Below are 144,179 nucleotides of genomic sequence, written 5' to 3' on the forward strand. Positions count from 1 at the left end.
AACTCAACAACATCTTACGAACTTAACTGTGCGATCAAATCGCCAAAATAACGTCATATACAACAAATTAAGCCTTAAAATCCATGATTTCTTCCAAATTTCACAAAACATCAAATTTTCCATTTTGAGTGCGAAACACGTCAAACGACGTCTGTTTTCAACCAAATTTTACAGAAACATCTTAAATCACATATAAGACTTGTACCGGGTATCGGAACTAAAATACGGGCCCGATACCAACACGTTCTAATCAATTTCCATTTTCATTTTCCTTAAATATTTTCAAAAAACAATTTTACTCAAAAATTCATTTCTCGGGCTTGGGATCTCGGAATTCGATTCCGGGCATACGCCCGAGTCCCATATTTTCCTACGGACCCTCCAGGACCGTCGAATCACGAGTATAGGTCCGTTTACTCAAAATGTTGACCGAAGTCAAATTTATTCATTTTAACTTCAAAATTTAGCATTTTTCACAGAATTTCATATTTAAGCTTTCCGGCTTCGTGTTCGGACTACGTACGCAAATCGAGGCAACCATAAATAAGGTTTTCAAGGCCTCGGAAGCTCGAAATGGATAAGAAAACAGGTGATGACCCTTTGGGTCGTCACATTCTCCACCTCTAAAACAATTGTTTGTCCTCGAACGGACAGAAGAAGGAAGTACCTGAGTCGAGGAATAGATGAGGATAACGGCTCCGCATGTCGGACTCGGACTCCCAGGTTAATGCCTTAGGCGGCTAACCTCTCCACTGAACATGAATAGAAGGAAAACTCTTGGATCTCAACTGACGAACATGCCAGTCTAGAATATCTACCGGCTCCTCATCATAAGACAAGTCTTTGTCCAACTGGACAGTGCTAAAATCTAACACGTGAGCTGGATCGCCGTGATATTTTCAGAGCATGGACACATGAAAAACTGAATGCACGGCTGATAAGCTAGGCGGTAATGCAAGTCTATAAGTCATCTCACCCACTCGATCAAGAATTTCAAACGGGCCAATGAACCTAGGGCTAAGATTGCCCTTCTTCCCAAATCTCATCACGCCCTTCATAGGTGACACTCGGAGTAATACTTGCTTACCAACCATGAAAGTTACATCTCGAACCTTACGATCTGCATAGCTCTTTTGCCTGGATTGGGCTGCACGAAGCCTATCTTGAATGATCCTGACCTTGTCCAAGGCCTCCTAAACCAAATCTGTACCCAACAACCGAGCCTCTCCCATCTCAAACCATCCAACCAGAAATCGACACCACCTACCATATAAAGCCTCATAAGGAGCCATCTGGATACTCGACTGGTAGCTGTTGTTGTAGGCAAACTCTGCTAAAGGCAAGAACTAATCCCATGAACCTCCAAAGTCAATAACACAAGCTCGGAGCATATCCTCCAATATCTGAATAGTCCGCTCGGACTGCCCGTCCGTCTGAGGATGAAATGTTGTACTCAACTCCACCTGAGTGCCTAACTCTCGCTGAACTACTCTCTAGAAATACGAGGTAAACTGCGTACCTCGGTCTGAAATGAGAGATATCGGCACACTATGAAGGCGAACAATCTCCCGGATATAAATCTCAGCTAACCTCTTGGAAGAATAGGAGACTGCCACAGGAATGAAATGCGTTGACTTGGTCAGCCTATCAACAATAACCCAAACTGCATCGAACTTCTTCCGAGTCAATGGAAGTCCAGTAACAAAGTCTATAGTGATCCGCTCCCACTTCCACTCGGGAAGCTCAATCCTCTGAAATAAACCACCAGGCCTCTGATGCTTATACTTAACCTGCTGACAATTCAAACACCGTGCTACATACGCTACAATATCCTTCTTCATTCTACGCCACCAATAATGCTGCCACAAATCCTGATACATCTCCGCGGCGCCTGGATGAATAGAGTACCGGGAACTATGGGTCTCCTCTAAAATCAACTCTCGAAGTCCATCCACATTGGGCACACAAACTCCCCCCTGCAATCTCAAGACTCCATCCACATCTAAGGTAACCTACTTGGAACCTCCTCGCTGCACCGTGTCGACACACTAGTGGGGATCATCAAATTGTCGATCATGGATACGCTCCAATAATGAAGAACGAGCGACCGTGCAAGCTAACACTCGACTAGGCTCAGAAATATCCAACCTCACAAATCGATTGGCCAACGCCTGAACATCCAAAGCAAGCGGTCTCTGGCTGACCGGAATATAAGCAAGGCTGCCCATACTGGCTGACTTCCTACTCAAAGCATCGGCCACCATATTAGCCTTCCCCGGGTGATATAAAATGGTGATGTCATAATCTTTCAACAACTCCAACCACCTCCATTGCCTCAAATTCAACTCCTTTTGCTTGAACAAGTGCTGAAGACTTGTGATCGGTGAACACCTCACATGCTACGTCGTACAAATAGTGACTCCAAATCTTCAATGCGTGAACAATGGCTTCCAACTCCAAATCATGCACTGGATAGTTCTTCTCATGAATCTTCAACTGTCTCAAAGCATAGGTAATGACTTTGTCGTCCTGCATCAACACTGCACCAAGCCCAACATGGGAACCATCACAATAGACTGTGTAAGGCCCTGAACCTATGGGCAAAACCAATACCGGAACCGTAGTCAGAGCTATCTTGAGCTTCTGAAAGCTTGTCTCACATTTGTCCAACCATCTGAACTGGGCACCCTTCTGGGTCAACCTGGTCATCGGGGTTGCAATGGATGAAAACCCCTCTACGAACCGACGATAGTAGCCTGCCAATCCCAAGAAACTCCGAATCTCTGTAGTTGATGCCGGTCTAGGCCAGTTCTTGATTACCTCAATCTTTTTCAGATCGACCTAAATACCCTCTGCTGATACAATATGACCCAGAAATGCAACTGAACTCAACCAGAACTCACACATCCAAAACTTAGCATATAACTGATTATCCTTCAAGTCTGAAGAACCATTCTGAGATGTTGCTCATACTCCTCCTGACTACGGGAGTATATCAATATATCATCAATGAAGACTATCACGAACGAGTCCAAATAAGGCCTGAACACTCGGTTCATCAGATCCATAAAAGTTGCCGGGGCATTTGTCAACCCGAATCACATAACCAAGAACTCATAATGCCCGTACCGAGTACGGAAAGCTATCTTATGGAAATCGGATGCCCTAATCCTCAACTGATGTTAGCCAGATCTCAAGTCTATCTTCTAAAATACCTTGACACCCTGAAGCTGATCAAATAAATCGTCAATCTTCGGCAGTGGATACTTATTCTTGATTGTAACCTTATTCAGTTGCCAGTAATCAATGCATATTCTCATCGAATCATCCTTTTTCTTCACAAACAACACCGGCGCACCCCAAGGCAAAATGCTGGGTCTAATGAAACCCTTCTCAAGGAAGTCTTGCAACTGCTCCTTCCGCTCCTTCAACTCTGGCGGGGCCGTGCGATATGGCAGAATAGAAATAGGCTGAGTGCCCGGAGCCAAATCAATGTAGAAATTAATATCCCTGTCGGGTGGCATACCCAGCAGGTTTGAAGGGAATACCTCAGGAAACACGCGAATGACTGGCACAGAATCAATAGAGGGAACTTGAGCACTGGAATTATGAACATAAGCCAAATAAGCCAAACAACTCTTCTTGACCATACGCCGAGCCTTCACATACGAGATAACACTGGGGGTAGAATGACCAGGAGTCCCTCTCCACTCTAAACGAGGCAAATCTGGTAAAGCTAAGTCACAGTCTTGGCATGGCAATCCAAGATAGCGTGGTACGGGGATAAGCAGTCCATTCCCAATATAACATCGAAGTCGACCATATCTAAAAGCAACAAATCGACACAGGTCTCAAGACCCCCAATCACCACAATACAGGAACGATGGACTCGATCGACCACAATAGAATCACCCACCGGTGTAGAAATATAAACAGGAATACTCAGTGGATCACTAGGCAAAACCAGGTATGGTGCAAAATAAGAGGACACATACAAATACGTAGACCCTGGATCAAATAGCACTGAATCCTCTCTATCACAAACCAGAATAGTACTTGTAATGACTGCATCTGAAGACTCAGCCTCTGGCCTGGCTAGAAGAGCATAACACCGGGGCTGGGCCCCACTACCCTAAACCATATCTCTGGGATGGCCTGTTGATGGCTGGCCTTCACCTCGGGTGGCCTGAGCTCCACCTCTAGGACCTTTACCTCCACCTCTAGCACCTTTACCCCCCCACCTCTAGCTGGCTGGGCGGGCTGTGGAACACCTGGTGCCTGTACTATAGCACGAGAACCCTGATGCTGAGACTACTTGGTACTCGAGGGCAAAATCTAGAAATGTGACCCAGATCGCCACAAGTGTAACAAGCTCTCTGCTGATGAGGCTGCTGGCCTGTCGACCTGAATGACTACCTTGGAAACTCTGAAGCGGTGGTGCACTGATGGGAGCTGGTGGTGCACTGTAAGGCTGCTGATCAGAATAGTACGTCTGAGAACCACGAACACCTGAAGTACCATGGGAAACCTGGAGAGCTGACTGAAAAGGGCCTGGGAGTATGGCCCCTACCATATGAATCTCTACCTCCAAACGAGGTACCACTAAATCTGCCTGAATGACGGGGCCTCTTATCCGACACATGACCTCCTCCCTGTGATAGAACCATTTCAACTCGGTGGGCCACATTGGTCGCCTCCTGAAATGTGATCTCGCTCCTGGACTCCTTGGCCATTTGAAGACGAATCGGCAGAATAAGGCCATCAATAAACCTCCTCACCCTCTCTCTCTCGGTGGGAAGTATGACAAGATCATGGCGAGCTAGATCAATGAACCTGGTCTCATACTGAGTGACCGTCATGGAACCCTGCTGAAGGTGCTCAAACTGCCTCTGAAAGGCCTCTCGTAGAGTCAGGGGGAGATACTTCTCCAGAAATAACACTATGAACTGTTCCCAAGTCAAGGATGGAGAACCGGCTGGTCTAGCTAAACAATAATCCCTCCACCAAGTCTTGGCGGACCCAAACAGATGGAAGGTAGCAAAATCAACTCCATTGGTCTTAACGATCCCCATGTTCCGAAGAACCTCGTGACAACTATCCAAATAATCCTGGGATCCTCATTAGATGCATCACTGAATGTAGAAGTGAAGAGCTTGGTGAACCTATCCAGCCTCCACAAAGCATCGACGGACATAGCCGCTCCATTGTTGGGCTGAGCTGCTACACCCGGCTGAACTGCCATAGCTGGTTGAACCACTGGAACCTGAACCTGGGGAGTTACCGGCTCCGGAGTGCGCGTAGAAGGAGTTTGAGCCCCTCCTCCAGCCTGAGAAGTGGCTGGTGCTACTGGAAGCAAACCTGCTCGGGTGACACTCTCCATAAGGCCTACCAATCGGCCCAGAGCGTCCTAAAGAACTGGGGTGGCAATGAACCCCTATAGAACCTGAGCTAGGCCCACCGGAACTGCTGGGGCTGGAACCTCCTCCTCAAAATCAACCTGAGGCTCTGCCACTGGTGCTACTGCTCGTGGTTGAGGTCGGCCTTTAGCACGGCCTTAGCCTCGCCCTCTGCCCCTAGTGGGAGCTACTGTTGGGGGCTCGGGCTGCTGAGTGGTAGATGAGGAAGCGCGTGTTCTTTCCATCTACGAAAGAATAGAGTAGAAATCCAATTAGCATTTGAGGAATGAATTCGCACGACAGGAAAGAACAAAGGTGAAATTTTCCTAACTCTGTAGCCTCTGGGGGATAAATACAGACGTCTCCGTACCGATCCCTCAGACTTTACTAAGCTTGTTCGTGAGTTGTGAGACCTATGTAACCTAGAGCTCTGATACCAACTTGTCATGACCCGGATTTCCCAACCTCGGGAGTCGTGATGGCTGTAAGCACGTGATTTTTTCCCTATGTGAGAATTAATTCCAAAAAATTCAAAATAAAAGAATTTTCCTTTGTGTGCAATTTTGAGAATTTTCGTGGCATTTTTGATAAATTATTTGTATTTGTCCATGCATGTTTATTTGTTAAATTAATAAAAAATACAAAAATATGCCGCATTTGCATTTAGGATGTAATTCTGCAATTAGAAGTAATTAAGTTTGTTTTACAAGAATGAAAAATTACAAAAATATGCATCGTTTGCATTTTTAGCATTCGATGTCAAATTGTGCAATTTTGTTTTAATTGGTATTTAATTATGTATGATAATTGTTGCTAGGAATTAATTAGTATTTTTGATAAGTTAATTTAGTTTATAACTTAATTTAGAACTTTAGTTTTATTAATTAGAATGTAAAAGAAAAGAGAGCAAAAAATATAAAGAAAATCGGATTGGGCCACCTTTTAATTTAAATCAATCAAGCCCAAACCAAATAACCCCACCGGGTCGACCCGACCCAGTCTGTCCCATAACCCAAACTAATCCCAACCCCCATTTTCATTTTTTAATTTTTCCCAACCGTAAAAAACCCTAAAAGCCATCCGCCCCGCCCCCCTCTCTTCTTCTCCTTCTCCAAACCAAGCTCCACCTCCCATGGCTGCCCCTTCCCCTCCACCATCACCTCCCATGGCTGCCCGCCCCCTCTCCCTTCGTCTTCAACCATGAACGACCACCCAACGTCCAGCTTTAACCAAGTTGACCCCCCGTCCGCCATTAACGAGCAACAATGCTGCTGTGTTCCTGCTCGTCGAGCAACCCAGCTCAACCACGGCGACCACCCTCCAAACGACCCTTCCAGCGTCGCCCAACCAGCAGCAACCAGTTCGTCACGTCCAAACGACCACCATCGTTGCTGCTACATCCATCTTTGAACACCACCCAAACCTGCTATTGCTTCTGTTACATCCTTCAGTCGACAACCCAAGTCGACGAACCACCATGACGACCAGCAGTTCGTCTCATCGACCAAACAGTCCCACGACCACCATCATCACTCCATGTCTAGCAGCCATTGTTGTTGCTTCATCTCCTCATCCTAAGCGACCACTAGTCGAGCAACCCAGCTCACTCGTCTGTCGCCTAGCTACGCCGGAAACCACTGACCGTTCGGTCATTTTCAGTGGTGTTTGTGGTCGTCTTCGTCGTCTAGCTTCATCGCCTGAAATCAACCAGAAATCATACAAAAACTTTCCGTGCAGATTCGAGTTATTTTGGTTTCAAAGTTTCCGGGCAGATTTGTTTCCGTTCAAGTTCGTCGTTGTTCCGATCCGGTTAGTTGGTTTAAGTTTCATTTATGTCCGTATTTTGTTTGATATTCTCGGATTTGAAATCAGTATATGTTTTATTCTTTTCTTGTTCGTTGTTTTTCATTTCTTGATTATTTCTTCAGTTTGTTTTTATTCATTTGTTCTTGTTTAGTTTTAATATAGAAGTGTGTTAGTTTAATCACTTGAATCTTTTATCTTGGTTGTAATGTTGTTAGATTTAATTTGAAGTTCAATTGATTATTGAGTTTAGTGATTTGAATCTACTTGTTTGTTATGTTCAATTTGTTACTGTTATTGAATCTGAAAGTATGTTTGTTGTTAAAAATATTGTTCAGTCAAAATGATTTCAGTTGTTTCTTTATTGTTCATCATATGGTTTGGTTCCCTGAATCCTTAGTCTTTGTTTTGATGATATTTGACATAATCTGAGTTTCTAGCTTAAATTTGTTGATGAAATTTGATTAGGAATTGGTTATAGCTGCTGTATTTTGGTTAATTGATTAGGTGAATGGGTTATAGCTGATGTGGGTAGAATGGTAAATTGCAGTATTTTCAGGGGTAGAATGGTAATTTCAGTAATTTCATAGGGGTATTTTTGGAATTGAAAATATGAACAATTGATTAATTTGAGTGTTCTATCCACTAAGCGCTAATATATTAAAATAATGCATAAAATAATACGTAGTGGGGGACAAGACATAATGGTGGGGAATTAATACATTGTTTAATATAGTGGGGGACAAAGCATGCGGTAGTGGGGCAATAAGTGAATTAAATAAGAAAAAGATATGTGTTAGTGGAAATTAATACATTGTTTAATATAGGGGACAAAACATTAGGTAGTTGGATTCAAAAGGGGGATGGGTAGAAGATGGTGGGATTTAATTTAAATGCTTCAAGTTTGGCTATAAATAAAGAAGATCTGGACACAAGTTGGAGGAGGTTTTTCTGAATATTAAGAAAAGATTGGGGGGAATTTAGAATTTAAGTTAAAAAATTGACTGACTTTTAAATCTTGGAGAGTCGGCATTTGAGAGAAAAGACTAGATTTTAACGCTAAGAATTCAGTTTCTTTTTGAGAGTCAGTGGTTTGAGCGTGTTCTATTTTGAGTGTCAAAAGAACAAAAATCAGAACGGTTCCATTGCATCTTTTGCTTCTGGTTCACTCTGCATTCTGCCTGTGATTGTTTGGTATTGCTGGGTTTCAAGTTGGTTTTTCCTGGGTTGCTATTTGGTTATTTGCCACTGTTTCATTGGGTGTTGCTGGATTTCTGCTCGGTTTTTAAATCTGTTGTTGGGTGTTGTTTTTGTTGTTGTATGCTACTGCATTTTTGTTGATCTTCATTTTCTTTTACTTCCAATACCAGGTACACGGCTGTAACCTTGTCGATATTGTAAACTGAAATGTGAAAGCATGAATACATATAAAGAATGGAACTTTGAAGTTTTAATTTTGCTTTTTCTTTGTTTCTTTTACTGATTGTATTTAGGCTATTTCATGTATTAATTATTCTGTAAATTTCTGTTGCTTTGCATAACTAGGCATCTTGTAGTGATGTATTAAATAATACTCTGCTTTAGTTTGATTATTAGATAGTATATATTTAAGCATGCTCATTACTGTCAAACTGTTTAATAATTGGAATAAGAGGAAAATAACATAAGTTGGTCTTTAGTGAATCAGCTCAGCAAAACTGATTAGTTCACTTGCTATGAAGGTTTTAATATTGTCAACAGTAGGTTAATCGTGAACATGTAGCTAAATTTAGTTAAAGCATGAATTTAAATTAATTTCGTGAATTAGGCATTATGGCATGATTTGAGTTCAAACAAGACGAGTTAACGTTTAAATTTAATAAACTTTCGAATATGCATTAGTAATTAAGATTGATTCTAGTTTCAAATAGTTGTAAATAATTAATTCCAACGGTTCAAGTCATCTAACAATGCGAGTTTAATCTAGTTATAGGATAATTAGTTTCTTTTGAATATATTATTTGTCGATTCCGTATTTTATTTATAATTTCAATTTTAGTAATATTCCTTTCCGTTAACATTTGTCTTAATCTAGCATTTAATATGTTACGCCTTTTTTTCAATCCTGTAATTATTTAGGATTTTTTCTCTTTTATTTTAGAGATAAATTTAATAGAAATGTAGTCACTTTAGGATATCCTTAAAATAAATGAGGCGTGCTTCGCCAAAATAAAACGCAAGCTGTGGGGCCCTCAATAAATGGTTAATAATTAATTAGACTTAGGATGGGCCGTTTTAGCAAGATTTCACGGCCTTCTCAAAAATAATAATACGCTAATCGCTTTAGGCGTGCCTTTAATAATTTACTTTCTTAAACGCGGGTGTACATTGATGTGACCCAAGTCCAAATCTCAACGGAGTCGAAATGTGTCGACGGCCACGGGTACATTGATTGTGACGTGGTTCGAGATACATTTTTACAACGTTGCAATTCTCTGTAAAATAATAAAAATAAAAGCGGTAAAGAGTTAGAATTTGCACATAAGTTCGTATTTGTATAAAATCAGATAATTAAGACGAATATGACAGTCGAGCGACCGTTCTAGAACCACGGAACTCGGGAATGCCTAACACCTTCTCCCGGGTTAACAGAATTCCTTATCCGGATTTCTGGTGCGCAGACTGTAAAACAGAGTCATTCTTTTCCTCGATTCGGGATTCAACCGGTGACTTGGGACACCATAAATCTCCCAAGTGGCAACTCTGAAATAAATAAATAAATCCCGTTTTGATTGTACTTTAATTGGAAAAAACTCCCTCTCGCGCCCCCTTTGCGGCTGCGCGGGCGAAAAAGGAGGTGTGACAGCTCTAGTGACTCTGCTGGGGAACGAACCCAGAATCTCTGGTTCAGGGTTCAGAATTCGAGCTTAGATAAATTGTTATATTTGGCTTTATCTGATTTTATTACATGTTTAGGCCTAATGTGCTAAATGCTGCTTTTACCGCTTTGATATTATCTGAACTGTATATAAACTGTGCCGAAACCTTCTCTTCTCACCTCCGGGGATGTGCTTACTGGTTGATACTCCCTGTTCTATTAGTGTCATACCCTGAAATAAAAGAGGCTCGGAAAGTTTCTAAGCCGACTGGCCTTTTGGTTCCCGAAAAGGAGCTCCTTCCTCAACTCGAGTTGTCCGCTCGGGTACACTGTCTAGAACATATACCCAGGTTGAACCTAGAATAACTTGACTTCATGCTGGATCCCTAGTAGGAACGTTTATTTGCATCATGTTGCATTTGACTTAGAGGACTCAACACAGGGGTTGGGTCTGTCTAGGACAAGCAACCTGAAATGAAAAAAGACCATCCTGCTGCATCCTATTTGTTTTGCACATTTATTTGCTTCAAATCTGCATGCTGACCGGCTTCTGAAATCGGGAATTTTTGAAAAATTGTAAAAAGAAAAAGAAGAAAAAGAAAAATAGCAGTGTAGGGAGATAACTACTTATTTTTAGAAAAATAAAACCAATGTCCAAGTAGTGTCAAAACCCTGCCGAAATTTTGAAAAAAATGAATTTTTTTTGTCTTTTTAGTTTGATTTATTTGAAAAACAAAATAAAGGAGTCTTGTTTACAAGTTTAGTTTATGTTGGGCGAACTACGCGGGTCTGATTCTCACCGGATGTGAGATACGTAGGCAAACCTCATCGGTTCCGGCCCCCAATTTTCAGAAAAATTTTTCTTTGGAAAAAATACAAAGATATTTGCAACCCCAACTTTCTACTTCCTTCTTTAGAAAAGTTTTTTTTGCGACTGCAACTTTTAAAAATAAAAATAAAAAAAATAATATTTTCTTTTAGTTGCTTCTCACAATCAAAAAAAAATATACAAAATATTTTCATTCTTCTTTCGAAAATTGAAAAGAAAATTCAAAATTCGGAAATATTTTTTAGAAGCATTTCTTTCATAAATTCAAAATAAAATTCCAAAAATATTTTCCTTCTTCTTTAAAAGTTTTTCTTTCAAAATTCCAGGAAAAGAAAATTCAAGAAAAAAAATCTTTCTTCTTTAGAAGTCTTTCTTTGCAAAAATGCTGAAGAAAAATCAAAAACCAAAAAAATATTTTTCTTTCTTCTTTATATGTCTTTCTTTCGAAAAGTTCAAAATCCAAAAAAAAAAGTTGGTTTATTTACTTTATTACAGATCGTTCCGAACTACGCAAGATCTGATTCATGTTCCCACATGATACGTAGGCAACCCACATCATGTTCGATCACCATTAAAAAGAAGTGAAAGAAAAAATGCAGAAATAAAAAATATTGATAGTAATATGGACCGACTGAGTCCATTCTAACATGTTTTGTTTTGAATTGTGAAGAAAGTTGAGGTGGTCGATTTGTGGTAAGATGGAAACACAAGATCCAAGGAAAATGATAACTGACATCGAAGTTGTTACAAATGCTCAAGAGACTTAGGGTCAGAGGGTTCAACAAGAGTCTACTGTGCCGGAGAAAAATAGAATACTGAAACAGCAAATGACCGAATTGTGTAAAACATGGGCCAATGGTCAAGGACAGCCTCGTCATGAGTCACAATTTGCAACACAACAAGAGCAGTACCACTCTCCTGAGTACCACGTGTACTCGTTTGATCTTGCTGCAAAAACTGAGAAGCCTGCCCGAAAGATGGTACAGGAAGAAATGACCCAAAGAGTGAAAAGCTTAGAACAATGGTTGGAAAACATGCAAGGGTTGGCAGGCCAAAAGAGTGTTGCCTTCAAAGATCTATGTATGTTCCCCGATGTCCACTTGCCGCCTGGTTTCAAGACTCCAAAATTTGAAAAGTACGATGGACATGGAGATCCCATAGCCCACCTGAAAAGGTATTGCAATCAACTGAGAGGTGCGGGAAGAAATGAAGAATTGTTGATGGCTTATTTTGTGGAAAGCCTTACGGGAGTAGCCTCCGAATGGTTTATGGATCAAGACACGTCTCGCTGGTATGTCTGGGATGACATGGCACAGGCCTTTGTCAGACAGTTCCAATACAACATCGACATTCCCCCAGACCGCATTTCCCTTTCAAACCTGAAGAAGAAACCAAGTGAAAGTTTCAGGGAATATGCCATAAAATGGAGAGAGCAAGCAGCTCGAGTTAAGCCACCCATGGATGACCACGAGCTAATTACTGTCTTCCTTCAAGCGCAAGAGCCAGATTACTTTCAAAACATGGTGTCCGCAGTTGGCAAAACCTTCTCGGAAGCAATCAAAATTGGAGAAATGGTAGAGAATGGTCTTAAGACAGGCAAAATTATAAGTCAAGCTGTTCTTAAAGCCGCAACTCAGGCTGTCCGGGTTGAGTCAGATAATCTTAGCGACACAAATGAGGAGATTGAAGAAATCATGATGACATCAGGGTCTAGAAGAGGTCCCAGGAGAACATCTCGAAGGTATGAGCAGCCTCCTCAAGTTTTCCATGAATCCCTTGAGCATTATTATCCCCCTCAGAACCCACAACACTCTGTTGTTCCACCTCAGTATGTTGCCCAGCCACCAAAACACCCCAGAAGGCGAGCACGAGCATCACAAAATCTCTAGAAGCCTCCACAAAACTTTCAGGTTCCCTATAACCCACATCCAAGCCAGAGGTATAAAGGGGAAGGAAGGTTGAAAGATAATTTTACACCAATAGGAGAGTCCTATGAAAGCTTATTTGAGAAGTTAAAGCACCATGACATGATTGCATCTATTCCTCCAAATCATGTAGACCCACGTGCAAGAAGCTTTGACCCTTCTAAAAGGTGTGAATACCATTCCAATGCCCAGAGGCACAATGTTGAAAGTTGTCGGGATTTGAAAAGAGAAATAGAAAGGATGATCCAGGAAAATCTGATTGTGATCCAAGATAGTGACACCCAGAATATCGCGCAGAATCCTTTACCTGCACATCATGATGAACACTTTATGGGGAGGATGCCTGGTGGCATGAAGTTTGAGAATCCTCTCGGGAGCTTGCTGACTGAAGTTAATGATATTGAAGTTGTTAATGGTTTTGGCAATATTGATGGGGAACCTAGTGGTTAAGATGTCGTGCTTGGTAATTGGAAAGACACTTCATCTCTTGGCTAGCTGGAGAGGAGTCTTGGTGGTTTATTTTGTTGTCATTTCTGTTGTCCGGGTTATTTGCAGGGTTGTAATTCGGATATTGTCTTGTGTCAAACCCTCTAATCCTTCCATTTTTGTCATAGTGGTTTGTTTAGTGTTGTTTAGGTTCGTTTTAGGTTTGTTCCTAGGTTGTACCCCAGTTGTTTTGCTTGTTTTGTTATACGAATCATTTCACCGCCTGTCTAATGCAAATTCCGGTCTTATGTTACTTTCAGTCATCTTCTTTGTTTAGTTCTTTTTATCCTTTTGTTTTGTCCTTGTTCAACGCCGATTCTAGTGACATGACATGCCCGCACAATTTAGGTCCTAATCTCAAAAGTTAATTATAAAGCAATTGGGAGATGATCAAGACACTTAAGGGAAATAAGAACAGCTTGAGATCATTCGAAGCCCGAGCCACGTGAAACTGGGGCAAGTAAAACATAAAGAAAAACCATAAAATCAAGTTAGCCATACTGACAAGGGGCCGTTCATGGTAACGAAAGGGAGAGTATTGCCCAACGGTGCTTTAAAAATGACAAATAAAAAGGCGAATGTGTGGATATGGTTATCAAGTCCGGCACAATCAGAAGATGTGGCGAATATTTAATTGTGTTGTTTGTGTTTGGCATGTTTTGAAGATTGGAATGACGAAGGCATTTTATTCTGCTATCTAAACATTGTATCCTTCGTTAACCCTTTTGAGCCTTATTGGTTTTCTTTCATACCCCTCATTCGGAATCGGTAGCAAAGACTAGAAAATACAAGCATGGAAGATAAAGAGAAAAAAAAGGAAAAGAAAACAACAGAAACAACAAAACGACAAAAGAGAAAGGAGAAATGAGAAAAAGAAAGAAAAGAAAAGAAAATAATAAGTAAATAAAGAGGAATTGAGAACTACGTTTGACCTGATTCCTCAAAGAGGATACGTAGGCACTTCACTGCTCGGTCATAGTGTGCATAGTGTAACATAGTGCAACAAAAATAAAAATCCCCAAGCAAGAAACTGGGGCAGAAGTTGTACTTGATGAAAGAAATCCGGTTCCGAAGGTTGTAAATTTTGAACCCAAATCGATTTGTTTTGAGCCTTTAAAAACCCTTTTTTTAGCCTATCCAAAATCCTACATTACAGTCCAAAGAAAGACCTTCTGATCAGTCTTCAAAAAATGCCAAGTTAGACAAATGAGAGAGTCTTACCGGTGAACACTCTGATCTCCAGCAGAAAAACTCTGATTCCAGTAGAAAAGAAATATGAAGAGTCTAGCGGTAACACCTCAATACCCAGCTGGAAAGTGATACAAATGAGAGAGTCTTATCGGAGAAAATCTTCACGGGCACCATAAGGAGATGAAAGCTGAGAGAAAACCAAAATAAGAGAGACTTGACAGTGAAAACCCTTCAGGCACTACAAGTCGAATAAAGATTGAGAATCAGATGGAAATCACCAGATGAAAGTTGTGAAAGGCGATTAACGACGGAGGATAGGCCATACGTGCATGTCATGACCATTAGAGTTGGTATCCGCATTTGATAGGTTTTTGTTTTATAGCTTCCTCGTTAGAGAGTCATCTCTTTCCTTTGTCTTTTATTCTGTTCCTTTTTATCTTTCTCCTTTCATAGAAAAATTCCCCAGTAGAGTCTGTTTGGTCAGAACAAGTGAGAAATGACTTCAAAATCTACCATCAGCTTTCCAATTATGCAAGACGAGATCTGACTAGTACATCCAAGTGGTATAGTCAGCAAGGAACAAGCGCGAGGCCAGTGTCAAGAAAGATATCCCCAGCAAGAGGGAATTGACAAAAGGATGGACGAGTGTCAAGAGGGATATCCTCGCCGAAATCAAAGGTTATAGACCTCAAGGCCAAGGCCCGTGGACAAATCAAGAAAGAACAACGCGGAGAGCAATGGGCATGATTTGGGAAATTCATATGAGACTAAAAGGTCGGGGAAATGCCAGTTTCCGAGCTATGCCACAAAAGAAGAGGGATATCCCCAGTAGAAAAGGTTGTTTTCAGTGACACGAATAAACAAAGAAAGTGGTTTATCAGCAAAACATTGCAAAATCCTCAAGGGGAATCAGCTGTCATGGAAAAGATACATGGTCAGATGGAAAACAACGTTGAGAGGTTGGTGAATAAGGAATCGACAATAAGGTTGGAAGTTATCGCCCAAGTTTCAAGATAGCCGAACGACACAAAGCAGGTCAAGTCATTCTAAGACCAGCAGGAATATCATCCCCAGCAAATAATATCATCCCCGACAAGTTTTGATAGTGTAATGGAACGCAGAGCAGGGAAGGAGAAAGGTAAAAGTCATCCCCAGTAGGAGTATCACAACCAACTACCACAGTCGAATCTTAAAGGAAATGGCATTGATGGCGGAAAGGCATGCCATAAAGACGATTATCAAACTGGGGCAGAAAATTTTCTTTTCATTTTGAAAATTTTCTGGAAGTCAGGTATCCACATGAGGAAGAAAAAAGATAACACCAGTCTTAAGGGAAGTGGGTTTTTGAACCAGTGTTATCCCCAGCAGTGTTGAAAGAAAGAAAATAACGAGTTTTAATGAAATGAGTCGTATCCCCAACGGACAGAATAAAGAGATAAAACTGGTGTTTAGAAAAAAACAAAAGCCATTATCATCCTCAGCAGCTTCCAAAAGAATGAAGCACCGATTTGAAGGAATAAAATTCCCCAGCAGCGTTATCCTCAACATTGTTATCCCAAGATGATAACACTTTTATCTCCAGCAGCGTTGAGAGAAAATAAAAAAAAATTAGGAAGGGAAGAAAGGAGACTCCCCCAGTGGTATTATCCCCAGCAGGTAAGTGAGTAATTCCCCAACATCATTATCCTCAGCAGTCTCGTGGGAAGACAACACAAGCTTTTAAAGGAGGAAGTCATCCCCAGCAAGGCCACAAATCGGCCACCATTTTAAAACTGATAAATTTTTCTTTGCTTGAGAGTTGAAACAGGAACAAAGCAGCGCAAGGGAAAAAGAAAAGAAAAGAAGAAATTACAAAGGTAAGTTTCTCAAATCTTTGATCTTTACATTTTTCTCCTAGGATAAACGTCTTGGTCCGATGGAATTTTTCTCCCAAGATAAGATATCAAATCCTAGTCTGATGAATTTTCTCCTAGGATAAACGTCTTAGTCGGATGAATCTTTCTCCTAAGATGACAAAAATAGACCTAGTCTGATGAATTTTCTCCTAGGATAAAAATTTTAGTCAGATGAATCTTCTCCTAGGATCAAAATCCTAGTCTGATGAATTTTCTCCTAGGATAAATGTCTTAGTCGGATGAATCTTCTCCTAGGATCAAAATCTTAATCTGATGAATTTTCTCCTAGGATAAACGTCCTGGTCTGATGAACTTTCTCCTAGGATCACAATCTTAGTCGGATGAATCTTCTCCTAAGGTAACAAATCAAAACCTAGTCGGATGAATCTTCTCCTAAGATCAAAATCTTAGTCTGACGAATTTTTCTCCTAAGATAGAAAACCTAGTCTGATGAATTTTCTCCTAGGATAATTTGAAAAAAAAAAGTTTGAATTTGAAAAAAAAGGGAGTCATTTTTTAGTTTTCTTAAGATTATCAATGTTCAGTTTTCCTATAGTCAGGAGCCCCCCTGAAGAACAGAATGGCGATTTATTTTTCGAGGTTGTTGTTGAGGTTAGGAGCCCCCCTGAAGAACAGAATGGCGATTTATTTTTCAAAGTTGTTGTTGAGGTCAGGAGCCCCCCCGAAGAACAGAATGACAATTTATTTTTCGAAGTTGTTGAAATCTCGCCCGCCTGAAGAAAGGAATGTCGATTTGTTTTTTGAAGTTGTTGTTGAGGTCAGGAGCCCCCCTGAAGAACAGAATGGCAATTTTATTTTCGAAGTTGTTATTGAGGTCAGGAGCCCCCCCTAAAGAACAGAATGGCGATTTTATTTTCGAAGTTGTTGTTGAGGTCAGGAGCCCCCCCTGAAGAACGGAATGGCGATCTATTTTTCAAAGTTGTTGGTTGAGGTTGGGAGCCCGCCCATATAACAGAGGAATACATTTCAGTCTTTAAATCTCAAGTCCAGAAGTTGGGAGGCTGCCCATATAACAGAGGAATACATTTCAAGTCCAGAAGTTGGGAGCCCGCCCATATAACAGAGGAATACATTTCAGTCTTTACATTTTAAGTTGAAGAAGTTGGGAGTCCGCCCATATAACAGAGGAATACATGGAAGTTTGAAGTCAGTAAAGCGGAGGGTTACAACAAAAAACCCCAGCAGAAATCAGAAGGAAGATCACAAGTTGAGCCAGAAGTAAAGAAACGACAGAGGTGTTATCTTTAAGAAGTTATATCGAAGTCAGGAGCCCACCTGGAGAATAAAGGTGTTATATGCTAAAGAAGTAATTGGTGTTGAAGTCAGTAAAGCAGAGGAATACAACCGAAATCCCCAGCGAGAAACAACAAAAATCCCCTGCAGAGGAAGGAAGTTCAAGATACAATGGAAAAATAATGCGAAGCACACGAAAAGGAAATAAGTAGTCATCGAGACGTCAAAGCAACAAAAGAAGATACAAAAGCACGGCTGAAGATCTAGATAAGATTTTGTAATTCATAGACTATAGTTTAGTCTAGCTTCTTGTTTTCTTTTAGCATGGTGTAATAAGGTGGTCGGCAAGAAGTAATAACAGCATGCAACAGCAGTAACATTGTCGTCCCATGGTAGTCCCAGCTACCAAAACTTCCCGAACTACATTAACCTGATTTCCTTCTAGCCAGGGATATGTAGGAAACCTTTGAAGCAAAGGTTCGGTTAAATCTTTTTTCAAAAAGTGCTTCACACGGAGTACTCGGATGGGCAAAAATCGCTCGTATCTGCTCACTTTATCTTTGCACGAAAACTCTTTGTGTTTTCGAACAAAGAGGGGCAGCTGTAAGCACGTGATTTTTGCCCTATGTGAGAATTACTCCCAAAAAATTCAAAATAAAACAATTTTCCTTTGTGTGCAATTTTGAGAATTTTCGTGACATTTTTGATAAATTATTTGTATTTGTCCATGCATGTTTATTTGTTAAATTAATAAAAAAATACAAAAATATGTCGCATTTGCATTTAGGATGTAATTCTACAATTAAAAGTAATTAAGTTTGTTTTACAAGAATGAAAAATTACAAAAATATGCATCGTTTGCATTTTTAGCATTCGATGTCAACTTGTGCAATTTTGTTTTAATTGGTGTTTAATTATGTATGATAATTGTTTCTAGGAATTAATTAGTATTTTTGATAAGTTAATTTAGTTTATAACTTAATTTAGAATTTTAGTTTTATTAATTAGAAAGTAAAAGAAAATAGAACAAAAAATATAAAGAAAATTGGATTGGGCCACCTTTTAATTTAAATCAACTAGGCCCAAACCAAATAACCCCACCGGGTCGACCCGACCCAGTCCGCCCCATAACCTAAACTAATCCCAACCCCCATTTTCATTTTTTCATTTTTCCCAACCCTAAAAAACCCTAAAAGCCATCCGCCCCACCTCTCTTCTTCTCCTTCTCCAAACCAAGCTCCACCTCCCATGGTTGCCCCTTCCCCTACACCATCACTTCCCATGGCTGCCCGCCCCCCCTCCATTCATCTTCAACCATGAACGACCACCCAACGTCCAACTTCACCCAAGTCGACCACCCGTCCGCCATTAACGAGCAGCAGTGCTGCTGCGTTCCTGCTCGTCGAGCAACCCAGCTCAACCACGGCGACCACCCTCCAAACGACCCTTCCAACGTTGCCCAACCAGCAACAACCAGTTCGTCACGTCCAAACGACCACCATCGTTGCTGCTACGTCCATCCATGAACACCACCCAAACCTGCCATTGCTTCTGTTACATCCTTCAGTAGACCACCCAAGTCGACGAACCACCATGACGACCAGCAGTTTGTCTCGTCGACCAAACAGTCCCACGACCACCATCATCACTCCATGTCCAGCAGCCATTGCTGCTGCTTCATCTCCTCATCCCAAGCGATCACTAGTCGAGCAACCCAGCTCAACCACGGTGACCACCCTCCAAACGACCCTTCCAGTGTCGCCCAACCAGCAGCAACCAGTTCGTCACGTCCAAACGACCACCATCGCTGCTGCTACATCCATCTTTGAACACCACCCAAACCTGCTATTGCTTCTGTTACATCCTTCAGTCGACAACCCAAGTCGACGAACCACCATGACGACTAGTAGTTCGTCTCATCGACCAAACAGTCCCACGACCACCATCATCGCTCCATGTCTAGCAGTCATTGCTGCTGCTTCATCTCCTCATCCCAAGCGATCACTAGTCGAGGAACCCAGCTCACTCGTCCGTCGCTCAGTCACGCCGGAAACCACTGACCGTTCGTTCATTTTCAGTGGTGTTCGTGGTCGTCTTCGTCGTCCAGCTTCGCCGCCTGAAATCAACCGGAAAACATACAAAAAGTTTCCGGGCAAATTCGAGTTATTTTGGTTTCAAAGTTTCCGAGCAGATTTGTTTCCGTTCGAGTTCATCATTGTTCCGATCCGGTTAGTTGGTTTAAGTTTCATTTCTGTCCATATTTTGTTTGATATTCTCGGATCTGAAATCAGTATATGTTTGATTCCTTTCTTATTCGTTGTTTTTCATTTCTTGATTATTTCTTCAGTTTGTTTTTATTCATTTGCTCTTGTTTAGTTTTAATATAGAAGTGTATTAGTTTAATCACTTGAATCCTTTATCTTGGTTGTAATGTTGTTAGATTTAATTTGAAGTTCAATTGATTATTGAGTTTAGTGATTTGAATCTACTTGTTTGCTATGTTCAATTTGTTACTGTTATTGAATCTGAAAGTATGTTTGTTGTTAAAAATATTGTTCAGTCAAAATGATTTCAGATGTTTCTTTATTGTATCATATGGTTTGGTTCCCTGAATCCTTAGTTTTTGTTTTGATGATATTTGACATAATCTGAGTTTCTAGCTTAAATTTGTTGATGAAATTTGATTAGGAATTGGTTATAGCTGCTGTATTTTGGTTAATTGATTAGATAAATGGGTTATAGCTGATGTGGATAGAATGGTAAATTGCAGTATTTTCTGGGGTAGAATGGTAATTTCAGTAATTTCAGAGGGGTATTTTTGGAATTGAAAATTTGAACAATTGATTAATTTGAGTGTTCTGTCCACTAAGCGCTAATATATTAAAATAATGCATAAAATAATACGTAATAGGGGACAAGACATAATGGTGGGGAATTAATACATTGTTTAATATAGTGGGGGACAAAGCATGCGGTAGTGGGGCAATAAGTGAATTAAATAAGAAAAAGATATGTGTTAGTGGGAATTACTACATTGTTTAATATAGGGGGGACAAAACATTAGGTAGTTGGATTCAAAAGGGGGATGGGTAGAAGATGGTGGGATTTAATTTAAATGCTTCAAGTTTGGCTATAAATAAAGAAGATCTAGACACAAGTTGGAGGAGGTTTTTCTGAATATTAAGAAAAGATTGGGGGGAATTTAGAATTTAAGTTAAAAAATTGACTAACTTTTAAATCTTGGAGAGTCAGCATTTGAGAGAAAAGACTAGATTTTAACGTTAAGAATTCAGTTTCTTTTTTAGAGTCAGTAGTTTGAGCGTGTTCTATTTTGAGTGTCAAAAGAACAAAAATCAGAACGGTTCCATTGCATCTTTTGCTTTTGATTCACTCTGCATTCTGCCTGTGATTGTTTGGTATTGCTGGGTTTCAAGTTGGTTTTTCATGGGTTGTTATTTGGTTATTTGCCACTGTTTCATTGGGTGTTGCTGGATTTCTGCTCGGTTTTTAAATCTGTTGTTGGGTGTTGCTGTTGTTGTATGCTACTGCATTTCTGCTGATCTTCCTTTTCTTTTACTTCCAATACCAGGCACACGGCTGTAACCTTGTCGATATTGTAAACTGAAATGTGAAAGCATGAATACATATGAAGAATGGAACTTTGAAATTTTAATTTAGCTTTTTCTTTGTTTCTTTTACTGATTGTATTTAGGCTATTTCATGTATTAATTATTCTGTAAATTTCTGTTGCTTTGCATAACTAGGCATCTTGTAGTGATGTATTAAATAATACTCTGTTTTAGTTTGATTATTATATAGTATATATTTAAGCATGCTCATTAATGTCAAACTGTTTAATAATTGGAATAAGAGGAAAAAAACATAAGTTGTTCTTTAGTGAATCAGCTCGGCAAAACTGATTAGTTCACTAGCTATGAAGGTGTTAATATTGTCAACAGTAGGTTAATCGTGAACATGTAGCTAAATTTAGTTAAAGCATGAATTTAAATTAATTTCGTGAATTAGGCATTATGGCATGATTTGAGTTCAAACAAGACGAGTTAACGTTTAAATTTAATAAACTTTCGAATATGCATTAGTAATTAAGATTGATTCTAGTTTCAAATAGTTGTAAATAATTAATTCCAACGGTTCAAGTCATCTAACAATGCGAGTTTAATCTAGTTATAGGATAATTAGTTTCTTTTGAATATATTATTTGTCGATTCCATATTTTATTTATAATTTCAATTTTAGTAATATTCCTTTCCTTTAACATTTGTCTTAATCTAGCATTTAATATGTTACGCCTTTCTTTCAAGCCTGTACTTAATTAGGATTTTTTCTCTTTTATTTTAGTGACAAATTTAATAGAAATGTAGTCACTTTAGGATATCCTTAAAATAAATGAGGCGTGCTTCGCCAAAATAAAACGCAAGATGTGGGGCCCTCAATAAATGGTTAATAATTAATTAGACTTCGGATGGGCCGTTTTAGCAAGATTTCACGGGCTTCTCAAAAATAATAATACGCTAATCGCTTTAGGCGCGCCTTTAATAATTTACTTTCTTAAACGCGGGTGTACATTGATGTGACCCAAGTCCAAATCTCAACGGAGTCGAAATGTGTCGACGACCACGGGTATATTGATTGTGACGTGGTTCGAGATACATTTTCACAACGTTGCAATTCTCTGTAAAATTATAAAAATAAAAGCGGTAAAGAGTTAGAATTTGCACATAAGTTCGTATTTGTATAAAATCAGATAATTAAGCCGAATATGACAGTTGAGAAACCGTTCTAGAACCACGGAACTTGGGAATGCCTAACACCTTCTCCCGGGTTAACAGAATTCCTTATCCGGATTTCTGGTGTGCAGACTGTTAAACAGAGTCATTCTTTTCCTCGATTCGGGATTCAATCGGTGACTTGGGACACCATAAATCTCCCAAGTGGTGACTATGAAATAAATAAATAAATCTCATTTCGATTGTCCTTTAATTGGAAAAAACTCCCTCTCACGCCCCCTTTGCAGCGGCGCGGGCGAAAAAGGAGGTGTGACAATGGCGCCTACTAATGAGAGCTAGGAAAGCCAACCCTTAACTACCTTTTTTTTAACAAAATTCTTCTTTTAACAATTATCAGTGATATTATAAATACAACGGAATAAATCAAATGAGCGGAAGACTTAAATTAACAAAACTAAATGAAAATACGGAAATTCATCATAAACCTCTACCCAAGAACTGGTGTCACATTACTCACGAACTACTAAGAGTACTAAATGCAATCGTTTGAAGGATAATATAAACTGTTTGTCTCGAATACATGAGATAATAGACCGAAATAAAAGATAGATGAGATACTGGGTCTGCAGACGCCTACAAGGCTACCTCGATATCTCGCTGGTCTGAATGCTAACCCTCGCGCTACTACTGCTGTCCGAAACCTGGATCTGTGCAAAGGAGCACAGAGCGTAGTATCAACATAACCGACCCCATATGTCGGTAAGTGTCTAGCCTAACCCCAACGAAGTAGTGACGAGGCTAGGACCAGACTACCAAGTAAACCTGTGCAGTTCAAATATACATACAGCGGAATAGAAATACAGGAACTAACCAGTCAATGTAGGAAGGGGAAATATGTTGTGGGGAGGTAACAATATCAAATATAAATTCTCGATAAAAGAAAGAAGCAACAAGGCCAGAATATCAACAAGAATCACAAGCCAACAGTTTGCATGGCATCACCCTTCGTGCTTTTACTCTCGTCCTCACCCAAGCAATATTTATAATAAAACTGTGCATGGTATCACCCTTCGTGCTTTTACTCTCGTCCTTACAAAATCAATCGTATCAGAATAATGTGCACGACATCACCCTTCGTGTTTTTACTCTCTTTCATCACAATATAATCAATGCATATCGGTACGAAATGGCACATCGTACAACACGGCATCACCCTCCATGTTTTACACTCTTTCCTCACAATAACAAACAATGCACGGCATCACCTTTCGTGCTTTATCACTCTTCCTCACCTAAACAACAATCACAAATAAGGGGCAATGAAGTAAACAGAATAATAATAGAGATCTCGGCAAGGGAACAACAATTAAACAATTAAATCCCGACAAGGGAACAACATCAATAATTTCAACATCCTGGCAAGGGAGATAATTAATAAAGCAACAATTACCTAGCAAGGGTACATTTTCATAATCCTTTTTCTTTCTTTCACTTTCATTTCATAACTTACTCAACCACTTGAGCCATTGCTCCAAAAAGGGTTCAATTATCTCATATACTTTCTCAATTCGTATTATAACTTGAGCCAATGCTCCTCGAAGTTTAAATATAACAATTTCTTTCACATGCTCTTTACAACATATAGAAATCATCATTTAAGCATGGAAGATACAACAAAATCAGGATATTCGCAATATAAAGACTCACGACCATGCTAGACACCAACGTATAGATACTCGTCACCATGCCTATACATCGTACTCGACAAATAGCAAGTAGCAAATAAGACTCAACTCTTATTCCCTCAAGCTAAGGTTAGACTAAACACTTACCTCGAAATTCCACGGTCAACTCAATCCTTAAGCACCACTTTTCCTTTCAAGTTTGGCTCCAACTCAATCGTATCTATACACAATTGACTTAGTATCATCAATAAATACTAAACAATCCAATTCAAATGCCTAAATATAACTTTCTAAACATTCTTCCAAAAATTTCAAAAACCGACCCCAGGTCCGCTTGGACAAAACACGAGGTTCGAACTAAATTCCGATCACCCATTCACCCACGAGCCCGAAAATATAATTTATTTTCAACTTCGACCACAAAATGAGGTCTAATTCAAGAAAAATCAAAAAGCCCTAACTCTACCCAATTCTCTAATTTTCTACCCTTATTCACACGTTTTAGGCCTAGGAATTCAATAGATGTTGATGGAAAATGAAGAAAATGAGTTAAAAATGCTTACCCAAGAAACTTTTGTGAAGAAATGCTCTAAAAGTCGCCCTAGGACCTTGGAGAAGAAGGAGTTTGTGAAAAATTTGATAACTCCCGAAATGGTTCTGTTTTGGAACTTTTAAAGAACTGGGCAAAATTGCCCTTCGCGTTCGCGACAAGCTGGTCGCGTTCGCGAAGGGTAACACTGACGGCCATCGCGATCGCGAGACGGGTATCGCGAACACAGAGAAGGAATTGTTGGGGTCCAGAAATTTGGTCTATGTGAACGCGCGGGACTTCACGCGAACGCGATGAAGAAGTTCCGTTAAGCTACACGATCGCGAGGGTACAAACGCGAACACGAAGAGGAAAGAAGGCTAAGTCCCCCAGAGCCAGATAACTCTATGTGAACACGAGGGTAGGGGTGCAAACGTGATGAAGGAAAGATTTAGAGCTTCGCGAACGTGGAAGAGGCGTCGGAAACGCGAAGAACAAATGGACCTGCAACTGCTGAAGCCAAAAATCTACAATTTCTTAAGTCCAAAACCACCCCGGAACACCTCTGAAACACTCCCGACCCCTTGGGGCTCCTAACCAAACACATACACTAACTCAACAACATCCTACGAACTTAACCGTGTGATCAAATCGCCAAAATAATGTCATATACAACAAATTAAGCCTTAAAATCCATGATTTCTTCCAAATTTCATAAAACATCAAATTTTCCATTTTGAGTCCGAAACACGTCAAACGACGTCCGTTTTCAACCAAATTTTACAGAAACATCTTAAATCATATATAAGACCTGTACTAGCGCTAGAACCAAAATACGGGCCCGATACCAACACGTTCTAATCAATTTCCATTTCCATTTTCCTTAAATATTTTCAGAAAACAATTTTACTCAAAAATTCATTTCTCGAGCTTGGGATCTCGGAATTCGATTCCGGGCATACACCCGAGTCCCATATTTTCCTACGGACCCTCCGGGACCGTCGAATAACGAGTCCGAGTCTGTTTACTCAAAATATTGACCGAGGTCAAATTTATTCATTTTAACTTCAAAATTTAGCATTTTTTTACAGAATTTCATATTTAAGCTTTCCGGCTTCGCGCCCAGACTGCACACGCAAATTGAGGCGACCATAAATAAGGTTTTCAAGGCCTCGGAAGTTCGAAATGGATAAGAAAGCAGGTGATGACCCTTTGGGTCGTCACACCAGCTGGGACATCAACTCGAATTGGAGCATTTACAGCTGGAATATGCGATTTAGTAACCCGTGGAAGATTAGTAAATACATTTGGCAATTGATTTGCAATATTTTTTATATAAATGATCTTTTGAACTTCTTGTTCACATTGATATGTACGAGGATCCAAATGAGATAGAGATAATACATTCCAATCTATCTCTTTTTCTAGCCGTTTATTTTCTCCCGCTAATGTTGGAAAAACTGATTCATCAAAAGGACAATCAACAAATCTGGCTGTAAACAAATCTCCTGTCATAGGCTCCAAATATTTAATAGTAGAAGGAGATTCATATCCAAAAATTCTTAGATGGAAAATATTTGGCTCCTGACCAAAAGCCAACTATAATGGGGAGACTTTATGATAACTAGTTGGCCTTATGCGCACAAGTGTTCCTGCATGTAAAATAGCATGTCCTCACACTGAAAGGAGGAGTTATGTCCTCATTAGCAATGGTCTAGCTATTAGTTGAAGTCGTTTAATCAATGATTCTGCTAGACCATTTTAAGTATGCACATGAGCAACCGGATGCTCAATTTTTATTCCAGTGGCCATACAATAATCTGTAAAGGGCTGAGATGTAAATTCATCAGCATTATCAAGATGAATTGTCTTAATTGCATAATCTGGAAATTATGCTCTTAACCTTATTTTTTGGGCCAACAATCTCGCAAATGCCATATTACGAGTTGACAATAAGCACACATGTGACCATCTTGTAGATGCGTCTATCAAGACCATAAAATACTTGAATGGTCTACATGGAGGGTGTATAGGCCCACATATATCACCCTGTATACGTTCCAGAAATGGAAGAGATTCAATCCCAACTTTAGCTGCTGATGGTTTAATAACCAATTTTCCTGGAGAACAAGCAGCACAAGAGAATTCCTTAAATTGAAGAATCTTCTTATTCTTCAATGTGTGCCCATTTGAATTCTCTATTATTCTACGCATCATGTTAGAACCGGGATGGCCCAACCGGTCATGCCAAATGATAAAATCATTAGAAGTATTAAACCTTTTGTTTCCTATGGCATGTGATTTAACCACACCAATATTTGTGTGGTACAACCCAGAAGAAAATGCAGGTAATTTTTCGTGCACATATTTTTTCCCCGCTTTTATTATAGTAATATAAAGGTATTCAACCTTTCCTTCGTTAGAGGTCTCAACATGGTAGCCATTTTAGCGAATAGCTTTGAAACTCAACAAGTTTCTTTGAGACTTACTACAATACAATGCATTATTAATACTCCCTCCGTTTCAATTTATGTGAACCTATTTCCTTTTTGGTCCTTGCCAAAAAGAATGACCTCTTTCCTTATTTGGAAACAATTTACTTTTATGCAATGATTTATAGCCACACAAAATATATGTGCCTCATTTTACACCACAAGTTCAAAAGTCTTCTCTCTTTTCTTAAACTCCGTGCCCAGTCAAATGAGTTCACATAAATTGAAACGGAGGGAGTAGTTAATATCGTTCCTCCAAGTAGTAATAAGTCCGCTCTTCCAGAGCCCTCAATTAACTTTGTACTACCAGATATTGTATTAACATAAGCCTTTTTCATAACCAAATAAGAGAAAAATTTCTTTTCTCTTAATATTGTGTGAGTTGTAGCACTATCCAAAAGGCATAAATCTTCATTATTCATCTTGGATCCAATTGAAGACTGAAAATTTTTATATTCTTCATAAAAGAAAAAGTACACCATGAGAAATAAGGAAAAAACTAACATCACCAACGACAATATAAGACAACTTAAGTACTACTTAAAAATAAAAAACAACTTTAGAACGAGACAAAAAAATCACTAAAAATAAAAATAACATAATTGCATTCCTCAGTAAAATGATCAAACTTTAGTTTTGATCTCCAAAGAAGTCTTCAACTTCCAAATGAGTAAGATCATCAAGGCTTTGAAAATCATCATCATTTAAAGCAAGATTTGTCTCGGCATTGTCATCATTTTTGTTTGAAGGCCCTGCCTCAAAATTATTTTAAAAGGTCAAGTGTGACTCCACTGGGGCATTAGCAGAAGATGCTCCAACATTATTTGCCTTTCGTTTGATGGAGTTTTAATAAAGCCTGACAAAATGCTCAGGTGCACGGCATTCAATTTTCCAATGACTTTTCATGCCACAACGGTGGCAGTTACCGCTTGCCTTAACAGTTCCATGCTCACGTACATTCATATGGCCATGATTATTATTCTGTTTTTTTTCAGACTTATCACGTCTAGCTACCATATTCGCTTCAGAAAGCGGAGCTGACCCTGTGGGACGGGCTTCATGAATTTTCAGCAAAAGAGTATTACGTTGCTCAGCCACCAGAAGGCATGAGATCAATTCAAAATACTTTTTAAAATTCCTTTCACGGTATTGCTACTGTAACACCATATTTGAGGCATGAAAAGTCGTAAGAGTCTTTTCCAGCAAATTCTCATCATTCATAACTTCCCTACATAATTTTAATTGGGAAGCTATTCGAAATACAACAGAGTTCTACTCACTTACGGTCTTAAAATCTTGCAACCATAAGTGCATCCACTTATATCGAGCCCTTGGAAATACCGTAGCCTTAAGGTGATCATACCTTTCCTTTAGGCCGGTCCACAATTCAAGTGGATCTTTCACTGTTAAATATTCAACCTTCAAACCTTCATCCAAATGATGACGAAGGAAAATCATGGTCTTCGCTTTGTCCTGGCTTGATGCCTCATTACCATGAGTAATGGTATTACCAAGGCCTTTAGCGGCTAAGTGAATCTCAGCATCGAGAACCCATAATAGGTAATTCTTTCCAGAAATGTCAAGTGCCACAAACTCAAGTTTTGACAAATTCGATATAGTAAAAACTATCAAAGAAGATAAATAATTAGAAATCATTAGGATAATAGTATAAAGAATCTTAAAAATTGACATTATATCAGATTTGTGATCTATATATACACTAAAGTGATAATTCCATAGAAAAGAATACTATTTTTTTCTTCAAATTATTAGTATATCTTTGATGTTAACTAGAAGAAAATATCTTCTCTCAATTAATTCTATTAACATAAAAATTAGCAACTTTCACATGACAATCATGCAAATAACTTAAAATAAAGAAACATAGAATTCTTTATTTTTACATATATCTAGAGATGTGAGAAATTATAAAACGGCATATTAAAGACACTAATCATGAAATCAAAATATACAACGAAAAAAAAATGAACAAATATACCTGAACAGCGAAAAGAGCTCAACTTCGTGCTGATAACGTATTAAAAAATGTAGCTCAAAGTAACAATATAAAACAAGAAGATAAGTAGAATAAGAGAAGACGAGATAACTTTCTTATTTCATCAAGTGTTCAAGTGTGTTCCATTTCACATTTCATGCCTCTATTTATACTATTACATATGAAGGTTACAAAATGATAGTCTTAAACATGGCATTAACAATTGAGATCATGGGGAGGGGTTATGAAGGTGTGGAAGTTACAATCATAATGGTGATGAATAGTGAGAGGTTATTTACATCATGGGTGAAAGTAGTGGGAGTAGTCAATATCCACATTTACTAAATATTTTATAACAGTTTCCATTTTTTTGCCAAGCAACGCTCTTTTTGTATGGCTTCTTCTTTTGGAATCTAGAAAATTAATTTGTCTCTTTCATTATCTCAAATGATTTTTCATGTTTTACGTTGTAAGATCAAACATAGTTGAATTTTGAGCAGGTACCAACATAACTCGCCTAAAGTCAAATTGTTTATTTGTTCTGCTAGATATGAAAGATTTTAAAGGACTCGCTTAGCTAAATTATGTGTTCTCTTTTCTCTACTTCTTTTTTCTTTTAAATTTTTATTCTTATATATATGTGATGGTTTGATTTGACATTTTTTTAAGAACTTAGTTCTACACAGTACCAACTTTTTGATTAGTCTTTAGAACAAAATTACTCTACTTTTTTTAATACTCCAAAATTATGAAAGATTTTTATAGATTTAACAATATGTTATATTTTAATTAAATTATAATAAGATCAAAATCAATTCTTTTACAAGCGCGCGAAGCGCGAACAAATTGACTAGTTATGTAATATTACCAGCCCTCATGTCCCACCTCTATCCCCACTAATATTATATGCCTCTGCCTAGTCCTTTTTTAGCTAAGAACTCGTTTGGACATAAGAATCTTTTTACCTTTTTTGGAATTTTTTTTACTTTTTTCGAAATTTGTGTTTGGTCATAAAATTTTCAACTTTCACTTGAAGATGAATTTTGGAATTTTTCGAAAATTTAAAAAATTTCAAAAAGTTATTTTCCAAAAAATTTCACTCACAAAACTTCAAAACAATCCAAAATTATATTTATGTCCAAACAAAACTCTATTTTCAAATCCCATTTTCACTTGAAATGTTTTTCACTTTTTTTGAATTTTACAATTCTTATGTCCAAACGCCCGTAGGCATGTAAAATTTATTAAATTTAAATTCAATAAACAATATGGACTATATTTTTAATATAATAATCCAAATAAATATTATGAGCTAATATAATTAGATTAATTATATAAGTCCAATATAATAAGGCTACAAATGATGAGCCCACTTCATTAGGCCCAAGAAATCATCTTCCTAGAAGTCCAGTTTGTTGCCACGCGTGAAATGACGTGGCATGCCAAGTCAAACGGAAAAGCCAATAGGATCATGCCACGTGTCAAAATGACAAGGCATGCCAAGTCACATTAAAAGGCCAATGAAGCCGCGCCACGTGTGCAAGTGACATGTTTTGGCCAATCAAACGCGGCATTGTCATACTTCAATTTGATTGGTCAGAAAGAAATTTTTCTTATCATAACTCTTCCCTCCCACAACTATAAATAGGGGTCTTCATAACTCATAAAAGACACCAGAAGTTATAACAAAAAGGAAGAAAGAACTCGTTGATCAAACGCTGCAAATTCCTCTACATGTGTCAAGCTTCAAGTTCAAGAAACCAAGTTCAAGCTCAAGAACGAAGAAGAAATCAAGTTCAAGAAATCAAGCTCAAGCTCAAGAACAAGATCATCGTTCGTGGTGACAACTACATATTCAAGATCAAGCTCAAAGGCCCTTGAATTTATTTACTATTGAAAATAAGAATCAGAGAATTCATAGAGATCGTAACACTTAAATATTCGGAATAAAATACTACAATTGTTGCGATATTTTCGATCTTGATTTTATTTTTTCGTCGCAAATTTATTGTTTACAAATTCTGGCATGCTCAGTGGGACAATCTCTACCTCTCATCTCAACTTTTCAATCACCAAAGTTCAAGAACATCGAAATGGCTTCAAAGAAAATCAACTCCCGATCAACTTCCATTAAAGCTGCTAATTCCAAGTTCTATGCTAGTGTGGAAAAAACATCCTCAATATTACCTTTGAAAGCTTTGGACCAGTCACAAGGAGCAAAGTAAGCTCCGTAGGACAACAAACACTTCAAGTGTCGTCTGCATCAAGCCTTATTGTCGGATCTTTATCTTTAAAAGGAACAAGATCCTCTACAATCACGGCCCAAAAAGGGAACGATGTTGCCGAAAGGATCGAAGAGGTTCTTGCTCAACATCGTTTATCTAAGTGCAAGAAACCTTTCATGCAAGCCGGTGATGATAACTCGAGTGTTGGATCTCCTCCAGTCTCCATTAATGCGCCCTCTAAGCTCAACAATGATCCATATTATTCTCCATCCTCTATAGTTCATGCAAGCAATGGTTATTGGAGCTTCTACTATAGAAGAACAACCTGCAAATTTGACGAAAGCAATTGAAAGCTTATAAAAGCACATGCAAGATCAAGATGCTAAACTTTCGAAGTTAACAAATACATTAGATAGCATAGTAGAGGGAGAATCGACACAAACACCTTTAAATCTTTAAAGATCAAATGAGAAAGAAGACTCCTCCGAAAAGCAAGCAACAACAACCAAGGAGATTCAAGTCTCCGCTGAAGGTCTGATTCCCGTTGAGAAATTAAAGGACTTTATCATGCAGTCTATCAAAGATAAAGCCGAGTCGTCCAAATTATCACTCACATATGCAAAGCCGTATATGCAAAGAATTGATAACTTGAAGATGCATGTTGGTTACCAACCTCCTAAGTTTCAACAATTCGACGACAAGGGAAATCCGAGACAATATGTAGCACACTTTGTTGAAACTTACAACAATGCCGGAACATATGGTGATTATCTTGTCAAACAATTTGTTTATCTCTCAAAGGTAATGCATTTGATTGATACACAGATCTCGAACCTGGTTCTATCGATAGTTGGGAGCAGTTGGAGCAATCGTTTTTATAGCACAAGATACATCGTAAGCATGATCGAACTTATAAACACTCAATCAAGGAAAGGATGAGCCAGTTATTGACTTCATCAACCACTAGAGGTGCTTAAGCCTCAACTGCAAAGATCACCTTAGTGAAACTTCTGGCATTAAAATGTGCATTCAAGGCATGCATTAGAGTCTTAGCTATATCTTATAAGGCATAAAGCCCAAAACATTTGAAGAACTAGCATCCCGTGCACATGATATGGAATTGAGTATGGCTACAAGTGGAGATCAACGGTTTCCTGGCTTTGAGCCTCATGATGAAACAGAAGCAGAGGATGCAGAGAATAGGGGCAAGTATTCATCCGAAGATGAAGCTAAAAAGTCCATGCATGTTGCAACGCTCCTTAATGTACGAGCCTAAACTACAAGTTATAACTCTCTTTAATGCACGTGCTTAAACTGCAAGTTATAATGCTCCTTAAAGCTCGAGCCTAAATTGCAAGTTGTAATGTTTTTTGATACATGAGCTTGTATTATATGTCACGAAGCTCCCCAATTTTGAACTATATCTTTAAGACGTAAAGCTCTTCAAATTCAAAGTAAAGTATTCAAGTTACAAAGCTCTTCAAATTTGAGCAAAGACTCAAGTTGAAAGCTCTTCAAAGTCGAGAAAAGACTTCAAGTCGCAAAGCTTTTAAAGTTAGAACCAAACTTTAAGACGTAAAGCTCTTAAAATTCGAGAAAAGTCTTCAAGTTTCAAATCTCTTTAAATTCGAGCAAAGACTCAAGTCAAAAGCTCTTCAAAATAGAGCAAAGGCTTCAAGCCGAAAAACTTTTCAAATTACAGCCAAACTTTAAGACGTAAGGATTTTAAAATTTGAGAAAAGTTTTCAAGTTGTAAAGCTCTTCAAATTTGAGCAAACTGTTCAAGCTGCAAAGCTCTTCAACTGTGAGTTAAATCTTCAAGTAATGAAGTTCTTGAAATTCGAGTGGAACTTCAAATTGTAAGCTAAATCTTCAAGTTGCAATGCTCCTAGACATATGAGCCTAAAATTCACGTCATGAAGCTCTTCAAATTTGAGCAAAATCATCAAGTCGCAAAGCTCCCTAAAATACGAGCTTAAACAGCAAGTTACTACGCTCCTTAACGTATGAGCCTAAACTGCATGTTCCTATGCTCCTGGGCTGCATGAGTCTAAATTGTGTATCGCCCACCCAAAAAAAAGAGTCCGCTAGGTTGAAAACCTCGAAAGAGGCGACCTAGTCAAAAGTTAGGACATAAAAACAATATCCTCTAGGTTGAAAATCTCGAAAGAGGCAGCCTAGGCAAAAGTTAGGACATAAAAAAATCACCCATTGCGAACTACGGTATGACTTGATCCTCTTCACCGAGGCACGTATGCAGCTTAAAGTTTCATTCTGAGTTCAATCGCATGAGTTCAAAATATACATAGTTTCCCAATCATCGTTCGAATGAAGTACGATGGAATGTAATCCATTCAATCAATACTAAAAAATTGAGCTGAGATACTATTCTTCTGTTAAACTGTAACACCCCATAAATTTGAATTAGTTGTGGATGCATTAAATGAGTATTAATATGATGATTATTAATTGGATATGATAATAAGTGTACGAGGAATATCATAGGTGATTTGGGGTCCAAGGAGAGACTTAAGTCTAAGCCAAGTTAGAAAATTACATGATAGACTAAAATCCCAAATGAGCACGCACAAGACCAAATATTAGACGAGAATATCTATAGATATATAAGGTTTTATGTGATTCACAACCTATCAAATGAAGGATCTTCGAGTCTAATTTCTAACGCTTCAAACCGTTTGTCATTTGGACACTCCTAGTAGAAGTTATGACCAATTTACCAGAAGCTGAAAAAATTTTACACTACCACACCACCCCAAGCATCGCGCCATGCGGCGCGTCTGTGTAGATTAACAGAGCACTGCCAAATTTTGTTTCTAGACACATTTTTCATTACCGCATCGCCCATGTGTTCCCCCATGCGCCGCATCTGTGTAAATCTTAATTTTTTTCCAACCCGACCCTATTTTGATATAAAACTTTCGTGGGTTCTTTTTCCCACTTCATTTGGACGAATTTTATGATTTTCCTCCTCTCTCTCAAGACCTCTAACCCCTCCCATCTTCAAGGTAAGCAATCCCATTATCTTGGTGTGAATTCTATCATTTATACACTAGTATTGATGAAATCTACACATAAAATACTTAGATCTTCAAGGGATTTTTTCAAGAACTCAAAGGAGGGTTTTGCAAGATTTCTTCCAAAAAGGTAATCCTACACCCTTAGACTTACATATATGGATTTATTAAGGGAATACGAGTATGAATAAGTATTGGAACTCTTGGTATGCTGATCGAAAACCATAATTTCCCAATTTAATTACACAACTATTATAGAGATTGAAAGATGTTTATTTAATGGAACTTAGTTGGTTGGGTGTGGATGGATTGTCATATATGTGATTTCGGAAGTTATAAGTTGGTCAATCAAGATGGTGGGATGAATTATTGATGAATGGTGGTATATAGATGAACTAATTATATGGTGATGAGATGTAAAAATTTATGCCTATAAGATATTTGATAATATGCCTAAATGACTTAAGTTATGAAATTTCTTACTAATATTGGGTTCCATTGGATGTTGCTATTGTAGATTAAAGGTTCTTAGTATTGTGGATCATTGTAGTATCACGAAAGGGGGAAATTGAGGTATGTGAGGCTAACTCTCTTTACGTTTAGGAATGTCTAAGATTCTCCCTACTTCCCATTCATTATGACTATTACTAGTTTCCTCAGAAAGTAATTATGCCTTAGTTTCATGAATAGTCGTAGAACTTATATTCTCTAGTTTCGTAACTTATTCATGACTTTTATTCTAAACATTGTGAAATCAGTGCATAATCAATATAGACTTGGGTTTGATGCCCATGAGTCTCAGTCTAGATTATTCAGCATGTCATAAACAATTGAAGTTTCAATTTTTTCATAATGAGTTCATGAATACATGCCTCAATCTAGCTCTATTCAGCATCCAAGTATCATGTAACTCAGTATGGTTCAGTATTTCGGCACCATATATTTTAGTATGATTCTCAGTTCCTGAATGTTGAACACCTGCATTTGGGGCCTGAGGCCGTAGTTTATGCTTTATGCATGTTTGGGCCCGAGGCCGTAGTTTATGCTTTATGCATGTTTGGGCCCAAGGCCGTAGTTATGTATACATATACTTGGGCCTGGGGCTGTAGGTTGTGCACCTATATATTGGGCCCGAGGTCGTAGCTTATTCAGTTAAACAGGTTGTTCATTATTCAAAAGAGGGAATATTCATATATATCCTTACTTCCTTTGTTTATTTTAGTTATCAGTTCAGTTATTAGTTATCAGTTATCATTTCAGTTTCAGTTTCAATAGTTATCATTTCAGTTATCAATTATCAATTCTCAATTGTCAATTATCAACTTCGTTTCAGCATTTATAATTCTTTCTTTCAGTTGCTTTTCATACTAGTGCAATTCAAATGTAGTGATGTCCCTTTTTGCTTGGGGCCTGCATCTCACGATGCAGGTCCTGATTTACGGGTTGTCGATTTAGAGTGCTAGGATTCTCGCACCAGCTATTTGGTGATCCCCAGTTCTTTCGGGGCATTATCATTACCTTATAGTCTTTCAGTATTTATAGATAGTCAGTATTGTGAATACTTCAATAGAGGCTTCATAGACTAGAGTAACGGCTAGATAAAGTCGCAGGCTTTTCATATTAAGCTATATTGATTACAAATATGTTTCAAAATTGTATTAGTATTTCCGCACTTTGATTTTTATTATTAATACTTTCAATATATCAGCATGTGTTAGTTTATCTTCCGCATTTAGTATGTTATGATATCACATGTTGATTCAGCTGGTTCGCTCGGTCACATGTAGTCAGGCACCGAGTGTCGTATTACGTCTAAGCCCAGGTTCGGGGGGTGACATAAGCTTTGGATCCCATTTGATTTAAAGGGGGTAAGCTGCTATGGTAAAATGGCATCTTCACTAAAATGATGCCAATATTTGCATCAAAGTCTGGGGATTGGCTATGTCTTCATGTTCGCATAACCTTCAAGTTTGTCGGTCTTCATATCCGCTCACTGCCCTAAAAAAGGGAAAAGTAATAATCGCAATCTTGAAAGAGAGCATGGATAAGTAAAAAAGAAAAAATCTGGCTCAGACATAAAAAGGGATGTCTGTGTCATACTTTTTCTAAAGGTTTTCGTTGCGAACTTTTAAAGACGTTCGTCTCGAACTTTTAAAGGCATTCGGATTTTTAAAGGTTTTTGTAGCAAATTTTAAAGGTGTTCGTCTCGAACCTTTAAAGGCATTCGGATTTTTAAGGTTTTCGTTCCGAACTTTTAAAGGCGTTTGTTTAGAACTTTTAAAGGTGCTCGTCTTGAACCTTTAAAGGTGCTCGTGGCAAACTTTTAAAGGGTCCTCACTGCCAACTTTTAAAGACACGAACTTTTAAGGGTCTTCGCCATAAATTTTTAAAGGTCCTCATCGCGTGCTTTTAAAGGTCTTCATCGCGAACTTTTAAAGATCTTCACTGTGAACTTTTAGAGATCTTGACCATGAGCTTTTAAGGATATTTGTCGCGAACTTTTAAAGGTCTTCACCGCGAACTTTTAAACGTCTTCACCATAAACTTTTAAAGATCTTGACCATGAGTTTTTAAAGGATCTTTGCATGAACTTTTATGGGTCTTCCCTGCAAATTTTAAAGGTATTCGTCTCGAATTTTTAAAGTACTTCGTGGTTTGACGAATTTACTTCTAAAAAAAAGTGATAGCTCATAGCAAAGTAAAAAAAAGCACAAAAAAAGGAGAAGAAATTAACTTCGCGTCAATATTTCTAAGTTGTCAAAAATAGACTCAAAGTGATTCGCAAATGCAGAAAGTGATGTAAATAGAATAAAGAATATATTGTATTTATAGATGTCAAAAGGCGATGGTTGAAAATAAAGTACCGATGTGGGAATGAGTGTATGAGGTGGCTGCTATAATTCTTTTCCGTATGGGACTCGTCTGATTACGGCGGCGAAATGAATCCAAGATGGACTCGAATTGTTGTAAGAATTGCAAAGCTAATACTCCATGAAATTGTGTCTAATCATGATAAATGAGGAAAGACTTCCTTTCCCACGAGGAATCGTAGATGTCAGGCGGCAATTATGGTTTCATATTGAAACCACAACTTTCAATTGTTTTGTCTTATCCCTATTTAAATTAAATGGTCATTATATTGTTCAAATAATTGACCGGGGTAATAAAATTGCATGGACAATCTTTGTGCTCTAAACTGGCCTAAGCCAAATTTGATAGACTGTCAGTACTTCATTACTCGTTTTCGATTTTGATAAATCTACGCCTCAACAAGCCTTGAAGTAGGGCATTTGTAAGTATATAAAATTTATTAAATTTAAATTCAATAAACAATTTAGATTATATTTTTAATATAATAGTCCAAATAAATATTATAAGCTAATATAATTAGATAAATTATATAAGTCCAATATAATTGGGCTACAAATAATGAGCCCACTTCATTAGGCCCAAGATATCATCTTCCTAGAAGCCCAGTTTGGTGCCACGCGTGAAATGACGTGGCATGTCAGGTCAAACGGAAAAGCCAATATGATCATGCCACATGTCAAAATGACAAGGCATGCCAAGTCACATTAAAAGGTCAACCGCGCCACGTGTGCAAGTGACATGATTTGGCCAATCAAACGCAGCATTGTCATACTTCAATTTGATTGGTCGGAAATAATTTGTTCTTATCGTAACTCTTCCCTCCCACAACTATAAATAGGGATCTTCATAATTCAAAAAAGACACCAGAAGTTATAACAAGAAGAAAGAAAGAGCCCGTGGATCAAACGCTGCAAATTCCTCCATAAGTGTCAAGCTTCAAGTTCAAGAAACCAAGTTCAAGCTCAAGAACGAAGAAGAAATCAATTCAAGCTCAAGAACGAAGAAGAAATCAAGTTCAAGCTATCAAGCTCAAGAACAAGATCATCGTTCGTGGCGACAACTACATATTCAAGATCAAGCTCAAAGGCCCTTAAATTTATTTACTATTGAAAAGAAGAATCAGATGATTCATAGAGATTGTAACACTCAAATATTCAAAATAAAATATTACAATTGTTGCGATATTTTTTATCTTGATTTTATTTTCTCGACGTAAATTTATTGTCTACAACGACTACTAAGTTTGTATAAGAGATTAGTGGTCCTTGTGAAGATATTTTTCAAAGAAAAAAAATCCTTTCAATAGAATGAATTTTTCCTTGCTAATCCCACAAGTAATAAATGATCCGATATGGTCCCTTTGATCCTCATTGATGATGATGTAAATATTATTAGTCTATTTAATCGATTATAACACGTTCTTAATTTACAATCCTCATAGAGTATAAATATACATTATTATTATTATAGTCAATTACCAATAAAAAAGTTATAACACATTTTTTGTTGTTATTTTAAGGTTATCGATTTATCTAACTATAGGCGGGTTTTTTATGAGAAATTTTCATAAAATACTAATATCTTTTAGTGGTAATTAACTATCTATAAATACAATTTGTCATATTACGGATTGTAGATACGTTTTCTGTTGTTATAAGATGTATTTAAGCTACTGTATTCATGAATACAGTAGCAAAAATAGGCTTGAATCAGGGAAGTCCAGCTAATCAGTTGTTGTATTCGAGTGTATTCGACTGTATTCATGGCGTGAAACATGGGCTTATAGCTGGACATATTATTGTATTTAACTGTATTCACGGCGTAAAACAGAGGATTATACTGTTTTCAAACTGAAAATGAATCAATTAACATAATAGACTCCTAATATAACTCAACACACAAATTTTGTATTTTCTTGTATAAAAAAGATCCTCAACCTAAAAATACCCCAAAAATATAGCAATCTTCAGAGAAATTATATAATACATCTGAATACATAAATTATATTAATTAAAAATATATATATAAATACATTCATGGCATATAGCGAGACAGTGAATACAATGAAATACATAGAATACAATGGGATACATTAAAATACAATGAAAAAAAGATAGTGAATACAATGAAATACATAGAATACAGCAAGCTACATTGAATTACAATGAAAAAAAGACAATGAATACAATGAAATACATGAAAATACAGCATGATATGTTGAGAATACATTGAAATATATTAACAGAAAAAAGTTGCTCAGCCCCAAACTATATCGTCTTTGTTCAAGAACAAACTCTAATTTTCGGCAAATCTCACTACTAGAATTCGGCCAAAAAGCGACCAAATATTGGCGACCAAATTTGGTCTGTTAAGAAAATCGACCGAAGTTGGTCGCCAAACTACCGAAAATAATAATAAAAAATATTTGAAATAATTTAGCGACCATAGTTGGTCGCTGTTTGGACGCAAATTTAGTCAAACTGTTGACTGGACTGGTCAGACTTGCTTGGTCAAAGATACACCGAGTTTAGCGACCAATGTTGGTCGCAAAAGTGGGACCCACACAAATTTTTTTAATAATTTTATTATTATTTTATAAAACTTATAAAATATAAATATATATAATTTAAAACTTGCGACCAAAGTTGGTCGCTAACTGAAGGATAAGAAGATAGCGACCAACTTTGGTCGCTAAAGTAGGACCCAGTTATAATATTTTAATAAATATATATTTATGTAAAAAATTTTATAAAATATAAATAAATATAATTCAAAATTTAGCGACCAAAGTTGGTCGCCAATGTGGGACCCAGTTCTAACGTTTAACAATTTTTATTATTAATTTAAATATTATATAAAATATAAATAAATCTGATTAAATTTTAGTGACCAAATTTGGTCTCTAATTTAAATTCATGTACATTTAGTGACCAACTTTGGTCGCTAAATTAAATTCATTTAAAGTTAGCGACCAAAGTTGGTCTCTATATGGTCAAATTTAAAAATCGCTTTTGTGTTTACTATGTAAATAATATAAATGTAAGTCGTTAATAATTTTGTAATACAAGGGATGAATAGTACTACGAAGCGGGCGTGTGTGTCAATATATACAATATATGTACTTACGTTATACTATGCACTAAGTATAAGTGTATGAGGTAATACCGTATCGAATATAGCTTATATATATATAATATATGTACTTACGTTATACTATACATTAAGTATAAGTGTATGAGGTAATACCGTATCGAATACAGCTTATATATATAATATATATATTTACGCTATACTATGCACTAACTATAAGTGTATTAGGTAATACCGTATCGAATACAACTTATATATATATAATATATATACTTACGCTATACTATGCACTAAATATAAGTGTATGAGGTAATACCGTATCGAATACAGCTTATATATATATATATATATATAATATGTACTTACGTTATACTATGCACTAACTATAAGTGTATTTGGTAATACCGTATCGAATACAGCTTATATATATACAATATATATACTTACGTTATACTATGCACTAAGTATAAGTGTATTAGGTAATACTGTATCGAATATAGCTTATATATATATATATAATATATGTACTTACGCTATATTATGCACTAACTATAAGTGTATGAGGTAATACCGCATCGAATACAGCTTATATCTATACAATATATGTACTCACGCTATACTATGCACTAAGTATAAGTGTATGAGGTAATACCGTATCGAATACAGCTTATATATATATATATATATATATATATATATATATATATAATATGTACTTACGCTATACTATGCACTAACTATAAGTGTATTAGGTAATACCGTATCGAATACAGCTTATATATATACAATATATATACTTACGCTATACTATGCACTAAGTATAAGTGTATTAGGTAATACCGTATCGAATATAGCTTATATATATATATATATATAATATAGCTTATATATATATAATATATGTACTTACGCTATACTATGCACTAACTATAAGTGTATGAGGTAATACCGTATCGAATACAGCTTATATATATACAATATATATACTTACGCTATATTATGCACTAAGTCTAAGTGTACTAGGTAATACCGTATCGAATACAGCTTATATATATATAATATATGTACTTACGCTATACTATGCACTAACTATAAGTGTATGAGGTAATACCGTATCGAATACAGCTTATATATATACAATATATATACTTACGTTATATTATGCACTAAGTATAAGTGTACTAGGTAATACCGTATCGAATACAGCTTATATAATATATGTACTTACGCTATACTATGCACTAAGTGTAAGTGTATGAGGTAATACCGTATCGAATATAGCTTATATATATATATATATAATATATGTACTTACGCTATACTATTGTCACGACCCAAATCCCGGTCGTGATGGCGCCCAGCACATTACTCGGCAAGCCCAACCATTATTCAACACTTAACCCAATTTATCAAAAATAGCGGAAAGAAATATCAATTAAGCAAGATTAAAGTACTGAAGAATTTAACAAAATACACAATATAATCTCACTAGGACCCGGTGTCACGAATCTGAGCCTCTAGAATACAGAATATCATCCTAATACATGGTATATCCAAAGTCTGATAATGCGGAAATAAAGAGATAGGATAGGAGGGAGAAGATCAATGGCTGCGAACGCCGTGCAGCTACCTCGATACTCCCAGAAGCTGGATCTGCTGATCAACTGGATCTACTGAGCCTGAGACTGCCCTGGATCTGCACACAAGGTGCAGGGAGTAAAGTGAGTACTCCGACCCAGTGAGTAATAAAAGTAACTACAGTCCGAAGATAAGAAAATCCAGTAAATACACAAAGTAAGCTAAAATCCAAATATACAGCAACATATGGAACTGAGCAGCTAAATAACGGTATAAATAGAAATACATGAATGCAATGCAATGCATATGATGGTACATTTCCAGTACCCACTGCGGCGTGCAGCCCGAGCCATCCATATTTATTTATCGTCGACGGCGCTCACTGGGGGTGTGTACAGACTCCGGAGGGGCTCCTACAGCCCAAGCGCAATATCTTGGTCAGTCATTGTTACCTGACCGGTCAGCCATTGTTACCTGACCAATTTATATCATACAGTGCCATTGTTACCACTGTTCAAGTATATCATCCAGTGTCATTGTTACCACTGTTTCAAGTATATCACACAGTGTCATTGTTACCACTGTTTCAAGTCACTTTATAATCAGTCCAGAAAATAATATAATAAGCCCCTTGGGCATTTACAAAACAAAAGTTCCAGCCCGGAATACATTTAAAAATATCATTTAAGTTTTCAACACTTAGAATTATGGCTGAGTTTGCAAAACAGCATTTAAAACCTTGGACTGAAATTAAATGATATGCAAATCATGCTAAGCAGTAATATCAATCCTCGAAGGATTTTACAAATCGGCACAAGGCCCCAAACATGGCATCAAGCCCAGTAATATCAATGAAGTATGTGTATCAATCACCAGTACAGTATAAACATCACACGATGCGTGTCACGCCTCAATATAGCGTTACGATGTGAAAGTCCGGGGTTTCAAACCCTCAGAACAACATTTACATCTATTACTCACCTCAAGACGGCCAAAAGTCTACTCCGCGATGCCCTTTCCTTTCGAATCGATCTCCTCGCGCGTCGAATCTTGCCAAAACCACAAGGAATATATTACAACATGCTAAGGGAATATAACCCAATCGAAAAGACTCGAAAAATATCGAAAATCACGAAATTTGCAAAACCCGAGCCCCGGGCCCACTTCTCTAAAAATTACGAAAGTCACATCACCGGATTTCCCGTCTCGCCACGAGTCCGTACATATAAAATTTATCAAAATCGGAGTTCAAATGACCCCTCAAATCTTCATTTTAGAATTTCAATCTCAAGCCCTAATTTCTTATAATTTGGCTATGTTTTCATGGATTTCAAGGATGATTCTTCAATAAAATCATGTATTTAACTCATAAAACTTACCTCCAATCGATCTAAGCTGAAACTCCCTTCAATCCCCGTCCAAAAGCTCTCAAAATGACTGAAAATGGTGGAAAAATGACCCAAAATCGGATATAAACTCACTGCCTAGATTTTCAGAATTACTATTCACCCGCGCGGTACTGTTCACGCACGGGTTACTGTTCACTGCTTCTAAAAAAAATACACCAGCAGCCAATTTAAATTGCAGCACAGCCATTTTTCACTAAAATGGCTCTAACTCCATCATACGAACTCGGAATTAGACGATTCTTGTTACTATGAGTCACAAATAATAATACGAACACAACCCTTCAATCGAAACTCAATTAGGAGCTCATTTGCCCAGTGCGATATCCATTTCGCTCGTTAAACAATTACTCATATTTCGCGTCAAAAACCCAATCGCGACTTGATAAAATTAGACCAAAATTTTCAGATCAGTCCTATAATTCATTATCAAAATTCAGGAAGTCTCGGAATCAAATTTGGATCTCTAAAACTAAAAATGAACCTTTAGATCATTACATTTATGCTCAAAACGGCAAAAATCTTCCAAAAACTCTTCCAAAATTTGTCTGAGCCTCATGGGATCCAAACAAAGTATACTAACAAGTCCCATAATATGACACAAACTTAGTTGTTCCTTCGAATCACCAAAAACAACGCAAAAATATTAAATTCACCTCGGATTCAAGCCTATGAACTTTGAAACTTCAAATTTTCACATCCGATGTCGAAACACGTCAAAACTAGTCCGAATGATCTCAAATTTTGCAGAGAAGTCCAAAATGACATAACGAAGCTACAACAACTCTCGGAATTCCATTCCGAGCCTCGGATCAAAATCTTACCTATCAACCGGAATTCGCCAAAATACTAACTTTGCCTATTCAAGCTTAATTCTACACCGGTCATCACAAAAATATTCCGGACACACTCCTAAGTCCCAAATCACCTAACAAAGCTATCCGAACCATAAAATTCACATTTCGAGCGCTCTAACACATAAGTCAATATCCGGTTGACTTTTCCAACTTAAGCTTCCTTAAAAGAGACTAAGTGTCTCAAACCTTACCAAAATCATTCAGGAATGACTTCAAATTTTGCACACAAGTCACATTCGACATTATGGACTTGCCCCAACTTTCGGAATCGCATTCCGACCCCGATATCAAAATTTCCACTTCCGGTCGAATTTTCTCAAAAACCTTCAAATTTCTATATTTAGCCAAACGGCTCCAAAATGACCTACGGACCTCCGAATTCACTTCCGATCACGTTCCCAAATCCAGAATCACCATACGGAGCTACTCCCAGCCTCAAAATTCCAAACGGGCATCAATAACACTGAAATACATTTTAAGCCAAACTGATGCAATTTCTTCTAAAATGCTATCTTCCACAATAGGCGCCAAAACGCTCTCGGGTTATCCAAAACCCGATACGGGCATACGCCCAAGTCCGAAATCATCATACGAACCTGCTGGAACCTTCGGATCCCAATTCCGAGGTCTTTTACTCAAAATTCCAATCCTAGTTCATTTCTTCAATTTTAAGCTTTCAAAATGAGAATTTCCATTTAGATTTGACTCCAAACTTCCTGAATTTTAATTCTGACCATACACTCAAGTCAATATACCTGAGATGAAGCTGCTCATGGCCTCAAACTGCTGAATGACGCGCCGGAGCTCAAAACAACCGATCGGGTCGTTACAATCTCCCCCACTACGAACTGAGAACTACACTAAAGTAGTCTGAAATCACTTGTTTAACACATCATGCACCTTACCATGCTACCACTACTCTGTTGAGCACATTAGCTCGATAATTCTGTAGATATACTTATTTATTCAAGCAAATAAGCCATTAGGTCCAATTCCAACATCCTAAATTTCCTGCCAAGCCTGTTTCCATCATACGACCACCATATCAATCTCCATACGTTGTACCCAACATGGCTGCATAACTTTGCTGAATTCACACTTTGCATCACTTTACTTATAGGACCACAATAACATTCTTTAAACATAATAGTCGAAATTCCACAAATTTGATGCTTCCATTGCATCTCATGACCTACATAGGTCTTGCTCTAGTTTTTACAACACCGATACGACTGAAGAGATGTGCCGAAATTCATAATCAACTGTTAAATCAACAATTCATTGGATCTATACTCCTGACAAGTTCCATTACCTTGTCTCAAACCAAAGAATGATCTTTGCTCTATAATATACTTCATATAATCAGTTCGCACTAACCCCAAATCTAGTAACCTCGTCTCACCTAGTACGAACTACTCAGGCAATAAGTCACCTCAGACATAATCAAAAATCCCACAAGATGCCACAATGTGCTAGTGGGCTACCAATTCGAACGCAATACAAAAGGAAGGCGAACTCTGGGAAGAACTACTCAACTCGCACACTAATATGGACTCCCTCAGAAAACAGGGAAACAGAACACATAAAAGCAAATATGGGCAATGAACTGGACATCACACTGTTGCGGCGCGCAACCCGATCCAAACAACATACCCATGGCGGCGTGCCACCCGATCCACATATAGGACTCACATAAGGAGATACACGTCGAGCTGAATAGCTCACCATATCCAAATACCGAATATCGGTCATAAACACACTAAGGTGCATAATACCATTCCCAAGGAAACATATAGCGTTATAGGCTACAACTCAAGCACAACTGAGGTGCGATACATGATCTAAGTCTCAAGAGCCATCCTGCTCATATAACATCACCGCTGAGCGGAACCTCAACACATAAGGAATTTACCAAGCCGTCTCACAACTCATACATCGCAATATATCTTTACATGAATTATCTGACCACGAAATAAGACCGCGACTATCCTTCCATAAAGAGCGCATTGCTGAAATAAACACAACTGGCCTGACGTAAGGCTCACTTCCACATTTAAATCTATCCCCCGACCTCAAGTCGATCCTGATCGTGCCAAGCTAGGCCAATAATATTTCACAGGTCTATAACCCAATAAGCAGAGTGCCCTCCAGGCATAAATTCTCAAATGGATGATATTACCAAAAATCCTCATACTTGGTTTAAATTTCTAATTAATCAAGTGACTACATGTCACACTTATACAATCTTCCTGTAGGACAAGCTCCCACCATCTTCCGAAATAACTAACGGGTTCGCACATTCAAACCACCGGCTGCACTAACACTAAAAAGCGATCAGGAATCCCTAACCAGGATGCAAGGCCTTTCTCACAGAACAACGATCTCAGGTGATACTGACACCAATACCCATCTTACTCAAAACACTGAAACTCCTTTCCTGCTCATCCGAGCTCTTGACATCACATTCATTGACCAAACTGCGACCTTGGTCCTTACTTCAAATTCCATACCACTCACTGCACCTCATGTGCCGATATACAATAGACACATCTCCATCACAACTCTGGAACCGACGATAGGCTAATACTTCATCACATAAGACCTTCCATTTAACTCACTTCAGGAGAACTATAGCAACATACAGGCGAATTCTCATAACCGTCGAATATGCCAATCTCTAAGTAGTGGTCCAAGCCGCCATAACCCTTTTCGGGATCCGCCTACTCATAACAGGCCCTAACAGAAGAATGATTCAGAATAACATCAATCACTACGGCCGACAAGCCTCACACGCACCGCCACAAATCACATGCATAACTCGATCACGCTGAACGAACCGATCGCTGACACCAATATGCCAACTCAACTATGGCTAATCAATCTACTTCCTTCCAGTTTATCCTTGATTGCCTTAGAAATAATAATATCTCCCTTCAACAACTAACTTATTCCAACCGCACTCAACTCGAGTGACCTTAAATCATGAGACCATGCTGTCTCAAAACCCATGACCATTTCATGTCTCTCAATGCTACACCGCAAGTCAAAACATCATAGAATATTTTGTGTCTTTCTTCATAAGCTGCTTCAAAAGCTTGACTCTTAACTGTACTTATAGACTCAGAATCATGAGGCACCACACTTTGCCTCTTGAATTCACTAGGACTGTTATTGAGAGCCACCCACCTCTGACTTGGCCCCGAATGCAACCAACTCTACTGAATTTTATAACATATGAATACCATCTCGATAAAGCACCCAACTGAATCACTTCCCTCGAAGCCTGCACCTATACGAGGCATAAATCATGAATCTTTCCTCAAGTCTAAATATGAGCCAATAAGGCTAACCATAGCATGCATCTAACAATTCATTTACTCAAATTACCACTCATGGTCCTTTGCTGTAGCTGAAATAACCCACCAATACGCCAATAACTAGAATTCACGCAGGTAATAAACCGTGCAATCAGCTAATCAACAGCAAGCTCCCCAACTTGGCTCGAAGCCATAGATCATAACACATATACTCTATTGCTGTCGTAATATCATGGTGAGATTAAACTCACTCCATCATAAGCTCATGGAAACACGAATCATCTGGAATTTTAACTCTTCTGCAATTCTTGCATTTACTCACACAACAGTTAAGCCCACTCTCTAGGCGACCATTTTTTTTTTTTACTAAGTCCTAAATTTTTCAAAAATTTCGGCAGAGCCTCCTTTGTAATTAGTCCTATCCACCTGCCATAGAATCACCAAAACCATCCTAACAACACATCCACAACTTGACAAAGTATCACAATGCATATCAATTACATAAATCTAAATTGATACATGGACACGCGTTGCACCTATTTGAATCATAACACATAGAAAATACCCTTCAACCCTCCATTATTGGGCTATTCAACCAAGTAGGAACATATTCTTCCTTTAATATTTTCGACCTTCAAGGTGGTCTCCTTGACTCAACGATTTCGTCATAATACATTTACGGAAGCGATCTCAGCTCCCAGACTTATCTAACTAGGAGACACGAAAAATATTCTTCACGCGCCCATAACTCGGGCTACTCAACAGATCACAATAAGAAACGAATCACTTAACAGTTCATCTACTATCCAGTAGGCTTCTTCGCCACTACCAAGTCGTACAAATACACCTCGCAACACTAACATACTCATCACGTGGATATCCAACCGCCATTCCGGCTAACAAGGACAATAATGAACATATGAGTTCAAAACACTTGCTCACAAAATCAGCACCTCGGTGCTCAAGCCATTGGCAAAGATTTGGCCTCAAGTCCTCCAGACTGGTCTAACTTCAAACTCACAGAGATTACACCTCGCCCCTCGATCGGGGAATCAAAGGCATCGAGACACATCTGATACTGAGCGTCCGTTGGTGCATACAATCTCGCGGAAGGAATTTCAAAAGTTTCTTTTCAAGCTGAATCAAGGACGCACGATAAGAATTCAAGAATGTGAAGTTTTCCTAAAGGTTCTGCAGCCTCCCGAGGATAAGTACAGACGTCTCCGTACCGATCCGCGAGACTATACTAAACTGGATCATGACTCGTGAGATCAAGTAACCTAGGCTCTGATACCAACTTTGTCACGACCCAAATCCCGGTCGTGATGGCGCTGTCACACCTACTTTTTCCGCCCCCCGCGAGGGTGCAAGGAGTTTTTTCCAATTAAAGGACAATCGAAACGGGATTTATTTATTTATTTCAGAGTCGCCACTTGGGAGATTTAGGGTGTCCCAAGTCACCAATTTTAATCCCGAATCGAGGAAAAGAATGACTCCATATTACAGTCTGCGTACCAGAAATCCGGATAAGGAATTCTGTTAACCCGGGAGAAGGTGTTAGGCATTCCCGAGTTCCGTGGTTCTAGCACGGTCGCTCAACTGTCATATTCGGCTTATTTATCTGATTTTAATACAATTATGAACCGATGTGCCAATTTTAACTTTTTACCACTTTATTATTATTATTTTTAAAAGAATGTGAACATCGCTTAAAACACGTCTTTGGACTGCGTCACATGAAATGCACCCACAATCCGGAACACATTTTATTTGATGTTTTGGGATTTGGATTTGGGTCGCATGAAATGCACACCCAAGCTTAAGAAAGTAAACTATTAAACACGCGCCTAAAGAGACTATCGCGTTATTATTTTGGGAAGGCCGTGAAATTCGCTAAACGGCCCTCCCAAATTCTAAGTAATTAACACATATATTTTTGTGAGGGCCTCGCAATCTGTGTGTTTTATTTGGCGAGGCTCGTCTCGTTTTATTTAAAAGGATAAACCTATAGTGACTACATTTCTTCTATTAAGTTCGTCTCTAAAATAAAAGGAAATCCCTCAATTAATTACATGCTGAAAAAGTCGAACTTATTAGTTATTAGTTTACGGGTAATGCAAATGGAAATGCAATCAAGTTTGTACAAAAAGAGATTGCTTCCGTTCTATATTTTATTATTTAATAACACTGGAACATGAGATTTACGCACAATAATATCAAAACAGATTACTTGTTCTTTGATTAATTTAAACTAACATTATTATATGAAGAAGTTATGCAACCTCGTTACTCATTAATCAGTCAACTACATTTTTATACAAAGAAAGGAAAATTATATTCAAACACAAATCTAAACAGGAGGAATTCAACAGGAACAAAGCCTGATTAATATTTCATTTCGCTTCAAGCCGAGAGTGTACAACTCTGTACCTGGAAATGGCAGTACAAGAACAAAAGAAGGAGGAGTCAGCAGCAGCAATAACACAGCAACAGAATCCCACAGCAAATAACAGCAACAAAACCAGCAATAACCAGTGTAACCATGGTCAGAACCAAACTGGAAAAAAAACCCGGAAAGCCTAACTGAAAATCAGTAACACTAAACGCAATCCACAGACGCAGTAACAAAGTTCTGATTTCAGTAGTAAAGAAAAGGACCTCACTTTCAGTTTTTAGCTCTCAAAGACTGATTTTTAGTTCTGAAAAAATTAGTCTATTTCTCCCTTTTAAGTTCTGAAAATTTTTCCTCTCTGAATTTTTTCCAGTCCTCTTTTCTATATCAACTCCTCCTATTTATAGGCTAGAACTAAACATTATTTATTCAAAGTTTTTCACTTTCAGCCTGTATATTCCCTCCCATGTGCATCTATACACTTTTATCATTAATCCTATGCTTATTTTCTGATTTTCCACCCTTAAAGATACCAGACAGGGTGTATTCTGCACTACTAATTCCCTTTTCATTAAATAATTCACTAATTTAATTTTACACTGAATATTGAACTGGAAGACTACTAACACTAAACATTTTAAATCTTTTAACACCCAAAAAATACCCCTGAAAATCCCCTATTATTATTGTTTTGCCCTCACTCTTAGCAATCCGTATTTAAACCTCTCTGATTTACAACTACACCAAATCACTACACAGCTATAACCAATCCTTAAGTCAAATTCACACAAATGATTCAAGTATCAAAACAATCCAAAGAAGTGATTCGGGTTGTACTCGTCCAAACAAAGCAGTCATAAACTAACTTTTCGACGAAGTTGTTCAAATCGAATGTAGCTTATAACGCACACTTAAACAAAAGAAGAAAACCTTGACCAAATAAAAAGGTCTTGAAGAAGAAGGAGAGTTAATGAACAAGACAAGATTACAAAATAACACTTTAAACAAAAAATCAATAATCCGAAAAATAGAATGAACAAAACAAGATTATGAACAACACTTAAAACCAAAAACCATAACAGAAAATAAATCAAAATGAACTAAATAATCTTGAAAGAAAAATCTAAAACTTGAACGAACCCAAGTCGAGCTCGGAGTTGAACTATTGGAGGTCGAACGGACTGTTTTGCGGACGTTGAAAAAGGACGAAGCAGCAGCTGGACGTTTTGGACCGGCGACGCAAATGGAGGGACAAGGGTGGTGATCGTGAGGGGGACATCAGCGGGGTTTGGTCAAACAGCTAGAGGTAGGGTCGTTGGTTATGGAGATGGCGAACGACGTAGCAGCAGTTGCTGCTGCTCGACGGGGGGGGTTAGCCTTTTTTTGGTTTCGTTTCTTCTTTTTCTTCAAAATGAAGAAGAAGATGAACAGTTGCAAAACTCCTTTTCTTTTCCTTTGGTCCGTGCATGTGCATCCCTCTTTTCCTTTTTTACAAACGTGTAAGTCCCTTTCCCTTTTCTTAAAAAAATTGTTTGCTTTTAAAATTTTTTCAATCCTTTCTTTTCTCACGTTCTGTCCCCCCTTGTCAAAAAAATTCAGCCTTTTAAATTTCCCATCCCCCATGTGTTTTGTCTTTGTTCAAAGGACATGGACCCCATGTGTGTAGGGGTCCAAGACATGTGTCCACCATGTGTGTCCCCCATGTGTGGTGGGCTCGGATTATTATGGGCTAAGTTCGAAAATTAGGCCTAAAAACGGGTAGTTTGAACCCAAATATTATTCTTTTGCCCGGACCCGAAAATAAAACACGATGTTATTCAATTAATCCTATGCAAGCAAAATAATTACAAAAATAAGACTAACTTTTAAAACAAAACTATTTCTTTCTTCTTTTTTTTTAGTATTTTTTCAAGATTAAAATAGCTACAAAGCATAAATAAAACTATTTTTGTCATTTTTATTTTTATATAAAGATAAAATATAAAGTACTATTTTTTGTATTTTTCAAGATTGAAATGGCTACAAAACGTTAATAACTCTTTTTTTTTTGTAATTTTCGAAATTATACAACGATAAAAATATAAAGTACTATTTCTATATTCTTTAAGTTTAAAATGACTACAAAACATTAATAAAACTACATTTTTTATAATTTTCGAAATTATATAAAGTATAAAAATAATGTACTATTTTTGTATTTTTTCAAGTTTATGAGAAATACATAAGCTAAAATTTACATATATATTTGTTTTGTAATTTTTCTTTTGCGACGAAATAAGGTAAAATAGTCAAAATAGCTATATTAGACTCAATTCAAATATTAACGTTTTGTAGCCCTCTTTTCTTTCTTTTTTATTTTTATTTTTGATAAAACTAAAATTCTAAATTGAGCTACAAACTAAATTAACTCCAAAAATACTAATTAAACCCCTAACAAAAATTATCATACACAATTAAACACCAATTAAAACAAAATTGCATAATTTGACATTAAATGCTAACAATGCAAAATATTCCTATTTTTGTGACTTTCATTTTTTTTTGTAAAACAAACTTAATTACTAACAATTGTAGAATTAAATCCTACATGCAAAATACGACATATTTTTGTATTTTTTATTAATTTAACAAATAAACATGCACAGACAAATACAAATAATTATCCAAAAATGTCACAAAAATTCTCAAAATTGCACACCAAGGAAAATCATTTTATTTTGAATTTTTGGGAGTAATTCTTTCATAGGGCAAAAATCCCGGTCGTGATGGCGCCCAACACACTACTAGGCAAGCCCGACCATTATTCAACACTTAACCCAATTTATCAAAAATAGCGGAAAGAAATATCAATTAAGCAAGATTAAAGTACTGAAGAATTTAACAAAATACACAATATAATCTCACTAGGACCCGGTGTCACGAATCTGAGCCTCTAGAATACAGAATATCATCCTAATACATGGTATATCCAAAGTCTGATAATGCGGAAATAAAGAGATAGGATAGGAGGGAGAAGATCAATGGCTGCGAACGCCGTGCAGCTACCTCGATACTCCCAGAAGCTGGATCTGCTGATCAACTGGATCTACTGAGCCTGAGACTGCCCTGGATCTGCACACAAGGTGCAGGGAGTAAAGTGAGTACTCCGACCCAGTGAGTAATAAAAGTAACTACAGTCCGAAGATAAGAAAATCCAGTAAATACACAAAGTAAGCTAAAATCCAAATATACAGCAACATATGGAACTGAGCAGCTAAACAACAGTATAAATAGAAATACATGAATGCAATGCAATGCATATGATGGTACATTCCAGTACCCACTGCGGCGTGCAGCCCGAGCCATCCATATTTATTTATCGTCGACGGCGCTCACTGGGGGTGTGTACAGACTCCGGAGGGGCTCCTACAGCCCAAGCGCAATATCTTGGTCAGTCATTGTTACCTGACCGGTCAGCCATTGTTACCTGACCAATTTATATCATACAGTGCCATTGTTACCACTGTTCAAGTATATCATCCAGTGTCATTGTTACCACTGTTTCAAGTATATCACACAGTGTCATTGTTACCACTGTTTCAAGTCACTTTATAATCAGTCCAGAAAATAATATAATAAGCCCCTTGGGCATTTACAAAACAGAAGTTCCCAGCCCGGAATACATTTAAAAATATCATTTAAGTTTTCAACACTTAGAATTATGGCTGAGTTTGCAAAACAGCATTTAAAACCTTGGACTGAAATTAAATGATATGCAAATCATGCTAAGCAGTAATATCAATCCTCGAAGGATTTTACAAATCGGCACAAGGCCCCAAACATGGCATCAAGCCCAGTAATATCAATGAAGTATGTGTATCAATCACCAGTATAGTATAAACATCACACGGGATGGACCAAGTCACAATCCCCAATAGTATCCGACCCCGCACTCGCCATGGAGTGCGTGTCACGCCTCAATATAGCGTTACGATGTGAAAGTCCGGGGTTTCAAACCCTTAGAACAACATTTACATCTATTACTCACCTCAAGACGGCCAAAAGTCTACTCCGCGATGCCCTTTCCTTTCGAATCGACCTCCTCGCGCGTCGAATCTTGCCAAAACCACAAGGAATATATTACAATAGGCTAAGGGAATATAACTCAATCGAAAAGACTCGAAAAATATCGAAAATCACGAAATTTGCAAAACCCGAGCCCCGGGCCCACTTCTCGAAAAATTACGAAAGTCACATCACCGGATTCCTCGTCTCGCCACGAGTCCGTACATATAAAATTTACCAAAATCGGAGTTCAAATGACCATTCAAATCTTCATTTTAGAATTTCAATCTCAAGCCCTAATTTCTTATAATTTGGCTTTTCAAGGATTTCAAGGATGATTCTTCAATAAAATCATGTATTTAACTCATAAAACTTACCTCCAATCGATCTCAGCTGAAACTCCCTTCAATCCCCGTCCAAAAGCTCTCAAAATGACTGAAAATGGTGGAAAAATGACCCAAAATCGGATATAAACTCACTGTCCAAATTTTCGGAATTACTGTTCACCGCGCGGTACTGTTCACGCGCGGGTTACTGTTCACTGCTTCTAAAAAAATACACCAGCAGCCAATTTAAATTGCAGCACATTTTTCACTAAAATGGCTCTAACTCCATCATACGAACTCAGAATTAGACGATTCTTGTTTCTATGAGTCACAAATAATAATGTGAACACAACCCTTCAATCGAAACTTAATTAAGAGCTCATTTGCCCAGTACGATATCCATTTCGCTCGTTAAATAATTACTCATATTTCGCGTCAAAAACCCAATCGCGACTTGATGAAATTAGACCAAAATTTCCAGATCAGTCCTATAATTCATTATCAAAATTTTGGAAGTCTCGGAATCAAAGTTGGATCTCTAAAACTAAAAATGAACCTTTAGATCATTACATTTATGCTCAAAACGGCAAAAATCTTCCAAAAACTCTTCCAAAATTTGTCCGAGCCTTATGGGATCCCAACAAAGTATACTAACAAGTCCCATAATATGACACAAACTTAGTTGTTCCTTCGAATCACCAAAAACAACGCAAAAATATTAAATTCACCTCGGATTCAAGCCTATGAACTTTGAAACTTCAAATTTTCACATCCGATGTCGAAACACGTCAAAACTAGTCTGAATGATCTCAAATTTTGCAGACAAGTTCAAAATGACATAACGAAGCTACAACAACTCTCGGAATTTCATTCCGAGCCTCGGATCAAAATCTTACCTATCAACCGGAATTCGCCAAAATACTAACTTTGCCTATTCAAGCTTAATTCTACACCGGTCATCAGAAAAATATTCCGGACACACTCCTAAGTCTCAAATCACCTAACAAAGCTATCCAAACCATAAAATTCACATTTCGAGCGCTCTAACACATAAGTCAATATCCGGTTGACTTTTCCAACTTAAGCTTCCTTAAAAGAGACTAAGTGTCTCAAACCTTACCAAAATCATTCAGGAATGACTTCAAATTTTGCACACAAGTCACATTCGACATTATGGACTTGCCCCAACTTTCGGAATCGCATTCCGACCCCGATATCAAAATTTCCACTTCCGGTCGAATTTTCTCAAAAAACTTCAAATTTCTATATTTAGCCAAACGACTCTAAAATGACCTACGGACCTCCGAATTCACTTCCGATCGCGTTCCCAAATCCAGAATCACCATACGGAGCTACTCCCAGCCTCGAAATTCCAAACGGGCATCAATAACATTGAAATGCATTTTAAGCCAAACTGATGCAATTTCTTCTAAAATGCTATCTTCCACAATAGGCGCCAAAACGCTCCCGGGTTATCCAAAATCCGATCCGGGCATACGCCCAAGTCCAAAATTATCATACGAACCTGCTGGAACCTTCGGATCCCAATTCCGAGGTCTTTTACTCAAAATTCCAATCCTATTTCATTTCTTCAATTTTAAGCTTTCAAAATGAGAATTTCCATTTAGATTTGACTCCAAACTTCCTGAATTTTAATTCTAACCATACACTCAAGTCAATATACCTGAGATGAAGCTGCTCATGGCCTCAAACTGCTGAATGACGCGCCGGAGCTCAAAACGACCGATCGGGTCGTTACAACTATGCACTAAGTATAAGTGTATGAGGTAATACCGTATCGAATATAGCTTATATATATATAATATATACATACGCTATACTATGCACTAACTATAAGTGTATTAGGTAATAGCGTATCGAATACAACTTATATATATATATATATATTTTTTGAAATAGCGATATATATATATATATATATATAGGTTTTGAAATAGCGACCAACTTTGGTCGCTATTTTGGTCAAACGGTAAGAATATAGCGACCAAAGTTGGTCGCTATGTCTAAAAATTCAAAACTGTTTTACCCACCAAAATAGCGACCAACGTTGGTCGCTATTTTAATTACATAACTCTCAAAACCGGGATCCCCTCCCATTCTTTCTAAAAAATTCCCAAAATCCCTCTTTTCTCTCTCACACTCAAACCCCACCCCTGTTCCAACTCCCACCACCAGGCCCCACCCACGCCACCAACGACCACCGCTCAGCTGCCGCCGTCGCCTCTGCCGCTGTTGCGTCTCTCCTTCTCCACCTCCTAAAAATTCAAGGTTAGAATTACAAACCTAGGGTTTCAATTAGTGTTTCAATTGTTTATTGTTTCAACCTAGAATTATTGTTTCAATTGATTATTTAACATTGTATTTTATAGAAACCTAGGATTTAGATTGTATTTATCATTATTTAACATTTTATAGAAATCTAGGATTTAGGGTATGGGTTGAATATTTAGGCTAGGCTTTATTGAGTATTTCTCCTTCAATATTTTAGTAAGCAATAGATACTAATTTAACGTCAAAGACTTGATTCATAGGTAGATATATATTAGGGTATAAATTGAACTTTTAGTTGAATTGAACTTGTACGATATGAATTAAAGCTTTTATGTATGACTTGAACTTTTTAGAATATGAATTGAAACTTTTAGGATATGAGTTGAACTTTTGGGAAATAAATTGAACCTTTAGGATATGTATTGAACCTTTAGGATATGACTTGAAGTTTTAGTTTATGTTTAAACTCGTAAGATATGAATATAACTTTTAGTTTTTAGGTTTTGTTCTTGTGAATTGAACTTGTAGGATATAAATTGAAGCTTTTATGTATGACTTGAACTTTTTAGGATATGAATTGAAACTTTTAGGATATGAGTTGAACTTTTAGGAAATAAATTGAACCTTTAGCATATGTATTGAACCTTTAGGATATGACTTGAACTTTTAGTTTATGTTTAAACTCGTAGGATATGAATATAACTTTTAGTTTTTTTTAGGATATGAACTGAAACTTTTAGGATATGAGTTGAACTTTTAGGATATAAATAGAAATTTTAGGATATGACTTGAACTTTTGTGGATATGAATTGAACCTTTAGGATATAAATTGAACTTTTAGTTTATGTTTAAACTCGTAGGATAAGAATTGATGAACTTTTAATTTTTAGGTTTTGTTCTTGTGAATTGAACTTGTACGATATAAATTGAAGCTTTTATGTATGACTTGAACTTTTTACGATATGAGTTGAAACTTTTAGGATATGAGTTGAACTTTTAGGATATAAATAGAAATTTTAGGATATGACTTGAACTTTTGTGGATATGAATTGAACCTTTAGGATATAAATTGAACTTTTAGTTTATGTTTAAACTCGTAGGATAAGAATTGATGAACTTTTAATTTTTAGGTTTTGTTCTTGTGAATTGAACTTGTACGATATAAATTGAAGCTTTTATGTATGACTTGAACTTTTTACGATATGAATTGAAACTTTTAGGATATGAGTTGAACTTTTAGGAAATAAATTGAACCTTTAGCATATGTATTGAACCTTTAGGATATGACTTGAACTTTTAGTTTATGTTTAAACTCGTAGGATATGAATATAACTTTTAGTTTTTAGGTTTTGTTCTTGTGAATTGAACTTGTAGGATATAAATTGAAACTTTTAGGATATGAGTTGAATTTTTAGGATATAAATAGAAATTTTAGGATATGACTTGAACTTTTGTGGATATGAATTGAACCTTTAGGATATAAATTGAACTTTTAGTTTATGTTTAAACTCGTAGGATAAGAATTGATGAACTTTTAGTTTTTAGGTTTTGTTCTTGTGAATTGAACTTGTACGATATAAATTGAAATTTTACGATATGACTTGAACTTTTTACGATATGAGTTGAACCTTTAGGATATGACTTGAACTTTTGTGGATATGAATTGAAGGTTTAGGATATGAATTGAACTTTTAGTTTATGTTTTGGAATTTTAGATTGCCGGAGGATTATTAGAAGAGGTTGATGACGTTATTAGACATGCAATAGAACTTCCACCAAGAATAACTAAGACACAGTACCTGGCAAAGTGTGCCTTTAATTGTTCTTCTCATTAGCGACAATGATGATGAGAAGGCAATGGCATGTGTTTCAAATAGTGATGGTGTAGGTAGGAATTTAGTATTTCCTAAGTAGATAAAAGAAGAGCTTATAGAGTAATTTTGTACTTCATTTTCCATGAGGAAAAGAAGTTTAATTGAGAGTGACAAGGTTGATGAAGACGGAATGTGTTCCGTTGGTCATGGCAGTTCCCATAGAATGGGGATCATAAGACTCTATGATGACAGAGATTATAGGAAGTTTTGTTCTAAATTTTCTTTCAAGTCTGATCCGTACAAGCTTAATGTGATATTAGTGATATTTCTTCGGATTCAGACAATGATTTGACCGACAAAAGTATGGAAATGCTCTTAAAAAGAATTAAAGGTAAAATCTTTTCAGCATCCTTCTCTACCAAGAAAAACATTTTACCTTTAATTCTTTTTAAGAGCATTTCCATACTTTTGTCGGTCAAATCATTGTCTGAATCCGAAGAAATATCACCAATATCATATTAAGCTTGTACGGATCAGACTTGGAAGAAAGTTTAGAACAAAACTTCCTATAATCTTTGTCATCATAGAGTCTTATGATCCCCGCTTTATGGGAACTGCCATGACCAACGGAAAACATTCCGTCTTCATCAACGTTGTCACTATCAATCAAACTTCTTTTCCTCTTGGAAAGTGAAGTAGAGAATTCCTCTATAACCTCTTTTATCTACTTAGGAAATGTTAAATCCTACCTATACCATCACTATTTTGAAACACATGTCGTTGCCTTCTCATTATCATTGTAGCTATAGAGATCAACAATTGATCAAAGACACACCCTGTCAGGTACTGTATCCAAGTTATTCTCTGTATCCAAGTTCATCCCGAGTAATAGTACCACGAGGATAATCACCAAAGCCACCAGACAGCTTTATGATGCCAATGAAGCAAGATGAGCTATTCAATGAAACTCGTATTGTAAAGAAGAAGAAAGAGACTGATTCGGAAAGGAGGGTCGAACCTCGACTATATACATGTAAGTTTTTTACTTTTCATTAAGTATTTTGATTTACTTTTATATAAATTTTGAAATACTAATTCAATATATAATTTTTCATATAGGTTCGCTTCACATGCAGCTGACGTGAGAGAATTCATACGCAGTCAACCACCTAATGAATCGGGCGAGGCAATCCAACTTTCGGACGAGGATGCTGAAAGAACACTCCTTGAGTACTTTATATACTTTGAACTAGACAAAAAAATTTAGTTCTATTGTGTTAGTTCTTTTTAGTTCGAATGGGCTTGTAATAAGCGTTAACTTAGTTTTGTTAGCTTAATGTGTTAGTTCTATTGATTGTTGCTTTTAATTGTTGTTGTTGTTGTTGCTGGCATAAAATGCCTGTTTAGGATGTTTGGTAAGCTGGCAGGTGGTGTAGCTGCCAAAACAGGCAGTTTCTGCCAAAAATATACCAAGAAAAGCGACCAACTTTGGTCTCTATTTGGTCGCATTTCACTATAAAAAAATAATTTTCTGGGCAATAGCGACCAACCTTGGTCGCTACCTGCCCAGATTTCTATTAAAAAAATACAATTTCTGGAAATATAGCGACCAATGTTGGTCACTTATCTTTAAAAAAAATTAAATTCTTGCATTTAGCGACCAACTTTGGTCTTTATTATCCAAATTTTAAAATATAATAGTTGGATTAGAGACCAAAGTTGGTCGCTTTCTAATGATTAATGATAAATTAAAAACAACGTATTTCATATGTAGAGACCAACTTTGGTCGCCAAATTTATATTATTAAATTAATATAGCGACCAAAGTTGGTCACTAAAGTCAAAATCAGAATATTTGGTCCTTTTACCTTAGAGACCAAAGTTGGTCGCTAATTAGCGACCAACTTTGGTCCCTAAAATAAAGGGACCAGCAATATTGCGACCAGGCATGTTTGGTCGCTTTTTGGTCGCTTTTAGGCCTATAAGCGACCAACTTTGGTCGCTTTTTGTGGTCGCTTTTTACCGGATTTCTAGTAGCGTCTCATCCTCCCCACCTCCACCAACACCCTTATTTTCTTTAAACACATCACCACTCTCTTCTTGTTCTTGTTTAGCCCAAGACCCATCATCAAGAACTTGCGTTTGTATACCCTCAACACTTTCTACATCTTCATTGAACAGTGATTGATCAAAAGAAAGTTTCCACAAATCAGAAGATGATGGCTCTGAATCTTTGCCATTGTTGTTGTTGCCTGTGGAGAAGAAATGGGAGTTGTTGGGGAAGAAACATGGCTTGGAAATGAGAAAAGAGGGTATAGTGGGAATGGGTTTAGGATTTAAGAAGTGGGTTTTGGAAGGAAACAGGGTTAAGAGTCGGAGGTGTGAGGATTTGGAGATGAAACGAGAGAGCATTGTGGAGAACAAACAGAAACAGAGGAAGATGGTGGCGAACGGAGCCCTCAATTGTGTTTTTAGGGAATGGGGGAAGAGAATGACATGTATCAAAATAGAGAGAGAAAGAAAACAGTGTAACTGAATATCGTATTTAGTGGCTTAAGGGTAGGAGGTAACCAAAATTAGATATTTTGCTATAAACATTAAAAGGTATCTATAGAATATAATTTTTCTAAATGATATTTATTTAAAATAAATAAGGTGTTAACCTTTGCTATATGAGGTAATTTATTTTTTATTCATCTTGAAGTAACTTTATGATATGAAGTCCACTATCAATTCTATGTATGCTAATGCATAAATGAGGGGAGTTAATTGTGGAAGGGCCATCCAGTATTTTCTTTAAACCTCCAAAAAAAGTTCTAGATATGGAGTCGCTATTAACATGGAGAAATTTTTCCTCAAAGTAGAATTTTCGGTACAAATTCAGATTAATCGGGCCCAAAAACCGATACCGAACCCTATATCTATTGTTTCACTATCATTGTCCTTAAACTTGTTTCTCTATTTCCCCTTGATGTTTGTTTAACGGGAGTTTAAAAAAGAAATAAATAATTTTGACACACTAATTAAATATAGTTACAAATCAAAATTATCTCAAAAATTTATAATTTTTAACAAGTCATGTGAATGAACTAGTGGATATTTGGTATGACGAAAAATGTTTTTTATAAAATAATTTACGAAAAAAATAAATTATTTTTTGGTTTAGTTGCTCGAAAATATTTTGAAGGAAAAGTTTTTCATGAAATGATTGAAAATAACTCCCCTTATTGTTTCTGGCCGGAAGTCGTCGTATATATATTATCTCAGCTTTTAACTTCATATTACTGCTCTAATCAATACTTAGCATTATTATTAATATTTAATACTTAAAATGTTTATTAAAATAATCTTCTATTTGCTAATATTATTGTAAAGTTACTAAAATACGTCTCAAAAAATATTTTTTTACTCTCTAATTAAACGTAAAATATACAAGTGTTATAAATATATTATATTATGGATGTTCATTTAGTACTCTGTTGTAAATAATCTTCCTGAAGAAGCTTATCCATATGGGACTCCACCGTAAATATGTTTATCCATTTAGTACTCTATTGGAAATAAGCTTCCTGAAGAAGCTTATCACTTCGGTACCCGGTCATGGATAAACATTACCCTAAGAAGAAGATTATCCATACTGAGTATAATAAATTATCCATTCAGTACTCCGTTATGGATAAACATTGCTCTCAGTAGAAGATTATCCGTATCTGGTATAGTAGCAGCTTACACAGCAGCTTGCAGTAGCAGCTTACACAGCAGCTTGCAGTAGCAGCTTACACAGCAGCTTGCGTAGCAGCTTACACAGCAGCTTGCAGTAGCAGCTTACACAGCAGCTTGCAGTAGCAGCTTACACAGCAGCTGTAGTAGCCACTTACACAGCAGCTCCCTTTCTTCTATAAATAGAAGAGATTTCAGTTCATTATGTACGTCAGTTTGAATTCGAATAATATATCAGTTTCTCTCTATACTTGTCTTTACTTTACAGTCTTTATTTTATAACACGTTATCAGCACGAGACTCTGACATCTCGAGCAAATACTTTGAAAGTATTAGAGGTAAGAACTTTCTTTTCCTAAATAATGTCAAATCTTTCTAAACTTGAATTTGTAGCCCTGGATATATCGGGCAAAAGCTACATGTCTTGGGTGCTTGATGCTGAAATTCATCTTGATGCGATGGGTCTGGCAGACACCATCAAGGATAAAAATCAGGCATCAAACCAAGACCGTGCCAAAGCAATGATATTCCTACGCCATCACCTTGATGAGGGCCTGAAAATGGAATATCTCACTATTAAAGATCCAGTCATACTGTGGAATAATTTGAAAGATAGATATGACCACCTGAAGATGGTCGTTCTTCCACAGGCACGTTATGATTGGACTCATCTAAGGCTACAAGATTTTAAATCTATCAGTGAGTATAATTCTGTTATGTTCAGAATTATTTCCCAATTGAAATTATGTGGTGATAATATTACTGATCATGATATGTTGGAGAAAACTTTCACCACTTTTCATGCCTCGAATATGCTCCTGCAGCAGCAATATCGAGAGATGGGATTTAAAAAGTATTCTGAACTTATCTCACATCTTCTTATAGCAGAGCAACATAATGGGCTATTAATGAAAAATCATGAAAGTCGACCTATTGGTTCTTGTCCATTCCCTGAAGTGAATGAGATGAACTTCCACCAAGCTAAACGTGGAAGAGGTCGTGGCCCCAGTCGTGGTCATGGTCGTGGTCGGGGAAGAAACCCCAATCATGGTAATAATAATGCACCAAAGAAGCCTCATCACCACCAGCAGTGGAAAAGGAAGGAACAAAAGCATGAAGCGGTGCAAGCGCCAAATTCAGAAAATACATGTTATAGATGTGGAGGAAAGGGCATTGGTCACGTACCTGCCGTACGCCAAAGCACCTGGTTGAGCTTTATCAAGCCTCCCTGAAGAAGACAGAGAAAAATGCTGAAGCAAATTTTATTTCTGAAGATAATTTAGACTTCATGCATTTGGATGTAGCTGATTACTTTGCACTCCCAGAAGGAGAAACAAGTCATGTAATCGGTAGTGAATCTGTAGAAATGTAAATATTTTAATTTTTGTTGTTTGTAATAGATAGTATGGTTATGTAATTGTTGTACATAAATAAAAGTTATGCTTTGATAATGATGTTTACTATAATATATTTTATTTATGTTATTTTGAAGAATATGGATAACCCTCAAATTATGTTTGGATCAAAGACAAATCATGAAGATATTTGTGTTATTGATAGTGGAACAACTCATGCCATATTCAACGATCAGAAATACTTTTCTTATTTGCATAAGGAAAAAGCAAATGTTTCAACAATTTCTGGTAATATAAGTTTGATTGAAGGCTCCGGAAGAGCCATAATATTTCTGTCTAAGGGAACAAAACTTATTATAGACAATGCATTGTTCTCCTCCAAGTCCCGAAGAAACTTGTTGAGTTTTATAGATATCCGCCGAAATGGGTATCATGTTGAGACAATAGATGAAATGAACAGGGAATATCTTTGTATTACAAAGAATATTTCTGGCCAGAAATGCATTGTAGAAAAGTTACCAACTTTATCTTCTGGCTTATACTATTCAAAAATTAGTACAATTGAAGCACACTCTATCGTAAACCAGAAGTTTACGGATTCAAATACTTTTGTGCTTTGGCATGGCCGTTTGGGCCATCCCGGATCAATAATGATGAGACGAATTACTGAAAATTCGAGTGGGCATCCATTAAAGAACTTGAAGATTCTTACAAATGACGAATTTTCTTGTGATGCTTGTTATCAAGGAAAAATGATCACTAGACCATCACCAATGAAGGTTGGTATTGAATCCCCTGCCTTTTTAGAGCGTATACATGGGGATATATGTGGACCTATTCACCCACCAAGTGGGTTGTTTAGATATTTTATGGTCCTAATAGATGCATCTTCAAGATGGTCTCATGTGTGCCTACTATCATCTCGCAACCTAGCGTTTGCAAAGCTATTAGCCCAAATAATTCGATTAAGGGCACAATTCCCAGATTATCCTATAAAGGCTATTCACCTTGATAATGCTGGAGAATTCTCATCTCAAGCTTTTGATGATTATTGTTTATCCGTTGGGATAAAAGTTGAACATCCTGTAGCTTATGTTCATACTCAAAATGGCCTTGCAGAGTCATTTATTAAACGCCTGCAATTGATAGCAAGACCACTACTTATGAAAACAAATTTATCCACTACTGCTTGGGGCCATGCTATCTTGCATGCAACATCACTTATCCGTCTCAGACCGATACATTATAATAAATATTCTCCGTCACAATTAGTTTTTGGTCATGAACCAAATATTGCCCCTCTACAAATTTTCGATGTGCTGTATATGTGCCAGTAGCACCACCACAACGTAGTAAGATGGGACCACAAAGAAGGATAGGAATATATGTTGGGTTTGAATCACCCTCTATTATTCGCTATCTTGAACCATTAACAGGAGATTTATTTACTGCTCGATTTGCAGATTGTCGGTTTGATGAAACAAATTTTCCACAATTAGGGGGAGAGAAAAAGGAAATCAAAAGAGAAATTGTGTGGAAAATTTCATCATTATCTCACTTTGATCCCCGTACCCCTATATGTAATCAGGAGGTCCAGAAGATCATCCATTTACAGAATATAGCAAATCAAATGCCAGACGCATTTACTGATTTGAAAAGGATAACTAAGTCACATATCCCAGCAGAGAATGTGCCTATCCGAATTGATGTCCCAGTAGGACCATCTACTAGCATGAGAGATAGTGAACCTAAAGCACGCCTGAAGCGTGGTAGGCCTTTGGGTTCTAAGGATCGAAATCCTCGAAAAAGAAAATCGACAAATGATCAAAACGATACTATGAAGGGATCTCCTGAAGAGACCCAAAATCTGATTAGTTCTGAGATTCCTGAAGAAATTAATGAACCCGAAGCTCATGTGAGTGAGGAACTTTTAATAAGTTCGATCGGTGATGGGATTAATTTAAATCGATCTGAAATAATGGTGGATAATATTTTTGCATATAATGTTGCACTTAATATTATGCAAGATAGTGAGGATCTTGAACCTCGATCTGTCGAAGAATGTCGACAAAGATTTGATTGGCCAAAATGGCAAGAGGCAATTCAATCGGAATTGAAGTCACTTGCTAAAAGAGAGGTCTTTGGACCAGTAGTCCAAACACCTGCTGGTATAAAACCAGTTGGTCATAAATGGGTTTTTGTGCGAAAAAGGAATGATAAAAATGAAGTTGAAAGATACAAAGCTCGCCTTGTTGCACAAGGATTCTCACAACGACCTGGAGTCGATTTTGATGAAACATATTCACCTGTTATGGATGCCATAACATTTCGATATCTCATCAGTTTAGCACTACATGAAAAGCTTGAAATACATCTAATGGATGTAGTTACAGCTTATCTGTACGGTTCACTTGATAATGAAATTTATATGAAAATTCCTGAAGGATTTAAAATGCCTGAAGCAAAATCTCAGGAAATGTATTCAATCAGATTACAAAGATCTTTGTACGGTTTAAAGCAATCTGGGCGCATGTGGTATAATCGCCTTAGTGAATATTTGCTGAAAGAAGGTTACATAAATGATGTTATTTGTCCATGTATTTTTATAAAGAAAATGGCATCAGAATTTGTTATACTTGCTGTTTATGTTGATGACATAAATCTTGTTGGAACTCCAGAAGAGCTCCAAAAGGCAATTGAATATCTTAAGAAAGAATTTGAGATGAAAGATCTTGGAAAGACAAAACTTTGTCTTGGTCTGCAAATTGAACATTTAGCAGACGGGATCTTTATCCATCAATCTGCCTATACAGAAAGGGTCTTAAAACGCTTTTACATGGACAAAGCGCACCCATTGAGTACACCAATGGTTGTTCGATCACTTGAAGTGAATAAGGATTTGTTCCGACCTCCAGAAGAGGACGAGGAACTCCTTGGTCCCGAAGTACCCTATCTCAGTGCAATTGGTGCACTAATGTATCTTGCTAATGCTACAAGGCCTGACATAGCATTTTCTGTTAATTTACTAGCAAGATATAGTTCTTCTCCTACACGGAGACATTGGAACGGGATTAAGCATATATTGCGATATTTAAAGGGAACTCTTGATATGGGTTTGTTTTATGCTAACAAAGATAGTGCAGACCTTGTTGGTTATGCAGATGCAGGTTATTTATCTGATCCCCATAAAGCTCGATCTCAAACCGGCTACGTATTTACATATGGAGGTACTATCATATCATGGCGCTCCACAAAGCAATCTATTGTTGCTACTTCTTCAAATCACGCTGAGATAATAGCTATTCATGAAGCAAGTAGGGAATGCGTATGGTTGAGATCAATAATTCATTTTATTCGAGAAAAATGTGGTTTGGAATGTGAGAAAAGACCCACAATTTTATACGAAGACAATGCTGCATGCATAGCCCAATTGAAGGGAGGATTTATAAAAGGAGATAGAACGAAGCACATTTCACCAAAATTATTCTACACACACGATCTTCAGAAAAGTGGTGACATTGATGTGCAACAAATCCGTTCAAGTGATAATCCAGCAGATTTATTCACTAAATCTTTGCCAACTTCAACTTTTGAGAAGATGGTATACAAGATTGGAATGCGGAGACTCAAATATTTGAAATAAGATTTTCATCAGGGGGAGTAAAATACGCGATGCACTCTTTTTCCCTTACTAAGGTTTTTTTCCCATGGGGTTTTCCTTATAAGGTGTTTAATGAGGCACATAGCAATGTGTATTACTAAATATGTGTACTCTTTTTTCTTCACTAGGATTTTTTTCCCACGTGGTTTTTTCTAGTGAGGTTTTAATGAGACACATTATCTTTTAATGAACATCCAAGGGGGAGTGTTATAAATATATTATATTATGGATGTTCATTTAGTACTCCGTTGTAAATAATCTTCCTGAAGAAGCTTATCCATATGGGACTCCACCGTAAATATGTTTATCCATTTAGTACTCTATTGGAAATAAGTTTCCTGAAGAAGCTTATCACTTCGGTACCCGGTTATGGATAAACATTACCCTAAGGAGAAGATTATCCATACCGGGTATAATAAACTTATCCATTCAGTACTCCGTTATGGATAAATATTGCTCTCAGCAGAAGATTATCCATATATGGTATAGTAGCAGCTTACACAACAGCTTGCAGTAGCAGCTTACACAGCAGCTTGCAGTAGCAGCTTGAGTAGCAGCTTACACAGCAGCTTGCAGTAGCAGCTTACACAACAGTTTCCTTTCTTCTATAAATAGAAGAGATTTCAGTTCATTATGTACATCAGTTTGAATTCGAATAATATATCAGTTTCTCTCTATACGTGTCTTTACTTTACAGTCTTTATTTTATAACAACAAGTTAATTTTGGGGAAAAAATAATTTCGGGACAAGTTTTTAGCCATACCTAACACACCTAAGGGTAAAATGATAAATTAATAATATTTTCAAAGAAGAATGGGATAGCAATTCATGTTTTCCAAAATAGAAATTAGACCAAACCCAAATAAATGCGGGCGACGGCACAAATAGCCACTAAAAGCAGTGGCTTTTATTTTAAAGCCACTGTTTTCAATGTATTTAGACTTTAGCCACTCTTTTAAAAAACTTATACCTGACTGGACGAAAATACCCTTCTGATATAACTTATACCTACGCTATCAACATAAGCAGCAGTTACACAAAGAGAAGAAACGAGCAGCAACAGTTACCACAATGGCGATCAACTTAGGATTGATAAAGTTATAGACATCGCCTTCTATGATAATTTTGTATTCCGCACATAGTGTCTTTATTTTAGAAATTGAATTCAAAAAAAAAATAGAACACTATGTCCTTAACTTTGATTCTACTGCCTCATTTTGCAAATTGAATAAAAAAACTTAAGGACAAAATGTCCTTCACTATGTTGTTGTTCTTCTGTATACAAAGTCCTGTAGCTTGAGTTTCAAATTGTATGTTTTAATTTATGGTTCAAATGTTAAGGACTGACAGTCCTTAACTTTTAAATACATATTTAAATGTTAAGGACTAGCAGTCCTTAACTATTAATTCCATGTTTAAATGTTAAAGGACAGGCAGTCCTTAGCTTTTAATTTCTTGTTCAAAAGTTAAGAACTTGCAGTCCTTAACTTTTAATTCCATGTTTAAATGTTAAGGAGTGACAGTCATTAACTTTAATTACATGTTTAAATGTTAAAGGACAGGCAGTCCTTAGCTTTTAATTTCTGGTTCAAAAGTTAAGGACTGACATTCCTTAACTTTTAATTCCATATTTAAATGTTAAGGACTGACAGTCCTTAACTTTAATTATATGTTTAAATGTTAAAGGACAAACAGTCCTTAGCTTTTAATTTCTGGTTCAAAAGTTAAGGACATGCAGTCCTTAAGTTTTAATTTTTGGTTCAAAAGTTAAGGACAGACAGTCCTTAAGTTTTAATTTCTTGTTCAAAAGTTAAGGACTGAAAGTCCTTAACTTTTAATTCCATGTTTAAATGTTAAGGACAGACAGTCCTTATCTTGGTCTTGCACTTACAGTACACCTGTTCTTTTAATTTCTGGTTCAAAAGTTAAGGACATGCAGTCCTTAAGTTTTAATTTTTGGTTCAAAAGTTAAGGACAGACAGTCCTTAAGTTTTAATTTCTTGTTCAAAAGTTAAGGACTGAAAGTCCTTAACTTTTAATTCCATGTTTAAATGTTAAGGACAGACAGTCCTTATCTTGGTCTTGCACTTACAGTACACCTGTTCTTTTAATTTCTGGTTCAAAAGTTAAGGACATGCAGTCCTTGAGTTTTAATTTTTGGTTCAAAAGTTAAGGATAGACAGTCCTTAAGTTTTAATTTCTTGTTCAAAAGTTAAGGACTGAAAGTCCTTAACTTTTAATTCCATGTTTAAATGTTAAGGACAGACAGTCCTTATCTTGGTCTTGCACTTACAGTACACCTGTTCTTAATTCTACAAGGATTGTTTTATAATGTATGTTCTTTGTTTCCCATTCTCTTGACTTGTAAGATGGAAACAATATGCATAATAGTTGTTTTTAATGGTAGATGGACTGAAGACTATAAATATCTTGAAACAGAACATAAATCATGAACTAGCAAATGAAAAAGTACCCAATGCCTCGAGTGTCACCAGTTACAAGAGCATTCATGCCATAAAGGGACCATCTATTCACTTTTCCACTACACTTAGTGGCAGTGGCAGTAGTTGTGAGTCGAACTGAACTGCAATTCATCCATGAGTTTATTATAAAGTTTCTGGATTTTGGAAGTTGAAATTTGTGCTTGAGAGAAGCAACTACAGTGTGTGAAATGAAGAGGGGTTCCGACATTTTCTTTTGGAGAGAGAGAGACAAGGGATTGAGGGATTGATGTGCACAGATAAGGGATTAATGGATTGATGCTGTTGACCAAGCATGAAGGAGGCCGACCATGAAATCACCTTGGGTATTCCAGATGAAAATGCAACGCGAAAGAGAGGAAGAAAGGGTAAAATTATCTTTTTTCTATTAGTGGTGGCTATTTTTGCTGAGCATTATAATTAGTGGATAAAAATTAAAGACACCCTTAATTAGTGGCTAATACACGCCATTTTTACAATAAATGCCTAATCTAACCTTACCATATACTATATGCCTTTTAATATTAAAATCAAGAATCCGAATAATACGGACAGTCGCACGGTGTGGTAGGAGAAAAATGGCGACGAAAACAGTATGTGTTACAGGAGCTTCAGGCTACATAGCTTCATGGTTAGTGAAGTTTCTGCTCCAGCGTGGTTATACTGTTAAGGCCACTGTTCGCGATCCCAGTTACGTTTGTTGTCTCTCTTAAATTTTAATTTTCATTTGATTAATATTCAGGAAAAATGGATTCTGAACTTGTTAGATCATTTCTTTCTATGTGATCATTCTGAAGGATTTGGCATTCGATTGTATAATTTTAGTTTTTTTTAGATAATCTAGGGCTAATGGGTTTTTGATGATTATTTAGAAGTTCTAGAACATTCCAACTGTTGATATTCAAATTTTACTTTCTGATTTTTTTATGATAGTGGTATTCGGACCAGCTTGCGGCATCTCGGCCATTACATTAGATATGTGCTACCTCCGACTGGCACTAATACTAGTAACTCTGCCTGCGAACGAACACTTAGGCAGATGCATTTTTATTTTTTTTAACCTTTTGTAGTTTATTGTTGAAATAATTTATATTTGTTAATTATTGGATGGTTTGAAGGAGACTTGAATACGGATGTAATAGATCTTTTAATATAGAGTTAGCCTAAATTGGTTTGGCTATGTTTTATATGGACCTCCACATCTACGGATCCATAGATGATTGAAGGTGCTAAAAAAGGGACCAGATAAACCTATAATCATATGAAGGGAAGTTGGGTGAATGAGATAAAACCACTCAGAATCAATGCAGACTTAGCTAAGAACATAAAACATGGAATCAAAGGATATACATACCAACTAGTTGTGAGTAAATCTTAGTTGTTGGTAGACTTGCTTTAGATTGGGTATTTGTTGAGACTTCTACATTAGTATAGGGAGAAATTGAAAGAACATCTAATTCTAAAGATCCCGATTTATCTTAAGAGATAGTTTTGCTAGTATCGGAATGAAATTGTTCCAAATAACCATTTTAATATTTGATAGGCTGTTGCGCTTTTCCTCTTAGATAGACTAACTTAAAATCAGTATATCACATGCCTATATAACATATCAAGCTTATGGAGCTGTTTATATGATTATGTATTTTTCCTTTGTTTTTTCTATGTTCAAACTGAATTTCTTCTTAAATATTAAGACGATTTTGCTTTTCTCTACTCGGCACAACTTGCTTTTCAGGAAGGCATATTTACAATTATTCTGAAAATCATGAAAATTGTGTTACATTCATCTAGAAATATGAAGGCAATGAAGACTATGTATGGACATAATAGTATCATGCTTGAATATGAGATATTTAGTGAATGTTTTGAAGCTTCCCATTCATTTTAGAAGTCTGTAGTTACTACTCTGTGGCATATAGGATAAAATCATGCTAAGCATTAAATAAACTCTTACACTTAATATTTTTGCTATTGTGTCATACACTTGTACTTATGTATTTAACTTCTCTGAGTTCACCTGTAGATGATCCAAAGAAGACAGATCACTTGACATCCCTTGATGGAGCTAAGGAGAGACTCCACTTGTTCAAAGCAAACCTCCTCGAAGAAGGTGCCTTTGATGCTGTGGTTGATGGGTGTGAAGGTGTATTTCATACAGCATCTCCTTTTTACCATGCAGTTAAAGATCCACAGGTTCCTTACTCATTCTCCTAACAAATATGGTTTTGGCTTGCTGCAGCTTTCCTTTGTTATTCACAAGTTTCTGTTCTTTCTGCTATTTATCCAGAGATAATTCTTCAAATTATGATGTTAATAGCTAGATGAGGAAGTTATTCTACCACCAAACTGTTTCTGATTACTTTCTACATTATGCACGATCACTATCTGCCTGATATGTATTCACATAACTAAGACAGTGAAAATTGCTCCAGTTACATGATAAAATTGTAATTGCATATGTTTCATGGTGTGTGTATCTTTTTATGAATGACTATAGGTCCTGCACAAACTATCACCTCTGAATTTTCTCAATAAATCTTTAAATAGAGTGTGCACTGTCACAGTAAGATTTAAAATGTCGATTGGATGGAGCTAGACAGTTGAGCAAGAGCAATCTAAACTATATTAGCTGAAATACTATCCAGTATGTTACCGTCTTGAAGGATTACTATTGTGCACCTTTGCCAGTTAAGTGTAAGAAAGTCTGTCCTACGAAACTGGCTACAGCTTTCTTGGTTCTGTTGGTCATATTTCTCTGTTCTAGTTTATGGTGTTTCCATCTATTGATGTCATGTATCTTCCCAACGGTTAATGTGCAGGCAGAATTAATTGATCCTGCACTGAAGGGGACACTTAACGTTCTTGGATCAGTTGCAAAGACACCATCAATTAGACGAGTGGTTTTGACATCATCTGTAGCAGCAGTTGCTTTCAATGGAAAGCCGCGAGCCCCTGAAGTGGTAGTTGATGAGACATGGTGGTCGGATCCTGACTTTTGCAGAGAATCACAGGTGCTTGACATGACTTTTCATTTCTGTTAGCAGCACAATTGTTGGCATAAGCCTTGAACAATTTTTCTTCAACTATTATGCCACGTAAACAGCGGTGATCCACATTAAGCGACACACTGGAAAATTTTGCTAGGTAACATATACGCAAAAACAAAAACTAATATACATAATATTAAATGGAACTCCTTGACATCTAGTCCTTTCTGGTCCGGTGGTCAAGTGCCTTGCTGCTTCTTCTTTTTTTTCTGGGAATTGAGGTTAAGGGTTCAAACTTCATTGTGGTATTGTGGTTTTGCAAATTTTAGCCCGATTTGATAAAAATGATGAGGTCAAAGTGTCGAACCATTGGCCTCATTCTGGTAATAATCAATTAAACCAATGGACCAAAACTCCTTGTGTGTTGAGTAAAGTGATAGTAAAAAATTCAATGTTTTAGAATTCTAATGTGGAAAAAACTACTTCTCCTCGTCTTCAATTTGCAAATTTTGAGCTTTCTAGATTGCTGCACTTGCTCTTCTCATCTCTCCCAGTCTGTCATTTATTCACTTGTTTAAATGTTGACACTGTGTATGAAAATGGTGACACTGCCTATGAAAATACCTAGTGAATGAGAAAATTGCACACTAAGATGAGATAAACCGTACTAATTGAAGAGACTAGAAGAGACTAGAAGTTCAAAAATATATCCTTAGGTATGCAGCACAATTATGAACTCAAGAACCAAAAATATACATTTCATAAGAAGCTTGATGTGTTATATGCGAAAAGCAATGGCATATGCGGGATTTTACATAAGTGTTGTCTGCATAGTATCACAACTTGGCTTGTGTGGGTTTATCTAGGAGCATAGAGGTTCTATAGTTTTACTTTTTGTCCCAAATTGATGTTTATTTTGCACTATTAGTTGATATTTGACAAAGCAGTGTTGGATATCACCCTAAGAGTGTCTCTATCACCGACAGAAAGAATGTTTTCTTTTTGCTTTAAATATTTTTGGTCCCAATAGACTAAAAATCTCTTTTTTTTTGCCCCAAAAAAGAGAAGTGGTGCACAATTCTTCAATCTACACGGCGCTTAGAAAATACACAAAGTTTCTCGTCGATTGATCCTTCAATAGTGGTAAAACCATGAAGGTCAACAAGAAAAAATATAGTGTGTGGGTGCGCGCGCGCATGTGTGTATATATAGATATCCGATTGAAAGGAAATCGATAGAAATAAAGTGTTCAGAAGACTAAAACATCTCTAGTTATGGACAACTAGGAGAGGAGTTTAATATAGCATGAGAATTAGAAAAAGTTGTAACACATATTTACATAAAAAATTTAAGCACTTGCAAAACTTAAGATCCATAATAGGTAATTATTAGTACTGCTTTTAGCTAGGTAACAAATTAGCTTGTTAGGGCAAATCAATCTTCATTGAAGATGAAGATAGTGACAAATTATAGATTTTCTGAGTTTTTTAGCACCTCTGAATATTTGCATGACATGATTCTTCCCTGTTTCCACACTTTGAAAAAATAATTTGAGCTTTATAGCTACTTGTTTGGAATTATATTGATTGTTGTTTAGCATAGCTTTTAAGGCCACCCCTAGTCCTCCCATCCCGCAAATTTTTTTCGTTGCTTGCAAATTTTTTTCGTTGCTTGCAAATTCACTCTCTTAAAGCCTAAAAAAAGACTTGCTTTGCCGAGTTAATGATCAATCTCGTTTTCCTTGATCACCCCAGGTTTTCTCACTTAAGTAGAACAATTTGAGATAAGAAATAAAACTTTAGAATCTCTAACATCAAAATAAACCTCTATGATTCCAAATAAACTCATATACAAGCAGAGTTGTGATAATAAGCCTACACCATTAGCGTAAAATCTTGCATACGCCATTGCACATAAAGTATTAGCAATGATGTTTTACGATCTAATTCTTCGACTCTTTCCAAATCGATGTAATATGTGTGCTAAAGCTGCGAGTTATTTTTTTCCCTTGAGTAGGTAGTGGAAAGGCCAACAAACTGCACACTCATGTCTCATAAATTAACAAAGAGCTTGACAGCGAAAATAATGGAGCATTTTGCATTTTGGGACGGGTGGAATGTTAATGCAAGAGCAGAGCGAACAAAAACTGTCTAGCTGTAGCAACTTTAGTAAATAACTGCAATTTTTTTCAAAAATAGGGCTTAAAAGTGTTTCTAGCAATTTTCTATGGTTAAATAAGGACTGTTTGTTTATTAGGTAGTATGATTGGAAGGAACTGTATGATGGAGCGAGAAATAGAGCTTGAAGAAGTAACAAAAGGAACAAAGAAGAGAGGAGTAAAGAGAGTATTATACAACAAAGGCAAGATATCTCAGTCACTTTAGCAAGTGTCTGCAAGTTTATGATGTATCCTTGCTATGCAGGAGCTGTGACTGAGATACTCATCCCCTTTCCTATTCAAGCTTATCTTTACCACTTTACCTATGTGTGTAACTGAAAGGTTCTGGGTCAAGTTGCTGGTTTAAAAATTGAATAGGTTGTTTGACTAATCATTGACTTGCAAAATATTTCATCACTTCTTTCTAGTAACAGAACCAGATCTCTTTTGGTAGCATGTTGCTATAGAGTAGTGAACACTAATCACAATGCGTTCTTAATCTTCACAGAACTCTTCTTGGTTTTAGCAGGGCCAGATGCAATTGTGTGTTTGCAATATTGTCTAGTTTCCCACCCTAATGGTGCAATTCAAAACCTTAAGAACAGATTGTGTTCATTTTTTATGCTTTGGTGAAACAGAGGACTTGTTGGGCAAAGACTTCTGGGGTAGAGAGGCTGTTTCCAAATCGACCCCCGCATCAATAGAAATTGGTTAAACCTAGATACAACAACAACAACAACAACAACAACCCAGTATAATCCCACTTAGTGGGGTCTGGGGAGGGTAGTGTGTACGCAGACCTTACCCCACCCTGGGGTAGAGAGGCTGTTTCCAAATCGACCCCCGGCATCCTTCCCTCTAAGAACTGCCCACCTTGCTCTTGGGGAGACTCGAACTCACAACATCTTGGTTGGAAGTGGAGGTTGCTTACCATCAGAGCAACCCCGCTTGTTGTGAATGCTGGTGCTTTAGCTTAAGGATGATTTTGGTGACATAACCTTTTAAGTAACTAAGGTTGAGCTGAATGCTTTTTGCTACAAAACCTTTATACCAGGGATGGTTTGTCGGCTAAAAAATGGTTGAAATTCTCCAATATATAGAGAATTTTTATGACAGGGGGAAGTGATGATAAAGCTCAATCACTGTATCTCAATTCTCAACCATTGGGTTTGAAACTTGAACACAGTTGAATTAAGATCTATTACTTTAATATTCCATTTACTTTAACAATTAATCCATTTGTTTATCGAAGAAGTTATGTAGAGTGTTTTAGTTCACATCTTCTTATAAATTCTTGTCAAAGCATTTAAATCAGATCTGCATAACTCTGCTCATTAAATGATCTGACATTACTTTGTGCCCAGTTAGGTTTTTTCTTATCAAGTTGATCTTTGGTTCTTGGTTTTCTTAAACATGTCGTTTACTGTAGAGGAGGATCATCTGAAGTGGTACTTAATCATTCTGTTTTAGATTTCACATATTTACACTTCAATCTTTTATTTTCTGATAAGTATCTTTACACATTAATCTTCTATATGACAATGAACACAAGGTGAGATTAACTGTTTGTTCTTGTTGAAAGCTTTCACGTTTCGACATAATGGATCTTCTAATACTATCGTATTAGAGTAGCCCATATTTTTATTTTTATTTTCTTGATAAGATAGAGTAGCACATATTTTACAGACCACAGACCACAATACCTGGAAAACGATGAGGACCTGGCTTTTAGCTCTTTTGGAGTTGTAACCACTTCTCTCTCTCTCTCTCTCTCTCTCTCTCAGTCACTCACTCACTCACTCTCTTTTTAATTCTTTCTATGTGAGGAGCTAATTACCGATCATCTTGTGTTGCTTTTACCAGCTGTGGTATGTACTTTCAAAGACATTGGCTGAGGATGCTGCATGGAAGTTTGTGAAAGAGAAAGCTATCGATATGGTTACGATAAACCCAGCAATGGTTATTGGCAGTTTGTTACAACCAACACTTAATACAAGTTGTGCTGCTGTCTTACAACTGATAAATGGTATGCTTGATTTTAAAAAAGTTACGCTGCCATCTTACAACTGATAAATGGTATGCTTGATTTTAAAGCAGCTGGTTGTCTTTGATCTCGTCACCTGCAACTAGGATGTTTTACCTTTTGACTCATCTTTCATGAATTTAAAATATAAAAAAAGGAATTATGATTCGTTACCTAACTGTTTTCCTAAAATTTCTCTTCAAGAGAATGAATCTGAAAAATTAATATGTCCATTTCTGTTGATTCTGATGATTTCAGAAAATTAATAGGTCTGTTTCGTACCCTTTTTTCCTACAATATCTTTCTTCAATCTTGATGAGTAAAACATCAGAGACACTAATTATACTGCATTACAACGGTTCGTATTACTTTTAAAAACCTTTTTTTTTTCATTTGCAATGGCTCAAAGCACTTTGTATAGTGGAACTTATTAATGTCAAATAATTATTTCCTTTCGTCTTGTTAGTATTAATAGGTTAGAGATACGTCAACCTTGTTTCTGCTTGCCAATGGCACATCTCTGATAACTATTGCCCATTTGTTTGGAAACGATCTTTTTAGGAGGAACATTTTGCTTATTGAGCAGAGTGCACTAGGTACCCTTTTGACATGTCTCAATTCCTTCCAACAAGAGAGTTTTGATACTTTTGAATCTACTATATAAATTCCACTTCTTTCTTGCAGTGTGCTCTTTATGATCTCTGCCAATGGAAGAGGGATGGAGACATAGTTTGACTGGATATTGAGTTTAAGATGCAATTTGATTTACCTATTATAGTAGCAGCGGACAGAACTCCCAAAACAATAGTTAAATAGTTAATATGATTGAGAAATTGCTTCAAATGTTAAATTTGAATATAAAATGAATTTGAACAAAACAGTCTGTATAAAATGATATTATTAGAAGTCTATCTAATATTTGGACGTCCCGAAATAGAAACTGCATCATAGATATTTGGATTTAGGATTGGAAGGAGCAACTGTTCGTTCGGACTTCCTTTTTCCGTACGCTTCTTCCCTATTTCCTATCTAGTTACTTCTTATTTTTCGTTTTGATAACTGTACTTGGTAGTTTGTTAATAAGTTTATTTAACATCCTGTTCATGTTACTATGCTATGTATGAATTCATGTTGAAGTTTCATTTTTGCTTTACGGCAGGTGCTGAAACATATCCAAATGCTACACTTGGATGGGTTAATGTGAAAGATGTTGCCCTCGCGCATATTCTAGCATTTGAAAACCCTTCAGCTAATGGTAGATATTTAATGGTTGAGGCAGTTGCACACTACTCTGAGTTAGTGAAGATATTACGCGAGCATTATCCCACAATGAAGCTTCCAGAAAAGTAAGTTTCTTCTTTGATATGTACTATTTTCATATGAGGTTTATCTCTGTGATATCAGCATCTTCGAAATGTGATGTTTTGAAAAACGGGTAGAGTATGCTCTGCTGAAATAATACTGAAAAGTGAATTGGTAATTGCTGAATTCGTATGGGTTACTTCTTGAAATTGTTTTAGTTGCTCAAACTTTTTTGATTAAACTCTACAGGTGCGTCGATGACAAGCCATTTCCACCAAAGTACCAGGTTAACATAGAAAGAGCAAAACAGTTGGGTGTTGAGTTCACTCCCTTGGCTGAAAACATCAAAGAAACTGTCGAAAGCTTGAAGGAGAAGAAATTCTATTCAGATGCTTAGCCTTTGTGTGTATGAGTCTGCAAACTTTAATGAACATGTTTCTGTTGCATTCCTTATATTGATGATTATCTTGGCCTGTTAAAGCTCCTTTTCAGCCTGGTTATCTTTGGGAATTCATTCTTAAAAGTAATATTTAACTACCTATTGTCAAATGTGCATTTGGACTGTCGTTTACGTTTGTGCAAAAACTGTATCAGGAAAGTTTCACTATTGTGCTTTTTATCGTTTTATGATGATGTGTTGTCCAAGTCAGCTTGACGAGTACTTTAACTATTTTATCGGGTGCTTGTCATCTATCACCAACATAGGTGTTCAATATCGCATCATGCTACTTAACATTTTGAAATGTCTACACTTTGTTCAAGTCTTATATTTTTCATATTAAAATATTTTATAATGGTAGAATAAACCGTGCATCTACAATTTGAGTTTTTTACATCATATAGCCAGTTTTGAGGCTACTATTTAGATTTTGTCTTATTAGCTCAGTAGGCTAAGTTTCGCGAATAGCTGTTTTTAGGACTGCTATTTAAGGAATAGCCAAAGTTTAGAAAGTTTTTACAATTTAGGTTTCTCAGAACTAAAATGATTTCTCAGTCTAACTGAAATCCTTCTTTATTTCCTGCTAATTATCTGCTACTGTTTTTACTTATCCAAAACGTCCACTGCTGCAAAATTAAATACAATCTCTTTTCATACTTCACAAGCAACAGCTAGTTTCGGGCTCCATTTGCAAGTCTTGCGAACAATTTCATTAATTTCTTGAGCAAGATCACGTCCTTCATTACGAGCTTGTACACATGCTTTTAGAGCTACTCGATTAGCTACGACACCTGGCGCATTACCCCAAGGATGTCCTAAAGTTCTTCCACCGAACTATAGTACGGAATCATCCCCAAAGATCTCGGTTAGAGCAGGCATATGCCACACGTGAATACCTCCTGAAGCCACGGGTAGAACACCTGGTAAAGAAACCTCAAGTTTGAAGTTTGAAGAATGCGGTTCAGACTCAGATGTTCAAATGGAAGTTAGGTCTGTAGAGCCTCTTCGAATCTAAAGTTAGGTTTTGCTAGTTTAAACTTTAGATTTGAAGAACTGAAAAAGAAGTACAGCATCAATATTTTAGTTTTTTTATTTAGTTATTAGGTTTTAAATTAATAATTTGTACGTATTCAATAAATTTTCTAAGATAAATACAGGGTTAGACCAAATATACTGAGTTCGATCAAATTTATAAACTACATGCTAGCTCAATCCCTGCTTATTTTATTTCTACTCTACTAAGAACTTCTGCAACTCAATTCATTTCCAAGCTTTGTTCATTCAAGACCACAACAAGATATTTACGTGTAAGTACTTTGAGGTAATACAAAGTGTTCTTTTACTTGGAGTGCAATGAGGATACCGTTGATGGTGCATCTGAATATATGAAAAACATAGTTGTGGATCATTTGAGTGATTATAAGGATAACAGGTATCAAATGAAATAATCTAGGTATGTACAAATTAATTCGGACATAATCTTCGTTAGAAAAAGAAAGCAATTTGGTACAACATTAATACATAAGAAAGAAAAAGAAACTTCCAGTGGTCTATTTTCTTTTTTCAAAAAGAACTTTGAAAAAGGAGAATATTCTACCACCCTCTCAATTTCTATGGTGCAGTTTAATGGGACACAAAGTTTAAAAAAAAAAACTTTTGAAACCTATAATTTTAAATATGTCATAACATTATATCAATGTAAGAGAGAAAATGATCAAAATGGTCCTTAATGTATTGGGGTTGGTTTATTTTGGTCTCTGATATATTCACCCTAAAAGAGTTCGTAAAATTTTGCGTTTGTTTGAGCTTTTTGCAAATAATTAATTTTATTCAATATTTTATTTTTCCTGAAAATGTTTGAGTTGGTTATTAATTTTTTTTAATCTTTGCTAAATAAACAAGGGCCATTTGCTTGAACTTCCTGATACCCAAATCTGCTACGGTCAAATTTGATCTTAGCCAAAAAATAGCTCGTAAATTCCTTCCCCAATCTCAAAACTTAAAGGTACGTTCTTTTATGTATGCTATAAAATAAAATGATCGATATCTGAAATTTGGAAGGGAGGGATTTGGTTTCATGCAGCTCCTTCACCGCAGCTGATTCCTTTTTTTTTTTTTTTGAAAGGTTAAACTTAGGCAGAAATATTAGGTATCCCTGTGCTTGACAACTTTTATTTAGTTCCCCCTTTATTACACAGAGTCCTAATACGCCCTTCATTTAATTTTGGTCAAATACATATAGACAACTCATCCGCATCATTTTTCATTTTTCCACTTTATCTTTACCTTATTTCATTTTGGCCCTCCAACTCTATTTTTTATGTTCCACTTTAACACAAAAGTTAAAACCAGTGCAAAAAATATAGCGTGTGTGTATACACAAATCTAAGGTGTAATAAATATCCAATTAAATGATGTCACATGGTTTTTTCATCCATGTCAAGCGGGTCAATACTAAAATATCTGAACCCGGCCGTATTTTTTGTGGGTTTATTTCATCTAAACGGGTCAGGTATGAAATCAGCAGATGAAGGCTTTGGAACTTAGAGAAAGAAGATGGGGCAACCAGTGGATGAAAAAATATGGTCGGGTTCAGGTATTTTAGTATTGACCCATTTGATATGAATAACAAAGCCAATGACAATATTTAATTGGATATTTATTACACCTCAAATTTTTTTACATTGGTTTCAGCTTTGTGTTAAAGTGGAATATAAGAAATAGAGTTGGAGAGCAAAAATGAAACATATAAATTAGAGTTAGAGGGCTAAAATGGAATAAGGTAGAAATAAAGTGCTAAAATGAAAAATGGTGCCAAGTTGGATGGGTTGTATATGTATTAATTTTTCCTCTTTAAATATCCCTTTTATGCCGACCTCGCATAAGAAGTTAGTTGGATGCGTGGAATAGAAAATTTAACCCAAATGGGACTATTCCAACGGCTCTTTCTCTCTCTTTTCCTATATATTCTCTACTACACCCTTCCTCCATTAAAGAACATCTGTTGTGTCTTTCCTTCTTCATGCCATCAACTTTCTAAGTCTTCTTCCAATATCACTTCATGGATTCGAAGCGGAAGTTATTTTGTGCGTGTGGGTGTCCTCCAGTATTGAACATTTCATGGTTGAATGACAACCCCGGGCGTAGATTCTTCGGTTGTAAGTACTATGGGGTAGGTTAATTTCTGAAATTTTTGAATGGGTTGTTGTTTATTTTTATTCCACACAACCTAAATGGCAAGTCCATGTGAACATTTCGAGTGGTATGACCCTCAATTCCCATGGCAAGCAAATGTTGTGATTTTGGGTTTGCTAAAGAAGACCAACAATCAACAAAAACAATTGAAGTAGAAGAAAGTCTTGAAGCTAATATTGTGTTTTAGCTTCTTATATAATATAATAATGTATTTGGATTTTTGTCTATAATATAGTTAACGAAATGTCAGAAGATGTGTTTGTGTTTTAGTTCGATCAATGTGTTCTCCAGTTGTGTTTTAGTTCGATGAATGTACTCATAAGAAGCTCTATTTGTGTTATTCAATGTATTGTCTCTATGAAGCTATATATATGCTGGCAGATATGTTCCAAATTCTTGCTGTTTCAGTTGCTCTTTTTTATGGGTTCAATTAGTTCATACAACATAGACTATCTTGACATTTCATAGTGTACAAAGACAAAAATAACTAGAGGCATTCACGATGAATCATTACTCAAAATAACTGGAATACATTCACTGCTAAATGGTGTTCATCAGTATTCAAAAAGCAACAATATAGTGAGTACCAATTTCAATTGTTGCTTTAACTACATTCCAAATGCAATACCAAAACACAATAGCAGTTTCAAAAGATACGACTGCTAACAACACAACTTCCTTGTTTCAAAGATACCACAACAATAGTTAAGACTGCCAACAAAAACATATTTAAGATGGGATCTTGGAGGGAGATTTTCCCTTGACTTGTGCCCTTGTTTGAATTCCAGCTGTCCTTGATCTAGTAGTGATGCGATGTTGTGCACTTTGGACTTAGAGTTGTCTTTGAGTTATAGTTGTCTTGACTTTCCATTTAAACCCTTTGGTTGGTTGGTAACCTATGTCACCAGTCACATATGCTGAATTGATCACAGTAGCAGATGGAGTTTTAACTTTTCTGCTGCTAGGCAGCCCTTGCTGAAACAGGCATAAACACTTACATTAGCACAAGCTCTTGTTCTTTCTAACAAAAATAGTGAACTTAAAATTTTAGACACTTACATTAACACTAGTACATCCACTTTGCGAAACAAATACATCATGTCCCATAACCCTTGGTTTCTTGTAACCACTTCTGGCCTCCTTACCTTTAGTGCTTGTACCAGAATACCTCTATTTCTCTTCTTTGGATTAACAATTGAGGATTGTTGTGATTCAGCAAACTAGAACATAAAATAGAACTATAATTAGTAAGCTATATGATTTACCAGAGACATAAATAACTTAAAAGTTAATACTTTACCTCTGGTGTGGCTTTAGCCTTGGTTTTAGGATTGAGATTCTTTGGACAACCCCTCTTGTTATGATTGGCTTCCTTGCATATTGAGCATATCATAGTAATGCCTCTTTTTGGTAACTTTCCAGCTCTTTTGATTTCTCCAACCTCTTTTTTCCTGTCCTTTTTTGGTCTTCCAGGCATTTTCACCACCGGAGGATCAATCTTTGGATTATCAGTTTCTGACCACATTGCCATGCATGACACATGTTGAATGAAATGTGAATATGCCTTCAAATATGTCTCTTTCTTGTACCAGCTTGAGATTTCCTCCCTGCATCAGACATTGCTGCTATAGCATGTGCACATGGGATCCCTTTTAAATCCCATGCTCTGCAACTGCACTTTTCAGCTTCTAAGTGTACAATATATTTCTTGTTTACCTCTTCTGACACTTCAAACCCTTCATCTTCATTCCAATCTATAGTGACTTGCATTGATTTTTCCACATTAGTAATGTAACGACCCGATCGATTGTTTTGAGCTCTAACGTGTTGTTCCGCGGTTGGGGCCATGAGAAGCTTCACTTCAGGTATTATGACTTTTACGTGTGGGCGGAATTGAATTTCGGGAAGTTCAGAGTTAATTTGGAAAGAAAATTCTTACTTCGGAAGCTTTAAGTTGGAAAAATTGACTAAGGTGTGATTCTTGAGTAAACGACCTCGGAATCGGGATTTGAAAGTTCCAACAGATTTGTATGATGATCTTAGACTTGGGCGTATGTCCGGATCGGGTTTTGGATTACCCGGAAGCGTTTCGGCGCATATTGTGGAAGTTAACATTTTGGAAGAATTTCATAACTTTGGGTTGAAGTGCATTTCAATGTTATCAATGTCCGTTTGGGATTACGAGTCTGGGAATAATTCCGTATGGTAATTCTGGTATTAGGAGTGCGTACGGAAGTGGATTTGGAGGTCCGTAGGTCATTTTGGAATCATTTGGCGAAAGTTAGAAATTTGAAGGTTTTTGAGAAGTTTGATCGGAAGTGGACTTTTTGATATCGGGGTCGAATTCTGATTTCGGAAGTTGGAGTAGGTCTGTAGTGTCGAATATGACTTGTGTGCAGAATTTGAGGTCAATCGGACATGATTTGATAGGTTTCAGCATCGAATGTAGAAGTTTAAAGTTCTAAAGTTCATTAAGCTTGAATAAGGATGCGATTCATGATTTCGATGTTGTTTGATGTGATTTGAGGCATCGAGCAAATTCGTAATGTGTTTTGGGACGTGTTGGTATAATTGGTTGAGGTCCCGACGGCCTCGGGTGAATTTCGGATGGTTAACGGATTGAATTCGGCCTTATGAAGATTTGTTGAACCCGTTGTCATCTGGTGTAACCGCACCTGCGAGGTTTTGGCGGTAGGTGCAGAGGGCGCAGAAGCGACATAAGAGCAGGTCGGCCAGGTGCAGAGCTTTTGGCCGCAACTGCGCAAGCGCAGAAGCGAAAATTAGAGCGCAGAAGCGGAAGGGATCTCTCACCTGCGAAGCCACAGGTGCGGCTATTGTTCCGCAGATGCGGAAATGGCGCTAGGCAGACTGGTTTTAAAGCGAGATTTGGCTTTTCTTCTCTCATTTCTCACTTGGTTGGGGCTATATTGGAGAGCTTCAAAGGGAGATTTTCATCAAGCAACACAAGGTAAGTGATTCCCACTCAATATAAGTTATATACATGGATTATATGAGGATCTAAGCATGAAAATTTGTAGAAAATTTGGGATTTGAAAGAAAAACCTAGAAATTGGTATTTTTGGATTTTGATCACGAATTTGGGCATGGAATTGAAAATAAATTATATATTTGAGTTAGGCGCGTCATAGGTAAAGTTTATCTTCGAAAATTTTTGGAATCCGGGCATGTGGGCTCGAGGGTGATTCTTATCGACTTTTCGAGCGAAGTTGGAAATTTTTATAAATTGGATTATAATGAGTATATATTTATGGGTTGCACATTTATTGACTAGTTTTGGAGCGTTGCCATCGGTTTGAGTTAAATTGTTAAAAGATGATAAATGGAGATTTCTTAATTATAAAAGAATTGTTTATTTACTTCAAAATAATGAGCTTACAGCCGTTTTATATATAATTCATGATTAAATCATATCATTGGCATTTTATTTATAGCACATAGTAAGTGTCAGAGTCGAACCCTCGTCACTACTTCTTCGAGGTTAGACGAGATACTTACTGGGTATGCGTTGTTTTCATACTCATACTACACTTGTTGTACATTTTATTGTACAGACACATGTATGTCTAGTGCCCTTGTGGGCGTAGCGGCACGGTTGATACGTGGACTTAGGTGAGCTGCATCTTATGTTACGATCCGCAGCTAGCAGAGTCTCCTTCAGAGTATTTATATTTTTCTCTCCTGTCCAATGTTGTATTCCGGACAGATGATGCATTTTATTTTATTTTTCCTAGTTGATGCTCATGCACTTGTGACACCGGGTTCTGGGATATGGGTTATTCAGTATTGAAATTTGCTAAAAACATTATTATTTACTCTGTGAATTTCATCATTCATTACTTAATCGAAGGAAATTTTGAATTCAAATATATTAAAATGAGAACTAAATTAACTATTTGGTGTTGGCTTGCCTGACAGTGGTGTCCGGAGCCATCACGACCTTTAATGGATTTTGGATCGTGACAGGTATTGAACACCATAATTGCCATTGGAGATATCCCATCCACCCGTGTCTCAGCAAATGCCCTAGACTTGCTCACCCTAATCATCACTTTAACTCTAATTTCTTCCAACATTGTAACAATAGTCTTGTTCCTAGGGCCTAAGATCCATACATTAAAGTTTTCTGCCATATTATTGTCTACACTATCACATTTGAAGAATGTTTGAAAGTATGTCTTGCACCATCTTTCCTTGTTGTGAGATAATTCTATCTTTGAGGTACACTACTAGATATTTTGAGTTACAAAGGAAGTTAGTTTTTATCCTTCTTACCTTTTTTGCCCCTCCTATTTTGTTTCTTGAATTGCTTCACAATACTTAACTCCTCATGCACATCACTTCTATAATCTATAGACTGGTCAGATTCAGCACCATCACCATCATTTCCTGCAATATCATCTTCAAAGTCTTCTTTACTATAGATTGTTGTACAATAGCTAGGTCTTGTGCAGTGTGCTCTACAGTCTATTGAAGAATATCCATCTTCATTCACATCTGCATCGTGTTCACCCATCCCAACATTTGAAGCAACAATAGATGGAGCAAGAAGACAATCAGATTCCCTGCTGCCTCTTTCAATGCTGACAAGTGCATTAAAAGGCTCACCCACTATACTTAAATTGACATCTATACTTGGTATTTGACTACCAGACAAACTAGTAGGACCCCCTTCCTCTATAATTGAGTATTCACCCACATAAATGTCTATTGTGTCCCCATTAGACTACGAGACGCCATCAGTTTGGAGCGCGAGGCCAGCAGAGCTCTACAGGGCTATCACCTTGTTTGGCCAGATCTTCCAATCTTTTCACAATTACAGTTCACTATCTTTCTTTCAGAACCTTGTTACTTTTAAGCTGTCTTTTCGCCTGGGGCTTTAGGACAAGACTACTTACTCCAGTAGGTTAGTAAGCTACCTCTTCCGCTTTCGGGGGAGAGGGTCGGCTGGGCCTGCCTTTTCAATCAATCTTCGGCCGCTCAGTGCCGCTATTGGTACGAGTTGTAAGGAGTCTTGGTCTCGAGTCAAGCTGGGGCGTCATTTCATTCTCGTAACGGGAATGAGTGCACCGCAAGACCAGCGAAAGCCATATATGTCCCTATCATTTTTCAATTCAACCAAATTACCCCCCTTAGAGGAACCACAAAGGTATTTCCTAACTTAGTAATTCCAAAACTCCTAGCATAATCTGTCAGTTCAGGAATTGACAAATGATCTTCTTGATCATTGAAAACATGTTCTCTCTTACCCCCAATATAAACATGCACCACCTTACTCACCATCATCCCTCCAATTTTTCACCTTAGGTTAAAATATTTTGAAGCCATAGATTACCCTACATCCAAAAACAATAACATAAGAGGATTTTACAGAAAAGCCCTAACTTTAAAAAAAACAACCAAACAAAAAAAAGTATTTATCAAAAAAGGCCCAATTTTTAATAGTAAAAAATCACAACACGACAATTTCAGATACATATAAAGTATTTAACAGAAAAAACCCTATTTTTTTAGGTTGTTACGAAAAAACCTAGTAGCCATGCATGTATGAGATGTAGAAATTCATTCTAATTACCTTTAATTTAAAAAGCCCTAAATCATTGTTTCTACAATCGAAACCCTAATCGATACCCTAATCTATACAAACAATATCAAAACCAGGTAAAATGCGCCAGAAAATAAAATCATTTTCAGTAAACAACTACTTACCTAATTGGAATTTCAGACAACTCTCTTCCTGCTGACAGAGATTGTGCTCTATCGATGTTCGTCGGTTGAAGCAGACCCCAACAAACACCAATGGAAACCAGTATTGAAGTAGATTAAAATGGTGAGAAATCAGCAAAACACTACTACATAATATCTCAGTCTTGAGAGAAACCAACACTTCCAAAACCCTCTCTATCAGAGAACCATTTGAGAGAGAAGTTTAAGACAACACTCTAGAATTGTGATTTTTACCCGACTAATTTTGGGGAAAAAGGGTTATATTAGACGGTGGAGTCCAAATCACGGTGATATCTACATGGACAGCCACTTAGACATGTTTTTCCACACCGTGTACAGCGCGTATATACACTGCATACTCACTACCTCAACAATGCGGGCATTTAAAGATAAAAAATCAAATAAAAGGGGTATTTAGGACCCGTATAGTAAAAAGGGAACTAAATAAAAGTCGTCAAGTACAGGGGTTACCTAATATTTCTGCCATAAACTTAACAGTATTATGATAAAAATTAAAATATGGTGGATGTCTACTTTTCCTCCATGATTTTTCTCTCAAATGGTTAATGACATATTTTCTATGTTCAGTGACATATTCCATGACATATTTTCTTCACTTTTCATGTCTATATAAAGGTCTTGTAATAAATAGGAAAATACACACAATTGAAGAAGAAAATTTCTTCCTTTCTCTCTATCTCTTTCTTGTTCATGTTTTACTAAATTGTCTTTATTTCTTGTTCATGTTTTACTAAATTACTTTTATTTCATAACACGTTATCAGCACGAGTCTCTAACTAATTGTATATATATATATATATATATCTACAAAAAAATTTCTACATCCGGAAAGATTACAATTAGAAGCCATACATATCATCACATGGTTAAATGTAAAGAGAAACTACATATGGTAAGTAATGAAATGTAAGAAGGTATGATTATCTTATACTTGTCATTCCTTTAAAATCTCATATGCACACAACTTCGTACTACACCTGTATTGCATAAGCACATATTAATATTACATCTTTTATATCACATGAATGGAATAAAATTTTCGAAGTTCTATATGTGAAAATCATAGTAGCAGTTAATTGTTGATATGATGCATGTCATGGTAACCAAGGATATTTTATATAAATTGTCTTATGCATATTTGTGTGTTAACTATCTTCAATCTGTCCTGTCGCTTTTAACATTTTCTTTTACTTGGATGAATATTTTTTTTCCTTTTGGATTTTTACACTTGCATATAGTACAAAAAAAAAAGAATAAAAAAATGGTCATATTGATTAAAAGCATAAATCACCTTGAAGAAAACAAAGAAATACTTCACATCTTTATCTAGGTTGATTAATTACTTCTTTGAAATTTGGAAAACAAACCAGCTATTGAGAAAGTATACTTCATAATTTATGGTCGTATCATTTGAAAGCAAACAATGATTAGTATGACTACTAGAAGAGGTATTTTTGAGTATCCATGACCTACTTGATGCTTGCTACTGACTTACCATTTTTAAGTATTTTATATGAATGATGCACAAGCTACAACTGGTAAGTTGTTACCTATAATGTCGCTTTTCAGGTAATATAAATACTAAATTTATGTATTAGTATTATATGTGTGTTGTTACCTATATGATGTACTTTTGATAAATTTATTCACTAATTGCTTGGTTGAATTGAGTGAAGGAAAGTCATGGCGTTAAATCAAATCCAATAGGTAGGATATACCCCGAAAACAACAATATTTTTGAGAGAGACTCAATAAATATTATGACAATGATTTTATGATCCTTTTAAACTCTAATAGAATTTAGAAGAAATATTCTGACTACAAACGGTTGTATTTCATATAGATGCTACAAATAATTAATAAAGCTTTACGCTGATTTGAGATTTGTACACTTATTTAAGAAAGCAAATTTGATTTGCTAAGTTGCAAATTAGTTGTGTATAACTTTTTTTGGCATGTGATTGAAATTAAGGCTTGAGAATGAATCTCAATATTGTTTAGCCTATTATGCCATTAATTGAGGAATAGACATCGGGATCAAGTCCTGATGCTCCAATAATGATAAGAGTTGGGTTTGAGTCCCAATTTATTATGGTCTACCATGCCTTTATATTGGTAAGACATTGGGTTTGAGTCCCAATGTACCATATTGATGATATAATGATGACTAAAGAAAAATAATATATTTTTCATGAAAAAGCATGAAAATTGTCCCACTTGATTTGCTCCATTCTTGAAGTGAATGTGATAACAATGCATAATAAGTTTTAATGAAGACAAGTGGTTAAACAATGAACGTGGGCGTTCCAAATATCAAAATAATAATAATCATCACTATGATTATAAAAGGAGAACAATAAGGGTTCTCAAAATAGTCCTTCAAAATGTGAAGCAATGTTTACCATCAAATTGGTATGAAAATAATAAAACACGTCGCTGATTATGATCCATTCCTTGAAGAGAATATGACTTGTGTAAGCATTGAGAATGCAAACTCATTCCTAAAGTTGAATGTGGTAATATGTGATAAAAGCAATGAATAAAGACATGCAATTCATGATTATATGAATACCACACAACTCACCTCCAAGTGAGGTTTGAGTAAAATAAAGAGAATAAATATTATTGTGTGGTTACATGAATATGTCATTGGTCGTGTACATGTGGTACGCCAAATATTATTTTGTCATGCCTTATAAAAGTTATTAAAAGCAAAGTTAAAACAAGAAATGATTTTGCTTATGATGATTTTGACCATGACAATTTATTATGATATAATTTTATCCATGAAGGAGACATTTACCATATGAATGGTATGATAAAAGATCTTGTAGTAAAAAAGTTGTTAAGAACTCTGAAAAACTAATTTGTTACTACCCGGATGAATAAACTTATTCATGACATTGATATTGTAAAGTCTCAAAAGAAACTTTTTGAGTTTCAAATATATAAGTCAAAGTGATTGGCATATTGAGACTATAAATGAAAGGAAGATTGAATATCTTCATATTTCTATAATCATACCGGGTAAATATGAAAGGTTACCCGATCTTCTTTCTATTTGTACTACACAAATATAAGCATGATGCTGGAATCATATGCCACAAGTAAACTAGAGGTTTACTAAAACAAATATTAATTGGCATGACCGGTTGACCATCTCGGTTCAATTATGATGCGAAAAACTAATTAAGAATTACATTGACATATATTGAAGAATAGAAGATTCTTCAAGAATTCTCTTGTGCTTCTTATTCTCATGATATACCAGTTAAAGGTTGAGATTGAATCCCTTGATTTCTAGAAGGAATAAAAGGTGATATATATATATGGGCTCAGTCACCTGCCATGTGGACCGTTTACTATTATATGATTTTAAAAAATGCATCTATTTTATGGTTACATGTGCATTTGTTATCAACTTGCAGTTTGGTTTTTGCAAGATTGCCTGCTCAAATTATTAGAGCATAATTCCAGAATATAAATTATGATGATTTATCTTGATAATACTGGTTTAAATCCAAGTTGGTTTAGCGGAAATTGTATGCCTCCAATTATAGCTAAATCATTGGTTATGAGAATAAAACTCCCAAAAATGAAATTTGGTATGAGATGTATTATTTAATATACACCAGCACTTGTACGCATCTAGCCAAGTTATGAAAATTTCTCCCTATCACAATCGGTTCAGGGTCAGGAACCAAATAATTTCTATATAGAAATATGAATGTGCTATATGATTTAATTATGCCACTACAATGCACAAAGATAGGTTCCCAAAGAAGGTTGGGAAATGTGTTGGTGATCCCAACATTAGGGGGAGAAAGTGGATAGCTGAGAAAGTGATACGCGAAATGAATTATTATGAATACATATAGATCCTCGTACAAGAAAATATGAACTTGAAGTTCAAGTGATAATTAATTTATAAATTATTGCCAGACACATTTGCTGGCCCAAAGCTAAATGTCATATTTCAACTGTTAATGCTCCAAATAAAATAAAGTCCATAAGAGACAGAGTCTATGGCACGCATGAAGCGTAACAGACCAATCGGTTCCAAAGATAAAACTCCTTGAAGAAGGAGAGGGGCAAATATTCAAAATGGTCATAATAAGGAGGCAAGTGCCCTAGAAGAGCACCACGACATAACACTTCATAAGACCTCATGGGAGAGGCTCAGGTACCTGAAAATAATGAAATAAAGAGATCTCAATAAGTTATGTCTTTATTGGGTAATAATGGAACCGACATAAAATGATTGTCGACGATATTGTTAATATAATGTAGCGCTCAATATGATTAATATTGACGAGGATCTTGAGATCAAATCTGTCATGAAATTTGGACGGATAAAAGATTGGCCAAATAAAAAATACGCAATGAAATTGACTTCACTTGAAAAATGTGAAGTTGGACGGATAGTCCAACACCTGAAAGTATAAAGTCAATTGAGGTATAAATGTGTTCTTGTGCGAAAGGTTCAAGTCGATAGACATAAAGACGACTTGTGGCACAAGAAAATTAGTAAATATCCTCACATTGATTATATGGAGACATGTTCTCTTATAGTGGATATAGTCACTTCAGGTTTTAATCTGGCAATATATGAAAAACTTGATATGCGTATAGTGGATATCATTGAAAGATTTAAATTGTCTTGGAGCATATTAAGGTTTCCAAGAAATTTATTAAATAAAGCTTCAAAAATCCTTATACGGATTGAAACAATCAGGGCCCATGTGGTATAATCGCACGAGAGAGTACTTGTTGAAATAAGGGTATAAGAATAATTTAATTTATCCTTGTGTCCTTATAAAAGGATATGAATTTGAATTTGTTATAATCGCCATGTATGTTGATGATTCAAATATCATTAGAACTCCCGGAGAGCTTCCTAAAGCAGTAGACTGTTTAAAGAAAGAATTTGAAATGAAAGATCTTGGAAAGACAAAATTTTGTCTTGGTCTACAAATTGAATATATGAAAGATAGAATTTTTGTCCTTCAATCAGCATACACTAAAAAGATTTTAAAGAGCTTCTATGTGGATAAAGCACATCCATTAAGTACCCCGATGGTTGTGAGATTACTCGATATAAATAAAGATCCACTCCGACCTCATGAAAATAATGAAGAGCTTCTTGGTCCTAAAGTACCATATCTTAATGCAATTGGTGCGCTAATATATCTTGCTAACACTACAAGGCATGACATAACTTTTTCAGTTAATGTCTTAGCAAGATATAGCTCCGCTCAAGGAGAAATTGGAATGAAATCAAGCACATATTGCGTTATCTAAGGGGGATTACCAGTGTGGGCTTATTTTATGGCAATGATTGCAATACCGATCTTGTTGATTATGTCGATGTAGAGTATTTATCTGACACACACAAGGCTTGATCTCAAACATGTTATGTGTTTACATGTGGTGGCACTGTCTTATCTTGGCGATCGACTAAGCAATCAATTGTGGCTACTTCTAATCATGCTGAGATAATTGCTATTCATGAAGCAAGTCGAGAATGTGTATGGTTGAGGTCTACTATACATCTTATTCGAGACAAATGTGGTTTGAAGTGTGACAAACTACCCACAGTTTTGTATGAAGAAAATACAACATGCATAGCCCAATTAAAGAGAGGATTCATAAAGGAGTTAGGACAAAGCACATTTTACCTAAATTATTGTTCACACATGATCTTCAAAAGAATGGTGATATTAATGTGCAACGGATCCGTTCAAGTGATAATATGGCTGATTTGTTCACCAAATATCTATCGGCGTCAACCTTCAAGAAACTAGTGTACAAGATTGGGATACGAAGGCTCAATGATGTGAACTAATAATCTCATTAGGGGGAGTTAATACGCGTTGTACTCTTTTTCCCTTACAAGGTTTTATCCCATTGGGTTTTCCTTGCAAGGTTTTTAACGAGGCAACCAAAAGGCATATAAATATGTGTACTCTTTTTCCCTTATTAGGATTTTTTTTCCCATAGGGTTTTTTCCTAATAAGGTTTTAACGAGGCACATTATTTATGGACATCCAAGGGGGAGTGTTATGATAAAAATTAAAATATGGTGGATGTCTACTCTTCCTCCATGATCTTTATCTCAAATGGTTAATGACATATTCAATGACATATTCCATGACATATTTTCTTCACTTTTCATGCCTATATAAAGGTCTTGTAATAAATAGGAAAATACACGCAATTGAAGAAGAAAATTTCTTCCTTTCTCTCTATCTCTTTCTTGTTCATGTTTTACTAAATTGTCTTTATTTCTTGTTCATGTTTTACTAAATTGCTTTTATTTCGTAACAAACATAACTTTTAACAAATTTGTTAGTTTTTAGGGGTGTATATATCAAGGACCAAAATACACGACCCCAAAACATTAAGGACCATTTTAATCATTTGACACACAAAGTTACCAAGAAAGGAAACAGCGCACGTGGCTGGTTTTTAAGCATAATCTCTCAATTTCCTTTTCCATCAGTCTCTCAATTCTTTATTCCCAAAATCCCAAATACGCACATTTTCTCTCAACACCATTCCTCTGTTTCTGTGTCTGTGTCTTGTTTGGAAGAATGAGTTTAGCAGCGAAAACAGTATGCGTAACAGGAGCTTCAGGTTACATAGCGTCATGGCTCGTCAAATTCTTGCTCCAGCGTGGTTACACTGTTAAGGCTTCCGTTCGTGACCCAAGTTTGTCCCCTTTTCTCTCACTTTTTATCTCTTTCTATAATCAAACGATTCACGTTTTTTATTAGTTTCTGGGTCAGTTTTTTCATTTGATGGAGAAATGGAGAACATGGATTTGTGATCTTTTATGGGTGTTGAGTTTCTTGGATTTTGATTTATGACAATTGGGAGAAAAATGTCGGTTTGATTGCCATGCAATTGGTTTGTTGTGTTTATGATCATTTGGGATGTTAGGATCTTGGAATGTTAGGTTTAAAAGATATTTAATATTTTGATATTCAAGGACGAAAAGGGCAGCCGCACGAAACGTCCTGCATTCGCGTAGAATCGGGGAAGGTTGCACCAAGTGGTGTGACATTGACATAGGCCGCCTACCTTGATGCAAAATGATACCACGGCTTGAAACTTGTGACCTATAGGTCACACGGAGACAAGTGTACCCTTGATATACAAGGACTGTGTCATCTAAAAGATTAAATTATTACGGAGCTGTATATTTTTATTTATATATCTTGATTCACGTGTGGGCCCCATGTTATTTCTCGGGCCAGATTGTGTTTTTTTTTTTTAAATAGTGAGAAGTTTTTCTTTCTATTTTCAATTAATGATGTGTGGCAGTCTCTCTATCTGCTTTGATACCATATTGATTATATGAACGGTTTGATCTAAAAATTTAAGCTATTAGAGAAGGGACACTTTTATTTATTTGTCTAATTAAGGTCTTCAGTTGAGTATTTTGGTTTGATTTCATTAGGCTTCCTCCGTGCTCCAATGGATTGTTAGAAGGCTTTGTACTAATGAGATTTTCAAATTTGACATATAAATGATGTTGTGATAATGGAAAGATATTTTCTCAATTTGTCATACAAGTTTATGTTGTGATTATGTTATCGACTCATGTATCGTTCTCAAACATGGTTGAGCAGAAAAATCCATCTTTTGTTGCCCCCAGGGCTTTGGTCTAGTGTTAAGAGCGCAGTACGTGATGTGTGTGTTAGGCGCACAACACGACTTCAAACTGGGCCACAGACAAAAGTCTGGTATTTAAGAAGGATTTTGGTTTGGCGGGGGGGGGGGATTATCCATTGAGTTTCCCACTGACACTCCGGAATTTCTCTTTCTATGGAGAAAGCAAATATCTTTTGCTATAGGAGTTGGTCTACTGAAGACATAAAGTTTGAGTAAAAAGTGGTTGATTAATGTGTCTAGATTATTTGATTGCTCTCTGCATCTTCCCGCTTCTTCTCCACGTTAAACCACCTAATATTGCTCCTCCAGCCCCATTATGAGCCATTGACACATTATACCTCTATGTATTGGTACATATGTTTTCTGATTCAAACGCTCACTGGCCCTGGCCTGCTATTAGACCAAATCCTATCTCATCCATGACCTTGCAGCCACTTCTTTCGTTATGAGAATTTCTCCTTATTGTTGGTCAGTGTCTGATGAACCCGGAGAACATATTTTATGAAAATTTGGCCAAGTCCTTATTTGACCAATGTAGGGGAAATGGGTTATGTAGCAGTCCGTGACTTAAAAGTTTTCCACTTATCCCATTGCTTATTCTCCCACCTTCGCCCTCACCCCGTCTTCTTTTTCTTGCTTATTCTCCCAGCTCCCCCTTCCCTTCCTTTGTTTAGAGAATTCAAGCTTTGTGACTTGATTACTCAATTGATTATTATGGCACATCACTACGCAAAACCAACTTTTCTTCAAATGTATTTTGTTCTTAGCTATGTCTGTATTAATTTCGCAAGATTGTAGGTCTTTCCCTACCATGTGATTTAGAGTTTTTTCTCCTATTAACACACGAACTAAATAAGTTTAGTATAGTAAAGAAAAGATTACTAAGGTTGATCTTGTTTTGCCTATCACATGGATTTAAAATTTCAGCGCTCTTAATTTAATATCGAAGTATGAAAAAATTAGATATTTCATTCTATGCCTATGTTATTAGGTCATATTTACTGCTTATATGTGGTGAATACATTGTGATTTCTTCTTGCAGATGATCCCAAGAAAACACAACATTTGCTTTCCCTTGGTGGGGCCGAAGAGAGGCTTCACTTGTTCAAAGCAAACCTCTTAGAAGAAGGTTCATTTGATGCTGTGGTTGATGGATGTGAAGGTGTATTCCATACAGCATCTCCATTTTACTACTCTGTTACAGATCCACAGGTCCCTCCCATTCTCGTAAATTTGATATTGTAAATACTTATCCTTTATTCTAGGTAGACAAGAGGGGTTGCTCTGATGGTAAGCAACCTCCACTTCCAACCAAGAGGTTGTGAGTTCGAGTCACCCCAAGAGCAAGGTGGGGAGTTCTTGGAGGGAAGGATACCGAGGGTCTATTGGAAACAGCCTCTCTACCCAAGGGTAGGGGTAAGGTCTGCGTACACACTACCCTCCCCAGACCCCACTAAGTGGGATTATACTGGGTTGTTGTTGTTGTTGTTGTTGTTATTCTAGGTAGTGCTGAGAAAAGCCCAAAGTGTAATGGTGTTCTCTAGAAATCAATAGAAGTGTGGAAATCAGCATCTTTATTATCTTAATATCAAGTTAGCTTTAGTCATTACAGAGTCAATATCACCACTTCTAGTCTCTCTAGGAGAAATTCAGTTGCATTTGAAAGGAGCCCAATGCTATGCTGTTGAACCATAACATTTGTCCTGTTTCATTGTCCTGCCATAGCATAGCATAGCATTTGTCCTGCCATAATATAATTTGCGTTTTCACTTTCTCTAGTCCTGGTTCCTTCTCCATTTGTTCGGTCCTACTCATATTTTTCTCTTTTTCAGATTGAAATTTCACTCTCTTTCTTCTCTTCTTTCAAGCTCCTTTTGTAGCTTGGCTGTTTAGTAACTTGACGATCCGTATCAAAATTAGACTGCCATAGAAAACTTTTTAAAAGTTTAGTTTCATGAAATCTGTTCATCCATTGAAAAAACAGTTAGCTTAAGCTATGTGATATCTCCCCAGCTGCCTAACAGCCTAAGCATAGGTGCACAGAGTTACTCAGTACTTGTGCTAGTGGGAGATAGTGGGTACCGACGGGATTTTTGGGGTATGTGCAAGTTGGCTCAAACACCACCATTACTAAAAAGAAAAAGAAATCATTCACCATTATTACTTGTCCGCAAATGTCAGTTAAGTTACTTTTTTACCACCTATTAGACTAAGAGCCCGTTTGGATGAGCTTGTTGTAAGTGACTTTTAAGCCAAAAGCCATAAGTTAGGAATTCTAGCTTTTGGCTTATTTTTGTCATTTTAGCTTAAAAATAAGTGCTTAAAAGTATTTTTTTACTTTATCCAAACACTACAATGGCTTAATAACAATTTTGGCTTAAAAACACTTAAAATAAGCCAATCCAAACGGCTCATAAAACTCTCACATAAATACGAAAGCTAATTTTTTTTAAAAACAAAATATGAAACCTAATAAAAGTAGTGATTGAATGGTTTGAATCATGTCGGTAAGATAACAAATTCTCCTTGATCTATCTCTAGAACTCTCTCTGCTTTGGATCATATCTAGCGGCTATAAAACTAGACTTATGGTTGGTCGAGGAAAGTTCATTAGAGTAAGTAGTAGGGATAGAAAATGGGTGGGGTAGGCTGAATTTGGCCGGTTAAAATTGGCCAAATCAATAGATGACCATCCCAAAAGTATATTCTAGCCCGAGTGGGTTGGATCAAGATGGGCTAACAATGGGTTATAGTCTGATGTGCCAACTTGACCCATCATTTGTACATTTTGAAACTTATTTTCCTTCTAGTATAAAAGTGTCTTCCAGACATTAGTTACATACGAAACGTGTGTTATCGTAATTTCTTAACTTGCTTTGCATGCATAGCATGACAAAAAATTGTAATATCTAATTCTGATGCTTGGATTATTTAGAAATTATAAACGGTATAATATAAAGATAATTACTTTCTGAAAAAGTAGCGAAGCTAATACATATTCTTCTTTTGGAATTTGGATCAAAGTTGTCTTTGATATTGTTCATTTAAAAATGAAAAATGATAATTTTTCAGTGATCCCGAAAAAGATTATTTGTAGATTAGTGGCCAACTTATACATATTACACAAATATGATGTTTAAAAGTAAGTAGTGGTCATCCCTTTAAAGGAAAACTGTGACAGTGGCTTAAATGTCATGAGAGAACAATCCAATATTAAAGTATACAGCTCTTGAAATATATAAATCTTAAGAATTTCATAATGTTATTATGGTGCTTTGTTTATGGACCTCTACTAGCTGATGGTGGAATTGTTCACATTTGGTAGTTGCACAATAAGATTAGTCATGTTTTCCAGAAAATGAAATGTGTATTATGTTAATGGTATTTATTTTATGAAATTAACATAGCCAACTTGCTTTCTAGTGATGGTTTTCATTGCAAGTCAACCCTGGGTTTGCCCATATTTCAGGCTGAGTTACTTGATCCTGCTGTCAAGGGGACACTCAATCTTCTCGGTTCATGTGCCAAAGCACCGTCAGTAAAACGAGTGGTTTTAACATCTTCCATAGCTGCAGTTGCTTATAGTGGTCAGCCTCGGACACCTGAGGTTGTGGTTGATGAAAGCTGGTGGACCAGTCCAGACTATTGCAGAGAAAAACAGGTGTGCCTATATTTCTTTCTTCGTCTTTTTTGGGCACATTCACGGAAAAACAGGTGTGCCTATAGTTCTTTCTTCGTCTTTTTAAGGGCACATTCACGGACAATTTAAAGTGTGCTAATAATGTGTAACTATTTATTCTTGTGTGTGTATTGGGAAAATTAGGGACTTATAAATGTTTAAAACAGCAGCCGAGGCGTGCCTAAAAAATTTGTAAACACAATATATACTCTCTATAAGAGTGTAAGGGCTACCTAGATTTGTGATGAACTAGACTCTTTGCCTACAGTTACTTTTACGATAGCTTGGTACTAAGATTGACCAGGCGCATCATAGCGGTGTGCATCTTATCATTTTAATCTCAACAAGAACTCATTAACCATGACAAGGTTACTTTTACGATAGCTTGGTACTAAGATTGACCAGGCGCATCATAGCGGTGTGCATCTTATCATTTTAATCTCAACAAGAACTCATTAACCATGACAAGGTAATCCAGTTTAAAGAATTTCTTACTGCATCTATGCTCGGCACTTAATTCTGATTAATGTCACAAGTTGCTATTTTTGAAGTTATTTATGCCAATTGAAGTTTCTGATCCTTACTTTTAGGTGTTCATCCAAGCGCTTCTCTGGTTGATATATAATTAGGAAGACGTGTGTTTTGGACATATATGCTTAAAGTTATGCTGTTTTAGTGACTTTTTAATTATAAAGAATCATCTCATATTACATTATATGTTTTATTTGCGACGTATCAAGTCTGGTGAGTACATACATTTCGTTGGTTTCTTTTGATTGAAATCTTTGAGATTAGTTGCAATGAGTCTTGTAAGTGACCTCCTTGTCCTTTGCATGTTTAAATAAAGCAGTCACATTTTGTGAAGATCTCCGGTTTTCTGTCTCCGAGCTTCCTTAGAAAAGAAAAAGGCTCAATATATGAATAATGTTATTACTCTTGGCAACTGCATACTTTCCACCATTTTGAATCTCTCTCTCTCTCTCTCTCTCTTGTGGGAATTGTAGACTCTCCACTATTTTGATCCCCCCCCCTCCACGGGGGTCTGGATTTCAATCTATGACATTTTCTTTCCTCGTGTTTCTTTTTAGCTCTGGTATGTTCTCTCAAAGACATTGGCTGAGGATGCTGCATGGAAGTTTGTGAAGGAGAAAGGGATTGATATGGTTGCAATAAATCCTGCTATGGTTATTGGTCCTTTGTTACAGCCTACACTCAATACTAGTTCTGGTGCAGTCTTGAACTTGGTAAATGGTATGTTTTAAACTTTAGTTAGTTAAATCTTTACCTTATAGCTTATACTAAGTACCTTTATCAATCTGGTGAAGTAACATGGACAGGACTGTTAAATCTAACAAATAGAAATATCAAAGGCCGCGCGGCAGGCCAAGACCAAGGCTGTGTGCAATGCCAAGGCGGTCTCTAAGGCCAAGACAAAACACAAAATTCTGCCATCTTTTTCTTTTCGGTCAACCTAAGTAGACCTATTCGACTACTTTAACAAAACTAGATTGATCTTCCTCCTAGTATGAATATGACAAGAGCGTATATGGGAGTTCTTTTTCCCATTATTAATAAAATTATTTGCCTTAAAAAAATGAATATGACAAGATTCTCACCTCAGTCTTATGGCTTAAAATAATGGGGTTAAATTGAGAGCAATTCGTCCAAAATACTGGTTCGGCTTTTTATCATTTTGCTCTTGTTGGGTGTTGTCCTGTTGCTTTGGCTGGAATTTGAAGGACTCGAGGCTGATGGGCTAGGTGGGGTGGCTATGGTTAAGTACAATTATTGCAAAAGACAATGCTGGGGTGATGTGCTTATTAAACTAGAGGTGAATTCTCTTGTATATTTCAAACAAAATGGGAGATCAACTTAGTTTTTGTATATAACCATCATTAAAGTCCAAAGCAGGGGAAGGTCAATTATTATTGTTCCGGAGGCGACATTCAATTCAGGTTGGTCAAATATTGCAACAAAAATAGAAAGGTTCATTAATGGCAGGGTACGAAGGAACACCATTATTGCTCCAAAAGTCATTGAAGGACTTCTTTACTCAAACACAGTCAGAAACCATAAATGGGCAAGCAGAGATATGAAGGAAGCGGAGATCCAACAAGAAGGAGACACTATACACATTTCTGGAGATTTAACACACAACGATTTGCTAGACAGGTGCCTGGTGGGATTCATTCCAGACGAAAACTTCGAAATTGCAACTTTATAGGAAGTTCGTAAATGGGCAGCAAATTCTTGGAAGCAACCACATGGAATCAACATCTACGAGATGCACCAGAATAGGTTCCTCTTCGAATTCTCTTCGAAAATAATCGCTGACCATGTACTGAGAAGCGAATGGTTTTTGAAGAAACACAAAGTTAAGCTCCAATGGTGGAATCCGATGGTTGGGTCCGTTCCAAGAAATAAAATGATGAATCATGTATGGATTAGATTAGTAGGGCTTCTGCTAGAGGGATGGTCTCAAAACGTATTCAAAGAAGTTTGGGAATTTTGTGGTGGCTGGATCGAAACTGAGGAGGAAACAAAACTAAAAAATCACTTGAAATGGGCAAGAATAAAGGTGAGAGGAGATGGATCGGCAATACCAAAAACAGTGAAAGTAGAATGTGAAAGGGTAGTATTCGAGATTCAGATCTGGTGTGAAGCTCCGGTGAGAACGTTCGGCGGTGTAAACGGAGAAGACAATCGCACGAACATGAGAGTAATAGCAAACAAGCAGCCAATAGGGGAGGGATAGGTTGAACCTGCTAGAGGGATGGTCTCAAAACGTATTCAAAGAAGTTGGGGAATTTTGTGGTGGCTGGATCGAAACTGAGGAGGAAACAAAACTAAAAGAGCAAGTGATCAGAGCTACATGTGTTGAACCTGAGAGTAATAGCAAACAAGCAGCCAATAGGGGAGGAGCTACATGTGTTTTGATGGGACATGTGGGTAGCTCAAAGCAGGTTCAACCTATCCCTAAAAGAGCAAGTGATGAGTTATGTGACTCTTTAATGAATACTAATAGGGTTTCGCAGCACTACAACAAAAAAAGAATTGTGCCCAGATTCATTGGCCCAAATTATATCTGAAGAGAAGGCATTTAAAATACCATTCACAAAGCACTTGCCAGATCCTTTTAATGAAGAGATAACAACTATTCAGTTCGAATCTTCTGGGGCAAATCAAATGACCACTTTCTGGGAGGAACCAAAGGAAAGAAACAACAACGACAGTTCAAAAGAAGAGAAAGAAGAGAGGGAGGATGATGGAGATAAAGAAAATCAACAAGAAGCTATTCCCGAAGATAACGCTATGTTGATTCTTGCTGAGCACAGAAGGAAGGGACAAAATTTAGAGGGCTACAACAACATGCACATGCAATCAAAAGAATCTGATATGGCTGTGGAATGGGCAATTGAAGAAATTGTGCCTCTAAACCATCAAAACTTGGAGGCAGAAGAAGACCTGGAATTTGAAGCATCAATATGGGTACATCAGAATATCATTAGATTGAGCAAAGAATTTGGGGTGGACTTTAGTGGATGTGAGAGAGAAGCATTGGAACTTTACATGAAAATTGACAACAGAAGGCAAGCGATCAAAGGGAAAGAAGTTACACAGGATGTCCAGATTTCAAAGAAGAAGAAGGGATTCAAAGAGCTGAAAGGTTTTGATATTGGAAGCAATTTCAAGAGCAATAGAACTAGAAGCAGGGGGGAAGCATCATCAGTCATAGCCAATGTTAGTGAACATTATTTCATGGAATGTTAGGGGACTTAAATAGAGTCAGGAAAAGGAGATTAATTAAAAGTTTGATACTCAGTTGGAAGGCAGAGATATTTTGCTTCCAAGAATATAAAATAGAAGGGGGTATTAGGGAGATTGTAAAAGAATTATGGGGTAATAGATGGATGAAATTCGCTTAGCTGGAAGCTAGTGGGACTAGAGGGGGTATTGTAGTAATGTGGGATGGTAGAATATGGAAGGGGGAGGTATGTTGGGTTAGAGCACATACAGTTACATGTAAATTTTCAAGTAAGACTCCGGAATACGCATGGCATCTTGTGTATGCTCCTAATGATCGAAAAAAGAGGGAGGAAGTATGGTGGGAGCTAGCAGGTGCAAGAGGTCTATTTAATGGACCTGGGGTGGTATGTGGGGATTTCAATACAGTAAGGTACCCATCAGAGAAGAAGAATTGTTCCAGATTCACAAGAGCTATGACTGATTTTTCAAACTTCATTGGAGACATGGAACTGGTAGATATCCAATTATCAGGAGGAGAGTACACATGGAGAAAAGGTGACAGACATGTAATAGCAGCCAGACTGGATAGATTCTTGATTTCTGCTGACTGGAATGAAGACTTCAGAAACATAATGCAATCATTGCTTCACAGAATTACTTCAAATCATTATCCATTGATGCTGCAATGTGGTAGTTGGGATCCAGTTAAATCATACTTTAAGTTTGAGAACTGGTGGTTACACACTGAAGGATTCAAAGACAGAATTGAAGAATGGTGGAACTCTTTCACCTGTGAAGAAGGCCAGATTTCATTCTAACTGTGAAGCTTAAAGCATTGAAGACAAAGTTAAAGGAATGGAGCAAAACTCTTCAAGGCAACTTAGCATTACAGAAAGCAAGTATCCTCAACCAACTTGTAGTGCTGGAGGAGATACATGACCAAAGGAGCTTGTCAGAGGAGGAAATAATCACAAAAACATCATTGACCATGGAGTTTGAGGAGATTGCAAACCATGAAGAAGTAGCATGGAGACAGAGATCCAGGGCCCTTTGGTTAAAAAAGGGAGACTGAAATACCAAATTCTTCCACAGAACAGCTAATGCTCACAGGAGATTTAATAATATAGATCAGTTAATAGTAGAAGGGGGATCTCTACAAAACCCGGAAGATATCAAGAGGGAGGTGATCAGATTCTATCAAAACCTATACACAGAAGAAGAGGAGTGGAGGCCACTAGGTTCCATCAGAAACAACCAGATGTTTACCACAGAAGATAACTCAATGCTGGAGAGTCCATTTGGAGAGCAGGAAATATGAGACAGTGTTAAGGCATGTGCAGGTGACAAAGCACTAGGTCCAAATGGTTTCACAATGGCCTTTTTCTCCAATTGCTGGGATGTGGTTAAAAAGGATGTAGTAGATGCGGTTCAAAACTTTTATGATCAAGGAATGTTTGAAAAGAGCATTAATGCCACTTTTGTAGCTTTGATTCCTAAAAAGCAGGGGGCCAAAGAACTGAGAGATTTCAAGCCTATCAGTCTGATAGACAGTATATACAAAATTATCTCCAAGTTACTGACTGAGAGGCTAAAAAAGGTGGTCAACAAGCTGGTGGATTCTCAACAAATGGCTTTCATAAGAGGCAGACAGATCATGGACGCTGTCCTTATAGCTAATGAATGCATCGATACAAGGAAAACAAGCAGAGAACCTGGTATACTATGCAAGCTGGATATAGAGAAAGCATATGATCATTTGAACTCGAATTTTCTCCTTGAAACACTAAGAAGAATGGGTTTTGGTAGAAGATGGATTCACCGGATAAAATACTGCATCTCAACTGTAAGCTTCTCGGTACTCATCAATGGAGCACCAGCTAGTTTCTTCCCTTCCCAGAGGGGTCTGAGACAAGGAGATCCCCTATCCCCTTTCTTATTCATTATTGCGATGGAAGGTTTGAACGATATGCTAAAAAGAGCACAGACAAACAATTGGATCAGAGGATTCAAGGTGAACTGCAGGGATGATAGCAACATGAGGATTTCACACTTGCAGTATGTTGATGATACTTTGGTGTTCTGTGAAGCTGATAGAGAACAACTGAAAGTACTAAGGGTGATATTCATTCTTTTCGAAGCCACTTCTACACATAAATTGGTACAAAAGCTTCATTTATCCGGTTAATGAGATAATGGAGGTACAAAGTCTTGCTGATATTCTAGGTGGGAATGTAGGTGAACTCCCTACTGTATACCTGGGGATGCCACTGGAAGTCGAGAGCAAATCAAAAGGAATTTGGAATGGAGTGTTGGAGAAGTGTGAAAAGAAGCTAGCAAACTGGAAGAATCAATATCTAGCTATGGGGGTAGACTAACTCTGATTAACTCTGTATTAGATGCCATGCCTACTTATATGATGTCTCTATTTCCTATCCCAGTTAATGTAGCGAAGAGAATTGATGCTTTAAGAAGAAATTTCCTATGGGAAGGCAACAATGAGAAGAAGAAGTTCCACCTGGTTAACTGGAGCATCATCACTACTAGCAAAAAGGCAAGGGGACTAGGAATAAAAAACATAAGGGTTCAGAATCAGTGTTTGATGATGAAGTGGCTATGGAAATTTACATCAGATGAACAATCACTGTGGAAGGAGGTTGTTACGGAGAAGTACGGAACGGAAGGAAAATGGACAACCAAAGGAGAAGACCATATGGCGTCAGTTTGTGGAAGTCAATCGGGAATCTATGGCCAAAAATGATTAATAAATCCAAGTTCAAGGTAGGAAATAGTAGGAAGATTTCACTGTGGGATGACAATTGGCTAGGACAAGGACCATTGAAGGATCTCTTTCCTGACATATATTCCTTGAATCAACAGCAACAAGCAACATTACATGAGACATGGACTAATCATGGATGGAATCTTACATTCAGAAGAATGCTAAATGATTGGGAAATTGAAAGAGTAACTGACTTTTACAATACTTTGGAGCTATTCAGTGGTATCAACTCTAATCAAGATCTTATCGTATGGCAAAGCAATAGGCAGGGGAAGTTTTCTGTTAGGTCTCCTTACAAGGAATTCAACTTGTCCAACAACCAGGTTTGCTATTGGCCATGGAAGATGATATGGAAAGTAAAAGTTCCATACAAGGTTGCGTGCTTTACATGGTTACTGCAAAAGAAGCAGTACTAACACAAGATAATTTAGTCAAGAGAGGATTCCACCTGTGTTCTAGATGTTACTTATGTGGAGAGAAGACAGAGACAATTAGCCATCCTTTTTTGCATTGCAATTTCACTCTCCAAATATGGAGAATCTTCATCAGCTTAAGGGGAATATCATGGGCAATGCCAGGCAATGCCGGGAAGAATTAATGATGTTCTAACTTGCTGAATAGGGAGGGCAACATTTCTAGTTATAAAGAGAGATGGAGAATTGTTCCAGCATGCATATGGTGGACAATTTGGGAAGAGAGAAACCAAAGATGCTTTGAATACAAATACAATAATATCCAAAAGATAAAGATGAAATGTTTGGCTCTTTTCTATTTTTGGTGTAAAGGAAAGTGTCTGGAGAATCATGAATCCATTTTTGATGTTCTAGACTCCCTGTGAGATGACCTAGGATTAGTAGTGCTCTGTTTTTGCCTTTATGGGCACTTTCTTTGTAAATATGGGTAGGGATGGCAATTGGGGCGGGGCAGGGCAAACAGTAAACAGGGCAGGGCAGGGAAATATGTAAATGGGGCGGGGCGGGGCAGGGCAGGGCAAAACTATATTTTTGAAAAATTTTAATGGGGCAGGGCAGGTTGTAGGTCAGCCCCTTGCTTACTTTATTGTTCTATGTCTTCTTTTTCATAAATTGATATTGAAGTAGCTAGAGGATGTCGCAGACACAAATTTGGAATAATACCTTTAAAGGATGGTAGAATTTTCTACGTATTAATGAATGTAACATGAAAGCTACAATTAAAGAAATAGACAATCCAAAGTATACATATTATGCGTTATCTTGAGAGTGAGAGAAGCCATGTGTTGTATGATTTTCAACCGTGACATTTACTAATGCCAACTTTAATTGTTCGTAATTTATAATTCGTGATAAAATTTTAAAAAGAATGCCGAAGTCCCTTCTTAATTGTCAATATTTATAAAGACAAATATTGACAATTAAGAAACAAATATAATTGCAATATAATTGAAATATTGAAATATTGAAACAAATATAATTGCAACAAATATTGAAATATAATTGCAATATTATGTATCTTCTCATAGTTAATCTTCGAAGATGATGGTTAAAAACCAAATAGCACGTTAATCTTCGAAGATGATGGTTTAAAACAAAGATGATGTTCTTTGTTTTTCTTTGGCATAGTTGATGTAAAATATGGTATTTATATAAATATACGGGTAAGACAAAGTATTTACTGGAAAATGAAAAAAAATAAAAAAAATGAAAATGAATCTAAACGGGGCAGGGCGGGGCGGGGCAGGGCAAAATTTTGGAACAAGGCTAAACGGGGGCGGGTCAAAATCTTAGTGGGTCAAAGGTTGCCCTGCCACACCCTGCCCTGCCCCAATTGCCATCCCTAAATATGGGTGACTTCACTTTTTTAGTGAAGTCTTTTTATTAATATATAAATCTGTTACATTCTCAAAAAAAAGAGAGGACTTCATAGTAATATACCCTTTTAAGTTTAAATATCAATCAAAGGCTAAACAGAACAATTGAGGCAGACAATATTAGTCATGAAAATGTAATCATTTTATTGGTAAAATTACTTTTTCTTATTTTCCCCCCTAATGATATTGCAATCTGTTTATTCATTAAATATGTTTTACCTTCCCTTTCCTCATTTTGAATGTTTATTTTCCATGTTATATAGGTGCCGAGACATACCCAAATTCTACCTTTGGGTGGGTTAACGTCAAAGATGTCGCAAATGCACATATTCTCGCATTTGAGAATCCTTCAGCTAATGGAAGATATTTAATGGTTGAGAGAGTTGCCCACTACTCTGATATACTGAAGATATTACGTGATCTTTACCCTACTATGCGACTTCCAGAAAAGTAAGTACTCATCAAAAAATAAGTTCGTTTTTGCTTGAGCTTTGATCAGTGGCGGAGGCAGGATTTCCGCTAAGGGGGTTCAAAAAGAAAAAAGTTAAAAAAAATTGTAGCTAGTGGGAATTGAACCTATGACCTTACAAAAGTTTGAACCCCCTTGACCACTCAGCTATGTTTTTGGGCTGTGTCAAGGGGATTCAAAGCTTAATATATAGAGGTAAAAAAAACAGATTTTGCCTTATATATACTATGTAACTTTTTGGCGAAGGGGTTTCGGGTGAATCCCCTTCCGCCCCTCTAAATCCTCCTCTGGCTTTGATCACACAAACTTGCTATGTCGTTAGATGAATATGACATGCAGATTGATTCTTGATCACTTTATGTGAGAGAAATAGATCAGCGAGAGAGAGAGCGCGCACATGAGACAATCAAGCTTTTGAAATAGCATGAAACTATCAAGCTTTGCATTGAAATTGCTTTTTAACTACATTTCTTGAAATAACCTCTGTAGGTGTGCTGACGACAATCCGTTGATGCAAAACTATCAAGTATCAAAGGAAAGGGCGAAAAGCTTGGGTGTTGAATTCACTCCTCTCGAAGAAAGCATCAAAGAAACTGTCGAAAGTTTGAAGGAAAAAAGGTTTTTTGGAGGCTCATCGGCTATGTGAGCGTTTCTCAAAGCTTTTCTGGAAAGTCAGCAAGTCTTGAAAAACTTATATTCTTTACAAAAACTAGTACAACCATAGCCTGAACAATTATTCTTCCTTTTATTTTTGGGCTAATTTAGAATTGAGGTTTCAGAGTCTATACCCCTTAATAATTTTTTATCAAACTTGGTTGAAATTTTTTGTGAATTTCTATAGCTGCATAGATTGCTTAGCAAAGCTATTAATGCAAAGCATAAATATATATATGTAAGCTCTTATCGAGTTTTAAGATTTAGTCACTGTCTTGATGCAACAAGCTCTTAAAATACCATGAGCAGAACATTAGAGATGCACAACAAAGCGGACCTTGCCTAATGACCAATGACCCCAACTTGTTTGGGATTGAGGCGTAATTTTTGTTGTGGTGAGGACATGCGGAGATTGTAATGCATAGTGTATGGTATAAAAAAGAGTTTTATTTGGCGAAGTAAGATAAGGAACATTCTGAAGTGGTAGTTTGGAAAAAACATGAATCAAGTTTATGATTTATGCTATCCTTGAGACTTGCTCCCACTCACTTTTAAGACCATTTTATGGTCACTAGGGCATCACAAGGAGAAAAATGTTAAATTCAAGTGAAATAGTTTAGGATTATTTTGGTTATACTCTTCATTTAGATAAGAAATAACGATGGTTAAAGAAACTAGGGGCATGCATAAATTTCCTAAAATTAATGATGAATTGCAAATAGTTCTGGGAACGAACAAAAAATGCTTAAACAGAGACCTCTTTCCTTCCAAATGCCATCGCCTTCCATACTAGCTATAGTTTAAAGGTTGTCTCAGATTTCCTAAAATCCTACCGTGTATAATATATAGGAACAATTACACTGTATATCACCCGACCCAGTTCTATAACCATAAAGCGCCCATATTTTGGAATTTTACACGCTGAGGCCCATATTGTATATATCTTGAAATAAAAGTTTCAATGTTTAACCCAAACAATCTTCACTCATCTCTTCTAGATTTTCTCCTCTTCTTCTTTCCACTCCAGTGGCCACCTCTCCTAAGTTTGTTGTGAAGTCAAGATTTTGATATCCAAACCAAAATTAGGTTGAGGGAGTTAGAAGCTTTTCAGATATGAAAATTTATGAAAGAATCGTGCTCAAATTCGAGTGGGTGCTATTGAAATTAATTGATAATAGTCCAAGAAGCTTCAACCTAGAGATTTGGTTCAGTTGGACTACTTTGCAACTCTTTGAGAGCGAATTTGGTGAGGTAAAATTTGGAAAAGAACTGGGTTCTTGATTTTTATTGAAATTTCTTCAAGATTGAAATTCTGGATTGAAAAGACCGAATTGAGTTCTTATTTTTGTTGAAATTTCTTCAAGATTGAAGTTCTAGACAGAGATTTTAAGCCTATTCCAATTTATGAGTTTTTTAATAGACATGGGGAAGATGTATTTTGGTGAAAAAATCAAATGGGTATTGATTAATATCGGTGAAATTATTTGGGTGAAGCTAAAAATATTAAAAAAGCTTTTAGTAACTAGAATCTAGAGTACTGGATTGATTGAGCATGATTAATATTGGTTTTGAGAATCATACCAGTTGAAAAAGGAAATTGAAGGTGAAATTCAGTTTTCATATACAACATTATACATCATTATACAATATTATACAGCATTATACAAAATTATAATAAGTGTATAATATTGTATAATGTTGTATATTAGGTGTGTAAGTAGTGTTATACAACATTACTCTTTCTATTCACGATTTCTGTTCGACTTTGGTGCAGTGGTCTTTCTCTTTGGAGTAAGTTCCTATTTTACATGTGCGTTAAAGCTAATTTTGCTTTTCTGTGTTGGTGAAATACTAGAATACATTATTATACATTCCATATACGAGTTTATACTAAGTTATACATTTTTATACATGTACAACATATGTGAACTTAAAACAGAAATTAAATTTTTTCTTACTTTTTCTCGAACAATCGATGTATAAAGTCAATTTTTTGTTGATTTCTCTGCCAAATTGCGAATTTGTACACATTTTTTTCAATTTTATTTTTTATTTCTTTTGTTTCTGCTATTTAGAACTCAGAACAGAAGAAAATTTAAATTTTTTTCAAGTTGTATTATAGTTGGTTTGCATTGTTGTAATTGCAATAGGAATGTATATGATCGATTTAAGTTGGTTGTGTGCAAAGAATAAAAAATCACATATAGATTTATAAAGTTATATCCAGACGATGATGTCATATTGTGAAACTTTTATGGGCTACACAAATGAAAAACACTTATGCTGATTGTACTTTTATGCAATTATTCCTAATATATACCCTAACCCTAGGTCACTCTTATAAAAATGGGTTATATATTCCCTTAAAAAACCATCTCGCAAAATGAGGTCATCTCAGAAAATCCCATAAATTCTTGGCATAAAATAATGTCGTGATCCGATTGGGTGTCAGAGGATCCATAGTACCTGCAGCCTCTCGGACTTCATATTCATCATTTTTGAAAGCGAGGGGAAGGAACCTCTTTTCTAAAAAAAATGGAGCAGATTTGATATCAATAGATGTTCTTCTTGATAATCAAATACTTCAAGAAGAACATCCACATAATGATGGACTTTCATGGAGATCAAATAATCAAGAGAATTCTACATTATCCTTCGTTCGAGAAATACGCTGATCTAGCCCTTGAATCACGGAGAACAATCCGGAATAAGAATCAAAGAACTAAATAGAATTGTACCCATGGAGATTCATCGATAAAATTATATTTCTTTATGTTTATATTGTGATTGCAGTTCTGCCCTTCATCTCTTCCTCATATAAATTGAAAGCTATAAATTTCAAAATCATCTATTGTGATAGTTCACAAGCTCCACTCCGATAAACCTTGAAGTAGGGATATATATATATATACACACACGTGTAACTGTTATTTCTCAAATTTTTGGTTCACAGTGCTACGCAAACCCCTGGGATGCAATTTCCCTGTCAAATAAGCAACAAAGGCGGGTAGGGGTGTCAAATGGGCGAGTTGGGCTGAATTTGGGCGGTCAAGATGAGTTAAATTAATAAATGGGTCATTACCTAACCCAACCCAAAATGTACTTGGGCTAAGATGAGCTAGGTCAAGATGGACTAAACAATAAGTCATAACCCAACCCGCCCAACTCTACCCGTGTTTTAGAACCATGCTCATCTTGCATAAACAAAACCTTTTACCTTTTATACATAAATACTATTAGTAGTATTTTGTGACAAAATATATTTTCTTAAATAATAAATTAGTATTTAAAATTTGTAAGTTAAAAATATCTTTTATGTTATTTCTAAATAAGTAAATTTCACCACAACTCAATTACAATATTATTCATATTTATATTAAAACTTAAATACCTTGATTTTCATTTTTAAACTTAGATACAAAAACTAATGATTGATTGAGTTCCTTTTGTTTTGGACGAGCTTCATGAGTTATATTTGGGCTACTTCATAGGTTAGAATAAGCTATAAATAAAGAAAATTTTACCTCCTATAACAAAGGTTAACACTTTATTTATTTTAAATAAATACCATTTAAATAAATTATATTCTATAGATACCTTTTAAGGTTTATAGCAAAATATTTAATTTTGGTTACCTCCTAGTCCTAAGCCACTAAATACATTAATCAGTTACAATATTTCCTTTCTCTCTGTACTTTGATACATCCCATTCTCTTCCCCCATCCCATTAAAAATTTTCGATTTTCTTCCTCTTCTCTGTCTAGCCAATGATTCTCTCCCTTTCATCAAACAACCAAATTCCTTACGAAATATTCGAAGACCAGGAGGGGTTACATTTTGTTCATATAGTTGACTCTGCCCCCTAATTTATATATTATATTTTAACTGTATATTCTACATGTTTAATAATTAAGATTACAACCGCATAACAACAAAATGACAAAAATATCTGGCTGATGTCATTGCATAATACTATCAGTCTACTTTATGATAAATCTTTCTGGTCACGAACAGCTATTTTATGAAGTTAAAAATACATTAATACATTTCCACATATTTTGCTAAAAAGAAAGGTAAACTATGAGCTACGTCCATTTATAAGTAACTTATTATAAAAATTGGTTAATTCATAAAATATTATTAATATTAGCCAAATATTATCATTATTATCCAATTAGCTATTTGTAGGGAAAAAGGTTAATTTTTTGATTTCTTTTGAGTGTGTGTTATTAAAATAGATTGAGTACATCTTAAGGAGCTTGAATCTCATTTTTGGGATGATTGGTGGAGTTTTGAAGTGGTTTGAATTGAAAATTTAAAGTAGAAGATGGACACTGAAAAAATGATATGTGTATCACATTATGTATCATTTGTGTATTAAATATGTATCAAATTTGTATTAAATATGTATCACATGTATATCCATGTATACATATGTGTGAGATACATGAATTTTTTTAACTCGATTTTAATTACGAGTTTTGATACCAAATCAGTCCAAGTCACCTCCAATCTTCCCCAACTTTTGTATACTGACTCATCTCTATGTTTTCAATGAATTTCAACCATACCTATTGAAAAAATGTCCCCTTTTGCTTAGATTTTTGGAATCTTATATATATATTTGATCACCTTATTTGCTACCTCATCCATGAAATTTTATTTCCGTCTTGCATCTAATATTCTTGATCATATTTAAAAATATGGAAGAAGATCTTTGCGTGTAATTTTTTTGGATAGAAAAAACCTTATTCATTTGAGTTTTCAATTTTTATATGTATTTGACTAGTTTTAGTAAGTCTATAATTAATGGCTAGAGATTGGTAAGTTGAAACTTATTTGGGACATTTTCGTAGGATTCCCAGAAAGAAACCATGTCAAATAGATCAAGATTGTCCTACTTTCAATTTTAGCTTGTTTTAAACTGTGCTCCGGCTAATTATCTTAACAATTTCCAATGTTCTACTTTTTATTTTTTCAAAAGAATTTTTTTATCTCTTACATACTTCTATAGTATTCTTTCTTCCATGTACGTATTACTTCCAAAAAGGTGCAGTCTACAATGAGGGGCGGATCTAGGTTGTGGAGAGGAGGTGGTACGTCACCCGATCGTTCGGATAGAATTTGATGTATCTACAAATATTTTACTAATATTTCACGTGAAAAGTATAGATAAATAAGTAATGGCATCCCAAGTAATAAAATGGTTATAGGTGCCATGGTCAAAGTATCCCTTGCTAGCCCAATCCCCAATATCGACACTCATTTTGCTCATATTGTACAACTGATTTTACTTTTACTGTGTTACCTCTTTCCAGATTACTTTTTTTCTTCTCTTTTTCTTATTGTTTTTATCTTTATTTTTGTATTTTCTTCTATGTACAATTCCATTTTTATTAGTTATTTATTAAATAAGTAGATTTGCTTATGTTCTTTTGTTCTACATCTCAATTTCTTTTCTTTTTTAATATGCTTTTAATCATTTTTTTTATTTAGTTAGTATTATTTTTTCCTTGAAAGGACCAAATATATTCAGTTTGGTTATCATGTGTTTATTTATGCACCAAAAGATCTTGTAAAGTAAAATAAATTAATTCAAAATGGATCGAACCGAACTAAATTAATTTAAAATAGAACCAAATGTATGTATACCCAAACTCAACCACCTTAACTACTGGTTACTATACATTAAATATAGTGACATCCGCAATCATTAAATCCTGGATCCGTCTATGTCTACAATGAATTATTAAGCAAAAATAAATATAATGAAGAAAAATGTAGCAGATAGAGAAAGGGTTAAAAATGAAGGTTTCTTATTAGTATGCCTAACTGAATTTAGAATACGAACAAAATGACATGTAATTGTTTTCGTTTCCTTATAGAATAGGAAGGATCAGTATCAACCATTCTCAAGTTCCATAATTACAGCTTTTTAATTCTCTTTCTTATTTGGCTTCCAAAGAACGTCAATTTAGTAAAGTAGAGAACAACATCAGATTCTTGTAATTTCTTCTTGATAATGAGTAAAAAATCAGTACCGCTATTCTTGCTCTTGTGTTCTTTATTTCTCCCATCGTAACATAATTTTGCTTAGAACATATTGTGGCAGTATTTCCAAAAAATTTAAATAGCCAAGTGCCCTTCTATTTTACACATGTCGCACCTATTTCTAAATGGCTACTATGCATGTGAAAAATTCCACAAGTGTCTTTGGTCTATTTCAATATCCAGTATGTGGTATCAGAGTCGGATCCAGAATTTTAAGCTTACGAGTTCCTATAACAATATCAAGTTAATCCACATGATAACTGAACCAACGAACTGGGTTCCAAGTTAAATATTCTTATACTTTTAATAAATTTTTTAATACAAATACAGAGCCTATGCAAAAGTTACTGGGTTCACAGCAACCCCAGTATGGTATCTTTTCTCTTAGTTTTGGGTAAGTGGCATAAGCCAAATACCAAATGGCAGAGGAGACATAACACTTGTCTCAAGCAATTGTCATCATTGAGCTTATAAATAGGCTTTCAATTTCTACGGATGTGTTTACCGTAAAATTGGTAATAATAATTTAATTTGATTATGAGACTCTAAAAATACGTGATCTATTTTTATGCTAGTTGTTAAGCAGTTGATGTTATGTATGTGAGACTTAGAAACGAAATGAGAGTTAAGGATATGGTGATAATCAATCCGATAGGCTAATAATCAGGGCCTCGAGCTCGATTCCGGAGCTCGGCTAGGAGCTAGCGAAGGTAATCGAAGTATGACTAACAATTGGAGTAAAATTAATGAAGTCTCCTTATAGCCAATGATAAACAATAAATGAAAACAATAATGAAAACAATAATGAAGACAATAAATGGAAGCAATAATATCAAAGAATGTGTTAGAGAGCAAAGAGAATGTTCTTGTATATTTTGTGTGGAGCAACTGAAGCAACAAGCCCCTCTAAAATGATAAGGATCCCCTTTATATATGAGGGGAATTCCATCATAGTACAAAATGCATTAATTACAAAGGTAAGGGGATGAGACAACTAAATGACACCCTGATTCAGGGTTAGGGTAGTCCACTAGGCTCTGTCAGTCCTAGCCGTGTACCTTGGGAACTCCCCATTTCTACCATACTTGTGGTCGACATTATCCCAAGATCGAGCATCGACGAACCTCGAGGGAGGAAACTCGATCATAGCTTTGCAACCTCAAGGCTTCGAGATGATCTTCTGAGGTACCTCGATGGCGAGGAATTGGACCCTCCTATTTCACCGTATACAGGTAGTCCCCATGTTTCTTAGAGATGAGTGACAAGAAACGATTTTGACATCCAACTCTTCGGACTTCCCGCGATGATGTCACTTTGATGATATCATACTTATGACGTAAGCCTTCACGATAACCGGGACATCCCATGAACTTGTCTTTTCAGCGTCATTCAATGCGCCGCCGATTCCCATTCTTCAAAACGACCGTATCGCCGTTGGTCCAGTTTCCAATGATGCATTGATTGCGCCTGCCAATCCGTCTTTCAAAGGCATTGATGACGTTGTTGGCCATACTATCACCCCTATAAATGGGGGCCTTCTGGTACTACCTTTTTATCTAAGTGTCGTTCAACACCTTCCCATCCCTTTCTTCCCACTATCCCCCTTCATTGCTACCTGCCATGTTTGGGGTCTATGGCCTTAAGGTTTTATGGCGATGTTTTCATCAGCCACGCCATGGCCTTTTGCCTGGGCTTTTCTTTGCTGAGCGAGATTATACTGTCTTGTCGCTGTTGTTGTTGTTACGGTTGTTACTGCTGTCGTCGTTGGTTCGAGGCGATGAGATAGGGGGCCAACTTCTTTCGACTTAGGAGAACGTTTGGACTCTACACTGCTTGTGAGCACATGATTTTTGCCTCACACGAATTACTCCAAAAAGAATTCCCAAAATTAGGTCTTTTCTTTAATTATGTGTTATTTTTAGGAATTACTACGCTATTTTCCTAATTATTTGCATATGTTTGTGTACATGTTTAATTTTATTAACGCATTAAAAAATACAAAAATATAGTATCTGCATTTAGGATTTGATTTTACATTTTTGGATTAATTAATAATTAGGTGTTTTACAAAAATGAAAAAGCAAAAAAATAATAACATATTTTTAGTCAAATTGTGTGCTTTTCTTTTAATTTAGTATTTAATTATTCGTGATAATTATAATTTAGAGTGAATTAGTATTTTTAAGATTAATTTTGGTTTTATAACTTAATTTAAGATTTTAATTTTGGAAAAAATAAAACAAGAAAAAGAGGGAATTAATTTGAAAAGTAAAGAAATGAAAAATCAAAGTTTGGGCTGTTCTTTAAACCCAAATCTACAGGCCCAAAATTATCCTCAAAACCCAACCAAAACCGGTCCAAACCCGCCCCAATACCCAGTCCATCTCTGTACTAAACCAAACGACGTCATTTGGACATACGTTAATCTGAGCCGTTAAAGATCGTTCATCCAACGGTCTAGAACATGCCCCATCGCCCGTATCCGACCCTGACCCGTTTTTCAGAGACCGATCCGGTCTCAAAAGTGTCTAAAACGTTGTCGTTCTATTTAGTCAGATGATCTCGTTTGATCGAACGGCCTGGATCCAATTCCACCTCCAGTATATAATTGCCCAAACGGACCCCGCCCCCTCAGAACCCCCTATCTCATCTCTCATATCCCTTACCCAAACCCTAGAGACCAGCCGCCACCATACCCTCACCGCCCTAGGCTGGCAGCATCGGCTCCTTTCACCGCCAAATTTACACCCCGGAACCCCCAGACCCCACTCAACCCAAATACCCGCTCAGTTTCTTTCGAATCCGCCTACAACTCTTTGAATATCGAATCTGAGTTCAAGCCTTAGAACCCTAAATTCTGACCAGTGCATGAAAGATCATTTGGCTGGATTTTTGGGCTTATTCAATCCTGTTTCATCACAAAATAATGATGCTCGTTTGTTCTCCACCAAGAACAAATATTTGGTATTATTTTGGGTTGATTCAGAGTGCCAATTCCAAGTTCGAGCTGGCCAGTAAGTTTTCAGAGTTTATTACTTATTCTCGATTAGTAATATTCTGTTGTTCATCTTTCTTCATATCTTTTTTTTTCTGGTCGATTTCAATTAAAACTCGACCAATCCGTAGGTTTAAAATAGCTTCCGTCCATGAGGTTTTGTTGATTGTGAATATGTTATTTGTTTCCTTAATGGTCTTATCAGTCATATCTTGTTAATCATTTGGTCGATTTAACTAACATTAATATGATAATTTCTTGTTGATAAGAATTGATTAGTGTAAGTTTGATTCAATTGTTTATCTAACTTAGGAAGCTTCTCAATAGTGGTCGGGTATAAATTGCACTACTGAATTAATTAAAGGCACTAAGCTAATGGAGACAATTAAGAAATAAAAAGCTGAAATTGATAATGGGAATGACACTAATTGATTAATTTAGAGAAAATAAGTTAGTGGGGATAATTAAAATAAGAGAAGGGACACTCGTAATGGGATTGCATTAATTGAATGCCTATAAAAGGCTAAAGAATACAGAAAAAGGAGAAAATGAGAACATTCTAAGAGATATAGAGCTTAAGATTTTAGAAGGGGTACTCGGAAATACAAAGAAAAACATTCAGAAAATACGGGAAAAAATACAAAATATTACTGTTCCATTAAGATTTCTGAAATTCTTGAGGCTTTTCATTTCTGAAATAATTCCTGAATAATCAGAGGTTAAAAATGATTTGAACTTGTTGGTTTTCAAGTGCTTGGTTTAAGTGTTGGCTGCATTTTGAGTACTGAGCATCATTTGATCCTTCTACTAGTTTGAATTTGGCTCAAAAATTGGTTTTCCTTGGTTTATTTCTACTGTTGGGTCTTGTTGTTTCTACAGCTGAATCTTACCCCCTTTTACTCTCATTTCCAGGTACATTGTTACTCTACCCGTTGTAAAACCTTTTGTGATATGGAAATCAGGAAGATTTGAAGCATGTTGGCCATTTATTCTCATTAGAAGAGTTTAATTCTGTCTCTATTTCGAGTTTTAGTTTGAATATATTTACGTTTTAATGTTGGTCAGTGATAGTGCTTTTAGGGGTTGAGTTTGGTTTAAAATGGATATGGGATTCGATTTGGTCGAATATTCTGTAATCTGAAAACCAGCACTGTGTAAATGGACCTGGTCATAATGTTTAAATCTGCTTAAAAGTTAGAACAACATGTTTGCTTAGTTAGGTCAGTAATGGAGTTCTGTATATAATTCTGAGTAGCCATTTGCTTAATTAGATATTGAATGATCAAATATCACTAGATATGGTAACTTCTGTGCAGGAGCAGTGTGATTAGTTGCGTTATTGTGAAGTTGAAATTGTTAAATTCCATTGCCTTTTGTTAATCGTTGAAATTGGAATTTAATATTGCTTTCATAATCAAACCGTTATTAGGTTTGATTTGTTTGGCTTTTAAGTTTGAATGGAAATCTGAAGTATGTTGAATTATGATCCTTCATTTCTACTACAATGAACTTGTCGTAATTTCGAAATCCGATTGGTTCTGTGTTAACATTTAAGAAATCTTGTAATTATCTTCCATAAAATGCATAGGTCCTTGGTTGAGTCTGTTATTTGGTCGAATCTGGATTAAATTGGGGTGGACTATAATTGAACTCGTTTACTATGGATTTTGAACTTGGATTCCTCTTAGATTTAGACTTTGTTATAATTTAAGGTGAATGAGCTTAGTTTCTTCTAGTTGAATAAAAAATAAATTTTGGAATTTGGTCATTAACTGTAGAGTGCTGGTATATGTTTGTTTAAGTTACTTCGATTGCTATTCTCTTTTAAGGGCTTTAGATATAAACTAGTAATCATTTGAAGCCAGTAATAATCGGCGGACTTGTATTGTTCTCTTGGTGTGTAAGAATTGAATAAATATAATTTGTCTCCTCTGTATTTATTTAGTCATTTGCTAGTATTCATGATTTTTGCTGTAAGATTCTGTAGCTTCCATCTTCAGTTGGAAAATAAGCTGTTTGAGAAAAATGTGAATTTCGTTAAGTTGAATTCCAATTGCCTTATTAATTGATAGGCTGCTTGGTTAGCATTTACATTGGTTGGGCCATTTTTTAGTCTTAGGAAGATACAAAATTGGATTGGGATTAAAACAAATATGATCTGTTGGTTCGAGCCATTTCATATATGAATTGGTAAAGCAATTAAGTCATAAAGCTAGCATATTTTTCCATTTAGCAAAATAATCACTTATGAACATCCGTAGTTTGTTTTGGCTGAGTAAAGTAATTCGAGGTGTGTCATACTGAACAAAATTTTAAATGCATGACCCTCATTTAATTAATCTTTTTAATCTTAAACTGAGGTGTGTCATTTAGTTAAATTTTCATGGCCCTCGCAAAATTAAAAATGCGTAGTTACTTTAGGCACGCTATTTAATAATTTACCTTCCTAAACTTGGGTGCGCATTTATGTGATCCAAATCCAAATCTCAGCGTTAGCTGAAATGTGTTGCGAACTGCGGGTGTATTTATGTGACGTGGTTTGAAACATATTTTAAATGACGTTGTAATCTTCCTTTAATTAATTAAATAAAAGCTGTTTAAAGTAAAAATACACATAGGTTTATAATGGTTTTAAAATCAGATAATTAAACCATTTATAATAGTTTAGCGACCGTGCTAGAACCATGGAAACCGGAAATGCCTAACACCTTCTCTCGGGTTAACGGAATTCCTTACCCGGATTTCTGGTTCGCGGACTGTTAAACAGAGTCATTCTTTTCCTCGATTCAGGATTTTAAACCGGTAACTTGGGACACCATAAATTATCCCAAGTGGCTACTCTGAATTTTAATAAATATCATCCCGTTTTGATTGTCACTTAAATTGGAAAAAACTCCCTTGTACGCCCCTTCGGGTGTAGGTAAAAAGGAGGTGTGACAGCTCTGGCAACTCTGCTGGGGACCGAACCCAGAATCTCTGGTTCAGGGTTCAGAATTCGAGCTTAGATAAATTGTTATATTTGGATTTATCTAATTTTGTTACATGTTTGGGCCTAATGTGTTAAATGTTGCTTTTTACCGCTTTGATATTATCTGAACTGTATATATAAACTGCTACGAAATCCCTCTCTTCTCTCTCTTGAGGTGTGCACGTTGGTCGTGACTTCTTTCTGTTAGTGTCCTATTCCAAATAGAACGAGGTTCGGACAAGTTGCAAAGCCGGATGATCTTTTGGTTACCGGTACGCAGCCCCCCCCAGCTCGAGTTGTCTGCTCGGGTAAGCCAGGTCTAGAACAAATAAACCTAGGTTTTAAACCTAGTATAACAAGACCTCATGCCGGATCTCTAGTAGGAACGTTTGTTTGCATCACGTGCATTTTGACTTTGGAGACTCAAAATAGGGGTTGGGTCTGTCTAAGACAGGTGTACCAAATATAAAAAAGACCATCCTGATGCATCTTACTTGCTACTTGTGCATTTATTTACTTCGGATTTGTATGCTGACCGGCTTTTGAATAAAAGGAAAGAGTCTGGAAAAGAAAATAGCAGTGTGAGGGCTAAGGGAGGTAACTACTTGTTTTGAAAACCTATATCCCAAAATATACCGAAACTCTGCCGAAAATTTGAAAAGAAAAAAAAACAAAAAGAGAATTTTTATTGCTTTCAAGAAAAAAAGTTGGTTTTGTGAGCACGTGATTTTTGCCCTATGTGAATTACTCCAAAAAATTCAAAACAAAATAATTTCTTTCAATGTTTGCAATTTTGTTGGATTTCGTGGCGTTTTCTGTTAATTATTTGCATTTGCCTGTGCACGTTTATTTTATTTAATTCATGAAAAATACAAAAAATATGTTGCATCTGCATTTAGGATTTAATCTGTTATTTTTATATTAATTAGCAAATTAGTTTGTTTTAAAAAAAAATGAAAATCACAAAAAATAATTCATTTTGCATTTTTACTTTTTAATTTTGAATTGTATAATTTTTCTTTAAATTTAGGATTTAATACCATGATGAGTGATTAATCTAATTGGGTAGGTTAATTTAGTTTAAAAATTATTATTAATTAATTTGGGATTTATTTTAATTTTGGAAAGAAAGGAATTTTGAAATTGAAAATGAAAAGAAAGAAATGAAAGAAATCCAACTCTGGGCTAAAACCCATTTAATTGCCCCAGCCCAAACGGAATGATCCAATACCCGGCCCAAACCACCCTATCCCGGTCCGACTTCCCCCCAAACGAAACGACGTCGTTTCATGGGCAACAGATCAGGACCGTCGAGGTTTCTTGATCGGACGGTCCTGAAGCCCAGATCCCCTAGTATTTAAATGTCCAAACCTGCGCCCCCACCCCTCACTCATCTCCCTTACAAACCCGCCCCTGCCAAACCCTAACGCCGTCGCCCTAAATTCCCCCACCGCCGGAGGCGGCGCCACCACAGACCGACCTCAGATTAACACCAAATACCCTCCTCAACTCCCTCAGTCCAAATCTACATGCACTTTCCATCGAACAAGCCCAGAATGTCTCGAATCTTGATTTGAACCCTAGCGCCGCCCCTGTGTTCTCCGGTGGCGCCGCCGCCTCGATTCGACCCCAAAATCACGCCCCTGGACCCCCGTCTCTCCCTCACCCTAAATCCCCACTTAGATTCCCTCGAATCACCCCAGAACTCTCCGAATGTCAAATCTGAGTTCGAACCCTAAAAATTCCGTCAAAGCTGTGGGCATGCATGACCTTAAGCCTCTGATCTGCTCGAGTTTGAAGCCTGATTCAACACGAATTGATGCTGCTCATTTGTTCTTGACAAAGAACAAGTGATTAGCATCAGTTCCGTTTAAATCAAGGTGTTCGACGCCATTTCGGGTTTGCTAGGGTAAGTTTCCTTCCCTTTTTCTTTTCAATCCGAGTTCACCTTCTGTTCCTCTTCTTTTCTCCTCCCTTTATTTAAGCTTTTACCTTGATTGAAATTTGAACAAGGTTCTGGACCCAGTTTCCCTTAAGATTGATTTTGCGTTCGTAGTTGTTCCGTTGACTTTTCAGCTTTCTTTTGTTGAAGTTTATGGTCTGGTTAACTTTCATTAGTGCCATGCTTAAATTTCTCATTTTGTCTTTGTTTTGGTCACTAAGCTTAATTAAGTTCCCCGCCTGTTTGTGATTGTTAATTAATTCATTTGTTTGGTTTTTAGTCTTTGTTTGGGTTTCGTCTTTGGGCTCTGAGGTCCGTCTAAGATCTCATGTTTAAAGGCGTTCTATTTGGCCTGATTCAAAGCCCATGTCGGGCTAGCATTGAGCCCGTTTGGGGATTCAAAGCCCATGTTCAAGTCTGGCCGGGTTTCAAGGTAAAATACAGAGGTAATAGGGGTAAATTGAGTAAGTCACCTAAGGGTATCTTGCTATAACAGACTAGGAAGCTTCTAGGAAGCTGGGGAAGGGGTTGGTTTTGATTTTCTATTTTTTATAAGGGTATCTGAGCTATAATGAAAATTGAAAAGGGGAAAAAGTGCAAAACTAAGTCTGCCCTATTAGCTTGCCTATAAAGGCAGCTTTTCTTGCCTTTCAAGGCAAGACCCAAGAGGTGAAAAGAAGAAGAGCTCAGAAAAATACAAAAATGGCAAGAATTTTACTGTTTCATTGAATTTTAGTGATTGTGGATTCCTTTTTCAACTTCTGAAACTGTTTTTACTCATCCAAGTGGGAAAAGGACTGAACTTGGTCGCCAAAGTTGGGTCTAAAGTTTTGTTGGACTGCCGAGTGTTTGAATTTGTTGTATTGAGCTGTTGTACATCATTTCTGGGGTTGGGACTGGTTTTGCTGGCTGTCTCATTGCTGATTCTTGTTGCTGCTCCTGTTGATTCTTCATTTTTGTCTTTGTTCATTCCCAGGTACACATCTCTGCACTTTATTCGAATGTAAAGCTTGATGTGAGAAATCAGAAAATGGAATCTGGAGCTTTGAGTTGTATTCAATTTGAGTTTAAATTAAGAATATAGCATGCTTGTTTACTCTGTTTTGCTGGACATGTCACTTACTGCCTTTCAACTGTGAACAATGGGATCACCCTTTAATTTCTGAATATCATACGACTTGGTAGTTTAGTTTGATGTCCATCTTATTCTGATTCTTCAAATGTAGTCATTGGCATTACTTCTTCGTTTTAAGGTCAGGATTTGGACCTATTTAAGTGCAGTCAATTCGATTTTTGTTAGACTTTAAATGTGTGCTAAATAAGGTTCTTAAGGCTACTATAGTATGAATTTGAAGCTTGTATGCAAGTTGAATTGATGGTTCAGAGCCATAACTTTTGAGTGTGATTTGTGCGATAAGCCTCGATATTAGGAAATATCTGTTTTCCTATAGCAGGGGTCTAATTTTGCTTCGTTATTTTTCTTTAGATCTAGTTTAAATTGGTTTCATGTTTAGCTTAGTTTTTTTCCTTTCAGAATCAGAGTTTTGTATTATAATCTTCTATTGCATTGTCTTTTAAAATTCAAGTGAGGCATTTTTGTTCAGTCATACATTGGTTTATATGCATACCAATCAGTCATGTGCTAGCCAGGGCCAGTAGGCCCAGCTAACCTTTGGGCCTGGTCTCGGAGGCCCCTTTGAAAATGAGGAATGGTCTCGCTGTTCTCGTTGTCCTGGGCCTCCTCGTCTAAAAGTTCTATTGTTGCTGGCGTTAACTAATAAGGATGGTCCGACTTCTGAACATCCAACGCCCCTTCCCCTTTCCCTAACAGTTGCATACCTCGGCCTTAAATTGTGTTAGTTCAATTGTTTGTGGTAATTAATCTGACGCAAGCCATTATTAGACACTTAGTAACAAATGGCTCTTATGTTAAGCTCATAATATAGATGTAAATAACAAATGTTCATAGAGAAACCTTTAGGGCCGTTTAAAATACCATCATGATTGTGTACACGTTTGTGTGACACGGTTACGATTTCTAAAAAATAAAATTGGAGTATGCGTTCGCGCAACTTCGAACAATTTCCTTCAACAATAGAAACAGTTGCTAATAAGCCTCTAATCAATTTTAAGAGTTTCGAAGCATGCCGTCTACAATTTAATTATTCATGGTCATCATGTTAATAGCCTAGATAAAAAATATGACAAATGTTGGTAGTTTGATCTATGCGCATTTAATACACTATCGTGACCGCGTATACGTCCGCATAACTTCGACCAAACTTTTTGACAATAATAAAGCGTTATTGATTTTGAACACGTTCACGTGATATGATTTTTGACGTGCCAAACAAATGGGTACACGTACGCGTGACCCGTTTCAAGATAATTTTTAATTTAAAAGCGGTTAGGGGTAAATGTACATAGGATCTAAAGTCAGTAATTAAACAATTTTAATAAGCCAAGTATGATCAAAGCGACCGTGCTAGAACCACGGAACCCGGGAATGCCTAACACTTTCTCCCGGGTTAACAGAATTCCTTACCCGAATTTTTGTGTTCGCGGACCGATAATAGAGTCAAACTTCCTCAATTCGGGATTTTAAACCGGTGACTTGGGACACCCTAAATTATCCCAAGTGGCGACTCTAAATCTTTAAACAAATCCCGTTTCGATTGTCCTTTAATTGGAAAAATTCCCTTATATCACCTTTCGGGTAGTGTAAAAGGTGGTGTGACAGCTTTGGCGACTCTGCTGGGGAACGAACCTAGAATCTCTGGTTCAGGGTTCAAGAATTCAAGCTTGTTAACATGATTTTTTTACTTGGCTTTATTTATTGTTAATATTACTGTATTTTGTGAATCTTTTGTGCTAAATGCTATCTGTTTACCGCTTTAATATTATCCAGATTGTATATAACTGTCTTCTTACGCCACCCATCTGAGTCTTCTGGAAATGGTGCATACGTTCGCGTAGCCCGCTTTTTCTATAGAAATTATACCAAATAGAGCGAGGTTGGGCAAGCGACAAGGCCAGGTAGACTTCAGTGCTCCCGGTACGTCGCCCCCTCCTCGGCCCCAGTCGTCCGCTCGGGTACCCCAAGTCTAGACCAAAACCCCAGGATTTAAACCTAGAAAAACACAGCCCCATGCCGGATCCCTAGTAGGAACGTTTGTTTGCATCATGTGCATTTGACTTAGGGGACTCAATACAGGGGTTGAGTCCGTCTAGGACAGGTATGCCCGAAAGAACAGACCATCCTGATGCATTCTACGTGCTAGGTGAACATTTATTTTGGCTTGCATGCTGACCGGCCAGGGAAAATAAAGCGGAAAAAGAGGGAAAACCAAGAGTGATATAGAGAAGGAAATAAAACCCAGTTCTAAACACCCCGATATTTGAAAAGCGTCCTAAAACTCTGCCCAAAGTTTTTTTAAAAAAAGGAGTTATTTCAAAAGAGTCAAACACTGTGTTCTTTTAAATGTGTCAAAACTGACCGAACTACGCAGGTTTGATTCTCACCGGATGTGGGATACGTAGGCAACCTACATAAGGTTCGGCCTTTATTTTTGAAAAAGAAAAGAAAAGAGAGTCGGTGGTCGAGTGAATGCAATCTTGATTTTTGGTCAAAATAAGCCGATCCAGCTTCGGCTATGTCTTAAGCCATTCTTGCCGAGGTAGCCTCAAAGTATTTTTCAGTTATCGAAAGGCTATTTTTGTAAAAGAATGGACAAGTTTGTGAGGGGTAAATAAATAATTCCCCCCCCCCCCGGCCTCAAAATTCGCGTGAAATTAGAAAGAGGCCGCATTTGCAAAAATAGCCATTTGGCTAAAGTTGGCATATAGGGGAAGAGATTATGGTTCTTTTCTTCTTTTATTTTCTCTTTTTTTCTTTTCTTCTTCAAAAAACTGTTTACAAAAGGGTCAACTCGAGTCAACCCTAACCTTAATCTTCCACAGGAACAAATGAATACCATCCAGGAACCGCCAGAAGTGGTCAGGGAACAAGCTCGGCTACACTTGTGTATGTGGTGGAATGATCTAGACGAAGATGGTCAGAAATGGGTGAAAAAGCACTTGGGTGCTCTTATAGACATCTTTGAAATCAAACCACGGGAAGATTTGATCAAAGCTTTGGTAACTTTTTGGGATCCTGTCCACAGTGTCTTTCATTTCTCGGATTTCGAGATCACCCCTACTTTAGAGGAGATAGCTGGGTACATTGAATTCAGACGGGATTTGAGGAAGCAACAACTTATATTTCCTAGGGCTCCATCGGTGCACAAGTTCTTTGACCTCCTGAATATTAGTAAACAAATGAATAAGGAACGTGTGAGCAACATGTGTTGTGCTTTCCATTTCTTATACTTTAGGTTCGGGCATTCTGCTGGTTTTGAAACACATGAAAAGAGTCTGAGAAACAAACAAAACAAGGGCCTTTGGCAAATTCATCGCCGGTTCGCATTTATTGTGGCATTCTTGGGGATCATGGTTTTTCCAAATGAGAAAGGGACGTTGGATATTCGTATGGCTAGAATTGCACAAGTCCTCACTACCAAGGAAGATCATACACTTGCCCCGTTGGTGCTGGCAGACATTTATCGAGCATTGACTTTATGCAAAGTAGAGGCTCAATTTTTTGAAGGTTGCAGCATCCTTCTGCAAATGTGGTTGATCGAGCACCTTCGCCATCATCCCAGATTCATGAGTTATGGTTTGAGCCCGAATAACTTCATCACTAGTTACGAAGAGAGGGTAAAAGATTACAACGCACCAGAAGGGTTTGAAGCATGGGTATCTCACTTGAAAGTTCTTAACGTAGGTCAGGTCGAATGGACTATAGGATGGCTCCCGAGGACAGAAGCCATCTATATGACTGCTACCAAAGGCTACCTAAGGATAATGGGCGTAAGGAGTATTCAGCCATATGCACCGCAGAGGGTCTTGAGGCAATTGGGAAGGTATCAGATTGTGCCTGAAGATGAAGATCTAAGCACCCAGGCCATAGAGTTGCATCCAGAAGCTGCATTGCCTGAGGCTGTAGTTCAGCAGGATTGGAATAGCTGCCGGTATCTAAAAAATGGCACCCAGGTACCAGACACCGCCAAGGGGGAAGTAGATCTAAATTATGCTGCTTGGTTTGAGAAAATGTCTTATGTAAACAACGAGCCAGAGCCCGAGAGGCCCGCCAAAAGGCCTCATATTCAAGCCTTTGATGATAAAATTCAAGAGAGGTTAGCTTGGGGGGAGAAGGAAAAGGAATATAAGGCCATCATCCATGGTCTACGAGAGGAATTGAGAAATGTCACCTTCAATAATGATTTACAGGCACAAGAGGCCGAAGGTGAATGGAGAATATTGGTGCGAGAAAATGAAGCCCTCAGAGCTCAGGTTCGACAGTTGAAAATCGAAGCCGAGAACCCATGCGGAAGCAGGAAAGATGAGAGGCTCATTTACAACCTCACTCAAAAGGTATGTGACTATGAAGATGACCTGCAGAAAGCTGAGTCTGAACTAGCAAAAGCACGGGAAAGGTTGGCTAAAAGCGCCGAAGGGCGTGCAGCTTTCGTTCAATAGATGAAAGAAAGATATGAAAGAGGGGTCACTGGTTGGGAAAAGGCAATTGGCAACCTCGAGGGTGAAATGGCTAAACAAGCCAAAAATTTTAAGGCTGAAAGAGAACATTGTTACGCCTTAATGGCACGGCTAGAAAGGGACTTGCAACAACTCCAAGAGCAGAACTAGGTAGCCGAACGAACTTTAGAAGCCAGAACCGAACAAATTGGGCGCTTGTTGCAAGAGAAAGGCGACATAATAGAGCGAGTCAAAAGGGTCACCAACTATATCACAATGAAGTGCAGTAGCTGTGAGGATATGACGAGATCTATGTTCTTTGCTACTTTGATGATTTTTGTTCGCCGGGTAATGGAAGATCTCTACCACCTTCAGGGGGATTTAGCAAGTCGGCCTGCAGCAAGGCCTAGTGACACCCCGCGGGCCCCGGGGACAATTGAGGCATTGATGTATTTGTGATTTCTTGAGTCTGTATTTTCTTTCCGTTAAAGTCTGCCAGTTGTTTTGGAGTCTGTATTTCTGTTATCTAAGTATATGGGTTGTTTGTCTTTGATTTTGTATCTCGTCCTTTCATTAGAGTCTGTTAGTTTCTTTCGAGTCTGTTAGTTTCAGTCTTTTAATAGCGTTTATATATATATATATATATATATATATATATGAAAACTGAAAATCCCAAAATGTTTTACTTCACACTTATCCCCAAGAACTATGCTTGGTCTGATTCATGCGGGGTCATGATACGTAGGCAATCTCCATAGGATTCGACCGTAACAAAATAAAAGAGAGACAGAAAGAGCGGAAAAACAAGAAAGAAAAGAGAGAAAATAAAATCAAGAGAGAATAAAAAAACAAAGAGAGAACGAAATGAAGGAAAAGAAAAGAAAGAAAAGGGGGAGGTTTGCAATCGAAAGTAAGAAAAGGCCGGAATGACGCATGCAACCGATCAAACACATAATAGGGACGGTTAACTGTTTAGGTGTATTCATGCCCAATGTGCGATTACCAATCTGTTAAAGCCTAATCGCTAACAAGGTTGTTGTTTGATGTATTGAGTCCAGGCAGGTGGTTAGTTGATTGGCATTCTGGCAACTCACTCATACAACACCCGATCGAAAGACAGGCTGAATATGGCCAACCAGGAACCAGAAACAAGTATTGTCGACCCATCGAAAAAGGTGGAAGAAATGGACGTTAATGCGATGAGGGAAGAAATGTATAAGCTGAAGCAGCAGATGACTGAAATGTACCAAGCTTGGGCAAAGGGGCATCCACCACCAGTTTATCCCGCCAACCCTGCTTATATTCCACCATCAGCCCAACATCCGGAGCCTCCCACTGTGAACTCATCTCCAGCCTTTCCCCTCTACCAACAATGCGACGGCGCCACTTCCCATACTTCTCAAGCTCCACCGCCCAAACAAGTCCCATACCCTCCTCCACTAATTACACCTGTTTTTGTGGCACCTCCACCTGCTACATTACACCGATCTTCCAGTGAACCCCTGTTCTAAACTCACGACAACCAGTACTATCCCCCTGAACCCACCTTCAAAGTTCCAGAACCATATCCTTACACCCCTCATTTTGATATCCCGACAGAGACCGAGAAACCGCCCAAAAGTCCCAAGCATGAAGAGATAATCAGAAAGTTCAAAAGCTTAGAGCAATCGTTCTGAGATATGAGGGGGCTGGGAGGTCAAATGAGTGTGGCCTATAAGGATTTATGTCTGTTCCCAGATGTTCAGTTGCCAACAGGGTTCAAAATGCCTAAGTTTGATCTGTACGATGGGCATGGTGACCCGGTAGCACACTTAAGAGGATTCTATAGCAAAATGAGAGGAACAAGTGGAAGAGATGAATTGCTGATGACATATTTCAGCCAAATTTTAAGTGGATCGGCCTTGGAATGGTACACCAGACAAGATCACAATAGGTGGTACACATGGGACGACTTGGCCCAAGCCTTCACCTGCCATTTTTAGTACAACCTCAAAATTATCCCAGATCGTCTGTCATTGACAAAGTTGGAAAAGAAGCCCATGAGAGCTTCAGAGAATATGGATTCCGCTGGAGAGAGCAAGCAGCGAGGGTTGACCCTCCGATGAAAGAAAGCGAGATGGTTGATTATTTCTTGCAGGCCTTGGAACCCACTTATTTCGGTCACTTGGTGTCAGCAGTAGGTAAGTCCTTTAATGAAGTCATGAAAATGGGAGGCATGGTTGAAGAGGGACTCAAGTCCAACAAGATCATGAGTTATTCAGCAATCAAGGCAACCACTCAGCCCATTCAAAACAGTACTGGGGGTGTGCTCGGGAAAAAGAAGAAGGAGGACATTGCGACAATTGAGTCGGGAGCTTGGGTTGGATCCAGGAACCTTCCCCGTTACTACAACCAGCCGCGACCCTATCTCCAAACTTACCCCATGCTCCATATAACCCACCACAACACTATTACCCACCGCCATATCCCTATTTTTTTGTCCATCATGCACAAACCTATACCCAGCTGCCCGCTCACTCACAATGGCGTGCGCCAAATCCATAAAACCCATACAAAGTTCCACAAAATAACTACCCACCCCCAAAAGCCCACAGAAATCCTCTTGGAATGGGTTTTTGACCCAACCAAGCCTTTAAGAATGAGAGGTTGCAGAGGCAAAAGACTTTCACTCCATTGGGAGAATCGTATGCTAGCCTATTCCACAAACTAAGACAGTTGGGTATGTTGAATCCAATCGAGGCTAAATTGCCGAATCCCCCTCCCATAAATCTTGACTGCTCGGTGAGCTGTGAGTATTGTTCAGGGGCCCCGGTACATGACACAGAGAAATGCTGGAAATTGAAAACAGCCATTCAAGAACTCATTGACACCAATCGGATTGAGGTCCAAGCTCCGAAGGCACCCAATATCAATCAGAATCCCTTTCCAGCCCATCTTGAAACAAATATGATTGAGATAGTGCATAAGGGAGGGGAGCCTAAGAAGCCTTTGCAAACCGTCATGATGATTCGGGCTAGTGAAGCTAGGCCATTGGAAAAGTCAACTGGTGATAAGTCTGTGATCAAGTTAAACAAGGCAAATAATGAACCGTATGTGGAGGTAAAGAAGGTGTCCTCAAGTGACATTGCAGGAAAACATGAAAAAGCAAAAGTGGTTGTGCCAGGAGTGATAAATAAGCCTGTGGTAATTGTGAAGGGCGCCCCCACAGATCCTGTCGTTATTAAATCGGTAAATCAATTACGGATAGTCGACAGCTAGGCAGTCCCATGGAATTATGAATGAGTGACTGTGACTTGCAAAGGGAAAGAGGTTAAAGAAGAAGTGTGTGAGACTCATGGTTTGACTCGATCGACGAGATTCTTTACATCCGAAGAGTTGAGAAAAGCTAAGACCTCAAAAGATAATCCAGTGTTGGTGAAGAAAGCGGTGACTGAGGAAGAAGCAGAGGAGTTCTTGAGAAAAATGAAAGTGCATGACTATTCCATTGTGGAGTAGTTGAGGAAAACACCGGCTCAGATTTCATTATTGTCATTATTGATCCATTCCGACGAGCACCGTCGAGCCTTGATGAAGATCTTGAACGAGGCTCACGTTCTTGACAAAATCTCAGTAAACCACTTGGAAAAGATAACTAACAAGATATTTGAGGTAAACAGAGTCACTTTTTCTGATGATGAGTTACCCGTGGAGGGTATCGAGCACAATAGAGCCCTCTATCTGACGGTGAAATGCAAAGATTCCGTGGTTACTCGGGCACTGGTTGACAATGGGTCTAGCGCGAACATTTGTCCTCTCTCCACATTGAGCAAGCTGCAAGTGGAGGATGAGAGAATTCACAAGAACAGTATTTACGTTCGGGGATTCGACGTTGGAGGGAAAGATTCAGTCGGGGACATAGTGCTTGTGCTCACAATAGGGCCAATTGAATTTACCATGGAATTCCAGGTGCTCGATGTGGCTGTTTCGTACAATCTACTGTTGGGATGACCCTGGATCCATGCAGCCAAAGCAGTCCCGTCTACTCTGCATCAAATGGTCAAGTTTGAATGGGATCAACAGGAAATTGTTGTACACGGCGAATATAATTTGTGTGTGCCCAACGGTGCCATTGTTCCGTTCATAGAGGTTGACAATGACAAGGGACCATGGGTTTATCAGGTTTTCGACACAATATCGGTAGAGAAAATTCCGGAAGGAAAATGCGTTCCAACTCCAAAGATGGCTGCGACACAGTTATGGTAGCTGTTGAAATGTTGAAAAATGGTTTCGTACCAGGCAAGGGTTTAGGTGCATCTCTGCAAGGTATTGTGTAGCCAATTTCTCTTCCAAAGAATCTGGATACTTTTGGTCTGGGGTACAAGCCCACAGTCGCAGACGTGAGAAGAGCTAGAAAAATAAAACAGAGAGCATGGTCATTGCCAAAGCCAATTCCGCGTCTATCCAGATCATTCGTCAGGCCGGGTATCAGAAAGCAACTGTTGTCAAAAGTTCCTGGATCACTGATTGGTGCCGATGGAGACTTAGAGAAGGGGTTCGAAAGGTTATTCGCCGAGGTCAAGATGGTTGAGGCTGGGGAAGGGTCCAACAAGGCAGATGTGCAATTTGTGGGACCACGCGCAGAAGTCAACAATTGGGAAGCTACTCCTCTTCCTATCCGGAGGGAGTCTTGGTAGTGGGTTTTGATTTTCTTTTGTTGTCTGGATTATTCCAGGGTCTGTAATCCAGATATTATGTTCCGTCCAGTTGGATGTGTTAAAACCCTGTTATCTTTAAATTCAATGAAATGCAATTGTTCCTTTTTCCTTCATTTCTTCTAATTTTGTTTTTGTTTTCTTCTTTTGTATAGTTCTTTTTATGCTGATATCAATGACATGACATGTATGAGGAATCTTCGGCCCAGTTTTAAAAGCCAATCTAACTCTGAAATAATAATACAAGAATTGAGTGTGATGACGAGTTGGAATTTGTTGATGATGAGGTCTATGAAGAAATTAGTATGGAACTAAGTCATTTCGAGGAAAAGCCCAAACCTAATTTAAACGATACAAAAGCAGTTAACCTATGGGACCAAGATAATGTCCGTGAAACTAAAATAAGTGTCCATTTGGAACCTCAACTCAGGGAGGAGATAATTAAAGCACTATTCGAATACAAAGATGTTTTTGCATGGTCCTATGACGACATGCCGGGTCTGAGCACTGATTTAGTGGTTCACAAGTTGCCCACTGACCCGACATTCCCTCCCGTCAAACAGAAGCTGAGAAAGTTTAAAACGAATATGAGTGTAAAGATCAAAGAAGAGGTCACCAAGTAGTTTGATGCCAAAGTCATTCGGGTCACTCGGTATCCCACTTGGTTAGCCAATGTTGTGCCTGTGTTGAAGAAGGATGGCAAGACCAGGGTGTGTGTCGATTATCGGGATCTCAACAAGGCGAGTCCAAAAGACAATTTCCCATTGCCGAACATCCATATCTTGATTAATAATTGCGCCAAACATGAGATTGGTTCTTTTGTGGATTGTTACGCGGGTTATAATCAGATCTTAATGGACGAGGAAGATGCAGAAAAGATGGCATTCATCACGCCTTGGGAAACGTACTGCTATTGAGTCATGCCATTTGGTTTGAGAATGCTGGGGAAACCTACATGCGGGCAATGACAACAATATTCCATGATATGATACACCAGGAAATTGAGGTGTACGTGGATGATGTGATCGTGACGTCTAGAAAGTAGTCTGACCATGTCAGGGATCTGAAAAAGTTCTTCCGAAGGCTTCGCAAGTACAATCTCAAGCTTAATCCTGCAAAATGTGCTTTTGGGGTGCCGTCTGGAAAGTTGTTGGGGTTTGTAGTCAGCCGCTGGGGCATTGAACTGGATCCATCGAAAGTCAAGGCAATCCAGGAATTGCCACCTCCGAGGAACAAGACCGAGGTGATGAGTTTGTTGGGGAGATTGAATTATATCAGCAGGTTCATCGCTCAGCTCACGACAACTTGCGAGCCTATCTTCAAACTGTTAAAGAAAGACGCTGAGGTCAAGTGGACAGATGAATGTTAGGAGGCATTTGATAAGATAAAGGGGTATTTGTCAAATTCACCCGTGTTGGTCCCGCCAGAATCGAGGCGACTGTTGATTCTGTATTTGACGGTTTTGGACAATTCATTCGGCTGTGTATTGGGTAAACATGACATCACCGGCAGGAAGGAGACCGTATATTGTCTCAGCAAGAAGTTCACATCTTACGAGGTTAAGTACACTCATCTCAATAGGACGTGTTGCGCCTTAACTTGGGTAGCCCAGAAGTTGAAACATTATTTGTCCTCTTATACTACTTACCTCATATCTCGCTTGGATACATTGAAGTATATCTTTCAGAAGCCTATGCCCACAGGGAGGCTTGCAAAGTGGCAGATCCTACTCACAGAGTTTGACATTGTCTACGTGACTCGAACCGCAATGACAACACAGGCCTTGGCGGACCATTTGGACGAGAACCCGATTGACGAAGATTATGAACCTTTGAAGACTTATTTCCCCGATGAAGAGGTGATGTACATTGATGAGTTGGAGCAAGTCGAGAAGCCGGGGTAGAAACTTTTCTTTGACGGGGCTGCAAACATGAAGGGCGTAGGGATAGGAGTATTACTTATTTCTGAAACAGGGCAACACTACCCTGTTACGGCTCAGCTTCGTTTTTACTGTACCAACAACATGGCTGAGTACGAGGCATGCATTCTGGGTTTGAGGTTAGCTGTGGATATGTGTGTTCAGGAAGTCTTGGTCTTGGGTGACTCGGACCTCCTGGTGCACTAAATTCAGGGAGAATGGGAAACACGGGATTTGAAACTCATACTATACAGACAATGTTTGCATGATCTTTGCCAGCAGTTTTAGTCAATAGAATTCAGGCATATCCCAAGGATCCATAATGAAGTTGCCGATGCTTTGGCTACTCTAGCGTCAATGTTACATCATCCAGATAAGGCTTATGTGGACCCTTTGCAGATTCAGGTCCGTGTTCAGTATGCTTACTGTAATATGGTAGAAGAAGAACTTGATGGGGAGCCATGGTTCCATGATATCAAAGAATACATCTGGATGGGGGTATATCTGGTGCAAGCCACGGGTGATAAGAAAAGAACAATTCGATGATTGGCAAGCGGATTTTTCTTCAGTGGAGGGGTGTTATACAAACGAACTCCAGATCTTGGATTGCTAAGATGTATAGATGCCAGACAGGCCACAACTATCATGACTGAGGTACACTCCAGAGTTTGTGGACCGCATATGAGTGGGTAGGTTCTGGAAAAGAAGATTCTCCGAGCAGGTTATTATTGACTATGGAGCGGGATTGCATCAGTTTTGTGCACAAGTGTCATCAGTGTCAGGTGCAGGGAGATTTGATTCATTCCCCACCATATGAATTGCATACGATGTCGGCACCATGTCCCTTTGTCACTTGGGGCATGGATGTCATCGGGACAATCGAGCCAGCAGCATTAAACAGACATAGGTTTATTCTGATAGCCATTGATTATTTTACCAAGTGGGTTGAAGCAAAAACTTTTAAATCTGTGACCAAGAAAGCAGTGGTCGATTTTGTGCATTCAAATATCATTTGTCGGTTTGGGATTCCGAAGGTAATCATTACGGACAATGGTGCTAATCTCAATAGTCATCTGATGACGGAGACCTGTCAGCAGTTTAAGATTATACATCACAATTCCACCCCATATCGCCCTAAAGCGAATGGAGCAGTCGAGGCAGCCAATAAGAACATAAAGAAGATACTTCGAAAAATGGTGGAAGGGTCCAGACAATGGCATGAAAAGTTACCTTTCGCATTGTTGGGTTATCGCACTACTGTTCGCACTTCAGTAAGGGCCACTCCTTATTTGTTGGTGTATGGCACAGAGGCAGTAATAGCCGCAAAAATTGAAATCCCATCCCTTCGGATTGTCGCTGAGGCAGAAATTGATGACGTTGAATGGGTCAAAACTCGCTTGGAGCAATTAAGTCTGATTGATGAAAACAAATTGACAGCAGTATGTCATGGCCAATTGTACCAACAGAGAATGGCGAGAGCATATAATAAAAAGGTACGTCCACGTAAGTTCGAAGTGGGTCAGTTAGTGTTGAGACGTATCTTGCCTCATCAGGCTGAAGCAAAAGGAAAGTTCGCCCCAAACTGGCAGGGGCCATTTGCCGTAACTAGAGTGTTGTCCAATGGCGCGTAAATACAATGCAAGCATTTGAAAGGCTGATTACAATGCACAGAAAACATCACTTTGGTTTCATAGGAATCCTTGAGCCTATGCAACAGTCTCACAAAATGGAGAGGTATAGAGCAAGAATTGGTTTGGCACAGGTTGTGGTGAATGTATCAAACAAGATTTGGGCTTTTATTGATGAAATATTTGAGGTTACTATTCTGTATAACATGACTCAACAGCTGACTTTGAGATTAACGCACACTGAAACACACGTTGATCTCATCCTTACTCTAGTTTATGCCAAATGTGATTGCATTGAAAGAATTGAATTATGGGACTCTTTGTATGCAATGGCATCAGATATGACAGTACCATGGCTAGTTGGAGGCGACTTTAATGTGATATGGGATGAGGAAGAGAAATTTGGAGGCTTACCAGTTTCTCTCATTGAAGTAGATGACTTTAGGCACTGCATCAATACCTGCAACTTGACAGACTTGGGATTTAAAGGAAGCATATTTACATGGTAGAATGGAAGATCAGAGGAAGACTGTATTTTTAAAAGATTGGACAGATGTTTTGGCAATCATGAATTGCAATAGACTTTTCCTGGATTGGAGGTAACTCACCTGTCCAAAATTGGGTCTGATCATTGCCCAATGCTGCTGAAATGTGATATAGAAACTCCTCCAATTAAGAAGTCATTCAGATTTCTTAACTTCTGACTAAACATGAAACATTCAAAGATTTAGTAAAGGAGAACTGGAATGCTGATTTTAGTGCTAACCCTTTCTACATTTTTAACTACAAGCTAAAGAAGCTTAAGAAAGCACTATCTACCTGGAGCAGAGCTACATATGGGGATATATTTCAGAAGATTGCAAGCCTTGAGAAGGTAGTCCTGGTTCATGAAAGACAATTTGAAGTCAATCCTACATAGATGAATAGACAAAGATTACAACAGGTACAAGCTGAAATGATTAAATATCTTGCATTAGAAGAAGAATTCTGGAGACAAAAAAGCTGGCATGTTATGGTTCAAAGATGGCGATAGAAACACTAAATTTTTCCATGCTCAAGTTAATGGGAGAAGGAAGAGACTGAAATTATCAAGGATCCAGAATAGCCTTGGTAACTAGATTGAAGAAGATCACTTAATAGCAGAAGAAGCACTAAAGTTCTACAAGGATCAATTTAGTGAGAGTGCAGTCCCAAATGATTTCGATATTCAAAATCATGTACCTTCAATGGTAGATAGTGATCAACATGAAAGAATGATGGCCTTGCCTTCCAATGAAGAAGTGAAGAGAGCAGTTATGGGGTTGAATGGGGACTCAGCTGGTGGACCGGATGGTTTCACTGGAGCCTTTTACCAAACTTGCTGGGAAATTATTGAAGAAGATGTTGTCCAAATGGTCAAGGCTTTCTTTTGCGGTCAGCGACTGCCAAAGAGTGTTACGCACACAAACCTGGTTTTATTACCAAAGAAAAAAGAAGTTATGACCTTTGCAAACATGAGACCAATCAGTCTTAGTAACTTTGTTAACAAGATTTTCTCTAGGGTTATTCATGAGAGGTTGGTTGAATTATTACCAAACATAATCTCAGAAGAACAAGTAGGTTTTGTGAAGGGTAGGAGCATAGTTGAGAACGTACTGTTAACTCAAGAAATCATTACGGATATCAGGTTAAGAACAAAAGTAGGTCCAAACGTTGTGATTAAGCTTGATATGGAAAAAGCTTACGACAGGCTATCATGGCTATTCCTGACCAAAATACTAAGGAAAATGGGATTTCCTGAAGCTTTTATTAGCTTGATCTTTGATTTGATTGGGAACAATTGGTACTCTGTGCTTATAAATGGTCAGCCTAATGGTTTCTTCAAATCATCGAGGGGAGTTAAACAGGGTGACCCTTTGTCACCAACTCTATTTATTCTAGCAGCAGAAGCACTTTCTCGGGGATTGAATTCACTACACACTAACCTGTTTTTCTGTGGATTTGGAATGCCAAAATGGAGCCCAAAAATAAATCATCTATCATACGCTGATGATACAATCATTTTTTGCTCATCTGATGAAACTTCGTTGAGACTTGTCATGGAGGTTCTGCAAGCTTATGAATCATCATCTGGTCAACTGGTGAACAAAACCAAATCAACCACATACCTGCATCATTTAATGGATAATGAGGTGATTAACAAGGTGAAAAGGATTACAGGTATACGAAGACAATGTTTCCCTATGACCTATCTTGGCTGTCCTATCTTTTATGCAAGAAGAAGGGGAGACTATTACCAGGGATTAATCACCAAGGTTATGGACAAACTCCAGTCATGGAAAGGCAAACTCCTCTCTGTAGGAGGCGGAGCTGTTTTAATTGCAAATGTCCTGCAGAGTATCCCAATTCATATGTTGTCAGCAGTCAATCCCCCGAATTATGTGATCAACAAATTACATAGCATTTTTGCCAAGTTTTTCTGGAGCAGCAATGTCGGAGGCAGCACCAGACATGGGGCGTCTTGGACTAACCTGTGTATTCCTTTTGACGAGGGAGGCATAGGCTTCAAGTCACTGCATGACTTATCGAAGGCACTTTTCTGCAAATTGTGGTAGAATTTCAGGACTAAGCCCACTTTGTGGAGTGCATTTATTTGTCAAAAGTACTGCAAGAAACTAAATGCAGTAATTGTACCTTGGAAACGTGGATCACGCGTGTGGAGAAAAATGCTAGAATGTAGGGATTTGATTGAGCATCAAATCTACTGGAAACTGAGAATGGGATCAGCTCAATTCTGGTTTGATAATTGGACTGAGATGGGAGCCTTATATTTTCAGGTGCCTGCAGAGTTTGGTATCGATGAAGATATGCATAATGTCAACGATCTGGTTGAAAATGGTATGTGGAATGTGGATAAAATTTTTGAGAGCCTACATGAAGATTTGGCAAACCACATTGTGCAGAATATTAGACCACCAACTAAAAGTTCACAGTTAGATACTCCTTTCTGGATGCTTGAAACAAGGGGACATTTTACAGTAAAATTTGCATGGGATTACCTGTGAAGAAGACCCAACCCAAAATTAGCTTACAAGATGATATGGGTAAAAGGTTTACCTTTCAAGATATCTTTCTTCCTGTGGAAGGTGTGGAAAGCAAAACTGCCACTTGATGATTTCTTGCGTAAAATAGGATACTCAATGTCGTCTAAATGTTGGTGTTGTGCTGATCCTAAGGAGGAGTCTTTAGTACATTTGTTCTTCACATCAAATGCAGCTAGAAGTGTTTGGAGTTACTTCCTGAGGAGAGCAGGAATTGCATTAGATGGGTTGTCATTACATCAAGCAATTACAAAGTGTTGGACAGCATCAGTAGTACCTAGATTGAAGCCAGTGTTACAAGCTTTACCTGCATGCATTGTATGGGAACTTTGGAAGAGAAGAAACAGTTTGAAATATGGAGAAGCAGTGTCAGTGAGCAGAGTTATTTACCAGGTGTCATCTACTTTGCAATCGCTGGTCCAACGGAAAAAGCCAGGACTACATGTGCCTCACAAGTGGCTGGACTTACTGACAATGATGGAGCAATACACACCTCGACTGAAATATGATAAAGTGTTATGGGAATTTCCTTCAAGAGGATGGATCAAAGTAAATACGGATGGAGCATGTAGAGGGAACCTAGGGAGGAGTTCAATTGGTTTCTGCATAAGGGATGAGGAAGGTGATTTGATATATGCAGAAGGAAAGGAGATTTCTGAATGAACCAACAATGAATCAAAAGCGGTAGCTATTGTGGAGGCATTGAAGATGTGCAAAAATCTTAATTTTTGCTGGATATGGCTGCAGACAGATTCTATGCTATTAAAGAACATTATAGAGGAATCATGGAAGCCTCCATGGCATATTACTGAACATGTAGAGGAGATTTTAATATTGAAGGAACAAAGTACCATCAAGGTCACACACATTTTCAGAGAAGGGAATACATTAGCAGACCATCTTGCCAATTACGCTCTCGATGAAGGAAATATTGAATGCCATGGTTTCTGGGATCTGGACTCAAAAGGAAGGAGGATTAGGAGGAAAAGAGGATTCATTTTGTTATCACACTCGAATCATTCTGGAGGAGAGTTTGGATAGCAATTTTTCGACTAACTTTGTTCACTTTTTTACAGGTATTTCATCAAAGCTAAAGCCTAATCTTATAATAGAATCTGAAATGATGGTAGGAATAATTGCATTCAATCCACTGGGAGGACATTAAAGATGGGCTTACGCACTTTCACAATATATCTCACATCAAAGGGAAGTAATGCAATAGCATGGGAAATAAGCTGAGCATGTATTTTTAAGAATTTTTTGAACATTATCAGAAGACAAATGGTTTGGAGTGTGCACCGGCATAAAAAGGATCTGAGCAAAGGACTGAAAGAAATCAATAAAGCATGCGAGTTGGAAACACAAGATACATATGCTTTCAGACAAGAACTGGAAGCTCACTTTCTCGATAATGCAAATGAACGAGTATTTTTATTACAACTAACAGTGCATTGTGGCATTGATTGATTCATAGAAATCTTTTAATGTGCACACATGGTTTAATGTGGAAGGCATGGAAGACAACAAAGGCTGTCGAGCAAAGGAATCACATGGAAAGGTGTAATACACATGGAAAGTTATCTAGGATACATAAAAGAATGCAATACCCTCGGATGATGGTACTATGGGATATAATTTTTATGCTTCAGCTGTATATGGAGCTCACGTGCTTCTGGATTATCCAGCACAAAGCTGTCTCCATTGATCAACTCAAGGAATCAAAAGGAGCGCAACAAGGACAGAAGTTGCAGATCATGCACAGAACCAGATGTCATGCACGCTTTCTGCTGTCCATCTTTATGCGATATTGACGAACGGATGCTGGCAGCTGGGGCGTGATCGAACAGGGAGGCTCGGCAGTCCCAAATGGAATTGCATGCCAAGAGTAAATCGAGGAGAGAATGCGAGTCTTCTGAAAAGGGGAGCATGGGCCAAAAACACCACCATGCTAGGGATTTTAGAGGAGCTCAGGTTTATATTTGTTTTATGATGGAGGATGAAGGGAACTAGATAAGATCTTGTCAAATGAGTGGAAACAAATTACAGCATGCGTGTTTGAAACAAAAGAGAAAACAAGTGTCGAAAAAAGCTGGAATTGATACAAACAACTGGGAATTTTTAATAGAAGGAACGTTGCATTGTGCGTTGTAAAAGCCTTTCACATGCACATTCTTGGATGCAGACTTGTATTACAAAGTTTAATAGCATTAATGTGATATCAATGTTGAGTGCAACACTCAATTTTGATAATAGGCTATTTGTTAAATTCAAACTTTATTCCTTTCATTTCATAGGATATCATGACATTGTATTTTGTCTTTTATCTTGTTATAAATAAAACTAACCCTAAGAGTTTTCCTAGCGGATTGAAAAAAAATAAAAAAAAATGTGTAGAAATGGCTATCAATTCCGATACAGTCAAGAGATACTATGTATGATTTCTTTGTTTGATTGTACTTGTTTGTATTTGGCATATCTTGAAGATTGAAATGACGAAGGCGTTTTGTTTTGCTATCTAAACACTTTATCCCTCGTCACCCCTTTTGAGCCTTATCTCTTTTCTTTCTTACCCCTCTTTCGGAATCAGTAATGAATATCAGAAACATAAGCGTGAAAGATAAGAAAAGGAACAAAAGAAAAAGAGAAAGAAAAGAAAGAGAAAGAGAAAAAAAGAAAAAAAAGGAAAATAAAGAGGAGAAAGAGAAAAGAAGAAGAAAACAATAAAAAGAGAAAAAGAGAAAAAAAGAAGAGAAGAAGAAAGAGAAAAGAAAATCACAACAACAAAGTAATTTCTATGACATGAACTACGTTCGACCTGATTCCTTTTGAGGATACGTAGGCAGCCTCACGGTTCGGTCTCATCAAAATAAACATCCAAAGCCCCCAAGAAAGAAATTGGGGCAGAAGTTGTGGTTGTGGTTGTTGTGAGAAACCGGATTCCGAAAGCTGTAATTCTAACCCATTTGAATTGTTTTGAGCCTTTTATACCTTTTCTTGCCAACCCGGTCCAAAATCCCACATTACGGTCCAAAGAAAAACCTTTTGATCAATATTCGAGAAATGCCAAGTCGAGCAGGTAAAGGTAATTCATGTCAGGGGCAACACTCTGGTTCAAGCAGGAAAAATAAAAATGAGAGAGTCTTATTGGTGAAATCCTTCACAGGCACCGTAAGGCGACAGGAGTTGAGAGAAATAAAATGAGAGAGTCTTATTGGTGAAAACCTTCATAGGCACCGTAAGGCGACGGGAGTTGAGAGAAATAAAAGGAGAGAGTCTTATTGGTGAAAACCTTCACAGACACCGTAAGGCGACGGGAGTTGAGAGAAATAAAATGAGAGAGTCTTATTGGTAAAAACCCTCACGGGCACCTTGAGGCGAAAGTGAGTTGAAAAGTCAACAAGTGAGAAAGGCATGTTGGTGGAAAACTGTTTCAAGGTACCGCAGGATGAGCAAGGTCAAGGTTTGGGCAAAGTAATCAGGTCATGGAAATTCTGAGGCGACAAAGTACGACAACAAAGTTGATTGGTTGGACAGATTGGGCCAATTAATCCGAAAAGCATGTCATGATCATTGGTACCAGCTGTTCCACTCAGATAAGTTTCCTTTTCTTTTTCCCTCTGTAGTAGTTATCTGGTTTTGGACTCTTCTTATCCTTAACCCGCAAACTCATTGCATTTCATTTTCTTTTGGGTCTATTTGTCTAAGAGGTTTTAAGGTCAGTCTTGTCCCAAGTAAGTGGAAAGGAGTTTTAAAGCTCACTACCAACTCCCAAAATTGCAAATCGCAATGTGGTCAGAGCATACTAAAGGCAGCATGATGTAAGGTGGGGTACAAGGAATCATCAGAAGTTTCATCGGTGGAAGGATTTAGTAATGTCATGGGAGATGCAAAGGTTCAGATAAAGGGGTCGGAGGTGTGAAACAACAATATGGGTATAGAACACTCGGTTCAGTCAGAAAGTCAAAGCGGTTCAGGGCCAGTTCGGGAAAGCCATTCAGAACAAAACAATGCAGTGGAAAGATCTTCAGCAAGAATGCCATCAACTAACTACCACTTTAAATTGACAAATTTATCTTTGATTGAAACAGGGGCAGAAAATTCGTTTGTTTCAGAGAAACTCTCCGCAGGGGAAAGAGCAAGCATCAAAACAGGTTTGACCGTAAACTTTCAGGACCCTCCTGGAAAATGGGACCTAGTTGAAAGTTCAGAAATAGCATAATCTAACATAAATGTATCCCAAAGGAATAAGTTGGCTTAGAAGTTTGCATGTTTGAGATAGGATTCGATTAGGAGTTTCCAGGACCCTCCTGAATAATGGGACTTAGCTGTAAAATTTCGATTAGATAGAAACATTTAGCGTAAAATTTTGCTGTAGGATAGTATAATTCAGCCCTAAAAGCTGTCACTCTTAAGATAAAACTCAACTTTTGATTTTCAGGACCCTCCTGGATAATGGGGAGTAGTTTGAAGACCCTCTTAGATAAAAAGATTCAGCAGAAGTAACACTTTAGAAGATATAACTTAGATTTTTTAATTGTCATTTAACTAGGAATTTCAGGACCCTCCTAGATAATGGGACCTAGCTTTCAATTCTTAGTAATACGTGGTAATACAATTTAGTTTTACACTCACATCTGTGCCCAGCCACCAAACTGGGGCAGAAAAATTCTCTGCGTTTTATCTATTTTAAAGTCAGGAGCCCGCCTGGAGAGCAGGGAATACTTTTGAGTTTAGCAGTCAGGAGCCCGCCTGGAGAACAAGGGAGTATCATTTACATATTAGCTTTAAAATTCTTTGTTTTGTTTATTTCGAAGTCAGGAGCCCGCCTGGAGAGTAGGGAGTACTTTCAAGTTGAAATCAGGAGCCCGCCTGGAGAACAAGGGAGTACAATTTATGTTTTAGCTTGCAAATTCTTTGTTTTGTCTATGTTGAAGTCAAGAGCCCGCCTGGAGAGCACGGAATACATTTCAAGTTGAAGTTAGGAGCCCGCCTGGAGAGCAGAGAATACTTTCAAATGCAGCAGTCAAGAGCCCGCCTGAAGAGCAGGGAATACATTTC

General features: G+C 37.2%; 3 protein-coding genes and 1 long non-coding RNA gene across 4 annotated transcripts; 2 read left to right on the forward strand and 2 right to left on the reverse strand.

The window, feature by feature from the left end:
* Positions 1-70,064: 70,064 nt before the first annotated feature.
* On the forward strand, positions 70,065-78,647 carry LOC104242056 (cinnamoyl-CoA reductase CAD2-like). Its single transcript, XM_009797032.2, has 6 exons — positions 70,065-70,240; positions 71,574-71,743; positions 72,370-72,561; positions 76,559-76,721; positions 77,878-78,064; positions 78,270-78,647. The coding sequence occupies exons 1-6, from the start codon at positions 70,129-70,131 to the stop codon at positions 78,415-78,417; spliced, it is 972 nt and encodes a 323-aa protein (XP_009795334.1). The 5' UTR covers positions 70,065-70,128; the 3' UTR covers positions 78,418-78,647.
* A 3,495-nt stretch (positions 78,648-82,142) lies between these two features.
* On the reverse strand, positions 82,143-83,317 carry LOC104242057 (uncharacterized). The gene is made up of 3 exons (XM_009797033.2): positions 82,955-83,317; positions 82,714-82,874; positions 82,143-82,629 (listed from the first exon to the last, which is right to left on the reverse strand). The coding sequence occupies exons 1-3, from the start codon at positions 83,183-83,185 to the stop codon at positions 82,581-82,583; spliced, it is 441 nt and encodes a 146-aa protein (XP_009795335.1). The 5' UTR covers positions 83,186-83,317; the 3' UTR covers positions 82,143-82,580.
* A 3,198-nt stretch (positions 83,318-86,515) lies between these two features.
* On the reverse strand, positions 86,516-87,635 carry LOC138876847 (uncharacterized). Its single transcript, XR_011402122.1, has 2 exons — positions 87,382-87,635; positions 86,516-87,008 (listed from the first exon to the last, which is right to left on the reverse strand). It is a non-coding gene; the product is annotated as an uncharacterized lncRNA (long non-coding RNA).
* Positions 87,636-93,896: 6,261 nt separating this feature from the next.
* On the forward strand, positions 93,897-108,540 carry LOC104247795 (phenylacetaldehyde reductase-like). The gene is made up of 6 exons (XM_070156091.1): positions 93,897-94,131; positions 96,140-96,309; positions 98,567-98,758; positions 99,865-100,027; positions 107,415-107,601; positions 108,110-108,540. Exons 1-6 carry the CDS (start codon positions 94,014-94,016, stop codon positions 108,264-108,266), a joined length of 987 nt encoding a protein of 328 aa, XP_070012192.1. The 5' UTR covers positions 93,897-94,013; the 3' UTR covers positions 108,267-108,540.
* The last annotated feature ends 35,639 nt before the right edge of the window (positions 108,541-144,179 follow it).

Source organism: Nicotiana sylvestris, chromosome 9 (assembly GCF_000393655.2).
Source record: "Nicotiana sylvestris chromosome 9, ASM39365v2, whole genome shotgun sequence".
Lineage (NCBI taxonomy): Eukaryota > Viridiplantae > Streptophyta > Magnoliopsida > Solanales > Solanaceae > Nicotiana > Nicotiana sylvestris.

Coding starts and splice junctions, on each gene's coding strand:
- LOC104242056 (XM_009797032.2), top strand. CDS start 70,129: ATGGCGACGAAAACAGTATGTGTTACAGGAGCTTCAGGCTACATAGCT. Junction 72,562..76,558: donor ACTTTTGCAGAGAATCACAG/GTGCTTGACATG, acceptor TGCTTTTACCAG/CTGTGGTATGTACTTTCAAA. Junction 76,722..77,877: donor TGTCTTACAACTGATAAATG/GTATGCTTGATT, acceptor GCTTTACGGCAG/GTGCTGAAACATATCCAAAT.
- LOC104242057 (XM_009797033.2), bottom strand. CDS start 83,185: ATGGCAATGTGGTCAGAAACTGATAATCCAAAGATTGATCCTCCGGTG. Junction 82,875..82,954: donor AGGCTAAAGCCACACCAGAG/GTAAAGTATTAA, acceptor TTTATGTTCTAG/TTTGCTGAATCACAACAATC. Junction 82,630..82,713: donor GTGGATGTACTAGTGTTAAT/GTAAGTGTCTAA, acceptor TGCCTGTTTCAG/CAAGGGCTGCCTAGCAGCAG.
- LOC104247795 (XM_070156091.1), top strand. CDS start 94,014: ATGAGTTTAGCAGCGAAAACAGTATGCGTAACAGGAGCTTCAGGTTAC. Junction 96,310..98,566: donor ACTCTGTTACAGATCCACAG/GTCCCTCCCATT, acceptor CCCATATTTCAG/GCTGAGTTACTTGATCCTGC. Junction 107,602..108,109: donor ACTATGCGACTTCCAGAAAA/GTAAGTACTCAT, acceptor TAACCTCTGTAG/GTGTGCTGACGACAATCCGT.